Source organism: Molossus molossus, unplaced genomic scaffold (assembly GCF_014108415.1).
Source record: "Molossus molossus isolate mMolMol1 unplaced genomic scaffold, mMolMol1.p scaffold_m16_p_2, whole genome shotgun sequence".
In the NCBI taxonomy this organism is placed as follows: Eukaryota; Metazoa; Chordata; class Mammalia; order Chiroptera; family Molossidae; genus Molossus; species Molossus molossus.
In genome coordinates, this window is record NW_023425355.1 from 51803113 (window position 1) to 51947291 (window position 144179).

Consider the following 144179-nt stretch of genomic DNA (forward strand, 5'->3'; position numbering starts at 1 on the left):
GGGTTATACCTCAAAGCCATCGTAATCAAAACAACCTGGTACTGGCACAAGAACAGGAATATAGATCAATACAACAAAACAAAGAACCCAGATAGCAACCTAGGACAGTGTGCACAATGAATATTCAGCAAAAGAGGCAGAACATGCAATGGAGAAAAGACAGTTTATTCAATAACTAGTGTTGGCAATATTGGACAACTACATGAAAATAAGTGAATCTAGACCACCAACTTATACCATTCATAAGAATAAACTCAAAATGGATAAACTACTTAAATGTTACCCATGAAACCATAAAAATCCTAGAAGAAAATGTGGGCAGAAAAATCTCAGACATCATACATAGCAGAATTTTCACTGATATATCATCACCTAGGGCAAGAGAAACAAAAGAAAAATTAATACATAGGACTACATCAAACTAAAACACTTCTGCACAGCAAAATAAACCAGCATCAAAATGAAAAGGGAACCCACTCTCTGGGAGAATATATTTGCCAACGGTACATTGGATAAGGGGTTAACATCCAAAATAGGTAGACTACTCATACAACTCAACAAAAGGAAGGCAAAGAGCCCAACTAAAAAATGGGCAGAGACGAAAGATTTATACGATCTGAAGAGAAACCAGAGTACACAAATATCAAATGATCTCACTTATTTGTGAACATAACAATGAACTTAACAATCCGAGGAACAGGGGAGACCCAGAGACATGGAAGTAGGGTACAGATTGACAATCCTCAGAAGAGGGTATGGAGGGGGCAAGGGAAGAGATAAACTACAGAACTTATATGCATGTACGCATAACCGATGGACATGGACAACAAAGCTGGGGACGAGGTGAGGGGGGATGGGGAGGGGGGTGTCAATGGGGGAAAAAAAAGAGAAACACCTGTAACAAAAATAAATTAAATAAATAAATAAATGAATAAATAAATAAATAGGCAAAGGACCTGAATAGACACTTCTCCAAACAGGACATGTAAATGGCCAAGTAACATGTAAAGAAATGCTCAACATCTCTAATCATTTGAGAGATGCAAATTAAAATGACTATGTGCTATTACCTCACACCTAACAGAATGGCTGCATAAACAAATTCTCAAACAACAAGTGCTGGCGAGGGTGTGGAGAAAAGGAAGCTCTAGTACACTGCTGGTGGGAATGTAGAATGGTGCAGTCACTATGGAAAACAATATGGTGTGTCCTCAAAAATTAAAAATTGATCTGCCATTTGATTCAGTGATATCAACACTGAGACACATGTCAGGAAGAATATATGGACCCCCATGTTCATAGCAGTGCTATTTACAATAGCTAATATCTGGAAACAGCTCAAGCGCCCATCAGTAGATGAGTGGATAAAAAAGCTATGGTGCATTTACACAGTGGAATACTATGCACCTGTAAGAAAGAATGATCTTTTATCCTTGGAGATGATATGGAGGGACCTAGAGAATATTATGCTAAGTAAAACAAGCCAGTCAGAAAAAGAGAAGTATCACATGATATCACTTATTTGTGGAACATAATAAACAAAATGAGCTGTGGAGCAAACGAGATCTAGAGTCATGGAAGTAGAGAACAGACTAACAAACCTCAGAGGGACAGGGTGTGAGAGGGGTAGGAAGAGATAAACCGAAAAACTTATATGCAAATGTACACAACCAATGGACACAGACATTAGGTTGGAGAAAGCAGGAGGGGTGTGGGAGTGGGAAGGAGAGAGTCAATGTGAAAAAAAATTAGGGTATCTGTAATACTTTCAACAATAAAAATAAATAAAATAAAAAATAAATTAACAGTTTTATTTTCTTTTAATAGTTTTTCTAATTAAACAGTAAGAAATTGTCATATCCCTACACAGAAAATATGAGTATTGATATATGCTTATGTAAATTTCTTCTATATTATTTGACACATCTTAACTCACTTTTTAGACTAAATCAGGATGACTAGTTGGTTTCTTTTATTCTTTAAATGCCTAAGTATAAGTGTGTGTGTGTGTGTGTGTGTGTGTGTGTGTGTGTATTTTAACTTATATGTGGGAAGAAACTCTAATGATGTTTCTGGAAAATCATCTTTGCTTTGGTATTATTATCCTTATTTTTTTTTTTTTTAAATTTCTTTATTCGTGTACACATGGTATACAACAATGACAGAGTACACATAACAGCTTGCACCAGGATATTAGCAATGAGGTTTTGACATTGTGTGCTTGTTTAGGAAGTTTTTTTTCCCATAGTCTAGGCACCCCTATCCCCACTTTAGATGGATTTTATAAGGAAAATTAGATTTCTGAACTAATAACTGAGATAGGTAATGTAAAATTCTTGATTAAAAAGAAGAGGGAACTATCTATGGATGATTTCATGTTTCCATGTGCAAAGGCTGTTAAAGATATCTATGGAGAATAAAATAAACAGACTAAAATGAGATATCACAATTTTTTTCCAGAAGATTCAATCATTTTAGTTATTAAACAAAGTCCCCTATGCCCAAGAAAAGCAGATCACCACCAACATGTTGTGATTTGAGCGTCATTTAAAAACTTACCTCTTCCAAATTGTTTCCTCCTCTGACCAAGAATAGCTCCACAGATTGCCACAATAGCAACATTGTATTTAGTTTATAAATGGTAGCTAGATGAAATAAAGCAGTTACTCATCAGTAACATCCATTGTCCTATTAACAGTCAAATTTTCATCAAGCAGAATTAATTGTAGTCAGATAGAGTAATTCCCAAAGGAGATATTACATAGGACAAAGATATTTTGGGATAAAAGACAGTTATGGAGAATGGATTGTTATCTAGGGCATTTAAGCTTGAACTAGCCACCTGTGTTGGAATAAGATAAAGGGTTAAAGGGGCAGTGTGCTTTGGGATACCAGGTCCAGAGATGACAAAGGGGAAAGTGAACCCTGTCAAAGACATCTGGATTTTTTTCTCCTATATAATCTTCCTTTATGAATTCCTGAGGACGCATGACAAATAATCTGTGTAATGGATTTTGCCAAACTCTATAGCTTTCAGAGCTAGTTTTTAGTAAAAAATAAAAATGTTATAAAAATGTACACATATTGTCTGACTGGTGTGGCTCAGTGGTTGAGTGTTGACCCAGGCACCAAGAGGTTGCCAGTTCGATTCCTGGTCAGGGCACATGCCCAGGTTGTGAGTCCGATCCCCAGTGGGGGGTATGCAGGAGGTGGCCAATCGATGTTCTCTCTCATTGACGTTTCTATCTTCCTCTCCCTCTCACTTCCTCTATCTCTAAAGTCAATAAAGGAAAAAAATGTTTTAAAATGTACACATATTGATATACACACTGATTGAATCTTTTAAAGGTATTTTCTTAATATGGAAGGTATTTAGAATCCTTAGGAAGCACAAGAACTCTGTGGTTTTCTTTCATTCTTTATTTTTTAATCGGGTAACTCTGAATTTTATTTATGTATGTGTTTATTTATTTATTTATTGCGATTTTTATTAATTTATTTTTATTACAGATGTTTCTCCTTTTCCCAGTTTTCAAATTATGTTTCCTGAAACGCTGTGATTCTGAAAAAAAAAAAAATTCTTGGGGCAACTATAGGGGAAAAGGAATAACAGAGATAGCTCTAGATTCCTTTTCCATAGCTTTCGGTAGAACAGATACAGTTCAATCTATTTTCTCTATTATATTTTTTCATAAGATTTTATTTTTAAAAACTTTTCTATTGATTTTTAAAAAATGGTTTAAAAACCACAAATGTAATCTAATTTTTTTTGTTTTACTGTTGGAGACTTTGAGTTAAAGACAAATATCCCTACTCCATAATCTTTGGGAAAGACCAGTCTGATTTAAATTGGAATTTAAAAATACTATTTAACTTTAAAATATATCACTTGTTACAGGTTGATATAAACAGGTGCTAATATGCAGATTTAGATAATTTGGTACAAAATTGAAATTCAAGCTAACTCTACTTCAAATAATAAACTACTGTAAACAAAAATCCTATTAATATACATCAATTAATAACAGAACCTAGCTGAAAGCATGCTGAAGGTATTCTTAATTTATTGAGTTTTGCTTTATGAAAGCTACTGATTTTAGACTTGAATTGCTCTTTTAAATGAGACCTTAAAATTTACAGAGGAAAGCATTATTTGCAAAGTTGTACTCAGTTAAGATTTTTTATATGATATCTGAATTATTAAATTTTTCTAACACTGGCCACTCATACTTTCACTGTGCTTCATGAATGCCAAACACACATCTATGCCCCTGTGATTTTTCTCTTGGCTTCTTTCCCTCTTAAGTTCCCATTATCCTCTTTTTTGCTTCTCTGAATATTACTTATTCTTCAAGATGCCATTGGTTTCATCTTGTTTAGGAAGTCTTCTCTGACCATGCCAACCCTTATTAATCTTGCCTTCCCTTCAACAACTGACTATAGCACTTCCTCTCTTTATCTCCTATTTGAAATTTAGTAAACACTGGCTTGTGTTCTTGTTCTTTGACTTAGTATGTGTTTGTCAGGATAACCTCTCAATGCCCCAACCACATGATATACTTCTTGAAGTATAAGCCATCTTAAATCTATTTTAACCACATCTCCCACAGAAGATATCTTGTTAACAGAAAATTATCAGTAAATACTTGTTTGCTGACTGCCCACATCACTTACTTTACAGTCTTAGAGAACTCAGTTATACTTAGGTATATAGTTCTTCTAAAAATTGGCTAAGGGATTGTGCATTCTCAGTTCTCAAAACCCTGTTAAGTCATTATGTTTTCTGGATGTTAAAATATGTGATTTAGTAGACAAGATTAAAGTGGGAAATCATTCAACAATACAGAATTAGAGGGGGCTTAAGATGGCTGCAGCATAAACAAGAGTCTGAGTGCCCTTGCTTCCAGCCATTGACTGGATTTACAACTAAATACTGTGTGGTTAGTTTGAAAACAGAAGATAAGTGTAGCTGATTGGACATATTTTGTCTAAGGAGCACTGAAGAAACAATGCAGAGACTGGTAAAAGAGGGGAAGTGGAGAAAAGGGGAAGTCCCTCTAGAGCTGGTGCTCAGCTGAAAGATGCAAGTGATATTGGCTGCAAAGCTCCCTCCCTGTAAGAGTGTGGCTCACATTTCCATGCAGGAAACCCAAATCCTAAAAAGCAGAGACTGGAAGGAGAGCCCACACACATTGGACAGAGGGATCCAAGGGAACATGGTCTGCCTGGGAGGCTGGGTCAGTACCTTTCCAGTGAAAGAGAGTACATAATGGCCACAGCTCCAGTAGGAGACACTCACCTTGGGATTTGACTTCTGGAAAGGCTGCACTAGAGTGTGACTCCAGAATAGAGAGGGGCCTGATGTCTGCACACAACAGTGACTTAAAAGGACCCTCTGCTTTCCTGAAAGGCATTGTACAGAACCCCAGATAATTACTGGGCTGTGTGGAGCAAAGAAGGGGCAGAGGACACTTCCACCTACAGAGTGGGCTTGGGACACCTCCCCAGCCCTGTGGAGCATGCAGACTGCTCTGTCTTGTGGTGCTGGTGACCAGACAAATGGGGATTTTTGACCCACACTGAGGCAGAGCTGGGACTCTTGGATCCAGCTTTACTGACACCAGCTGTACAGAGAGAGAGAGAAGTCCTTCATGGGGCTGACTTTGTAACTCCTTCCTTTTGGACCAGTTATTGGGGGCACTGGGCTCTTGCAAAGCAGGGTGCTTTTTTGTATGTTTTTACTTTTGGACGGCATCCTTGGGCATCCCCCATGAAGGTTTGTGTTAGGGAGACAGAGCTGGGCTTTGTGATTGCATTGTGGGGAAGCTGATTTGGTGTCCTGTGAGTTCAGTTCTGGGAAGGAGAGTTTGACCATGTATACCCCTTATGTAGGCAGGGAACACCATCCCCAACAGGAAATGGTGTGGATCACCTTTCTGAAGCCCCTAGATATTCCTTCTGGGTTCAGAATAATGGGGATAGGGAGAACAGCACAGCGGAAGACATTCCAAGAGTAAGACACTCAGAGGCTATTGTCTGGGACAAGGAGAAAATGCTTAGCACCACCCCCCTGTGGGCTGGCAGCCAACATGCTCACTGGAGCCTCTTTTGATCAATCCCACTGAGCCCAGGGAATATGAAACTTCTACTGCAGGAAAGGCAGCAGGCTGCATCCACCTGAACCTGCACCAGGCCACCTTAGGGAAAACTACAATTGGAGGATAAGGTAGAGACTGATGAATATTGCTTTAAAGCAGAGATTATCCACCCCCCTCCATTGTGTGCCTGATGGAAAAATCTCTAGGTAGGGGGCCCACTAGCCCTAGCTATTCTAGCCTGGCTCTACCATAAAGACTCCCTTTGGAAGACACTGGAGGAGGACTAGGCAGGGGGTGGTGGAGTATCTGACAGTTAGAGGTGGTCCTCAGAGATCCTCAGACTGACCAGAGCTACAACAGGATGCCCAGAGCTTAACTTGTACAACTCCTGATATTGGCTGACACAAAAGTACCTCCCTGGAGGCCTGAAATTATCATACAAAACAGTGAGTCTCAGAAAACATAAGCTGCCCAGATGAATAGCTTAAACATTTTTACTTTCAAGCATAAATTAATTTCCCCTCATTATGTGCCTTATGGCAACACTTCTAAATATTTTAGCTGGCTTAAAATGTTTTTTTTAAATATTTTATATATTTTTGGGCTTTATTGCTTTGATATTATTATTATTGTTATCATCATCATCATTATTATTATTAATTTGCTCTTTTCTCTCTATTTCATTCATACCTCTTATTGACCTCCTTCCTTTTTCTTACTCTGTCATATTCCTCCATTTTCTTTTCCATTCTTTCTTTTGCTTTATCTTTCTATTTTTTCTGTTTACCTTTACATAAATTATTTTTCTTCTTTTCTTATCTTTTTTTAACTATGTTTCTTTTTTTTTACTCCCTACTTTTTTTTTTCTACTTTTATTTTTTGCTCTCCCTTCTTTTATTCCAGAATATTTTTCTGCCACATTTCTCTTCTAGTATCCTCTTTATTTTTTATTTTACTATTAGCAATATTATCTTTTTCTCAATTTCTTTATGCTTATAATTTGTATTCTCTTCTCTCTTTCCTAATTCTCTTTTTGTGTATGTGTGTGTTTGTTTTTCACTATTCTTGTTGGAATATTTTGTATTGTTCCCATTTGTTTCATTTTGTTTTGTTTTGTTTTGTCTAGTCAACACTTGTACAATAGTTCACACAATGTGGTAGTGGCTGAGCTTTACAGTTAGACAGCCTGAGAGGAAAGACCAACCATGAAAGGGACAACAACAATCAAGACATACTCACATAAAGGAAGACCAAATGACTCACAAAAGAGTCATGCCTAGTGCATAAAACTCAGTAGTACAAAAAAAAAAAAATTCACCACTGATTTCTACAGGACATTTACTACAAAAGCCTACACCACAAAGCCTGGGAGTCATAGCAAGTATATCTAATTACATAGATACAAACACAAAGTGACAACTAAAATGGGGAGACAGCCATGGCCATTTGGCTTAGCAATTAGAGTGTTGGCCTGTGGTCCAGAGAGACCCAGGTTCTGTTTCTGCTAAGGGCATGTACCTCGGTTGCAGTTTTTCCTCAGCCCTCCTGGTTGGGTCATGCAGGAGGCAGCCACTCGATGTGTCCCTTTCACATCAATGTTTCTCTCTCTCTCTCTCTCTCTCTCTCTCTCTCTCTCTCTCTCTCTCTCTCTCTCTCTTCCTCTGTCTCCTTCCCACTCTATCTGAACAAAAAATGAAGAATGTCCTTGGGTGAGAATAAATAAATAAATAAATAAATAAATAAATAAATAAATAAAATGGGGAGACAAATAACCAACCCCAAAATTAAAGAAAAAGAGGAATCACCAGAAAAATACCTAAATGAGATGGAGGTAAGCAAGTTATCAGACATAGAGTGCAGAGTAATAGTTATAAAGATGCTCAAAAAACTTAGTGAAAACTACATACAGAAAGTTAATGAAACTATAAGGAACTTAGTGGGAACTACAAGGAGCTTAGTGGAAGATATATCACCACGATAAAAGATAGAAATTATGAATAAAAAGCAAGCAGAAATAAAGAATACTATATCTGACATGAAGAATATTCTGGAAGGAATTAAAAGCAGGCTTGATGAAGCAGAGGATCAAATAAGTGAATTATAAGACAAAATTTAAAAGAAAAAGCAATCAGAGTACCAAAAAGAAAAAATACTTAAAAAATCATGATAGTTTAAGGGACTTTGGAACAACATGAAGCAGGACAAAATCTGGATCATAAAGATACCAGATGGAGAAGAAAGTAAGCAAAGGATAGAGAATCTTTTTGAAGAAATGATAGAAAACTTCCCTGAGCTGGTAAAGGAAAAGCCACACAAGTACCAGAAGCACAGAGGGCACCAATGAAGATGAACCCAAAGAGACCTATCCCAAGACATAATTAAAATGGCAAACATTGAAATAGAGAGAGAATCTTAAGGAACGCAAGAGAGAGACATCAGTGAACTACAAGGGAACTTCCATCAGACTGTTAGCTGATCTCATAACAGAAACACTACTGGCAAGAAAGGAATGGCATGAAGTATTTAAATTAATAAAAAGAAAGAATCTAAAATCAAGACTATTCTATCTAGCAGGGCTATCATTAAAAATTGAAGTTAACATAAAGAACTTACCAGACAAAAAAGGCTAGAAGAGTTTATTGGCATCACACCTGCAATGCAAGAAATATTAAGGGAACTGCTGGAAGGAAGAAGAAGTAGGAGGAGGAAGAAGAGGAGGAGTAGAAAAACAAGAAGAACAAGAACAAGAGCAAGAAGAAGAAAAGAAGATGAGGAAGAGAAAGAAATAAAGAGAGGAACATAGACATAAAGACTAAAAATGGCAATAACTAGGTACCTAACAATAATAACCTTAAAGGTAAATGACTTAAATGCTCCAATCAAAAGACATAGGGTTGCAGAATGGATAAGAAAACATGATTCATATATATGGTATCTATAAGAGTCCCACCTCAAAATAAAAGACTCGCAATAGATGAACGTGAATGGATAGCAATAATTTTTTTCTGCAAATAAAACAAAAAACAGGAGTAGCAATACTTATATCTGACAAAATAGACTGCAAAGCAAAGACCACAAGAGACAAAGAAGGCCACTACATAATAGTAAATGGATCAATACAACAAGAGATATAACCCTGGTAAACTTTTATGCACCTAATATTGGAGCACCTAAATATATAAAATAGCTCCTGGAAAACGTTGAGGGAAAGATTGACAGCAACAGGGAACTCTAAAACCACACTGCAATTACTGGATAGATCATTTGGACAAAAAAATGAACAAGAAAACAGTAACCATAAATGACACATTAGATCACATGAATTTAATTTACATGTGTAGAATATCCCTACACCAAAGCTGAAGAGTATACACTCTTTTCAAGTGCACACGGGACATTGTCAAAGATAGATCACATGTTAGGACACAAACTAAGTCTCTACAGGTTCAAGAAAATTTAAATCATATCAAACATCTTCTTGGATCACAATGGCATGAAACTAGAAATCAACTCAATAAAAACACCAAAAAAAACACCCAAAAAACATTCAAACATGTGGATGCTAAATAGTATGTTTTTAAACAATGAATGGACAGCCAATAAAATAAAATACATCCTGTAAAAAACTAAAATGAACACACAACAACCTCCAATCTATAAGACATGGTGTAAATAGTCCTGAGAGGGAATTACATACCACTGCACGCCTACCTCAGGAAACAAAAGACCTTTGTAATAAACTATCCCTACAACTAAAGAAATGAGAAAGAGATCAGCAAGAAAAGGTCAGAGTAAGTAGAAGGAGATAATAAATATCAAAGTGGAAAAAAATGACATAGAGACAAAAAAAAGTCCATAAATTAATGAAACTAAGAGTTGGTTCTCTGAATAGATAAACAAGATTGATGAACCTTTAGCCAGACTCATCAAGAAAGTAAGAGAGAAGACCCAAGTAAATAAAACCTAAAATGAAAGATATGAAGTGATAACTGACACCACAGAAATACACAAGACTGTAAAAAAATAGTGTGAACAACTATATGCTAATAAATTGAAAAGCCTAAATTAAATGAGCAAAGTCCTAGAAACATAAAATCTTCCAAAACTCAACCAGACAGATTCAGAAAACCTGAACAGACCAAGAAAAAGTAATAAAATTGGACCAGTAATCAAAAAACTCTCAGTAAACAAAAGTGCAGGATAAATATCACATGATTATATCAATAGATGTAGAAAAAACATTCAACATAATCCAGCACTGATTTTTGATAAAAACTTTCTTCAATGTGGGAATAGAGGGATCATATCTCAATAATAAAGGCCATATATGACAAACTCACAGCCAATATCATACTGCGGAAAAACTAAAAGAATTTTTCTTAATAACAGAAACAAGACAGATATTTCCACTTCTGCCACTCTTATTCATCATAGCACTGGAAGTCCTAGCCACAGTGATCAGAAAAGAAGAAAATATAAAAGGCATCCAATTGGAAAGAAGGAAGTAAAACTGTCATTATTAGCAGAGGCTATGACATTATACATAGGAAACCCTACAGAATCCACCCAAAAAACTATTAGAGTTGATCAAAGAATTTAGAAAAGTAGCCTGATAAAAAATTTGTATCCAGAAAGTTATGGTATTTTTACACAGCAGAATTGACCTCTCTGAAAGAGAAATAAAAAAAAAAAATTGCAATTGCAACACAAACAAATAAGATATCTAGAAATAAGCTTAACCAAGGAGGTGAAATATCTGTACTTGGGTAGTATGAGTATTTGGGTAGTATGGGTTGTATGGGTATTTGATGCTGATTTTTTTGCAGTTCAGAAGCGTTTTAGTTTGATTTAGTCATTTTTTTTTTTTTTTTTTTTAGTTTTACATTAGTTTCTCTTGCCCTCAGTGATGTGCAGGACATTGAAAAAAGAGATAGAAAATGATACAAGCAAGTTGAAGATTGTACTGTGTTCAATGCTTGGAAGATTTAACATAATTAAAATACCCATACTACCCAAAGCAATCTATAGATTCAATGCCATTCCTATTAAAATACCAATGGTGTATTTCACAGATTTGGAACAAATACTCCAAAAATGTATATGGAACCCAAAAAGATGCCAAATAACTGCAGAAATCTAGAAAAAGAACAAAAAATTGGAGGGATCACAATACCAGATATTAAGTTATACTACAAAGCCACTGTAATAAAAACAGTCTGGTACTGGCACAAAAATAGGCATATAGATCAATGGAATAGAACAGAGAATCCAAAAATCAACCCAAGACATTATGCTCAATTAATATTTGACAAAGAAGGCAAAGGCATACAATGCCATAAAGACAGTCTCTTCAATAAATGGTATTGAGAAAATTGAACAGGTACATGCAGAAAAAGAAAACTAGACCACCAACTTACATCATACACAAGATTAAACTCAAAATAGATAAAAGTCTTAAGTGTAAGTAGTTAAACCATAAAAATGCTAGAAGAAAATATAGGCAGAAAAATCTGAGACATCTCACATTGCAGAATCATCACTGATACATAACCTAGGGCAAGAGAAACATGTAAAACTAAACAAATATGACTACATCAAACTAAAAAACTTCTGATCTGCAAAAGAAATCAGCATCAAAATGAAAAGGGAACCCACTCTATGGGAGAATATATTTGCCAATGATATATCTAATAAGGAGTTAATTTCCAAATATATAAAATACTCATACAACCCAATGAAAGGAATACAAACAATCCAGCTATATAATGGAAAAAATATATAAATTTCCACTTCTCCAAAGAAGATCAAACAACAATGAAGTATCAAGTCATACCTGCAAGAATGTCTACCATCAATAAATCAAAAAAAAAAAAAAAAGTGCTAGGGATGATGTAGAGAATAAGGGATACTAGTACACCGCTGGTGGGAAAGCAGACTGGTATAGCCACTATGGAAAAGTGTATAGAGTTTCTTCAAAAAATTAAAAATGGAACTGCCATTTAGCCATATGTTCCCACTTTTAGGAATATATTCTAAGAATCCTGAAACTCCAACCAGAAAGAATATATGCACCACTATGTTAATAGCAGCATTATGTACAATACTTAAGATCTGGACAGATAACTTCCCTAACTTGGTGAAGGAAACAGATACACAAGTCTAGGAAGCACAGAGAGTCCCAACCAAGATGAACCCAAAGAGGTCCACACCAAGACACATCGTCATCAAAATGCCAGTGGTTAAAGACAAAGAGAGAATCTTAAAAGCAGCAAGAGAAAAGCAGCTAATTACCTACAAAAGAGCTATCATAAGACTGTCAGCTGATTTCTCAAAAGATACTGCAGACCAGAAAGGAGTGGCAAATGATATTCAAGGTGATGGAAAAGCAATGACATACAACCAAGATCACTCTATCCTGCAAAGCTATCTGTTATAGTCGATGGACATTTAAAGAGTTTCCAAGACAGCCCTGGCCGGTTTGGCTCAGCAGTTGGAGCGTCGGCCTGCGGTCCGGAGAGACCCGGGTTCAGTTCCCGCTAAGGGCATGTACTTCGGTTGCAGTTTGTCCCCGGCCCTGGTTGGTCGTGCGGGTGGCAGCCACTCGATGTGTCCCTTCACATCGATGTTTCTCTCACTCTCTCTCTCTTCCTCTCTCTCCCTCCCACTCTATCTGTACAAAAAATGGAAAAATATCCTCGGGTGAGGATAAAAAACAATAAATAAAAAAATAAAGAGTTTCCAGGACAGAAAAAGCTAAAGGAGTTCATCACCATCAAACCAGAATTATATAAAATGTCGAAGGGTCTTCTTGAAGGAGAAGAACAAAAATATGAACAATAAAAAGGCAATTAATATATATCTATCAACAATGGAATCTACAAACAAAATGAGCAAGCAGAACAGCAACAGACTCATAAATACAGAGAACTTTGTTATGGATGCCAGATAAGAGGGAGGTTGGGAGTATGGGCAAAAAAAGTGGAGGGATTAAGAACAAATTGGTTGTTAGATTGAGGAACCTCAAAGGGAAAGGGGATGGGGGGCGGGAAGAGATAAACTAAAGAACTTACATACATATATGCATAACCAATGGACACAGACAATAGTGTGGGGAAAGCAGGAAAGGGGTGGGAGCAGGTAGGAAGTGGTCAATAGAGGATAAAAGGAGCACATCTGTAATACATTAAACAGTAAATATAAGTTAAAAAAATAGATCTGAAAACAGCTCAAATGCCCATCTGCAGATGAGTGGTACATTTACACAATAAAATACTATGCAGTTACAGAAAAGAAAAATCTATTACCCTTTGAGACAGCCTTGAGGGACCTGGAAATTATTATGGTAAGTGAAATAAGTCAGTCAGAGAAAGTAAAAAATCACATGGTCTTACTCATATGTGGAATCAATGAACAAACTAAACTCATGAATAAAATAGAACCAGAGACATGGAAATATGGAAAACACTGTCAAATCTCAGAGGGAAAGAGGGCTGGAGAATATTAACCATGCCCATGGACACAGACAATAGTGAGGTGAAGGACTAGGGTTGGGTGGGAGTCAAGTGGAGGGGGGGAAATGGGGAAAAAAGAGGAGGGGCATCTGTAATACTCTCAACAGTACAGAATTACTTTTCTAATGCCTAGGTCTTGTCCAAAGTACCTTCAGCTTATTGTGAATTCACTACACTTCTGTGTTTTAAATAATAAAATGGGAAGTGTTATATTTAACTATAATAAAATATCTCTCATTATATAGGAAGCAATTTCTAAAGTATAAATTCACGGCTGAACTTATTTTTAAATCATTTTGAACTGGAGATTATTGCAATGAACTGAAAAGACTCTTTCTTCTAAGTATAAATGCATATTTTACCAAATGTTTTGCTAAACCAATAAGAACTATTTCTTTTTTTGTCTATGGTCCTCACCTTGGAATAAATTAACTCTTTCAGTCCTAGCAATGATATGGATAAGTTTATAGGATTTACAACTGAAAGTTGTAAATTTATCTGAGGTATTTGATATTTTTAAGTTGAAAATAAGTACCATCATATTCTAATGTGAAGTAGCTTAAGTATTCAAGAAGTTAGTTCTGCATATTATATTGGGTAATGTAAAAGAATCATTCTTTTGTGCTTATGTAGACAAGGTACTAGATTATGATTGGGTTACTTAAATAAAAAGTTCCAGTAGGGAAGCATTTTTTAAAAATCTTTTATTGACTTTCTAAATTTCAGAAATGTATAGGACCTGAAATTATTATTAAACAATACTTTGGAATTAAGAGGATGCATCCATGCTCAAAATAAACCAACTTCTCTGCTGGAATCTTGACAGGGGTCAAGAAGAGTGCTGTGTTCTTGGAGTTAGACAGTCCTTCCATTTATCTACACTGACTTTCTTGGATTCTGTATCTCTTGACTGGAGTCAACATGCATTCTCAATGCCTTCTGACTACCCAGAGTAAGAGCATTCATCCTACTCTTGATACCTTCATGAGTAGGATTCAAATACTTAGTTCTACATGTTGTATATATTTGTGGCAAGAAATCTATTTTTTCTCTACATCCACACACACTCATAGCTTACCTCTTCTCCACTACCCCATCCCCTTACTATACACATTGAGAACACTGGACTGGTCTAATTATGTTTTTTTATCTGTTTATTTTAGTCATCAGAAGATGTCCAGGCAATCCTCTTGTTCCCTGAACTCTACTTTGCATATTCTTTCACATATCCCTTTTCTGATCTCATCTTTTATTCTCCTAACTGCCTTTTACAGAACCCTCTAGAATTCATAGTTTGTCATCAGCAAAATCTTCTATATCTTTAACTGCTTCTCTGAAAGCTCTCTTTCCGTTTTGCTTTAATTGAAAGCTGGTCTGTCCAGAGGATATGGTTTTTCCTGCAATCCTTTTATGTGATGGATGCTTCCTTTCATATACCTCTCTTATAACTGGGCTTAAAGGTAGGATAGATGCCCCCTTTCTCTTCATTATTCCTTACAAGCCATTTTTATTACCACCTCAAAACTGCCTAGCATGAAATCTTATGTCATTAGACTTTATCTCCTTGATACTTTTATTGCTTAACCTGTGCACCAAATTTTCTTATTCTTTGAAGATTTTAGCTCCTGGATCACTATCACCCCTTCCAATGCTACTCATGTTATATTTTCTGATGATTTAATTATGAGAAAAGGTTATTCTTCCAATACCATTGACTTCTGAGTCTTTATTTTCACTCCTCTAAATATATGTTTTCCACCTTACCTAAAACACTCCCATGGTCATACTCCAGATATTTTTATTACTAATTACTATAACCTGTTAGTAATCCAAGTTTAATGCATCCCACTTTCTGAGTTCCAACTCCTCTATATATAGCTCACTTCCTATACTACACCAAATTCAACAATATTTTTATTCCATTAGGGCCTACAGTTTATTGATTCCACCACTATTTTACTGTTCTTCAAACCTTGTCTTATCTTTACTTCCTATCTAGCTTAAATGTCATGGACAATCATTACGATTTCTTCCTAACATATGCCTTCATTTCCATGCAACTGTCTCATACTTAGTTTGTAAAGCCACAGCCACAATAAAATGTAACCCTTGCCCTACATCATACCACCTGTACAGCTGAACATGGCTAGAAGAAAAGACATAACTATATTGGCTGGTCTTATTTTAAATTCATGATTATGAGCTAGGCTACTTGACTAAGTAAAGTCCATTCTGATTGGTTATTCCAGCACATACACACCTGAGCAGTTTTCTATAAAGAAACCTGGGACTGACACCCAGAGGAACCATAAAAATAAGGGGGTTAATGATGGCCTTGGGAAACTTGAAGGGACCATAAAAAAGAAAAAGATTATCCCTGGCTGGTTTTGCTCAGTGATTATAGCATCGGCCCGTGAACCAGAGAGGCCTGGGTTCCATTTCTAATAAAGGCACATACCTCAGTTGCAGTTTGTTCCTGACCCTGCTTGGGGTCATGTGGGTGGCAACCATTCGATGTGTCTTTCTCACATCGATATTTTTCTCTCTCTTTCTGTTCCTCCCTCTCTCTCTCCCACTCTATCAGAAGATAAATGCAATAACGTCCTTTGGTGAGGATTAAAACAATAAAAAAAAGATTAATGATTACCCTTACCCTGACCTCTGTAACAGCTCTTCTCATCTCCTGTACCAGTTCCTCCCTTGCCTCTGTAACAACTCCTCTTGTATCAGTTTCATTCCTCCCTTAATGGCACCAAAAGGGGTGCCAAGAAAATCTAGTTTGAGCCTTTATAAGCAGGAGACAAAGAAGTCTGGGGTCTGTGGATTTGGGGAGACTATGCCCCCCACAGCTTGCCAATGAATAAAGTGCTTCTTCCATTTACAATTTGGCTGTGCATCTCTGGTTGTCTTGCTGACGTGTCACAACAATTACTAATCTTAAATTAGCCTAACAGTCTTTTCCCCCTAATCTAACATTCAGCTGATGTTAGATATAACTATAAATAATTAACCATAAACTATTAACAATGCATCCATGTGCACCTACTTCACCTTTTTTTCTGTTACTGTGGAGAAAATGTTCTTACTTCAGTCATAGACCTTCTTCTATATACTAAATTCCAACTTTTCTACTCAAAGATTTTGCTTCAAATATTCTTTCCTCTCTCGCCTGTATCACTTTTCTCTATTTTATTGGATATTTCTTATCAGCTTAAATATACTATTATTTTCCACCCTTAAAACATTCTCAAGGATACACAAAAGGAAATTAAGAATGTTGGCTAATAAATATAGAAGGAATAATGAAATTTTGAAAAAAAATATCTTGTAACCTCCAATGTAATAATTGAGTAAGACAATGGTCATCAATGACTGCTAAAAAATAGTCAAAAGGTGTTTTGAGGTAAAGTTTTATAGTGTCAGTTTCACACCAAAGATAATTAAAAATTTTATCCCACACATACACGAGAAGCCATGTGAAGACTGGTAGGAGGAACTCCAGGATGTAGTGGTGAAGTATAAGAAGGAATATATCAAATGTAGAGTTTATCCCAGAAGAGTGAGGGGTCCCAGCCCCATACCAGTTCCCAAACTCAGGGTTTCAGTGTCCAGAAAAGAAGTCCCCATAATTTTTTACTATTAAATCAAGCAGGGACTGTAGCTAAATAAGACAGAGGGCAGAAGGTGTCTCGGGCATTCTTCTCAAAGGGCTGGCACACAGACTTACTTGGACTTTTTCACTGAGTTTCAATGCTGGCACAGCAGCTCAAAAGGCACCAGGGACATATGAGGAGGAATAGAATTATCTGGCTTTCAGGTGAGGGCTGGAGGGTCAGATTTCTCCCAGAGAGGCCTGCTGGCAGAAGCCATTGTTCCTTTACCGAGGGCTCCCCCCACCTCTTCAGGTTCAGGCAAATGCCATATTGAGTCTACATCAACTTGGCTAACAGTTAAGCCCACACTGGTGATTTCCTAAAACCTTACCCCACCCATTTTGTGGGTCCACTTAAGCCATTTTCAGTGGCTTTGCCATACAAATGGAAAGGTTCATGCTTTTGACATTCCTAAAATCTCATAAAGATTAACATATCCCAACCAAGTAGCATCTGGCTTCAGTGTGTCCTATATCTCTTGCTAAGTGGCCTCAGGTCCAGCACTAGTGTCAGCTGGCTTCAGTTCACAGCTTTGCCTCTTCCAGATGCCTCCAAGCCCAATAAACGTAGCAGCCATCTTCAGATTGCTTCATAGCTCATTCCAGGTGGCCCTAGGCAAGGCACAGGTTGTGGATAATTTTGGCCTGTACCTCCCAGGAGACCCCAGAGCCAGTGCACCTGCTATACAACTTCATACCATGCCAGAGCACCAACCAACCATCTCCAAAAGTGACACAATCATGGAACAGACTTGTTTGACACCAGAGCCTCACTGAATCGAGTCTTGCTCCTGAAGGTTTGCCCCTGCACATCAACTTCTCTTCTGTAGATTCAGCTGGTCCTCATAGTCAATCAGCTGGGGTCAGTTCCTCCCACTGACATGCCAATAGAAATCAAGGCTAAACAACAACAGGAAGGTACACTCAGCCTACCTGGGGGGTACACATGGATAGCCTAGCTTGGGTGAACAGGGAGGCTGTGCCACTGGGCCCCACAGGGCACCTAACATGTAAGGCCACTCTACCAAGACTGGGAGATGTAGCAGCCCTACCTAATATATAGAAGCCAATACAGGGAATCAGCCAAAATGAGAAAACAAAGAAATATGTCCCAAATGAAAGAACAGGGAAAAAAAATCTAAAAAATAACTAAACAAAATGGAGAAAAGCAATCTACCAGATGCAGAGTTTAAAACGCTGGTTATAAGGATGCTTAATGAACTTAGGAAAGAGAAATTGAACTTAGAACTTCAACAGATAGAAATGTAAAATAGAACCATTCATAAGTGAAGAATATAATAACTGAAGTAAAGAATAGCTTATAGAGAATCAACAGTAGATTAGATGAAGCAGAGGATCAAATTAGGGATTTAGATGAGAAGGTAGCTGAAAACAATCAGAATGGCAAAATAAAAATAACAATAATAATAAAATAATTTAAACAAATGAAGGTAATTTAAGGAACCCCTGGGACAACTTCAAGGATACCAACATTCGCATCATGCGGGTACTGGAAGGAGAAGAGAAACAGCAATACATTGAAAATCTATTTGAAAAATAATAACAAAAAACTTTCTGAACCTGATGAAGGAACTAGACATGCAAGCCCAGAAAGCACAGAGAGTCCTAAACAAGATAAACACAAAGAGGCCCACACCATGACACATCATAATCAAAATGTCAAATGCTTAAAGACAAAGAGAAAAATTTTAAATCAGCAAGAGAAAATAAGTTAGTTACCTACAAGAGAGCTCCTATAACACTGTCAGCTGATTTATCAACAGAACTTTGCAGGCCAGAAGGCATTGGCACAAATTATTCAGTGATAAAAGCAAGGACCTACAAACCAAGATTACTGTACTCAGCAAAGTTCTTATTTAAAATTGAAGGACAGATAGCTTTTCAGATTAAAAAAAAAAAAAAAAACTAAAAGAGTTCATCACCAGCAAACAAGTATTACAAGGCATGTTAAAGGGTCTTTTTTAAAGAATAAGAAAACGGAACAAAAAAAGATAAAGATAAAAATATAAATAATAAAATGGCAACAACTATATATCTATCAATAATTACTTCAAATGCAAATGGCTTAAATTCTTCAATCAAAAAACATGGTGTGGCTGAATGGATAAAAAAGCAAGACCTGCCCTAGCCGATTTGGCTCAGCAGTTAGAGCATCGGCTGGCGGACTGGAGAGTCCCGGGTTCAGTTCCTGCTGGGGGCATATACCTCAGTTGCAGTTTGTCTCCGGGCCCAGTTGGGGTCGTGTGGGTGGCAGCCACTCAGTGTGTCTCTCTCACATTGATGTTTCTCTCTCTCTTCCTCCCTCTCTTTCTCCCACTCTATCTAAAGATAAATGCAAAAATTTCCTCTGGTGAAGACAAAATACATACATACATACATACATACATACATAAAAAAGAAAACAAAACCTATATGTATTCTGTTTTCAAAATACTTAATTCAGATAAAAAGACACACATAAACTGAAAGTAAAGGGATGGAAAAAGATATTTCACAAAAATAAAAAGCCGAGGTGGCAACACTTTATACCAGACCAAATAGACTTTAAAACAAATGCAATAGCAAGAGACAGAGAAAGACCCAAAATATTGGATATTTATCTGAAAAAAAATCAATACATTAAATGAGAAAGTCATAGCATTCATATGTTCATTGCAGAATTGTTTACAGTAGCCAAGATATGGAAACAACATAATTGTTCATCAATAAATGAATGTATTAAGAAGAGGTGGTACATATATGCAATGGAATATGACTTAGTCAAAAAAGAATGTAATTTTACTATTTGCAACAATATGGATGAACCTTGTGGGTATTGTGCTGAGTGAAATAAGTCAGAAAAATACAAATGGCAGATGCTTTCATTTACATGTGGAATGTACAAAAGAAAAGAAAAGAAAAGAAAAGAAAAGAAAAGAAAAGAAAAGAAAAGAAAAGAAAAGAAAAGAAAAGAAAAGGAAAGAAATGAACAAGCAGAACCAAGACCAAATTATAGATAACAGGAACATCTTCATGGTTGCCAGATTGGAGAAAGTTTCGGGCGATGAGTGAAAATGGTGAAGGGATTAAAAAGTAGAAATTGGTAGTTATAGAATAATCAGGGAGATGTAAAGTATATCATAGGGAATAGAGTCAATAATGTAATAACTATGTACAGGTGATGATAGATGGGTACTAGCTTTATTGGGGTAAACATTTTGTAAGTTAAATAAATGTCTATTCACAGCATTATACATCCTAAAGTAATATAATACTGTACATCAACTGGAATTAAAAAATAAAAATACACCATAAATTCTTTTTTATTAATTTATTTTTGTTACAGATGTTTCTCCTATTTCTTCTATTGCACCCTCCCCCACAAGCATTGTTGTTTATGTCCATTGGTTATGCATACATGCATATAGATTATGTGGTCTATCTCTTTCCTACCACCACCACTCTTTTCTAAGGTTTGCCAGTCTGTACCTAAATCCATGTCTCCAGGTCCATTCTGTTCATCAGTTTAGTTTTTTCATTATAGTCCACATATAAATGAGATCATGTGATACCTGTCTTTCTCTGATTGGTTTATTTCACTTAGCATAATATTCTCCAGGTGCCTCCATCTCATCTTAAATGAGAGATCTTTCTTTCTTATAGCTTCATAGTATTCCATCACATATATGCACCACATCTTTCTAATCCACTCATCTATTATTAAAGACTTGAGCTGCTTCCAGATCTCAGCAATTGTAAATAGTGCTGCTATGAATATAGGGGTACATATATTCTTTGTGATTGGTGTTTCAGAATTCTTAGGGTATATTCCTAGAAGTGGAATCATAGGGTCAAATGGCAGGTTAATTTCTAATTTTTTGAGGAAATACCATATTGTTTTCCATAGTGGCTGCACTGGTCTGCTTTCCCACCAGCAGTGTACTAGAGTCCCCTTTTCTCCACACCCATGCCAGAATTTGTTGTTTGAGGATTTGTTGATGGCAGCCATTTTGGCAGGTGTGAGGTGATACCTCATAGACATTTTCATTTGCATCTCTCTAATGATTGGTGACTGAGCATTTTTTCATATGTTTCTTGGTCATTTTTATGTACTGTTTGGAGAGGTGTCTATTCAGGTTCTCTGCCAATTTTTTAATTGGATTGTTTGTCTTCCTTTCATTGAATTGTATGAGTACTCTATATATTTTGGAAATTAACCCTTTATCTAATGTATCATTGGCAATTATGCTCTTACATATAGTGGGTTCCCTTTCCATTTTGATGGTTGTTTCTTTTGCTGTGCAGAAGCTTTTTAGTTTAATGTAGTCCCATTTACAGTATTCATTTTTTCCTTTGTTTCTCTTGTCTTAGGATCTGTATCGGTGAAAATTCTGTTGCATGTGATGTTTGACATTTTATTGCCTACATTTTCTTATAGGATTTTTATGGAATCATGAGTCACAATTAAGTCTTTTATCCATTTTGAGTTTATTCTTGTGTATGGTGTAAGTTGATGGTCTAGTTTCATTTATTTATTTATTTATTTTTTGCATGTAGCTGTCCAATTCTCCCAACACCATTTATTAAAGAGGCGATCTTAATTCAACTGTATGCTCTTGCCACCTTTGTCAAATATTAATTGAGAATAATGTCTTTGGTCAATGTCTGGGTTCTCTGTTATGTTCTATTGATCTATATGCTGGTTCTCATGTCAGTACCAGGCTGTTTTAATTACAATGGCTTGGTAGTATAAACTGATATCCAGTATTGTGATCTCTCCTATTTTGTTCTTTTTTTTTTTTTTTTCCAAGATTGCTGTGGCTATTCAGGGTCTTTTTTTGTTTCATAAAAACTTTTGGAGTTTTTGGTCCAGTTCCATGAAATATGTTGTTGGTATTTTAATAGAGATTGCATTGAATCTATAGATTGCCTTGGGTAGTATGGATATCTTAATGATGTTAATTCATCCAATCCATGAACAAGGTGTATGTTTCCACTTTTTTATATCTTCCTCTATTTCTTTTTTTTTTTAATTTCCTGTAGTTTTTTTCAGAAGAAGTCTTTTACTTCTTTGGTTAAGTTTATTCCTAGGTATCTTAATTTTTTCTTGCAATGGTAAATGGGATTGTTTTTTAGTCTTTCTTTCTGTGAGTTCATTGTTGATGTATAAAAATGCCATTTATTTCTTGATGTTAATTTTGTATCTTGCTACATTGCCAAATTCATTTATTAGCTCTAGCAGAATTTTGATACAATCTCTAAGGTTTTCTATGTACAATATCGCGTCATTTTCAAATAATGACAGTTTTACTTTCTCCTTTCCAATTTGGATCTATTTTATTTTTTCTTCTTGTCTAATTTCTGTGGCTAAGATTTCCAGTACTATGCTAAATAAGGGCGGCAAAAGTAGGAATCCCTGTCATGTTTCTGTTCTTAAAGAAAATGCTTTTAGTTTTTTTTTTCCACTGAGTATGATGAAGGCTGTAGGTTTTTAATATATGGCCATTATTATGTTGAGATAAATCCCTCTATTGACATATTGCTTAGCATTTTTATCAGAAATTGGTGCTGGATTTTTTCAGTATCTATTCATATGATCATATGGTTTTATCTTGCATTTTGTTTACATGGTACTTCACATTAATTGTTTTTCAAATATTGTACCATTCTTTCATCCCTGTGATAAATCCCACTTGGTCATGGTGAATAATTTTTTGGTGTATTGCTGGATTTGATTTGCTAATATTTTGTTAAGGATTTTGACATCTATGATCATCATATGTATTGGCCTGTAGTTTTATTTCTTTGTAGTGTCTTTATCTGGTTTTGGAATTGGAATTATGCTGGATTCGTAAAATGAGTTTGGAAGTCTTTCATCTTCTTGGATTTTTTGAAATACATTAAGGAGAATGGATGTTAGAACGCTTTTGAATATTATGTAAAGCTTCCCCATGAAGCTGAGCCGGCCTGCGCTTTTGTTTGCTGGGAGTTACTTGGGTATACCTTCAATTTCCTTAGTTGTTATTGGTCTGTTCAAGTTTTCTATCTCCTCCCTGTTCAGTTTTGGAAGACTGTGTGTTTCTAGCAATGTGCTGATTTCTTCTAGATTGTCCAATTTGTTGACGTATACTTGTTCATAATATTTTTTAAATTAATTATTTTTGTTACAGATGTTTCTTCTTTTCCCCCCACTGATCCCCCTCCCTCCCACTCTGTCCCCAGCTTTGTTGTCCATGACCTTTGTTCATGCACACATGCATATAGGTTCTGTGGTTTATCTGTCACCCCACCTCCTCTTCTAGGGATTGTCAGTCTATACCCCACTTCCACATCTCTGGGACAACCCCATTCCTCAGACTGTTATGTTCATTATATTCCACAAATTAGTGAGATCATATGATACTTGTCTTTCTCTGTTTGGCTTGTTTTGCTTAGGATAATATTTTCCAGGTCCCTCCATGTCATCTCAAAGGATAAGAGATCTTTCTTTCTTGCAGCTACATAGTAATCCATTGTGTATATGTACCACAGATTTTTTATCCATTCGTCTACTGATGGACACTTGGGCTGTTTCCAGATCTTAGCTGTTGTAAATAGTGCTGCTACGAACATGGGGTACATATATTCTTTCTAATTCATAATATTTTTTAATGATCCTTTGTAGTTCTGTGATCTCAGTTGTTACTTCTCTGCTTTCATTTCTGATTTTGTTTATTTGGGTCCTTTTTTTTTGTTTCTTTGTGAGTATGGCTAAGGTTCCATCAATCTTGTTTATCTTTTCAAAGAACCAGCTCTTTGTTTCATTGATATTTTGAATTGTTTTTTGTTTTTTAGTTTCTATTTTATTTATTTATTTTCTAAACTTTACTATTTTTTCCTTCTACTTGCCTGGGTTTGTGTGTGTGTGTGTGTGTGTGTGTGTGTGTGTGTGTGTGTTTTAGTTTTTAAATTTTAGTGTTAGAAAGTAAATTAGAAATGTTTTTTGTTTCTTGAGGTAGGCCTGTCACACTATTAACTTCCCCCTCAGAACTGCTTCAGCTGCGTCCCATAGATTTTCTGTTGTGCATTCATTTTTATTGGTTTCCAGGAGGATTTTAATTTTTTTCTTGATATCCTTGGTAGCTCATTTATTGTTTAATAACATGCTATTTAGCCTCCATGTGTTTGAATGTTTTTGTTGTAATAAATTTTAGTTTTATGCCACAGTGATCTGCAAAGATGCTTCATACGATTTCAATTTTCTTGAACTTGTAGAGAATTAGTTTGTGTCCTAACATATCACCTACCTTTGAGAGTGTCCCATGTTCACTTAAAAATAATGTTAATTCTGAAATTCTGGGATGTAATCCTCCATAGATATCTATTAAACCCATTTGATCTAGTGCATTATATAGAGTCTCTGCATCCTTATTAATTTTTTGTCGAGAGAATCTCTCCAGTGATGTCAGCAGGGTGTTCAAGTCCCCTGCTATAATTGTATTGCTGTTGATTTCTCCTTTGAAATCTTACAGAGTTTCTAAATGTACTTTGGTGCTTCTATATTAGGTGCATATATGTTTACCAAGGTTATATCCTCCTGTTGGATACATCCTTTCAATATTATGGAATGGCCCTCTTTGTCTCTAATTATGACCTTCACTTGGCCGTCTATTTCATCGCATATGAGTACTGCTACCCCAACTTTTTTTTTCCTTTCATTTTGCTGGGACAATCCCCCCCCCTTTTTTTTTCTTTCAACCTATGTGATTCTTTTGTTGTGAGTTGGATCTCTTGTAAGCAACATATATATGAGACATGCTTTCTTATTCATTCAGCTGCTTTGTATCTTTTGATAGAAGTGTTTCATCCATTTACATTTAAGGTGATTATTGATATGTACTTGGTTATTGCCTTTTTTTTTTTTATTATGGTTATGTTTCTTTTTCTATTTCTTCTGCTTATTAAAGCAGTTCTTTTAACATTTTTTGTAGTGCTGGTTTGGTGCTAATATATTCCCTTAGCCTTATTGTGTCTGGGAAGCTCTTTATTTGACCTTCTAATTTTAATTATAGCCTTGCTGGATAGAGTAGTCCTGGGTTCAGATCCTCGTTTTTCATGACCTTGATTACCTCATGCCATTCCCTTCTGGCCTGTAGTGTTTCTGTTGGGAAGGTAGATGATAAGTTTATGAGGGTTCCTTTTTAGGTAACATGTTGCTTATCTCTTGCTGCTTTTAGGATTTTCTCTTTGCCTTTTATTTTTGTCATTTTATTTATTATGGTCTTGGTGTGAGCCTCTTTGAGTACTTCTTACTTGGGTTCTCTGTGTTTCTTGGATTTGTATGCCTGTTTCCTTTACCAAGCTATGACATTTTTCTGTCACTGTTTCTTCAAATATATTTTCTAACCCTTGCTCATTTTCTTTCTCTTCTGGCACTACTATAATACTGATGTTGTTACATTTTATGTTGTCCCACAGTTCTCTTAGGCTGTCTTCCTGTTTTTTATTTTATTTTTTTTCTTTTTGGCTCTTTGATTGAGCAATTTTTACTATCCTGTCTTCTAATTCACTAAGGCAGTCCTCAGCTTCTTCTATTCTGCTTTTTATTCCTTCTAATGTGTTCTTCATTTCTTCTATGTCATTCTTCATTTCCAGTTGGTTGGCTTTCAATGATTCTGTATGTTTATGCATGTTTTTGAGCCTCCTCATAATTAGTATTCTGAACTCTCCCTCTGATATCTTGTTTATTTTCCTTTCATTTATCTAATGTTCTGTCAAATTATCTTGTTCTGTAATTTGGACTTTGTTTCTTTGTTTCACCATTTAGCTGTCTCAGTGGGTTTTGGAGCCTGGCAATTTTTTCCTGTGGTTGTTGGTTTTCTGCTGCTTGTGCTTCCCTCTACTGGGATTAAATAAGTGTGTGAGGATCCACATTTAACACCAGTCAATTCTTACTTTCCTGGATAGATTTGCAAGTTAAGAAAATATTCAATTATTCTCTAGCTATGTGCCTGGAGCTATTAGTCTCAGTTACTTGGTGAACCTAGGGTGGGGCTCTTGTTGGCTCATTAAATTGAGATATTAATGAGCCTTAATTTGCATTTCTCTGACCTGGCCTTGTGGTGTTGATTTTCTGAGGGAGTGGCCATTGCTTCTCCCCAGATTTCTGGGAAGGCACTCTGAGTAAGACAGCTACTGTCCTGTAAAGGATTGATTTAATACAGAAATTCTGGCATCCACCCCCACAGATAATTTAAAAATTGCAAAGGAAAAAATGTACCTATATAAATGAGAAATCTGGTGAATAATATGTCAATCAAATGATCAACATTCCCCTCACTGATAGTTGAATAATCAGGAATGTTGTGCCTTGAATCTTTGATGTGGGTAAAAGGAATTACACAAAATTACCTCTGAAATATTTTTAACCAAAAATATTAAATCTGAATCTAATTAAACCTCATGTTAATGTTACAGGGAATAGAAGTACAAATTAAATTATATCACAATTAAACAATCTGACAAATCCAGAATGTGGTATATTCTACAGGACATTTGGGTTAAACTCTTCTAAAATTTAATGTTATGAAAAGTGGTGAAAGAACTATACTAAAAGAGACTGAAGACATAAAAATCAAATGCAGTATTTGAATTTTTATTAAATTTAAGCTATTCACAATAACAGCTATAATATATACTTCAAGATAATGGGATAGCTTAGCTGGTTTCACTATCTCTTAATGAACCCTGTGGAAATTTTCTGGTCTCAATTTTATTGACCTTCAGTAAAATGTGTAGTGCACAGTTTACAGTTTGAGTCATAATTGCTAATACCTAGACAGTGAAAAAAAGTCCGGTCCACATTTTTTTCAACATTTATTTTCTCAAAAGAAATGTTTTATTTTATTTCAATTACATCTAAGTATATTTTAAAAAGAGAAACAAAACAAAGTTTTTAAAATCTCATTTTTTCTCCTATTTATCACGTGTCATGTCTCCTATTTGCCACTATTAACAATTATTTGTTAAATATCTACCATGTATCAAGCACTGCTTTTCTGCTAAGAAAGAGTAGTGAACAAAATATACAAATTGCTTTTCCTCTAGAACTTAAATTTTATGGTGAATAAATAAATAAATAAATATAATATTGTTGATGATGAAATACGGCATGTAGAAAAATAAGGCAGAGAAATAGAGTCGGGAGTCTTGGAGAATATGGTTTGCATTTTAAGTAAAATGGTAGGGTGGGTCTTTGCCAAGGAAGTTAATTTTAGTAAAGATCTGTAATTTTCTGGGAGAGAAGTATTTCTGCCAGAGGTAACATTCAGCAAGGAGGCAGTGTGACTGGAACAGAATGAGTGAGAGAAAAGCATAGTATGAAATGAAGTTAGAGATCCAATGGAAACTTAATATGTAGGGTTTTGTAGGCCCTTTTACAGATTTTAATTCTTACTCTGAATGGGTTGGGAAGTGCTGGAGACTATTGGGCAGAAAAGTGGTATCTAAATAAAGTTTTTACAAGAGTATTCTAGCTGTTGTAATAAGAATAGACGACTAACACTGGCAAGTTTGGAAGTAGTAATACCTGTCTATTGTTATAATTCAGGTGATAAATACTGGTAGCTTGTCTTAAGTAAGGAGAGATTGGCATCTCATTTCCTGATAGGGCCTATATTTTGTTAATATGTACCTGGCTGAACATGGATAAAGGAAAGCAGAATAGGGTGAGAAGGTGTGTTTTAGTGAATCAGTTTACACTCCCATGGACTGGTGTGGCAGGAATACATGAATTTTTCACAGGTGAGTTGTTCATAACAGAAGATAGCTAGACCTGATGTCTTGTTGATACACTATCCAAGAAGGCTACTCTTTAACAGGGATGTAGATTGCTCTACAAGAGTGTGGAAGTGGTGAAAGATACTAAACAAGAGGCAGAAATCTCACATTAAGGAGCTGTGCAGTACAGAGTCTTTTGTACCAGTTCCCCCAAATCTCATGTCTCCCATTTGATGCCCAACAGTGTATCTATGGTCAGTCAGCATTAGCCAGAAAAAAAAAAAAAAAAACAACAGTAACAATGAGCAAAGAGGAGATTGCAATGGTGGGCTGTTAAGAATGATATTTGTTCTTCTTTCACTATTTTTCCTCCAATACTCCAACACCAGAGAAGGTAGATATTAAATAGAAAAAGAGAAGAAGAATCTAGAACTAGACTATCAATTCCTCTATTCCATGGCACTGAGAAAGTAGGAGAAGTATATATGTAGCTTACTCCCCATTTTTACTTTTACTTTGGGTCCTGGGACTAAAATCCTGGCCAGTTTGAGGGTGGGGGTGGAGGTCAGTGGCAGGAGTAGGGAAAGGAATGCTATTAAATTGAATGTGATATTAAACTCTTAAATTGGATTGACCTGTGATAGTTGAAAGTGATTGAGTATGTTTAAAATATGCCCAAGAAGCAGAAAGAAGCCAATAAAGACATGTCTGTAGAGTTAAGAAAAGCAGTGATTAGAGAAAAATAGAATCACTCTGTAAATCAATTACATACAGAGCATTACTATGTGTTGGGGCCTGGGAACCTGGCCTGCTGTTGATAGAGGCTGAAGTTTAAGATATGACCACATTACCATTATATAAGCACGATACAGCACAAGCTTAGGACACATGTGCCATGCACTATCTTGCTCACTGTCCCATGATAAGTATCCTGCCACACAAGTTTATAAAAGCTGCTAGCTGTATTGAACAAAGATGCTCCCATTTGTTGAGCCCTCCTGACTTTGGCTCCATGTGCTTTCTTTTCCTTGGGTATCTCACTGCTGAAACCCCTCCTTGAAAACCTTGGTCTCTGATACTTGGTGCAGCTGGAAAAATGAGGTGAGTATCCAGACAACCCTAAGTAAAGGACAGCCCTTGGGGCCGCCGACTCGGCTCCCACTGGCGTCCTCCCTCGCAACCCATGCTGATCCCCTGTTTACCACTTCCTGGACCTGGACCTCTCCTGGCCATTTGATCTCCAGACATTCTGTCCTCAAGGTGCCCTGCTGTGACCTGCAGACAGACTCCAGACAGGTGACTTTCAACCTTTTCTTAAAAATCTCATGGCGTTTCTTGAAAAAAAATGGCGGCAGAGTGAATGGAAGCTACACAGACAATCACCCAGAACCAAATTGGAATTAAAACGAAAATAAAGACAAATCATAAGGAAAGGGCAACCGAAAGGCAGCTTGGAGGACCACATAACCAGGGACACTGACTCAATCCTGGTAGGCTTGTGAGGATGCGAGAGGGGGCCGGGAGCCCACAGTCCGCAGTGGCCTGGGCTGGAACCAGGGGACTCAGCTGAGACCAGGGGACTCAGCTGGAAGCTGGGCCCTCTGCTGGGTCCAGCTGCCTCGGCCAGAAGGTGCTGCCAACTTGGCTGGAAGCTGCTGCCGCCTCAGCTGGGTCCGGTGACCGTGGCTGTGCCCTGTGGCCTCGGTTGGGTGATACGCCCTCGGCTGGTGCCACAGCCTCAGCTGCCCTTAGCTTGAAGCAGTACCCTCGGGTTAAAAGTCCCAGGCGGCTCCAGGATGAAAAGTCCGGACAGAGGCAAAATTGGGAGCAGCCACTCACCTTGGGCTCCAGCAGAGGGAGGACAGACTGGATGGGAACTGTGCGGGGACACTCAAGATTTGGAGGGTGCTCAGAGCATTTGCTGAGTGCAGTCATGCAGGACTGTGGTCATCTTACTCCTTCTCAGGGCCCTGGGGAGAGGCGGCGGCCCCTCCCTCAAAGATGAAAGCCCACAGAGTGGTCATTGAAATGCTAATTGAGGCCCATTAACAAGCATCTGCCCCACCCTCTGGAAATCCTCTTACACTGAGCACCTGAGGGAGTTTTTCAGTCAACTCAGAAAACAAAGTTCTTCAGGTGACTTCTACAAATAGCCTCCAGGCAAAAAAGCTAGAGGATAACTACCATTCCTTGGGCAAGCAACTACAACAAGGAAAGTTAATACTTGACAGTGGTGTTTAAAGTGGGTCCTCCCTGCCGTATCCAAACCCAGGAGAGGGAGACACAAACAGCAAAACACCAACATCCACAGGGGAAATTTGGCAGACTCCAAAACCCACTGTGATAGCCAAAATGGTGAAACAAAAGCCAAATGAAAAAACAACAGACCTCTACCGAAGATGAGATAAATGAGGTGCAGTAAAGCGAGTGAACAGAACTAGAATTCAGAGCCATGATATTGAGGAAACTCAACAGCATGTGTAAGGACATGAGCACCATGAGTAAAGACATATAAATGTTGAAAATCAACCACTTGAAAATTAAAAGCCACAAAGAAGAAATAAAGAATGACATATCAGAAATGAAAAACACATTGGAAGGTCTAAAAAGCAGAGTAGAGAAAGCTGAGAATCAAATAAGTGAATTAGAAGACAGGGTAGAAAAAATCAACGAATCAGAAAACCAAAAGGAAAAAACGGTTAAAAAACAGGAAGACAGCTTAAGACAACTATGGGACAACTGGAAATGGAATAATATTCGCATCATAGGAGTCCCCGAAGAAGAAGAAAATGAGCAAGGGGTAGAAACTATATTCAAAGAAATAGCAACAGAAAACTTCCCTAATTTGGTGAAGGAAGAAGGCATTCAAGTTCAAGAAGCACAGAAAGCCCAAAGGAAGAAGAACCTAAACTGCTCCACACCAAGACACATGGTAATCAAAATGCCAAAAATTAAAGACAAAGAGAGAATCCTAAAAGCAGCAAGAGATAAGCAACAGGTTACCTACCAAGGAAACCTCATAAGGCTCTCAACTGACTTCTCAACAGAAACACTACAGGCCAGAAGGGAATGGCAAGAGGTAATCAAGGTCATGAAAAACAAGGATCTGAATTCAAGACTACTCTACCCAACAAAGAAATCATTCAAAATAGAAGGTCAAATAAAGAGCTTCCCAGACAAAAAGAGGCAAAGGGAATACATTAGGACCAAACCAGCCTACATGAAATGTTAAAAGGACTGCTGTAATTAGCAGGATAAATGGGAAGAAAAATTGAAACACACTAAACTAAAATGGCAATAAATAAATACATATCAATAACCACCTCAAATGTAAATAGATTGAATGCTCCCATAAAAAGACACAGTGAAGCTGATTGGATAAGACAGCATGACTCATCTATATGTTGTTTACAAGAGACCCACTTCACCACAAAAAACTCACATAGCTTGAAAGTGAAGAGACAGAGAAAAACCTTCCAAGAAAAAGGAAAGGAAAAAAAAGCTGGGGTATCAATACTCATATCTGATAAACAGATTTCAAAATGAAGGCCATAACTAGAGACAAAGAAGGCCACTACATATTATTGAAAGGACCTATGCAACAGGAAGATATAACCTTGATAAACATATATGCATCCAATATAAGATCACGAAAATATATTAAAAATCTTCTGGAGGACTTCAAAGGAGAAATCAATAGCAATACAATCATAGCAAGGGACTTCAACACCCCGCTGACATCACTGGATACATCCTCTAGACAAAACATTAGCAAAGAAACAGAGATTCTAAATGAAGCACTGAACCAAATGAATTGAATAGATATCCATAGAGAACTACACGCCAAAACTAAAGAATTCACATTCTTCTCAAGTGCACATGGGACATTCTCAAAGAAAGACCACATGTTAGGACACAGCTAAGTCTGTACAAGTTCAAGAAGACTGAAATCATATCAAGTATCTTCTCAGATCAAAATGGCATGAAACTAGAAATCAATTGCAACAAGAACATACAAAGACATTTGAACACATGGAAGCTAAATAGCATGTTATTAAACAACAAATGGGTTAACGAGAAGATCAAGGAAGAAATTAAAACTTCCTGGAATCCAATGAAAATGAACACATAACAACACAAAACCTATGGGATACAGAAAAAGCAATTCTGAGAGGGAAGTTCACAGCACTACAGGCCTACTTCAAAAAACAAGAAAAATCTCTAATAGACTATCTAACCTCACAACTTCAAGAACTAGAGAGCAAACAAAAAGAAAACCCCAGAGCAAGTGGAAGGCTGCAAATAGTAAAGATCAGAGCACAAATAAACGACATAGAGACCAAAAAGCAATTCAAAGGATCAATGAAACAAAGAGCTGTTTTTTCGAAAAGATAAACAACATTGATGGACCCTTAGATAGACTCACCAAGAAACAAAGAGAAAGAATCCAAATACACAAAATCAGAAATGAAAGAGGAGATGTATCAACTGACCTTGAAATACAAAAGATCATTAAAAACTAATATAAACAATTATATGGCAACAAATTCGACAACCTAAGCAAAATGGACAAATTTCTAGAAACACATAGTCTCCCAAAACTGGACCAGGAAGAGAAAGAAAACTTGACCAGACCAATAACAACAAAAAAAAATTGAAGATGTAATGAAGACTCTCCCAGCAAACAAAAGCCCAGGCCTGGATGGCTTCACTGGGGAGTTTTCCGAAAATTCAAAGAAGAACTAACACCCATTCTCCTCAAACTATTTCAAAAAATTCAAGAAGAAGGAAGACTTCCAAACTCGTTTTATGAGACCAGCATAATTCGAATTCCAAAACCAGAAAAATACACTACAAAGAAAGAAAACTGCAGGCCAATATTCCTGATGAACATAAACACCAAAATCCTGAACAAAACACTAGCAAATCAGATCCAGCAATAAATCCAAACATTATTCACCATGACCAAGTGGGATTCATCCCAGGGATGAAAGGCTGGTACAATATTCGCAAATCAATAAACATGGTACACCACATAAATAAAATGAAGAATAAATACCACATAATCATATCAATAGATACTAAAAGAGCCTTCGACAAAATCCAGCATCCATTTCTGATAAAAACGCTCAGCAATGTGGGAATAGAGGGATCATATCTAGACATAATAAAGGCCATCTATGAAAGACCTATAGCCAACATCATACTCAATGGGCAAAAACTAAAATATTTTCCTTAAAAACAGGAACAAGGCAAGGTTGCGCACTTTTGCCACTCTTATTTAACATAGTACTGGAAGTCTTAACCACAGCAATCAGACAGGAAGAAAAATTTAAAGGGATCAAAATTGAAAAGGAGGGAGTGAAACTGTCATTACTTGCAGATGACATAATACTATACGTACAAAACCCCAAAGACTCCATCAAAAATTTACTAAACTTAATATGTGAATTTGGCAAAGTAGCAGAATACAAAATTAACGTCAGGAAATCGATGGCATTCTTATACACCAATGATGAACTCACAGAAAGAGAAACTAAGGAAACAATTCTATTTGCCATTGAGGCAAAAATAATAAGATTCCTAGGAATAAACTTAACCAAAGAAATAAAGGACCTATCCACAGAAAACTACAGGTCATCGAAAAAAGAAATAGAGGAAGATATTAAAAAGTGGAGGCACACACCCTGTTCATGAATTGGAAGAATTAACATCATTAAAATGTACATATTACCCAAAGCAATCTATAGATTCAATGCAATCCCCATCAAAATACCTACGGCATGTTTCACAGAATTAGAACAAGTACTTCAAAAGTTCACATGGAACCAACAAAGACCTTGAATAGCCACAGCAATCTTGAAAAAGAAGAAGAAAGTAGGAAGGATCACATTACCAGATTTCATGTTATACTACAAATCCACTGTAATCAAAACAGCCTGGTACTGGCAGAAGAATAGGTATATAGACCAGTGTAACAGAACAGAGAACCCAGAAATGGACCCAAGGCAATATGCTTAATTAATATTTGACACAGGTGGCAAGAGCATACAGTGGAATAAGGACAGCCTCTTTAATAAATGATGCTGGGAAAATTAGACAGCTACATGCAGAAAAATGAAACTAGACCATCACTTACACCCTACACAAGAATAAAGTCAAAATGGATAAAAGACTTAAATGTGACTCATAAATCCATAAAAATCTTAGAAGAAACTGTACACAGCAGAATTTTAAGTGGTACATCACATAAGGCAATAGAAACAATGGAGAAAATGAACACATGGGACTACATCAAACTCAAAAGCTTCTGCATGGTGCAAGATACAATCATCAAAACGGGAAGGCTACCCACTGTATGGGAGAGCATAATTGCCAATGATATATCAGATAAGGGGTTAATTTCCAATATATATAGAATGCTCATACAACTCCACAAAAGGACGACAAAGAACCCAATTAAAAAATGGGCAGAGGAACTAAATACTCACCTCTCCAAACAGGACATACAAATCACTTAAAGACATATGAATAAATGTTCGCCCTGGCCGGTTTGGCTCAGCGGTTAGAGCGTCGGCCTGCGGTCCTGAGAGACCCGGGTTCGGTTCCCGCTAAGGACACGTACCTCGGTTGCAGTTTGTCCCCGGCCCTGGTTGGTCATGCGGGTGGCAGCCACTCGATGTGTCCCTTCACATCGATGTTTCTCTCTCTCTTTGTTCCTCTCTCTCCCTCCCGCTCCATCTGAACAACAACAACAAAAAAAAATGGAAAAATGTCCTCGGGCGAGGAAAAAAAAAAAAAGAAATGTTCAACATCACTAATCATCAGAGAGATGGAAATTATATCAACAATGATGTATATCCTCACACCTGTCAGAATGGCCACCAACAACAAATCATTAAACAACAAGTGTTGGCAAGGGTGGGAGAAAAGTGGGCACTAGTACACTGCTGGTGGGAATGCAGACTGGTGCAGCCACTATGGAAAACAATATGGTGTTACCTCAAAAAATTAACAATTGAACTGCCATTTGACCCAGTGATTCCACTTCTAGGAATATACCCTAAGCAGCCTGAAACACCAATCAGAAAGAATACATGTACCCCCATGTTTGTATCAGCACTATTTACAATAGCTAAGATCTGGAAACAGCCCAAGTTTCCATCAGTAGACGAATGGATAAAAAAACTGTGGTATAGACTCTTGAAAATGGTGGCAGAGTGAATGGAAGCTGCACAGACCATCTCCCAGGACCAAACTGGAATTACAACTAAAATAAAGACAAATCATCAGGAAAAAGAACAGAAAAGCAGATTGAAAGACCACATAAACAGGGACACTGACTCAATCCTGGTAGGCTTGTGGAGAAGTGAGAGGGGGACTGGGAGCCCAGGGTCAGCAGGAGACTTAGCTGGGAGGAGCGCCCTGCAGTTAAACTCCCAGGTGGCTCCACAGTGCAGAGCTGGGACAGACGCTAAAATGGCAACAGCCACTTACCTTGGGCCCCGGCAGAGAGAGGGCAGACTGGACTGGAATTGTGTGGGGACACCCGGGATCTGGAGGACACTCATAGCTTTTGCTGTGTTGCAGGCAGACAGGACAGTGGTCATCTTACTCCTTCCCAGGCTTCTGGGGAGAGGCAGTGGCCCATTCATAGAACATTCAACCCCACCTGGTGGCCATTAAAATGCAAATTGAGGCTCATTAACAACCTGAATCTGCCCCACCCTCCGAATTACTTTTACTCTGAGCACCTGAGGGAGTTTATTATTCAACTCAGAAGCCAAGGCACTTAAGGTAATCCTTACTGGTAGCTTCTAGGCAAAAACAAAACAAAACAAAACAAAACAAAACAACAACAAAAAAAAACGCTAGAGGATAACTGCACCACTCCTGGGCTAGCAACTCTAATCAGGAATGTAATACTTGACAGTGGTGTTTAACGTGGGTCCTCCCTGGCTCATTCACACCCAGCAGAGGGAGCCACAAACAGCAGAACACCACACCCACAAGGAAAGTTTGGCAGTCTCAAAAGCCCACTGTGATAGCCAAAATGGTAAAACACAGAAACAGAAGCCAAATGAAAGAACAAGAGGCCTCTACTGCAGATGAGATAAATGAGCTGCAGTTATGCAAGTTAACAAAACTACAATTCAGAGCCATAATCTTGAGGAAGCAGAACAGCATGTGTAAGAACATGAACACCATGAGTAAAGACATAGAAATGTTGAAAATCAACCAGTTGAAAATTTAAAACTACCAAGAAAAAATGAAGAATGACATATCAGAAATAAAGAACACATTGGAAAGTCTTAATAGCAGAGCAGAGGAAGCTGAGGACCGGATCAGTGAATTAGAAGGTAGGATAGAAAAAATCAACCAATCAGAAAACCTAAAGGAAAAAACAAGATGACAGCTTAAGAGAACTGTGGGACAACTGGAAACATAATAACATTTGCATCATAGAAATCACCAAAGAAGAAAATGAGCAAGGGTTAGAGAATGTATTTGAAGAAATGGTGACAGAAAACTTCCCTAATTTGGTGAAGGCAGAAGGCATTCAAGTTCAAGAAGCACAGAGAGCCCAAAGGAAGAAGAACCCAAACAGGCCCACACCAAGACACATAGTAATCAAAGTGCCAAAAATTCAAGACAAAGAGAGAATCCTAAAACCAGCAAGAGAGAGGCAACAGGTTACCTACAAAGGAAAGACATAAGGCTCTCAGCTGACTTCTCAACAGAAACACTACAGGCCACAAAGGAATGGCATGTGATCATCAAGATCATGAAAAACAAGGATCTAAATCCAACATTACTCTACCCAGCAAGGCTATCATTCGAAATAGAAGGTCAAATAAAGAGCTTCCCAGACAAAAAGAGGCAAAGGAAATACATTAGCACCAAACCAGCACTGCAAGAAATGTTAAAAGGACTGCAATAATTAGCAGGAGAATAGGAAGAAAAATAGAACCACACTAAACAAAAATGGCAATAAATAAGTATATATCAATAATCACCTTAAATGTAAATGGATTGAATGCTCCCATAAAGAGACACAGAGTAGCTGATTGGATAAGAAAGCATGACTCATCTATATGTTTACAAGAGACCCACCTCACAACAAAAGACTCACATAGATTAAAAATGAAGGGATGGAAAAAAATCTTCCAAGCAAAGAGACAACAAAGAAAAGCTGGGATAGCAATACTCCTATTTGATAAACTAGATATCAAAATGAAGGCCATAACTAGAGACAAATGAGGTCACTACATAATATTGAAAAGATCTACACAACAGGAAGATATAAGCTTGAGAAACATATATGAACCCAATATAGTAGCACCAAAATATATTAAAAATCTTCTGGAGGACTTCAAAGGAGAAAACAATAAAAATACAATCATAGCAGGGGATTTCTACACACTACTGACATCACTGGATAGATCCTGTAGAGAAAAATTAGTCAAGGAAACAGAAACTCCTAATGAAGCACTAGACCAAATTGATTTAATAGATATCTACAGACAATGACACCACACAATTACAGAATTCACATATTTCTCAAGTGCACATGGCACATTCTCAAAGATAGACCACATGTTAAGACACAAAGTAAGTCTCTACAAGTTCAAGAAGATTGAAACCATCTCAAGCATCTTCTCAGATCACAATGGCATGAAACTAGAAATCAATTGCAACAAGAACATGGAAAGACATTTGAACACATGGAGGCTAAATAGCATGTTCTTAAACAATGAATGGGTTACTGAGGAGATCAAGGAAGAAATTAAAAACTTCCTGGAAAACAATGATAATGAACACACGACAACACAAAATATATGGGATTCAGCAAAAACAGTTCTGAGAGGAAAGTTCATAGCACTACAATCCTACCTCAAAAAACAAGAAAAATCTCTAATAGATCATCTAAACTCACAACTTAAAGAAATAGAAAGCAAACAAAAAGAAAACCCCAGAGCAAATAGAAGGAAGAAAATAGTAAAGATCAGAGCAGAAATAAATAACATAGAGTCCAAAAAACAAAACAAAACAAAACACAGTTCATAAGATCATGAAACAAAGAGCTGGTTTTTCGAAAAGATAAACAAGATTGATCGACCCTTAGCCAGACACACCAAGAAACAAAGAGAGAGAACCCAAATACACAAAATCAGAAATGAAAGAGGAGAAATAACAACGGACACCACAGAAATACAAAAGATTGTTAACAACTACTATGAACAATTATATGGTAACAAATTCAACAAATTAAGCAAAATAGACAAATTTCTAGAAACACATAGTTTCCTAATATTGTACAGGGAAGAGATAGAAAACTTGAGCAGACCAATAACAACAGAAGAAATTGAAGTTATAATACGGACTCTCCTAGCAAACAAAAGCCCAGACCCAGGTGGCTTCACAGGGGAGATTTACTGAACATTCAGAGAAGAACTAATTCCCATTCTCCTCAAACTATTTCAAAAAATTCAAGAAGAAAGAAGACTTGCAAACTCGTTTTATGAAGCCAGCATAATACTAATTTCGAAACCAGGGAAAAAAAAAATCAAAAAGAAAGAAAACTACAAGCCAATATTCCTGATGAACAAAGATGTCAAAATTCTTAACAAATTACTAGCAAATTGGATTGAGCAATACACCAAAAAAATTATTCACCATGACCATATGAGGTTCATTCCACGGATGCAAGGTTGGTACAATATTCGCCAATCAATAAACATGATACACCACATAAATAAAATGAAGAATAAATACCACATGATCATATCAATAGATGCTGAAAAGGCCTTCAACAAAATCCAGCATCCATTTCTGATAAAAACGCTCAGCAGTGTGGGAAGAGAGGGATCATATCTAGACACAATAAAGGCCATATATGAAACACCTACAGCGAACTCAATGAGCAAAAATCAAAAGCATTTCCCCTAAGAACAGGAACAAGGCAAGCATGCCCATTTTTACCACTCTTATTTAATTAGTACTGGAAGTCTTAAACACAGCAATCAGACAGGAAAAAAAAAATAGAAGGGATCCAAATTGGAAAGGAGAAAGTGAAACTGCCATTATTCGCAGATGACATGATACTATACTTAGAAAACCCAAAGACTCCATCAAAAATTTACTAGACTTAAAAAATGAATTTGGAAAAGTAGCAGGATACAAAATTAACATCAAGAAATCAATGGCATTCTTATACACCAATGATGAACTCACAGAAAGAGAAACTAGGAAAACAATCCCATTTACCATTGTTGCAAAAAATTTAATATACCTAGGAATAAATTTATCCAAAGAAATAAGGGACCTATTCACAGAAAACTACAGGTCATTGAAAAAAGAAAATTAGGAAGATATTTAAAAGTAGAAGCACATACCCTGTTCATGGTTTGGAAGAATTAACATCATTAAAATGTCCATACTACCCAAAGCAATTTATAGATTGAATGCAATCCCCATCAAAATACCAATGACATACTTCACAGAACTAGAACAAATACTTCAAAAGTTCATATGGAACCTAAAAAGACCTTGAATAGCCACAGCAATCTTGAAAAAGAAGAACAAAGTTGGAGGAATCACATTACCTGATTTCAGGTTATACTACAAAGCCACTGTAATAAAAACAGCCTGGTACAGGCCCAAGAACAGGCAAATCAACCAGTGGAACAGAACAGAAAACCCAGAAATAGACCCAAGGCAATATGCTCAATTAATATTTGACAAAGATGTCAAGAGCATACACTGGAGTAAGGACAACCTTTTTAACAAATGGTGTTGGGAAAATTGGACAGCTGCTGACAAAAAAATGAAACTTGGTCATCAACTTACACCCTATACAAGAATAAACTCAAAATGTAAAAAGACTTAAATGTGACTCATGAATCGATAAAAATCCTAGAAGAAACTAGGCAACAAAATTTCAGACATCATACGCAGCAGAATTTTTACTGGTACATCACCTAAGGCAACAGAAACAAAGTAAAAATTGAACACATGGGGCTGCATCAAACTCAAAAGCTTCTGCACAGCAAAAGATACAATCATCAAAATGGAAAGGCAACCCACTGCATGGGACAGTATCATTGCCAATGATATATCTGATGGAGGGTTAATTTTCAATATATAGAAAGTGCTCATACAACTCAACAAAAGGAAAACAAAGAACCCAATTTAAAAATGGGCAGAGGAGCTGAATAGACACCTCTCCAAACAGGACATACAAATGGCCAAGAGACATATGAGGAAATGCTCAACATCACTAATCATCAGAGAGATACAAATTAAAACAACAATGAGGTATCACCTCACACCTGTCAGAATGGCCGCCATCAGCAAATCATCAAACAGTGTTGGTGAGGGTGTGGAGAAAAGGGGACTCTAGTACACTGCTGGTGGGATGGAGACTGGTGCAGCCACTATGGAAAACAATATGGTGTTACCTCAAAAATTAAAAATTTAACTCCATTTGACCCAGTAATCCCACTTCTAGGAATATACCCTAAGAAGCCTGAAACACCAATCAGAAAGAATATATATACCCCCATGTTTGTAGCAGCACTATTTACAATAGCTATGATCTGGAAAAAGCCCAAGTGTCCATCAGTAGACGAATAGATAAAGAAGCTGTAGTACATATACACAATAGAGTACTATGCAGTTGTAAGAAAGAAAAAGCTCTCATCCTTTGAGACGACATGGAGAGACCTGGAAAGCATTATCCTATGAGAAACAAGCCAATCAGAGAAAGACAAGTATCATGTGTTCTCACTTATTTGTGGAATATAGTGAACATAACAGTCTGAGGAATAGGATGGTCCCAGAGATGTGGAAGTGGGGTACAGACTCACAATCCCCAGAAGAGGGGTTGGTGGGGGAGAGATAAACCACAGAACTTATATGCATGTATGCATGAACAATGGACATGGATAACAAGAATAGTGACAGAGTGGGGATGGAGGGCGTGAGCTAATCAGTGGGGGGAAACGAGAAACATCTGTAACAAGAAAAAAAAATAATTAATTTAAAATATTAATATAAATAATAGAAACCAATCACTTAAATGCACTCCCTTGTTCTCTACCACCTTCCAAATTATTTATCTGTTCTCCTTTACTGCAAAACTACTTAAAAATAGTTATGCTTCGTCTCTAAATCCTATTCTTCCATGGTGTTTGAACTTATTTCAATCAGAATTTTCTTCATGACTCCATTGATGTAAATTTTTTATGTAAAGGCCACCATGACTTTCATCTTCACAAATATAGTAGTAAATTCTCAACCTTTATGTTACTTGTTTCAGTTGAAGTAGTGATTTTTTCTTAATATACTTTTGATCACTTGGTCTCCAGGAAATCACACTCTTTGTTCCCTTTCCCCACTAAGTCATAGGCCATCCATCTCTTTCTCCTTTGCTTATCTCATCCATCATATCCATCATCTTCTTCATGACCTTATCTCAATCTAGGAGTGCCCTGAGTTATATAAATAAATAAATAAATAAATAAATAAATAAATAAATAAATATTTTAATCCTCACTTGAGAACATTTTTGTATTTATCTTCAGATAGAGCTGAAGGGAGAGAGGGAGAAAGAGAGTAGCATCAATGCGAAAGAGACATATAGAGTGGTTGTCATCCACAGGACCCCAACCGGGGCCAGAGACAAACTACAACCAAGGTATTTGCCCTTAGCAAGAACCAAATCCAGGACTGTCTGGTCAGCAGGCTGACACTCTACCTGCTGAGCCAAACTGTTCAGGGCCTGAGTCATATTTATTTACATCCATTTCTTTGGTGATCTCATTTAGCCTCACATCTTCAACTGCTATTTATAGTCCAAGGACACCAACATTTTTCTTATTCAGTGTAGACCTCTGTCTCAAACTGCAGACTTTTATTTATTTATTTATTCACTTATTTATTTTGGCATAATAAAAATTCCACAGTTTAATTTTTACAGAGATATAGCAATACTGACATTACATATAATTATTTGTGAATACATCTAAGATTAAATTTTTATGACAATTTTATTTTATTTTTTAAATTAATTAATTTATTTTTATTTCTATTTTCCCCCACTGACTTCCCTCTTTCCCTCCCTCCCCGCCCTGTCCATGCTTTGTTGTCCATGTCCATTGTTCATGCATACATGCATATAAGTGCTGTGATTCATCTCTCCCCCACCAGCCCCTCTTCTGGGGATTGCCAGTCTGTACCCCACTTCAACATCTCTGGGTTTACCCCATTTCTCAGACTGTTATGTTCATTATATTGCACAAATAAGTGAGATCATATGATACTTGTCTCTCTGTTTGGTTTGTTTTGCTTAGGATAATACTTTCCAGGTTCCTCCATGTCATCTCAAAGGATAAGAGCTCTTTCTTTCTTACAGCTGCATAGTACTCCACTGTGTATGTGTACCACAGCTTTTTTATCCATTCGTCTACTGATGGACATTTGTGCTGTTTCCAGATCTTAGTTATTGTAAATAGTGCTGCTACAAACATGGGATACAAATATACCCTAAGAAGCCTGAAACACCAATCAAACTGCAGACTTTTATATTTAACTGCTCACCAAATGTTTGTACTTTGATATATAATAGGCATGTTAAATTTAACATGTCCAAAATTGAATGCTTACTACTTCCAATGTCTTTTTTCCCCTCGGTAATTGACAACTTCATCTACTCAATTATTTAGGTGAATAACTTACAAACCTTCCCAAGTCTCTTCTTTCTTTAACAGTCCAAATTCAAGCCTCCAGGAATCTCTTTTGGCCTTACCTTTAAAAGATACCTAGAATCCAACCCCTTATTGCCATCTCCACTGCTATCATTGTTGCCTGAGCCACCATCATCTTTCACCTGGATTATTTCAATAACCTTCTGTCTGGTCTATCTGCTTCCATTCTTGTCACTCTAAAATCTATTATTAATACAACAGCCAGAGTAGCCTATTAAAATTCAAGTCATATGGTTTCACTCTTATACTTAAACCCTTTTCAGTGGTTCTCAACCCCTTTGGGGATCAAACGACCCTTTCACAGGGGTCACCTAAGACATACCAATAGCAAAATTACAGTTATGAAGTAGCAATGAAAATAATTTTATGGTCGGGGTTCACCACAACATGAGGAACTGTATTAAATGGTTGCAGTATTAAGAAGATTGAGAACCACTGCTAGTACATTGCCTTCTCCCAGGTACCTATAAGGTACCACTTGGAGTGCTCCCATCTGCCTTTCTAAATTCATCTAACACTCTCATTCTTTTACAGATACACCCACTGCTCTGCTGTGCCTTGAACACTCCAGTCATGCTAACTTTTGTATTTTTTGTTCTTTTTCCTAGAATATTCTTTCCCTAGTATTTCAGTGAGGCCTCCCTACCTCTTTACCTTATTTTATGGTAATAACTCACCCTCTCCCCACACTCTTAATTCCCTTTACCTACATTTTATTTTTTGATGTTATTTGTATTACCTTCTAACATACTATATAATTTATGTACATTATGTTGTTGGTTTTTTTTTTTTTTTTTTATCTATCTCTCTTAACCAGAATGTAAGTTTCTATTAGCAGGAAATTGTATTTGCTTTGTTCCATGTTATAACCCCAGTATCTAGAACAGTTCCTGGGCCACAGTAGGCACTTATTAAATATTAGATGAATAAATGAATATTAAAAGGCAAATCAAAATAAGCTAAGGTGTTTAACAGGGTCTTGTATATTATAGGCATACAACAAATAGTAGTTTGCTTTCTTTTAAAAACGTACAAGTCAGCATCTCTAAAAAAAAAATAAGTGTGAATTTACATTCTACCCATTGGTAACAATGTATGTATTAAGAGTAAGTGTCGTTAACATAGGGTGCTTGTACTAAGATGAAACTTCTTAGAGCAGGTTATAAAAAGCTCAGAGTTCTAATTCTGAATCTTTTATATCTTGTTGATTGGCCTTGTTCCTTGATCTTTTCCACGTGTTAATGCTTCAGTTTTTCTATATTTTTGGGGAGCATCGTTAATCCTGGAGGAAAGAGTCTTTGGAGACAGCCCTGTTTTGTTCCTCTTGCTGACAGAGTTCTGAACTAAAAATAGAACTGCAGAAGGTGAAAGTCTGCTTTCCATCCCCTCATTTTCATCTTAGTGGCTTTTTTCTTTTTTTTTTTTTTTTTTTTTTTACCACTTTATTAGTACTGGGGACAGGGAAGTGAACCCTCAACTTCATTTACATTTCTAATTTTTGTCCATGAATAACAAGGATATTGAAAGTGCTCTGATAAATAATAGAATATAAATTTGGCCCTTGGTTATTCTTGCTCGAAGAACCTCCTGTGCTAAAAGGACTGTTCTAAAATAATATACTTTCTCTTGAGATAACATAGGAGAATTTTTTTGTAGTTTCTGAAAGGTCTCTGTGGCTCTCAGCCAAATGAAATCCTCAGGCTGTCAAAATGCCAAGGTTGGCCACAGAAATATCCCTCTCTCATGAAAGTGCTTAGACTCTGAATTAAAAGGGATCTCAGGGACTATCAAATTTACCTCACAAGGACATTTTAAAAGTAATGTCATGGCCCTGGCCAATATGGTTTAGCAGTTAGAGTGTCAGACTGTGGACTGGAGAGTCCTAGGTTCGGTTCCTGCACATACCTCAGTTGCAATTTGTCCCTGGCCCTGGTTGGGATCGTGTGCATGGCAACCACTCGGTGTGCCTCACTCATATTGATGTTTCTCTCTCTCTCACCCCCTTCTCTCCCTCCCACTCTATCTGAAAATAAATGCAAAAATGTCCTTGGTTGAGAATAAAAATAAAAGAAAATAAAAAAATAAAAGTAATGTCATGTTTTCTTTTCTTTTCTTTCTTTCTTCTTCTTCTTTTTTTTTTTTTTTTGCTGTAATTCCTTAAAGTGTTACAACAATGAAAATAAAAGTAGGCCCAATGTTTTAGTAGTTATTTACTCATATATGTTCCAAGTATAAGGCAATGGAAATATTAGGGTGAGTAAGCATCACACCAGATACTCTTCATTGTGTAATACCTTACCTGATCATCAGCTGAGGCAGGAGTGGAAACTACCCCTGTGGAATAATTTTGCACAATGCACTATGGTGAAATTTCCATTCTGTCTTAAAGCCACAAAGATTGACCATCATGCCTAGTAGGACAGACGTCTAGAAGGCTTAGAGATGGACATAGGGCCCATAACTGCTGTATTCCTGTATCAGAAAATACTGCTGTTACAACTCTGTAATGACAAATAATATTAGCACTAGTTCTGGTGACACTTAGATTTTTTTTTTCTGTTTTTCTGTTTGTTGAGATATATAAATCAATATATAAATTAAAGATATACTTACTTTGAAATTATAGCAAATTGCATTATTCTGCTAATAAATCACTTCAGAAAATCCACAGACTTTTTACTTCAATCAAAACATTCAATCTCCCTGGAGGAGCTTGACAAAAACTGCTGCTTTCCCCAGGAAGAATGTAATTTTTGGTTTATTTTCCAAACTGGAGAACTGGAGTCAATTTTTTTCCAGCTGACTTAATTTTAGGTGTCACTTATGTTAATGTTCTAGATGAGCGAGGGTTACTTTTCAAATGGAAGTTTTTTAATCATGTTCAGGATTATGAAGCAGGTATTTAGGATAAGTTTTCTATGTTGGGAGTAGTTAAGAAAATTTGGGTATAAAGTAAAACAACATATGCCCTGGCTGGCTTGGCTCAGCAGTTAGAGCATCAGACATTGGACAAAGGAGTCTTGGATTCAATTCCAGTCAAGGGCATGAACCCTGGTTGCAGTTCTTTTGCATTTCAGTCCCGGCCCTGGTCAGGGTTGTGCGGGAGGCAACCAATCAATGTGTCTCTCTCACATCAATGTCTCTCTCTCTCTCTCTCTCTCTCTCCCTCCATCTCTATATGAAGATAAATGGAAAAATATTCTCAGGTGACAATTGAAAAAATATATATATAATACACATACATATGTGTGTGTGTGTGTGTGTGTGTGTGTGTATATATATATATATACACACACACACATATTATACACATATATATTCTATTTATCCACCACCTGCTGGCCATCACCACACTGTTGTCTCTATCCATAAGCTATACTAATATGTTTTTGGCTAATCTTTTTACCTTTTTTATTCAGTCCACCCCACCACCCACCCTTCTGACCTCTGTCAATCTGTTCCATGTATCCATGCCTCTATTTCTATTTTGTTAATCAGTTTGTGTTGTTCATTAGATTTTACATATACGTGAGATCATATGGTATTTGTCTTTCTCCAACTGGTACATTTCATTTAGCATAATATTCTCTAGATCCACCCATGCTGTTGCAAAAGATAAGAGTTCTTTCTTTATTATGGCCACACAGTATTCCATTGTGTAAATGTACCACAGCTTTTATATCTACTCATCTACTGGTTGGCACTTTGACTGTTTCTAAATCTTGGCTATTGTAAATAGTGCTGCTATAAACATAGGGGTGCATATATTCTTTCTGATTGGTGTTTCAGAATTCTAAGGATATATTCCCAAAAGTGAAATTATTGGATCAGAAGGCAGTTTCATTTTTAATTTTTTGAGGAAACCCCATACTCTTTTCCACAGTGGCTGCACTAGTCTGTATTCTCATCAACAATGCACTAGGGCCCCCTTTTCTCCACATCTTTGCCAGCAATTGTTGTTTTTTGATTTATTGATGGTATTCATTGTGGCAAGTATGAAGTGATAACCCACTGCAGTTTTAATTTGCATCTCTTTGATGATTAGTGACATTGAGCATTTTTAAAAGTTTAATTCTCACTTGACCAGGGAATGAATCTGCAACCTAGATATGTGTCCTGACTGGGAATCGAAACCACAACCTTTTTGTGTATGGGATGACTCTCGAAGCAACTGAATTACTCAGCCATGGCACTGAGCAATATTTTATATATTTATTGATTATCTAAATGTCCTCTTTGGGGAAGTGTCTATTCAGGTCATTTGCCCACATTTTATTTTATATATTTATTTATTTATTATCCTGACCTGAAAATATCTTTTTATTTATTGTTAGAGAGAGAGAGAGAGAGAGAGAGAGAGAGAGAGAGACAGAATGTGAGAGAAACATCAATTGATCGCCTGCTATATACCTCAACTAGGATTGAACCTGCAGCCTAGGTATATGCCCTGATCAGGAATTGAACCTGCCATTTTTTGGTGCATGGGACAATGTTCCTACCAACTGAGCCACCCAGCCAGGACTGCTCATTTTTTAATTGAATTATTTGTCTTCCTGGTGTTGACTTGTATAAGATCTTAATATATTTTAGAACTTAACACTGTATCAGATATATTATTGGCAAATATGTTCTTCTGTACATTGGATTCCCTTTTCATTTTGTTGATGATTTTTTTTTTTTTTTTGCTGTGCAGAAGCTTTTTTAGTTTGATGTAGTCCCATCTGTTTATATTTTTCCTTTGTTTCTCTTGCCCTAAGAGATGTATCTGCAAAAATATTGCTGTGAAGATATCTGAGATTTTATTACCTATGTCTTCTAGGATTTTTATGGTTCCACAACTTACATTTAAGTATTTTATCCATTTTGAGTTCATTTTTGTATATGGTGTAACTTGGTGGTCTTGTTTCATTCTTTTACACATATCTGTCCAATTTTCCCAATACCATTTAATGAGGAGACTATCTCTACTCCATAGTATGATCTTACCACCTTCATCAAATATTAATTGAGCATAAAGGTTTGCATCAATTGCTGAGTTCTCTGTTCTGTATCATTTATCTATATGCCTGTTCTTGGGCCAGTAGCAGGCTGATTTGACTACAATGGCTTTGTAATATAGTTTGATATCTGGTATTTTGACACCTCAATTTTGTTAGTTTTCAAGATAAAATATTCCCTTCTGTGGTGAGTTTGTATTTATTTTGTTATTGCTAGTAATGGTGATAGATTTCTCTTAGTATGATAAGTATTCTCCAAGATCTCCTGCTGCTTCATTTTGTATTGGGTACACTGCAATTAACCTATCTATGAATGTCCACAGTTTCTTCCTCTTTTGAGAAATTGTAAGAGCAATATGTCATGAAACAATATCCAGTGAAAGGCATGAGAAAAGTTACAGAAACAATACAAAAAAAACAGCACTTAGTATAGAAGTTGATACATAACAAAGCTTCACTAAGTGATTAATAAATGGAAAAAGAAATATGATTAAATCAGGCATTTACCAGTTCCTAGTAGTGATTGTCACCATATAATTACTTATTTTTTAAATTTTAATTATTAATTTATTTTTTTTACAGTTGTTTCTCCTTTTTCTCCCATTGACACCCTCCTCCCTATCCCACTCCCCTCTCACAGCATTATTGTCTATGTCCATTGGTTATGCACACATACATATAGAATTTTTGCTTTATCTCTTTCCTCCCCCTTGCCTTCTCCTCTGAGGTTTGTCAGGCTGAACCGTACTGCTATGTCTCTAGGTCTATTATGTTCATCAGCTTATTCTGTTCATTATATTCCAAACATAAGTGAGATCATATGATATCTGTCTTTCTTTTATTGGCTAATTTTGATGAGCATAATATTCTCCATGTCCCGTTATATCATCTCACAGGATAAGAAAACTTTATTTCTTACAGCTGCATAGCATTCTCTTGTGCATATGTACCACAGCATTTTAGCCACTCACCTATTGATGGACACTTGGGCTGTTTCCAGATCTTAGCAATTGTAAATAGTGCTGCTATGTACATAGGGGTACATATATTTTTTCTGATTGGTGTTTCAGGCTTCTTAGGGTATATTCCTAGAAGTTGGATCACTGAGTCAAATGGCAGTTCAATTTTTAATATTTTGAGGAAACACCAAACTGTTTTCCATAGTGGCTGCACCAGTCTGCATTCCCACCAGCAGTGTACTAGAATCTCCATTTAACCAAACCATGGCCAGCACTTGTTGTTTGATGATTTGTTGATGTCAGCTGTTCTGGCAGGTATGAGGTGATACCTCATAGTCATTTCAATTCACATTTCTCTGATGATTAGTGATGTGGAGCATTTCTTCATATGTCTCTTGGCCATTTGTATGTTCTGTTTGGAGAGGTGTCTATTTAGGTTCTCTGCCCAATTTGTTATATATTTTTTGCTTTTCATATTTATTTTATTATTTATTTTTGTTACAGAAGTTTCTCCTTTTCCCCCCATTGACATCCTGATCGCCATTTCCATCCCCTATCCCCAGCTTTTTGGTCTATGTTCATTGGTTATGCATACATGCATATAGGTTCTGTGGTTTATCTCCTTTCTCCCTGCCCCCTCTTCTGAGGTTTGTCAGTCTGTACCTTTCTTTTATATCTCTGGGTCTATTATGTTTATTAGTATATTTTGTTAATTATATCCTAGAAATAAGTAACATCATGTGATATTTGTCTTTCTCTGCTTGGCTTGTTTTGCTTAGAATAATCCTCTCCAGGTCCCTCTATGTCATCTCAAACAAAAGAGATCTTTCTTTTTTACAGCTGCATAGTATTCCATCATGTATATGTACCATAGAATTTGTATCCACTCATATGTTAATGAACACTTGAGCTGTTTCCAGATTTTAGCTATTGTAAATAGTGTTGCTATGAATTTAGAGGTACGTATATTTTTTCTGATGGGTGTTTCAGGCTTCTTAGGGTACATTCCTAGAAATGAGATCACTGGGTCAAATGGCAGTTACATTTTTAATTTTTTGATGAGACACCATATTGTTTTTTACAGTGGCTGAACAAGTCTGCATTTCCATCAGCAGTGAACTAGAGTTCCCTTTTCTCCACACCCTCTCCAGCACTTGTTGTTTGATTTATTGATGGCGGACAGGTGTGAGGTGATATATGATTGTTGTTTTAATTTCCATTTCTCTGATTATTATTGATGTTGAGCATTTTTTCATATGTCTCTTGGCCATTTGTATGTCCTGTTTGGAGAGATGTCTCTTTAGGTCCTCTGCCCATTTTTAAATTGGGTTCTTTGTCTTACTTTTGCTGAGTTGTATGAGTACTCTATATGTTTTGGAAATTAACCCCTTATCTGATGCATCATTGGTGCTTATGGTATCCCATATCGAGGAATCCCCTTCCATTTTGATGGTTATTTATTTTGCTGTGCAGATGCTTTTTAGTTTGATGTAGTCCCATGCATTTATTTATTTTTTTGCTTCTCTTGCCTTATGTGTTATATCAGTACAAATTCTGCTGCATATGATGTCTGAAATTTTGTTGCCTACATTTTCTTCTAGGAATTTTATGGATTCATGAGTCACACTTAAGTCTTTAATCCATTTTGTGTTTTCTGTTTTTTTTTTAAGTGTGAGTTGGTGGTCTAGCTTCATTTTATTGCAAGTAGCTATCTACTTTTCCCAACACCATTTATTGAAGATGCTGTCTTTACTCCATCGTATGTTCTTGCCACCTTTGCCAAGTTTTTATTGAGCATAATGTCTTGGGTGAATTTCTGGATTCTCTGTCCTGTTCCATTGACCTATATGCCTGTTCTTTTGCCAGTACCAGGTTATTTTGATGACAGTAGCTTTGTAATACAACCTGAAATTTGGTATTGTGATCCCTCTTTCTTTGTTCTTCTTTTTCAAGATTGCTGTAACTATTCATTGTCTTTTCTGATTCCATATAACCTTTTGGAATATTTGTCTAGTTCTGTGAAATATATTGTTGGGATTTTGATGGTGATTGAATTGAATCTATAGGTTGCTTTGGGTAGTATGGACATTTTAATGATGTTAATTTTTCCAGTCCATAAATGAAGTATACGCTTACGGGTTGTTTTTTTTTTTCTCACCTGAGGACATTTTTGCATTTATCTTCAAATAGAGCAGGAAAGATAGAGGAAGAGATAGAGAGAAACATCAATGTGAGAGAGACACATTGATTGGTTGCCACCCACACAACCCTAACCAGGGCCTGGGACAAACCGCAACCGAGGCAGGTGCCCTTAGTGGGAACCGAACCCGGGACTCTCTGGTCCATGGGCCTATTCTCTAACCACTGAGCCAAACTGGCCAATGCAGCTTCCACTTTTTTAAATCTTCTTATTCTATTTCTTTTTCAGTGACCTGTTGTTTTCTGAGAATAGGTCTTTTACTACTTTGGTTAAGTTTATTCCTAGATGTCTTAAATTTTTTTGCTGCAATGGTAAATGGGGCTGATTTTTTAGTTTCTTTTTCACTGGGTTTGTTGTTGGTGTACAAGAATGCCAATAATTTCTTAACATTAATTTTGTATCCTGCTACTTTACCAAATTCATTTATTAAATCTAGTAGTTTTTTTTTTTTTTTTTTTTTTTTTTTGGTACATGCCCCTAGTGGGAACCGAACCTGGGACTCTGTGGTCCACAGGCCGACGCTCAACCGCTGAGCCAAACTGGCTGGCGCTAAATCTAGTAGATTTGTGATGGCGTCTTTAGGGTTTTTCATGTACAGAATCATGTCATCTGCAAATAATGACAGTTGCAGTTTTTTATTTCTAATTTGGATTCCTTTTATGTTTTCTTTATGTCTAATTGCTGTGGCTAAGACTTCTAGTACTATGCCTAATAAGAGTGGCGAAAGTGAGCATCCATGTCTTGTTTCTGTACTTAAGGGAAAAGCTTATAATTTTTGCCCATTGAATATGATGCTGGCTGTAGGTTTTACATATATGGCCTTTATTATGTTGAGAAATGATACATCTATTCCCACATTGCTAAACGTTTCTATGAGAAATTGGTGTTGAATTTTATTGAATGCTTTTTCAGCGTCTATTGATAAAACCATATGGTTTTTATCTTTCAATTTGTCTAAATGATGCATCAGATTTATTGATTTGCAGATATTGTAACATCTCTACAACCCTGGGATGAATCTCACTTGGTGTGATGAATAATTTTTTTGATGTATTGAGGGATTCGATTTGCTAGTATTTCGTTAAAGATTTTGGCATCTATGTTCATCAGGGATATTAGCCTGTAGTTTTCTTTTATTGTAGTGTCTTTTTTCTGGTTTTAGAATTAAAATTATGCTGAGCTCATAAAACGAGTTTGGAAGTCTTCCATCTTCTTGGATTTTTTTGGAATAGTTTGAGGAGAATAGGATTTAGATCTTATTTGAATATTTGGTAATACTCCCCCGTGAAGCAATCTGGGCCTGGACTTTTTGTTTACTGAGAGTTTCTTACTAACATTTTCAATTTTCTTTGTTGTTATTGGTCTGTTCAAGTTTTCTGTCTTTTCCTGGTTCAGTTTTGAGAGACTATATGTATCTAGAAATTTGTCCATTTCTCCTAGATCGTCCAATTTGTTGGCATATAATTGTTCATAGTATGTTTTGATAATCTTTTGTATTTCTGCGTTGTTACTTCTCCTCTTTTCTTTTTTATTTGAGTTCTTTATTTTTGTTTCTTGGTGAGTCTGGCTAAAGGTCCACCAATGTTATCTTTTCAAAGAACCTGGTTTTTGTTTCATTGATCTTTTTATTTTTTTATTTTTTTTTTAGTCTTTATATCATTTACTTTTATTTCTGCTCTGACGTTCACTATTTTCTTCCTCCTACTAGCTCTGGGTTTTTCTTTTGTTTACTTTTTAGTTCTTTAAGTTGTAGGGTTAGAAAGTCAATTAAATTTTTTTCTTGAAATAGGTCTGTAGTGCTATGAACTTCCCTCTCATGACTGCTTTTGCTGTGCCTTATAAATTTTGTGTTGTATGTTCATTTTCATTGATTTCTAGGAAGATTTTAATTTCTTCCTTGATCTCCTTGGTAACCCAATCTTTTTTTAATAACATGCTATTTAGCCTACAAGTGTTTAAATGCTTTTACGTGTTTTTGTTGCAACTGAGTTCTAGTTTCATGACATTGTGATCTGAGAAGATGCTTGATATGATTTTAAATTTCTTGAATTTGTAGAGTCTTACTTTGTGTCTTAACATGTGGTTTATCTTTTAGAATGTCGTGTGTGCACTTGGGCAGAATGTATAATCTACAGCTTTGGGGTGAAATGTTCTGTAAATATCAATTAAGTCCAACTGATCTAGTTTGTCATTTAAGAACTCTATGTCTTTGTTAATTTTTTCTCTAGAAGATCAATCCACTGGTGTCAGAGGAATGTTAAAGTCACCCACTGTAATAGTATTACTATTGATCTCTCCCTAGAAGTCTTCCAGAAGTTTTTTAATATATGTTGGTGTTCCCATATTTGGTGCGTATATGTTTACCAGGTTTATATCCTCTTGTTGGATTGATCCTTTTAATATTATGTAGTGAACTTTTTTGGTCTTTTATTATGACCCTCATTTTGAAGTGTTTCTTGTCAAATATGAGCATTACTACACCAGATTTTTTTTTTCATTTCCATATGATTGAAAAAAATTATTTTTTCATCCCTTCACTTTCATCCTGTGTGAGTCATTTGTTTTGAGGTGGGTCTCTTGTAGTGGGTCTCTTGTAGACAGCATATATATATATATATATATATATATATATATATATATATGGGTTGTGTTTTCTTATCTAATTAGCTACCCTATTTCTTTTGATTGGGGCATTTAAGCCATTTACATTTAAGGTTATTATAGATAGATAGTTATTAGTTGCCATTTTTATTTTATGCCTCTCTCTCTCTCTCTCTCTCTCTCTCTCTCTCTCTATTTAGTCGTCTTCTTACAGCAGTCTCTTCAGTATTTCTTGCAGTGCTGGTTTGATGGTGGTCAATTCTTTTAGCTTGTGTGTGTGTGTATGTGTCTCTGAAGCTCTTTATTTTTTCTTCAACTTTGAATGATAGCCATGCTGGATAGAGTAGTCTTCGATTTAGACCCTTGCCTTGTATTGCTTTGTACACTTCATGCCACTCCCTTCTGACCAGCATCGTTTCTATTGAGAAAGCCTAATGGAAGCTTTCCTGTAGGTAACTTTCTGTCTCTCTCTTGCTTCCTTTAAGATTCTTTCTTTGTCTTTATTGTTTTCCATTTTGATTATGATATGTGGTTTTTTGGGGTGTATCTTGCTTGGTACTCTGTGTTTCCTGGACCTGTGTGACTTTTTTCCTTCACCAGTTTAGGGCAGTTTTCTGTCATTATTTCTTCAAACAGTTTCTCTATTCCTTTCTCTGATTATTTTCCTGCCAGTACCCCTATAATGCAAATATGTTTATGTTATGTATTGTCCCACAGCTCCCTTAAACTCTCCTCCTGCTTTTTAATTTTTTTTCATTTGCTGTTTTATTTGGGTGTTTTTTTCTACCTTGTCTTTTAAGTCACTGATTCAGTCTTGAGCTTCTTCTAATCTACTATTGAACCCTTCTAAGGTATTTTTTATAATAGCGATGTCATTCTTTATTTCCTCTTGATTTTTATGCAAAGCTTCTACCTCTTTTTTTTTTTTTTTATCCTCACCCGAGGATATTTTTCCATTTTTTGTACAGATAGAGTGGGAGGGAGAGAAAGGAAGGGAGAGAGAGAGAGAGAGACATCGACGTGAAGGGACACATCGAGTGGCTGCCACCCGCACGACCAACCAGGGCCGGGGACAAACTGCAACCGAAGTACGTGCCCCCAGCTGGAACTGAACCCGGGTCTCTCCGGACCGCAGGCCGACGCTCCAACCACCGAGCCAAACTGGCCAGGGCTCTACTTCTTTTTTTAAGCTGAAGTAGTTCCCACTGAGCTCTTCATAATTCTTATTAAGTTGCTTTCAGTTCTTACCAAATTGTTTGAGCATCCTTAAAATCATTGCTTTGAATTCTTTATCTGACAAGTTGCTTTCTTCTAGTTCCCGTAGTTGCTTTTCTCATGATTCCTTTTTTTCTTTTATTTGGGCATTGTTTCTTTGTGTCACTATTTTAGCAATCTGGTAGTTCTAGGTTTGGTGAAGGATGTTGAAATGTGTAAGAAGGTTGGTGTGTATCAAATAAGGCTGCTTTGCCTCTGACTGTTTTGGTGTATGGTTCCTCTTGCCTGCTGTGCATCCTGGAGGATTGAAAACTGGCAGCTGGCATTGTTCTGTCATGCAGGTCTCAGTTTCCCCAGTCTTGCTGCTGCTTGGGCTGGGGCACTACTCTTAATTGACCTCTCTTAATGTCGCTGGGGACGGGTCTCAGCTGCCGATTTGTACTGCTGCTCCTTCGGGTGCATGGGTCCAGTTTGTGCACTGCTGGGGAGCATGAGTCTTGCTGTTATGCTTCTGGGGTGCATAGGGTCTTACTGGTATGCCTCTGGAGTGTCTGGATTCCACTGATATTCTGCTGTGGTTCGTGGGTTCTGTTGGTACTTTACTGGGGTGCATAGGTGCAGCTGGTGTTCTACTGGGGTGCATGAGTCCCACTGGTGTGCTTCTGGAATACTCTTCTGCCTAGTGGGGCTTAACTCCTGATCAGTCACTGCTGGGCAGAAGTGTTAGCTTTCAGTTTGCACCGCTACTGCTGCTGCTGTTGCCATGGGGTGCTCTCAGATCCCAGTCCTTTGCTGCTGTTGGAGGCTGAGGATGTTCCACTCCTGGGACTTTGCTGCTGCTGCGGGGGGGGGGGGGGGGCTCCATTCCAAATCTGCTGGTGCTGCAGTTGTCAGGGGAAGGTCTCGGCTGCCCAAGTCCTGCTGCTTCTTGAGCTGGGGCACTACTGCTAATCAGCCTCTGTTGATGCCACTGAGGATGGGTTTCAGCTACTGATCTGAGCTGCTACTGTCTGAGGATGAACGTCCACTCCCAAGGCTCAGCTGCTGTTGGTGGTGGAGCTCCACTCCCCTTTAGTCATTGTTGCTTTAGGGAGAAGTGCTGGTCTCCCAAGCTGGAGGTAGTGCTCCTGGAGGTGTGTTTTAGTTTCTGAGACTCCACTGCTGTTGGGGGTGTGGCTCCACTTCTGCCTAATCACTGCTGTTGTAGGGGAAGGTGCTAGACTCCAATCAGGCTTCTGCAGTAGGGCATGGTGCTCAGCTCCCAGCTGGTTTTAGCTACTGCAGCAGGCACCTTGATAGCACAGCTACTGTATGCTGATCCACATTGACACAGCTGGGTCGACTGCACCGATGTTGCAAGCCACTCTGGTGGACTCAGGTCGCTAAGCCCTAGCTTCTCCCCACTTTCTCCTCCCAGGGAAAACCAGGAATCTTCAAATATGGTGGGGTCTCTTGCCTGCACAAGGAAAAGTGCCCTAATGAGCCACTTACCTAGGTAGCTAGCTGCTTTTTGTTCACAGCACAGGGACCTTGTGCCCCACATCTCTGCACTACTCAAGGTTGGTTGTCTACACTCACGTCCACTCACACTGTCTCTCACATTTTCTCAATGTCTCACACACTCACTCTTACCCCAGTCCTGCCCCCCAGCATCTTCTTATATGCCCATTTTAATTGGATTGTTTGTCTTTCTTTTCTTTGTTTTTTTATCCTCACCCAAGGACATTTTTCCATTTTTTGTTCACACAGAGTGGGAGGGAGAGAGAGAGAAGAGAGGGAGAGAGAGAGAGAAACATCGACGTGAAAGGGACACATCGAGTCGCTGCCTCTCGCACGACACAACCAGGGCTGGGGACAAACTGCAACTGAGGTTTGTGCCCTTAGAGAGAACCAAATCTGGGTCTCTCTAGACCACAGGCTGATGCTCTTACTGCTGAGCCAAGCTGGCCAGGGCTGTTTGTCTTTCTTTTGTTGACTTGTATGAGGATACAATATATTTTGAAAAGTAACCTCTTATCTGAAATATCAATGGCAATTATGTCTTTCCATACAGTGGGTTTCCTTTCCATTTTGATGTTTGTTTCTTTTACTGTGCAGAAGCTTTTTAGTTTGATATAGTCCCGTGTATTAATTTTTTTCTTTGTTTCTCTTGCCTTAGGCATTGTATCAGTGAAAATTCTGCTGCTTTGATGTCTGAGATTTTGCTACCTACATTTTTTTTTCTGGGATTTTTATGGATTCATAAGTCACATTTAAGTCTACTATTCATTTTGAGTTTATTCTTGTGTATGGTGTAAGTTAGTAGTCTAGTTTTCTTTATTTGCATGTACCTGTCCAATTATCCCAACCATTTATTAAAGAGGCTGTCTTTATTCCACTGTATATTCCTGCCACCTTAGTTAAATATTAATTAAACATAATGTCTTGGGTCAGTTTCTGGGTTCTCTCTTCTGTTCCATTGATCTATATGCCTGTTCTTGTGCCAGTACCAGACTCTTTGGATAAGAGTGGCTTTGTAGTACAACCTAATATCCAGTATTGGGATCCCTCCTCCTTTGTTCATCTTTTGCAAGATTGCCATGGCTATTTGGGGTCTTTTTTGGTTCTATATTAACTTTCAAAATATTTGCTCTTGTTCTGTGAATTATGTCTTTGGCATTTTAATGGGGACTGAATTGAATCTATAGATTGTTTTGGGTAGTGTAGACATTTCAATGAAGTTAACTCTTCCAATCCATTAACAAGGTTCATGCTTCCACTCTTTTACATCTTTCTTTATTTCTTTTTACCAATATCTTGCAGTTTTCTGAAAACAGGTCCTTTACTTCTTTGGTTAATTTATTTCTAGGTATCTTAATATTTTGTTGTAATTGTAAATGGAATATTTTTAAATTTTGTTTCCCTTTGTGAGTTCATCATTGGTATGTAAGAATGCCATCAATTCCTTGATGTTGACTTTGTATTCTGCTATATTGTGAAATTCATTTATTAAATCTAGTAGATTTTTGATGGAGTTGTTAGGGTTTTTTATGTACACTTTCATGCCATCTGCAAATAATTACAGTTTCTTTTTCTCCTTTTTAATTTGGATTCATTTTATTTTTCTTTTTTGTCTAATTGCTGTGGACAAGACTCCCAGTACCATGCTGAATAAGAGTAATAAAAGAGGGCATCACTGTCTTGTTCAGTTCTTAAAGAAATTGTTTTAGTTTTTTCCCACTGAGTATGATGTTGGCTGTAGGTTTTTCATAACTGGCTTATATTATGTTGAATATGATCTCTCTATTCTCACATTGCTGAGCTTTTTTATCAGAAATGGGTGCTGGATTTTCTCATGCTTTTTCAGCATCTATTGATATGATCATATAACATTTATCTTTCATTTGGTTTATGTGGTGTATCACATATTTTGGTTTGCAAATACTGTACCAGCCTTGCATCCCTGGGATGAATCCTATTTGGTCATGGTAAATAATATTTTTAATGTATTGCTGGATCTGATTTGATAATATTTTGTTAAGGATGTTGACAGCTATGGTCACCAGGGATATTGGCTTTTATTTATTTTGTAGTGCCTTTATTTGGTTTTGTAATTAGAAGTATGCTAGCCCCATTATACAGTTTAGGAGGCTTCCTTTCTCTTGAATTTTCTGAAATAGTTTGAGATGAATGGGTGTTAGATGTTCTTTGAATGTTTGGTAAAACTCCCCTTTGACACTGTCTGGGCCCAGGCTTTTGTTTGCTGTGAGTTCCTTGATTACATCTTAAATTTCCTTAGTTATTATAGGTCTATTCAAGTTATCTATCTCTTACCAGTTATGTTTTGGGAGACTGTAATTCTAGAAATATGTCCATTTGAACTAGATTATTCAATTTGTTGCCATATAATTGCACATAGTATTTGTTAATGATCCTTTGTATTTCTGTGGTGTCAGTTGTTGATTCTCCTCTTTCATTTTTGACTTTGTGTATTTGGGTTCTCTCTCATTGTTTCTTGGTGAGTCTAGCTAAAGGACCATCAATCTTGCTTATCTTTACAAAAAACAACTCTTTGTCCGTTGATTTTTTTAATTAAAAAAAAAATTTTGTCTCTACGTCATTTATTTCTGCTCTGATTTTACTATTTATTTCCTTCTACTTGTTCTCTTTTTTTGTTTATTTATTTATTCATTTATTTCTTTTTTGTCTGTTTGCTTTCCAGTTTTTTATGTTGTGAGGTTAGACAATTAGAAAATTTTCTTATCCTTGATGTAGGCCAGTATTTTTTTAAACTTTCATCTCAGAACTGCTTTTGCTGCATCCCATAGATTTTGTTTTGTTGTGTTTTCATTTTCATTTTTTCCCAGGAAGTTTTTAATTGTTTCCTTGATCTCCTTGGTAACCCATTCAGAATTTAATAACATGCCACTTACCCTCCATGTGTAAAAATGTCATTGCATGTTCTTCTTCTTTCTTTTTTTAAAATTTTTATTTATTAAATTGTTTTGTTACAAATGTTTCTCATTTTTCCCCATTCACACCCTCCTCCGCTTCTCTCCCACCCCATCTCCAGCTCTGTTGTCTGTGTTCAATGGTCATGCATACATGCATGTAAGTTTTGCGGTTTATCTCTTCCATAATAAAGACCATATGTGAAAAACATACAGCCAACATACTCAGTGGGCAAAAACTAAAAGGATTCCCCTTAAGAATGGGAACAAGACAGGGATGCCCACTTTGCCACTCTTATTTAACCTAGTACTGGTAATTTTAACCAGAGCAATTAGAAATGAAGAACAAATAAAGGGGATCCAAACTGGAAAGGAGGAAGTGAAACTGTCATTATTTGAAGATGACATGATATTTTACATAGAAAATGCTAAAGGCTCCATCAAAAACCTACTGGACTTAATAAATGAATCTGACAAAGTAGCAGGATACAAAATTAACGTCAAGAAATGGATGGCATTCTTATATGCCAATGATTAAGTCACAGAAGAGAAACTAAAAAGACAATCCCATTTACTATCACAGCAAAAATATTAAGGTATCTAGGAATAAACTTAATCAAAGAAGTAAAGGACCACTTCACAGAAAACTACAGGTCATTGAAAAAAGAAATACAAGAAGATATAAAAAATGAAAGCATATACCTTGTTCATGGATTGGCAGAATTAACATCATTAAAATGTCCATACTACCCAAAGAAATCTATGAATTCAATGCAATCCCCATTTAACATGGGTCCCAGGATAGGAAGCCACAAAATGAAGAACATCAACAACCACAGAAAAATTTGGCTGGCTCCAAAGCCCACTATGATAGCCAAAATGGTGAAACACAGAAACAAAAGCCAAATGAAAGAACATGAGACCTCTACAGAAGGTGAGATAAATGAGGTGCAGTTAAGCAAGTTAACAGAACTAGAACTCAGAGCCATGATTTGGAGGAAGCTCAACAGCATGTGTAAGGACATGAGCACCATGAGTAAAGACATACAAATGATGATAATCAACCAGTTGGAAATCAAAAACGACCAAGAAGAAATGAAAAAATTACATATCAGGAATAAAGAACACATTGGAAGGTCTAAACAGCAGAGTGGAGGAAACGGAGGACCAGATCATTGAATTAGAAGACAGGGTAGAAAAAAATCAACCAATCAGAAAACCAAAAAACAACAACAACAAAAAAAATTAAAAAACAGGAAGACAGCATAAGAGAACTGGGGGACACTAGAAACGTAATAATATCTGCATCATAGGAGTCCCCGAAGAAGAAGAAAATGAGCAAGGGTTGGAGAATATATTTGAAGACATAGTGACAGAAAACTTCCCTAATTTGGTGAAGGAAGAAGACATTCAAGTCCAAGAAGCACAGAGAGCCCCAAGTAAGATGAACCCAAACAGGCACACACCAAGATGCATAGTAAATAAATGCCAAAAATTAAAGACAAAGAAAGAATCCTAAAGGCAGCAAGAGATAAGCAACAGGTTAACTACAAAGGAAACCCCATAAGGCTCTCAGCTGACTTCTCAACAGAAACACTACAGGCGAGAAGGGAGTGGCATGAGGTTATCAAGGTCATGAAAAACAAGGATCTGAATCCAAGACTACTCTACCCAGCAAGGCTATCGTTCAAAATAGAAGGTCAAATAAAGAGCTTCCCAGACAACAAAAAGTTAAGGGAATACATTAGCACCAAACCAGCACTGCAAGAAATGTTAGAAAGACTGCTGTAATTAACAGGATAAATAGGAAGAAAAATATAACCACACTAAACAAAAATGGCAATAAATAAGTACATATCAATAATCATCTTCAATGTAAATGAACTGAGGGCTGAAAATGGCGGCGGAGTGAATGGAAGCTGCACAGACCATCACCCAGGACCAAACTGGATTAAAATGAAAATAAAGACAAATCGTCAGGAAAAGGCAACCAAAAAGCAGCTTGGAGGACCACATAACCAGGGACACTTACTCAATCCTGGTAGGCTTGCAAAGACGCGAGAGGGGGCCGGGAGTCCACAGTCTGCAGTGGTCAAAGGTGGGAGTTGCAATGGCCACGGCTGGGACCTGCTGCGGCCTCGGCTGGGACCTGCGGCCTTCGCTGGGAGCTGTGCCCTCGGCTGGGAGCTGCAGCAGTCTTGGCTGGAAGCTGCGGTCATGGCTGGAAGCTGCGCCCTTGGCTGGGAGCTGCAGCAGTCTCGAATGGGACCTGCGCCCTCGGCTGGTAGCTGAGCCCTAGGCTGGGGGCTGCAGCAGCCTTGTCTGGGAGCTGTGCTCTTGGCTGGGAGCTGCTGCAGCCTCGGCCCAGAGCGATGGCCTTACCTGAGAACAGTGCCCTTAGCTGGGAGGGGAGCCCTTGGATTAAAGTCCCAAGCGGCCCCACAGCACAGAGCTGGGAGAGAGGATAAATTAGCAGCAGCCACTCACCTTGGGCTTCGGCAGAGGGAGGGCAGACTGGACTGGAACTGTGTGGGGACACTTGGGATTTGGGGGGCGATCAGAGCTTTTGTTGAGTTGCAGCCATGCAGGACTGTGGTCATCTTACTCCTTTCTAGGGCCCTGGGGAGAGGGGGCGGAACCTCCCTCAGAGATTCAACCCCACCTGGTGGCCATTGAAATGCTAATTGAGGCCCATTAACAAACAGCATCTGCCACACCCTCAGAAAACCCTCTTACACTGAGCACCTGAGGGAGTTTTTCAGTCAACACAGAAGTCAAGGTTCATCAGCTGACCTCTACTAATAGTCTCCAGGCAAAAAAGCTAGAGGATAACTACTGTTCCCTGAGCTAGCAACTCTAACCAGGAAAGTAAAACTTGACAGTGGTGTTTAAAGTGGGTACTCCCGGCCTCATCAAAACTCAGGAGAGCGATTGACAAACAACAGAACACCAACACCCACAGGGACAATTTGGAATGCTCCAAAGATTACTGTGATAGCCAAAATGGTGAAACACAGAAATAAAAGCCAAATGAAAGAACAAGAGACCTCTACTGAAGATGAGATAAATGAGGTGCAGTTAAGCAAGTTAACAGAACTAGAATTCAGAGCCAAGATCTTGAGGAAGCTCAACAGAATGTGTAAAGACATGAGCACCATGAGTAAAGACATAGAAATGTTGAAAATCAACCAGATGAAAATTAAAAACCACGAAGAAGAAATGAAGAATAACATATCAGAATTAAAAAAAAAAAAATACACATTGGAAAGTCTAAATAGCAGAGTAGAGGAAGCTGAGGACTGGATCAGTGAATTAGAAGATAGGGTAGAAAAAATCAACCAATTAGAATACCAAAAGAAAAAAAATGGTTAAAAAACAGGAAAACAGCTAAGAGAACTGTGGGACAACTGAAAATGTAATAATGTTCATATCAAAGGAGTCCTTGAAGAAGAAGAAAATGAGCAAGGGTTAGAGAATATATTTGAGGAAAAAGTGACAGAAAAATTCCCTAATTTGATGAAGGAAGAAGGCATTCAAGTTCAAGAAGCACAGAGAGACACAAGTAAGAAGAACCCAAACAGGCCCAGACCAAGACACATTGTAATCAAAGTGCCAAAAATTAAAGACAAAGATAGAATCCTAAAAGCAGCAAGAGAGAAGCAACAGGTTACCTACAAAGGAAACCCCATAAAGCGCTAAGCTCACAACTTAACAGAAACACTACAGGCCACAAGGCTAATCTTTCAAAATACAAGGTGAAATAAAGAGCCTCCTAGACAACAAAAGTCAAAGGGAATACCTTAGCACTAAACCAGCACTGCAAGAAATGTTAAAAGGACTGATGTAATTAGCAGGAGAAATAGGAAGAAAAATATAACCACACTAAACAAAAATGGCAATAAATAAGTACACATCAATAATCACCTTAAATGTAAATGGACTGAATGCTCCCATAAAAATAACAGAGTAGCTGATTGGATAAGAAAGCATGCCTTATCTCTATGTTGTTTACAAGAGAACCACCTCACAACAAAAGACCCACATATGTTGAAAGTGAAGGGATGAAAAAAAAACAAAACTTTTAAGCAAATGAAAAGAAAAAAAAAGTTGGGTTAGCAATACTCATATCTGATAAAATAGATTTGAAAATGAAGTCCATATCTAGAGACAAATGAGGCCACTACATAATATTGAAAGGATCTATCCAACAGGCAGATATAACCTTGATAAGCATATATGCACCCAATATAGGAGCACCAAAATATATTAAAAAACTTCTGGAGGACTTCAAGGGAGAAATCGATAGCAATATAATCATAGCAGGGGACTTCAACAACCCGCTGATATCACTGGATAGATCCACTAGATAAAAAATTAGCAAGGAAACAAAGACTCTAAATGAAGCACTAGACCAAATGGATTTAATATATATCTACAGAGAATTACTCCCCAAAACTACAGAATTCAAATTCTTCTCAAGTGCACATGGGAAATTCTCAAAAATAGACCACATGTTAGGACACAATCTATGTCTCTACAAGTTTAAGAAGATTGAAATCATCTCAAGCATCTTCTCAGATCACAATGGCATGAAACTAGAAATCAATTGCAACAAGAACATGCAAAGACATTTGACCACATGGAAGCTAAATAGCATGTTATTAAACAATGAAAGGGTTACTGATCCAAGAAAAATAAAAAACTTCCTGGAAACCAATGAAAATGAAGAAACAACAACACAATATCTATGGAATGCAGCCTAAGCAGTTCTGAGAGGGAAGTTCATAGCACTACAGGCCTACCTCAAAAACAAGAAAAAATCTCTAATAGACTATCAAACCTCACAAGTTAAAGAATTAGAGAGTAAACAAAAAGAAACCCCAGAGCAAGTAGAAGGAAGAAAATAGTAAAGATCAGCGCAGAAATAAACAACTTAGAGTAAAACAAAACAAAACAAAAGAAAACAATTAAAAGGATCAATGATACAAAGAGCTGGTGTTTCGAAAAGATAAACAAGATTGATGAACCCTTAGCTAGACTCACGAAGAAACAAAGAAAGAGAACCCAAATACACAAAATCAGAAATGAAAGAGGAGAAGTAACAACTGACACTACAGAAATACAAAAGATCATTAACAACTACTATGAACAATTATATGGCAACAAATTCGACAATCTAAGCGAAATGGACAAATTTCTAGAAACACATAGTCTCCCAAAACAGGACCAGAATGAGATATAAAACTTGAACAGACCAATATCAACAGAAGAAATTGAAGAGGTAATCAAGACTTTCCCAGCAAACAAAAGCCCAGGCCTGGATGGCTTCACGGGGGAGTTTTACCAAACATTCAAAGAAGAAGTAACACCCATTCTCTTCAAACTATTTCAAAAAATTCAAGAAGAGGGAAGACTTCCAAACTCCTTTTATGAAGCCAGCATAATTCTAATTCCAAAACCAGAAAAAGACACTACAAAGAAAGCAAACTACAGGCCAATATCCCTGATGAACACAGATCCCAAAATGAACAAAGTACTAGCAAATCAGCTCCAGCAATACACCAAAATAATTATCCACCATTACCAAGTGGATTTCATCCCAGGGATACAAGGCTGGTACAATACTCGCAAATCAATAAACGTGATACACCACATAAATAAAATGAAGAATAAAAACCACATGATCATATCAATAGATGCTGAAAAGGCCTTCAACAAAATCCAACATCCATTTCTGATGAAAACATTCAGCAGTATGGGAATAGATGGATCATATCTAGATATAATAAAGCCCATATGTGAAAGACCTACACCCAACATCATACTCAAGGGGCAAAAACTAAAAGCATTTCCCTTAAGAACAAGAACAAGGCAAGGATGCCCACTTTCACCACTCTTATTTAACATAGTACTGGAGGTCTTAGCCACAGCAATCAGACAGGAAGATAAAATAAAAGGGATCCAAATTGGAAAGGAGGAAGTGAAACTGTCATTATTTGCAGATGACATGATATTATATGTAGAAAACCCTAAAGACTCCATCAAAAACTTACTAGACTTAATAAATGAATTTGGCAAAGTTGCAGGATACAAAATTAACATCAAGAAATCGATGACATTCTTATACACCAAGGATGAACTCACAGAAAGAGAAACTAAAAAACAATCCCATTTACCATTGTGCAAAAAATTAAGATACCTAGGAATAAACTTAACCAAATAAATAAAGGACCTATTTGCAGAAAAGTACATGTCATTGAAAAAAGAAATATAGGAAGACATAAAAATGTGGAAGCACATACCCTGTTCATGGATTGGGAGAATTAACATCATTAAAATGTTCATACTACCTAAAGCAATCTATAGATTCAGTTCAATCCCCATCAAAATACCAAAGGCATACTTCACAGAATTAGAACAAGTACTTCAAAAGTTCATATAGATCCAAAAAAGACCTTGAATTGCCACAGCAATCTTGAAAAGGAAGAACAAAGTTGGAGGGATCACATTACCAGATTTCAGATTATACTACAAAGCCACTGTAATCAAAACAGCCTGGTACTGGCACAAGAACAGGCATATAGACCCGTGGAACAGAACAGAGAACCCAGAAATGGACCCAAGGCAATATGCTCAATTAATATTTGACCAACGTGGTAAGAGCATACAGTGGAGTAAGGGCAGCCTCTTTAATAAATGGTGCTGAAAAAATTAGACAGCTACATGCAGAAAAATGAAACTAGAACATCAACATACACCCTACACAAAAATAAACTCAAAATGGATAAAAGACTTAAATGTGACTCATGAATCCATAAAAATCCTAGAAGAAACTGTAGGCAACAAAATTTCAGACTTCATACGCAGCAGAATTTTTACAGATACATCACGTAAGGCAATAGAAACAATGGAGAAAATGAACACACGGGACTACATCAAACTTAAAAGCTTCTGCACAGTGAAAGAGACAATCATCAAAACGGGAAGGCTACCCACTGTATGGGAGAGCATAATTGCTAATGATATATCAGATAAGGGGTTAATTTCCAATATATATAGAGAGAGTGCTCATACAACTCCACAAAAGGAAGACAAAGAACCCTATTAAAAAAATGGGCAGAGGAACTAAATAGACACCTCTCCAAACAGGATATACAAATGGCTAAGAGACATATGAAGAAATGCTCTGCATTGCTAATCATCAATGAGGTATCACCTCACACCTGTCAGAATGGCCGCCATCAACAAAGCATCAAAAAACAAGTGTTGGCGAGGGTGTGGAGAAAAGGGGACTCTAATACACTGCTGGTGGGAATGCAGACTGGTGCAACCACTATGGAAAACAATATGGTGTTACCTCAAAAAATTAACAATTGAACTTCCATTTGACCCAGTGATCCCACTTCTAGGAATATACCCTAAGAAGCCTGAAACACCAATCAGAAAGAATATATGTACCCCCATGTTTGTAGCAGCACTATTTACAATAGCTAAAATCTGGAAACAGCCCAAGTGTCTATCAGTAGACAAATGGATAAAAAAGCTGTGGTACATATACCCAATGGAGTACCACGCAGCTGTAAGAAAGAAAGATCTCTTATCCTTTGAGACTACATGGAGGGACCTGGAAAGTATCATCCTAAGTGAAACACGCCAAACAGAGAAAGACAAGTATAATATGATCTCACTTATTTGTGGAATATAATGAACAGAACAGTCTGAGGAGTGGGGTAGTCCCAGAGATGTGGAAGTGGGGTACAGACTGTCAATTCCTAGAAGAGGGGCTGGTGGGGAGAGATAAACCACAGAACTTATACGCATGTATGCATGAACAGTGCACATGGACAACAAATTGGGGACAGCTTAGGGAGGGATGGGAAGGGGGCAATCAGTGGGGGAAAGTGGAGAAATATCTGTAACAAAAATTAATTAATAAAAAATAAATAAATTTTAAAAAAAGAAATACAATAGCTGTGTCATAATGTATGCATATATTTCTCTGTATATATGTGCTATATATGGTATGTATGTTATATATATGATATATGTATGCTGATATATATCAGCACATACATATTAGATACATATTAGTCTGTCTATCACTTATCTATCTAAAGTTTATTCCCACCTATAAGCATTTACATTTTGTATATCATTAACAATCCATGTATTATCTTTGTGTTATTAAATATTAATTTTTGTTCATCTTACTCAATAAATCTTTACTTGCCACTATGATATAGTTAGTCTCTTATAATTATGGTGTTCATGGTGCATGCTAATGCTCAAATTTTATATTTCTATATGTATAACCTGTTGTCCTACTTTAATTTAATATAGCCCATCTTTTTCCAACTGATTTGGAATGCCTACTCTATTATTAACTACATTTCCTTATGCATTTGAATTTACTTCTGATCTCTTTATTTTGTTCTGTTCGTCTTTTTGTGTAATCATGGTCAATATGACATTGATTTATGAAACATTGTAATAATTTATGATATATCATAGACCTTTTTATTTACTTTTTGTTCTTCAAAATATTCTTGGATATTCCTTACAAATTGTAAAGTCAACTTTTCCAGTTCCAGGAGACATGTTATTAAGGATTTAAATTTGGATAACATTTATTTTACAGATTAATTTGGGAAGAAGATATAACTTTATGCTATTGAATATTTTTATCAATGCATATGGTGCAGTTTTTAATTTATTAAATATTAAAGCAGAACACATACTCTCTTCCTAAACAATTCAAGGAGCTTATGCCAGTTTAACTCCAATCAGTTCCTCCCATTGCCTGTGTAGTAGTTATTTAATATTTTAGTTTCACTTTATTTTTAATTATAATTGGTCATTATTGTGTTTATTGCTTGTTTGTAACTAATTTTATTTAAAACTCTTCTTTGTCACCAATGTCTTTGTTCATTAATGCCTTTTGTATTCTACTCCTTCTTTTTGAGTCATATTTTCTTTCTTACTGAATTGCATCCTTTAATAATTTTTTCAAGAAATGTCTATGAGTAGCAAAATTAGGGATACATTATTTGTATATACTTTTGATGTGTAGGTGTGGATTTATTTTTGTTTTTCATGCTCAGTAATCTTTGTAGACCTCAGATATGATTTCTTCAATTTTGGAAAATTCACTAACATTATCTGTTAAATACTGCCTCTCATATTGTTTTTAATACCTCTTTCTTTGACTACAGCAGACCAATATTAGCTCCATATTAGACCTTGTTTTTTCCTTCACATCTCTTAAAGTCTCTTTCAAATGCTCCATATTTTTATTTATGTGTTATATTTTGGATATATTTTAGGTCTAATTTTAAATCTAAAAATTATTTATTCATCTATGTTTGTCTCATTTGTTATTCAACCTGCTCATGGAGTTTTATTAGTAGAATTCTATATGGTTATTTTTCAAATTGGACCAGTACTTTTGCTAATGTCCTGTTAATTCTTTGTGGTTTCTGTTCCTTTTTTGAATTTCTTAAATTCTTTTTAAAATACTTAATTTATGGCTTATCCTAAATTGTTCCTTTTCAAATTAATTTAAAATTTTTTTCTGTATCTACTTTTAGAGAGAGAGGAAGGAAGAGGGAGAGAGAGATAGAAACAGTGATGAGAGAGAACATCAATTGGCCGCCTCCAGCATGTCCCCCACTGGGGATTGGGCCCACAACCTAGGCATGTGCTCTGACTGGGAATCAAACTGGCAACCTCTTGATGCATGAGTCGATTCTCAACCACTGAGCCATACCAGCTGGGCTATATTTTTCTTTTATTTTATTGCAGTTCATGCCCTCAAGTCAAACTTGTTGGGTATCCATGTTATTGTACAGTCTTCCCTTGCCACTTTGCGCTTCGACTTTTGTAGCTTCACTCTATTGCATTCTATTCAAATATAGTATTTGAAAAAACCACGATAGAGCCAAGTCACAAAAGTTGAAGTGCAAAGTGTCGAGGGATGACTGCATATAAATAAAGAATCCTACTTCATGGAAATTCACTTATTGCGGTAGAGTCTGGAACTGATTAACCGTGATAAATGAGAGCTGACTATACATACGTGGGTGTTTTCATGAGCTTGGAATTTATGTATCTGTTTCTAGTCTGCTTTCCCTACTAGTTCCATATGCCATTATTATTTTTTCTTTCATTGTTGACATGAGGTTGTATACTTTCCTAACTTCATCTTACAGTAGTATTTTTATTATTGATTTTTGTTTCTTTTTGCTCATACTTGTGGGGTTTAGGTAGATGGTGTGTGTGTGTGTATAAATAAATATATATACACACACACACGTGTGTGTGTGTGTGTTCTCAGACAATCGACTTGTAAAAAGGGGGAGAAGTCATATGTATGACTTTTAAAGCCCTTAAATCTCTAAAATTTGGTAAGTAATAGTTGTGCAGTACTGTTTTCCTTTAAGAAAGAGCTGGATTTTAATTTTCATAGGATTGAGGTTCATCTTGCCATTTTCTGATTCTGATATGTCTTTTTGGAGTTGATGGAGTTGCAAATCAAGCTTCCTCAAATAAATTTAAGTTGTCCTTTTTTTTTTTTTTTTTTAGTTAATGTGCATTATTTATAAAGGGTTTATTATGAGGTATTCAATTTTGTAGCATGAATAGTTCAATTTTCAGCTGTAGTATGATTTAGGATACAGTTTAATTACAGTTAAGAAGTGTCATGGAACCAATAATGTAAGTATTTAAATAACAAAACACAGGTAATGTTTTAAAACACATATAGAGTTCTCCTCTTCAAAATCCATAAAGTTATTTTCTAATAAGTAGCAAGTAAAAGTGGCATTTAAATGTGTTAGAATTTAAAGTTGAAGTGACTGAGTTTTATGTTTGTTTTATTGATTTTGAAGGTATCCAGTTATTTTAGCAGAAAAAAGTTATCCAAAAGTTAAATTTTCTGTAAAAGTACATTTAATTGTACCTTAATTTAATAATTTTTAATATGGTTCTCACTTATAAATCATAAAGAGAATACTATTAAATATGTAGTTTCTATGCTTTGAATCATACAGTGTACTATTTTTTGTTTAAATTTAGGATTGCTTTTATGATTCCACATGGCAGTTGTTATGAGGCAATTTGCCAAAACTATACTTAGTTAATATCCATTTAACTTACACAAAAGTCAAAGGACTTCATTTAATCTTTTTACATCCTTTAAATGTTTTCTTTTGGGTGCTACCCATGCATACTTTATGCTAATTCACTTTTCCTGGCATGCACACTTTTCTGTCATATTTTCCTCATTAAGACATCTACTCACACTGGTTCCTGGCTTTTAGTAAAGTCCAGAAATGGATCAATCAGGATAAATCACCAAATTGTTCCCTATGCACCAAAGCTGGTAGCTGATTGCAGTTACCTTAGTTAAGATACTTAAAATATTTGAGGCTTTTTATGAAGCATAAAGGTTACTTGCCTGCAAACAATGTTACAATTATTAAGTTCTAGCAATTCTACATTGAATAAGAGAAAAATGCATATACCTTTGAGGAGTTTATGTCCTACATACACAAGGTTGTCAGTGGCAAGTGTAATCCTCACAAAGTATATTAAGAAAATAATCTGATACACTGGGTTTTACTAATTATTAATGCATTTAAAGGCATCAGTTAACTTAGCAACACATAAAAAAAATACTGAAGGAAACTCTTTTCTCCAGGTACCACATCAAGGACAATGGTTGAGAAGTTTATCTTGAAACTGTCACTGAGAATATTTGAACTTTTGGGGCTCTTGTTATGAAACTATGGAAGCCACTTTAACTCTTTACTCTAGTATTTACTTCAGCAAGGATGAAAATAACAAAATGGTTTCCAGAGAGTGAGAAAAAATGCAGGGAACCTGGACATATGCAATCAAGTTGTCCTTCCTTTTTATTTTTATTATGAACTAACTTAAAATGTCTCTGCTTACTTAAAGGACAGGATTCTCAGATGTCCTTGATGAGATGTGATCTCAGTATCAGTAGTAATCTTCCAGGTAGTGGGGATATTTTACCGTGGCAGGTCTTTTCAGCAAGATATTCATGAAATCCTCCAGCCTAATGGATAACTGTCCCATAGGCTTCAGGTTATTTCCACTTTATATCACTTTACCTTAAAGTGATTCTATTTTGGGGTCCATAAGCCCACTTTGTTTGCTTTTTCATAAAGCAAAAGTACTGCCAAAGTGATTTTTAAGTCCTCTTAAGTGCCTAAAACAAAATCTTCAAATTATTGAATACTAAAGTTATAAAAATTCATTATATGCTACAGCATACTGTCTGAGTCAATCATAACCCCAACAGGAAAAAAATGAAACATTCATATTACAGTAATTTAAGGAGGATTTATTTACAATGGGGCTGTTCACAAAGGTATGGATAGAATATATGGGAACCACAAGAAATTGTGCAAGAACAAAGGAAAGTATAAGTGTTACCATCCCTAGTTGTGAGAGGCAAAGGCAGGGAGTGGTTACTGGAATCCAGATAGAGAGAGGTTCACATTAAGCTGATACTTTTATAAAAAATTATATATATATAATATATAATGTTATAATATATATATAATATATGTAATATAACATATAATAATATATATTATTTTAGAGAGAGAGGAAAGGAGGAGAGAGATAGAAACATCAAGGAGAGAGAATATCAATTGGCTGCCTCATGCATGCACCCCACTGGGATTGAGCCCACAACCTGGGCATGTGCCCCGACTGGGAATCGAACCAGCAACCTCTTGTTGCATGGGTCAATGCTCAACCACTGAGCCACACCAGTTGGAAAAAGCTGGTATTTTTAAGAGCAGTGACTTCTCTTGGAGAGACAGCCAGCCAGCATAAAACCTTATAAGAAGACAACCAGGAGAATAAATACTCTGACTTTACTCCTTTTCCTTCTTTTTTTTTTTCTTCTTCTAGTACTATCTATTGGCTGAACCCTCCAATGTAGTCCAATGATGCCCACACACATCAGCCTCCTGAAGCAGAAAGCCAGATAGAGAAGATTAGAGACTGAAGCTGGGTCTGCAATTTTCTTTATTTAATGTGTATAGTGTGCAATATCCCATATATGTATGGTTTCCTGTAATTCTTATAATAATGCCATGAGGGGATATTTTTAATAGACACATTTTACCTGTTCCCATATACTCTATCCATACCTGTTCACAAAGGTATGGATAGAGTACATGAGAACCACAAAAGATTGTGCAACAAATAGAAACATGATGAGTTTAATTAATTTTACCTGGATTACACAAATAATAAACTCAAGTCTAAGCTTATGATATAATTCTATATATTTTTCTGTACAGAACTAATTATTATTAGCAAATATTTATTAAAGAAGCTACTATTATTTCACAAATAGAAAAACTGAGGCACAGTTTCTTATAACAAGATAAAGAAATTCTATAAATTTGGATAAATAAAACAACTTACCCAAGGTTATCTAATAAGAGACAATAGCAGTATTTAAATCCAGCAAGTCTGATTTTAGAGCTTTGTTGTTACACTGTACTATACCATATGCTGACCTCTCATTTGTGTTCTAAACTATTTGATTAAATTTTATCTTTTCCTTTACATTACAAACAGTAATTATAATTGTTTATATCATCCTGTTTCTTCTAATTCAACTCCTATGCCAGTCTTTAAATGAATAAAGTATCTGTACATATATTGCCCCTATTCTTCATTTCTTTCCCAAAGAGGAGAACAATTCTATCCTTCACCTTAGTAATCATAATCTTTTTGTTCCCGTGTGGACTAGAATTTTACCTCTATGGTTCTGGAACTGAGTTTGTGATCTGCACAATCAGAATGCCAAGATGGTCCTATTCCTGAACTGGTTGTGAGAAATCTCACCTAAACATTTTCAAATTCTGATGCAAAATTTATCTCTGTTTCTAAACAGAAATAAACCCTAAACCACCACCATCACCACAACAACAAAATATTGGACTGAGTGCTTCTAAATCAGTTTTAACAAACTTAAATAAGTCCTTAATAGTATGAAGTCATATATCCCAGTGTAAGTGGCTTTATATTTTATAATTATATTATTTTAAATATGTAAATAACATATAATAATTTTAGAAAACACAGATAAATGGCAAAAATAATATAAGAAGTGATCCATAATCTTAGAGATAAAGACTGTTTACATGTTGATGTAACTTATCCTGGAATACTATTTTATGTATGCATATATGTGATTATTTGGGAGTTTAAAATATATACTTCTAAAATAATTTTTAAAAATACACAAATGATACATGCTCATTAGAGAAAAAAAAATAATACGGATAAACAAAAGGAATTAAAATAAAATTAACGTGGAGCTAAAACAGTGTTAACATTTTGGTGATTGGCTTTCCAGGTTATTTTCTTTCCCTATGCCTGCATATATATATATATATATATATATATATATATATATATATACACACTGGATACATTTTATAAAACAGACAGCATGCTGTGCATATTTGTGGCCTCTTTTGTGACTACATAATATCCCACTATTTGTAGGTATTGCCTTCATTTCTTATTTTTGGTATTTAAATTGTTTTTATTTTTTGTCATATATATATATATTTCTGATAAACATATTTATAGTTAAATATTTGTTAGGATGGGCATTTTTAATTTTTTGATTCATTTTTCAAATTATCTTTCAGGAAGAGTAATTTATTTACATTCTGAATAGTAGTTTATGAGAGTGCCCATTTTTATATGCACTTATCTACATGGAATGTTGTTTTTAAAAAGAGGAAAATGGCTGCTTTAAGATCACAAAATAGCATTTAACACTTCATTTCATATTTTTATTAGGTTGGCGTGTGTGTGTTTGTGTGTATGTTTGTGTGTGTGTGTGTGAAAGAGTTGTCAACGTAAGTAAGAAACTGATACTTTCTAGTCACGAAACATTACGTGATGGAATAAGTCTATGTATATAGTTTATTTGTAGAAGAGAGTGGAAAATAGTAGCCAACTGATCTACATGGGAAAAGGGACGATACCTAGTATATTAAAAGTATTCATCACATAAGTATAAATAGTTGCATAGGATGTGATTTGTTAGTGTATTAATATTTTAAAATAAAATAATTGTATCCTTCCTTTAAATGTTTTACAATTTTAAAATATTTGATTCTTACCATCATCTATTTGAAATATACATAAACAAATTAAAAGTACATTAATACTTCGAAGGTTTACATAATTTATTTTTCTTTTTTAACTTATTGTTTTATTTTACAATTCCTACAGTATTTTATCTTAATTTATATAATTTAGTGCTGAAAAAATCATGTTGATCATCTATATTTCTCTTGTACAATATGTATATAAATTTAATTTTTCTCTGTGTCTATAAAGGTATGTATTGACTTTTTTCTACTGGAATGAGCTATCACTACAAAATTTTAGAAAAAACAACTGAAGTTTGTGAACATTTAGATAATTAACAAATAAAACTTTGTTAGAAATGTATCTCATAAAATTGTAACTTTTTTTCAATTAGTTTTTTTTTTACATTTTAATAAGGATTTAGCATAACAAACTTCTATATTAAGTATGTTTTGGTAAATACATATCAGAAAGATGAAACAATACTATTATATATGTTTTTAGTAAAGTGAGATGGCAAAGGTTCTTATCAGACAATATTGTATGATGAAGCTTTTCCTGTTAAATAACTAACTGAATAAAAATACTTTATTTTCTTATATGCATATATTCATAACCAATGGACATAGACAACAATGCTGTAAGGGGGGGGCAGGATCGGGAGGAGGGTGTCAAAGAGGGAAAAATGAATATCTGTAAAAAAATCATTAAAAATACTTTATTTTCTTTATGCTTTAGAAATGTGTTGTTCACTTATTGATTTCATAAGTTTAAGATTATAAATCTCTGGTGTTGTCATCTAAACACTTATAGTTAGACTTTATGTTTTGAATCTAGAGTGCTGCTCTCAGGCTTTTTCACTCTTGTTTTCATTCATTAATAGTAGTGAAACATCTCAGTTTTCTTGTCATTGCTCTGAGTAGTAGACAATAAAATCTTCTGAAATTTTAGCTGTGCTCAAGAAAGATAAAAGAAAACAAAGACTCTAGTCTTTTATATTTTCTTAAAAGATGATGCAATCCTTTGGCAATGGAATATGAACACTGAAGTGTAACAGTTTCACTATAGCATCAGACTCCTAGATGATTTAATCATTCTTCAATTTTCTTATTTTAGTTGATTAATTTTTTTTTTCTTTACTGATTTTAAAGAGAGGGAAAGAAATAGAAACATCAATGAGAGAGAACATCGATTAGCCACCTCCTGCATGCCCCACACTGGGGATTGGGCCCAGAACCTGGGCATGTGCCCTGACCTGGAATCAAACTGAAATCCTCTTGGTGCTTAGGTCAATGCTCAACCACTGAACCACACTGACTGAGCTTATTTTTGTTTTAAAACACAAGTGGAAATAGTTGAGGTGTAATGATGATTAAGTAGCAAAATATTTTAAGGTAGATGAAAAGTAAAAACACTAAGATCCTACCATTTTTCTTTTTCTTAGATTAATATAAGGATCCAATTGACCCAAATCCTAATGGCCACACATTAAATTTTATTCTGTTTTTAAAAACTGGTAATCTTCTGTACTTTGGAAGACCTGTAAGAATAAAAGTCTTGAAATATCAATCTTTAATAATAATAGAACTACTCAAGAAAGAAACTCAAGAACTAAAATTGTGTCTAGTGAACCCTCAAAGTATACTGAGGGTTAAAATAAATGGGAGTCTTTTGTTGTAAAAAAAAAAAAAAAAAAAAAGATGGGTGGTGGTGAAGTAATTTAGAGTTAACTGAAAACATTTTCTTTATCTTTAAGGCTTTATGGGGCAAGATATTATTTGTAAATCATCCTGATAAGAAAATCATTTCTTTAATGGTAAGAGTTATTAATTTTACATGGATGAAGGTAAGTCTTTCTGTATAAATACTTTCATTAGTTTTTTTAATTAACTTTGTAAATTAATTATATTTTCTACAAGTAGAAGACAGGTTTTCTCTTTTTTTTTTTCTGTATTTTCAATTCATTTTTAGAATATGTAAGCATAGAAAACTTGTTCTCACAGACAATTAATTGTGAATGGAAATCATTTTGTTATAGCCAAAAATCATATGCAGTCACGTTCCATATAACAATGATTAGTCAGTGATGGACCTTGTATACTACTGTGGGCCCATTAGATTATAATGGAGCTGAATATCCTTTATGAAATGGGAGAATATATGGTTCAGGAGAAATATTTTTTCTCTGATTGGCACAATACTTGTGGAACCTGACAATAGATTTTCTCTCACTCTCAGAGTACTTCAATTTTGAGTGCACAGATTTCATCCCCATCACTGAAGCAGTGGTTTGTTTCAGTACAGAGGAACCTCATCATTACATATGCAGAGGGTGCTACAGCCCTCCCAAATGATCTTCAGAGTACCTTGCTGCAAATTTTGTTGAAGACATAAGACACTATACAAGGACAGAGGTCCACAGAAGCTACCTTAACAAGTATTGAGTGCCACTACCACTTTAGTAAGAGCTTTCTGTAACCATGTGGAGCCATCCTGTCCTTGTACTTGGGAAATATTTTCAGGTTCTAATGATATAAATCATAGATAAGTTTTTTTTGTTTGTTTGTTTGTTTGTTTGTTTGTTTGTTTTTATCTTCCTTCAATTAAAAGCTAGAGAGAGCTCTTTGTACAAGATAGGGTCCATGAAACCAGAAACAAATTTCCAAAGTCAAAATATTGAGTCCTTGAGTAGATGTGAAAATGGTGGCAGAGTGAATGAAAGCTACACAGAGATCTCCAGGACCAAATGGGAATTACAACTAAAATAAAGACAAATTATTAGAAAAAAGCAACAGGACAGGACCATATAACCAGAGACACCAGTAAAATCTGAAGAGGTGCAAGAGGGTGGTGTACTGGGAGCCCACTGACAGCAGTGGACTTAGCTATGAGCAGTGCCCTTGACCCACCAAGCCTGCTCCACAGTGCAGAAGGTTAGAATAGAGCACTGGATTGGCTACAGCCACTCACCTGGGGCTCTGGAAGAGAGAGGGCAGACTGGACTGAAACTCTGTGGGGACAGCTGGGATTTGGAGAGTGCTCAGAGTTTTTAGTGAGTCACAGCCACACAAAACAATGGCCAGCTTGCTCCTTCCCAGAGCAGTGGGGAAAAGCAGCAGCCCCTCCCTTGGAGATTTAGCCTTTTCTAGGTGAGGCAAAGAAATGCAAATTGAGGCTCATTAATAACCAGCATCTGTCCCACACTCTGGAAATCCTCTTAGGCAGAACACCAGGGCTACATTCCAAGGCCCTGAGTGACTGAAAATAATAGCTTCCAGGCAAAAAGCTGGAGGATAACTGAACCATTTCTGAGCATGCAAATCAACCCAGAAAAAGAAACTTGATAGTGGTGTTTACTATGGGCTCTCCCACACTCATCCAAATGCAGTAGAGAAAGCCACAAACAGCAGAACACCAAAACCCACAGGGAAAATTTGGCAGGATCTAAAATGCACTGAGATAGCCAAAATGGTGAAACAAAGAAACAAATCCCAAAAGAAGGAACAAGAGAACTCTATTGAAGATGTGATAAATGAAATACAGTTAATTAAATTATCAGAGGTAGAGTTCAGAGCCAAAATCTTGAGGAAGCTCACAGCATAAATAAGGACATCAGCATCATGAGTAAAGGTATAGAAACATTGAAAACCAACCAAGGAAAAATGAAGAATGACATAGTAAAAAAAAAAAAGAACACATTGGAAGGATTAAACAGAAGAACAGAGGAAGCTGAGAACCAGATAAGTGAATTAGAAGACAGGGTAGAAGAAAGTAAACTAATCAGAAAACCATAAAGAAGAAAACAATTAAAAAACAGGAAGATAGCTTAAGAGAACTGTGGGACAACTGGAAACATAATAACGTTCACATCACAGAAGTCTCCAAAGGAAAAGAAAATGAGCAAGGGTTAGAGAATATATGTGAAGAAATAGTGACAGAAAAATTGCCTGACTTGATAAAGGAAGAAGGCATTCAAGGTCAAGAAGCACAGAGAGCACCAAGTAAGAAGAACCAAAACAGGCCCACACCAAGACACATAGTAATTAGTAATTCAAACACAAAAAATTAAAGACAAAGACAGAATCCTAAAGGCAGCAAAATATAAGCAACAGTTTGTCTACAAAGGAACCCCATAAGGTTATCATTTGACTTCTCAACACAAAAACTACAGGCAAAAAGAGAATGGCAAGAAGTAATTAAGGTCATGAAAAACACGGATCTGAATCCAAGGGGACTCTATCCAGCAAGGCTATCATTCAAAATAGAAGGTCAAATAAAAAACTTCCCAGACCAACAAAAAAAAACAAAACAAAACAAAAAAATGCTGTAATAATTAGTAGAAGTAATAGAAAGAAAAATAAAACCACACTAAACACAAATGGCAATAAATAAGTACATATCAATGATCACCTTCAATGTAAATGGATTGAATGCTGTGATTGAAAGACACAGAGTAGCTGACTGGATAAGAAAGCATGACTCACATATATGTTGTATAAAAAAGACCCACCTCACAACAAAAGATTCACATAGGTTGAAAGTGAAGGGATGGAAAAAAAATCTTTCAAGCAAATGGAAAGGGAAAAAAAGCTAGGGTAGCAATACTCATATTTGGTATATGAGATTTTAAAATTAAAGCCATAATTAGAGAAAAAAAAAAGGCCACCACATAATATTGAAAGGATCTATTCAATAGGAAGATATAACCTTGGTAAACATATATGCACCCAATATAGGAGCACCAACATATATTGAAAATCTTCTGGAGGACTTCATAGGAGAAATTGACAACAATACAATCATAGCAGGGGACTTCAATACCCCACTGACATCACTGGATAGATCCTCTGGACAACAAATTAACAAGGAAACACAGACTCTAAATGAAGAATAGATCAAATGAATTTAATAAATATCTACTAAGAATTACATACCAAAACTGCAGAATTCACATTTTTCTCAAGTGCACATTGGACATTCTCAAAGATAGATCACATGTTAGGGTACAAACTAAGTCTCTACAAGTTCAAGATGATTGAAATCATCTCAAGCATCTTCTCAGATTAAAATGGCATGCAACTAGAAATTAATGGCAACTAGAACATGCAAAGACATTTGAAAACATGAAGACTAAATACCATGTTATACAACAATAAATGGGTTTCCATGGAGATCAAGAAAGAAATTAAAAACTTCCTGGAAATCAATGAAAATGACTACACAACAACACAAAATCAGTGGAATGCAGTGAAAAGAGTTCTGAGAGGGAAGTTCATAGCATTACAAGCCTACCTCAAAAAGCAAGAATACTTCCTAATGGACTATCTAATCTCATAACATAAACAACTAGAAAGCAAACAAAAAGAAAACCCCAGATCAAGTAAAAGAATGGAAATAGTAAAGATCAGAGCAGAAATAAATGACATGGAGACTAAACAAAAATTCATTGCGGCAAAAAAATTAAGATACCTAGGAATAAACTTAACCAAAGAAATAAATGACCTATTCACAGAAAACTATAGGTCATTGAAAAAAGAAATAGAGGAAGATATAAAAAAAAGTGGAATACATACCTTGTTCATGGATTGGAAGAATTAACATCATTAAAATGTCCATTTTACCCAAAGCAATCTATAGATTCAATGCAATCCCCATCAAAATACCAATGACATACTTCACAGAACTAGAACAAATACTTCAAAAGTTCACATGGAACCAAAAAAGACTAGCCACAGCAATCTTGAAAAAGAAGAATAAAGTTGGAGGGATCACATTACCAGATTTCAGGTTATACTACAAAGCCACTGTAAACAAAACAGTTTGGTACTGGCACAAGAACAGGCATATAGACCAGGGAAACAGAACAGAAAACACAAAAATGAAACCAAGGCTCTTTGCTCAATTAAAATTTGACAAAGGTGGCAAGAGCATACAGTGGAGTAAAGGCAGACTCCTTAATAAATGGTGTTGGGAAAATTGGACAGGTACATGCAAAAAAAATGAAACTAGACCATCAACTTACACCATAAACAATAATAAACTCAAAATGGATAAAAGACTTCAATGTGACTCATGAATCCATATAAATCCTAGAAGAAACTGTAGGCAACAAAATTTCAGACAACATATTGAGCAGAATTTTCACTGATACATCACCTAAGGCAACCGTAACTAAGGAGAAAATGAACACACGGGACTACATCAAACTCAAAAGCTTCTGCACAGCAAAAAATGCAAACATCAAAATGGAAGGGCAACCCCCTGTATGGGAGATCATTATGGCCAATGACATATCAGATAAGGGGTTATTTTCCAATATATATAGAGTACTCATATAACTCAACAAAAGGAACACAAAGAACCCAATTAAAAATGGGCTAAGGAACTAAATAGACACCTCTTGAAACAGGACATAAAATGGCTAAGAGACATATGAATAAATGCTCAACATCACCAATCATCAGAGAGATGCAAATTAAAACACCAATGAGGTATCACCTCATACCTGTCAGAATGGCCGCCATCGACAAATAGTCAAAAAGTATTGGCCAGGGTGTGGAGAAAAGGAAACTTTAGTATACTGCTAGTGGGAATGCAGACTGGTGCAGCTGCTATGGAAAACAATATGGTGTTACTTTAAAAAATTAAAAATTGAACTTCCATTTGACCCAGTGATCCCGCTTCTAGGAATATACCCTAAGAAGCCTGAAACACCAATCAGAAAGAATATATATACACCCCCATGTTTGTAGCAGCAATATATATAACAGCTAAGATCTGGAAACAGCTCAAATGCCCATCAGTAGAGGAATAGATAAAAAGAGCAGTGGTACATATACACAATGGAGTACTATGCAGCTGTAAGAAAGAAATATCTTTTATCCTTTGAGACAACATTGAGGGACCTGAAAAGTATCATCCTAAGTGAAACAAGCCAAACAGAGAAAGACAAGTATATGCTTTCACTTATTTGTGGAATATAATGAACAGAACAGTCTGAGGAATGGGGTAGTCCCAGAGATGTGGAAGTGGGGTACAGACTGACAATCCCTAGAAGAGAGGGCTGTGGAGGAGAGATAAACCACATAACTTATATGTATGTGTCCATGAACAATGGGCATGTACAACAAAGCTGGAGACAGGGCAGGGAGGGAGGGGAAGGGAGGAATCAGTAGTGGAAAAAGGAGAAACATCTGTAACAAAAATAAATTAATTAATTAAAAAATAAATAAAGTGAAGATGTAAACAAAAAACAAACAAAAAAAAACCCAGAGCAAGTAGAAGGAGGGAAATAGTAAAGAGCAGAATAGAAACAAATTACATAGAGACCAAAAAAACAATTCAAAGGATCAATGAAACAAAGAGTTGGATTTTTGAAAAGATAGCAAGATTGATGGACACTTAGCTAGACTCATCAAGAAACAGAGAGAACTCAAATACACAAAATCAGAAAGGAAAGAGGAGAAATAATAATTGTCACTACAGAAATACAAAAGGTTGTTAACAAATATTATAAAAAAATTATATGGCAACAAAATTGGCAATCTAAGTGAAATAAATATATTTTTAGAAACACAGTCTTCCAAAACTGTATCTGAAAGGGATAGAAAACTTGGACAGACCAATAACAACAAAGTACATTGAAGATATAATCAAGACGCTCCCAGCAAACAAAAGCCCAGGCCCATACGGCTTCAAGGGGGAATTTTACCAAACATTCAAAGAAAAACTAATACCCATTCTCCTCAAACTATTTCAAAAAATTCAAGAAGAAGGAAGACTTCCAAACTCATTTTATGATGCCAGCATAATTCCAATCCCAAAATGAGAAAAAGACACTACAAAGAAAGAAATTTACAGGTTACTATTTCTCTGAATGTAAATGCCAAAACACTTAACAAAATACTAGCAAGTCAAATCTAGCAATACATGAAAAAAATTATTCAACATTACCAAGTGAGATTCTTCCCATGGATGCAAGGCTGGTACAATATTTGCTAATCAATAAATGCAATACACCACATAAACAAAATGAAAGGTAAGAACTACATGTTCATATCAATAGATGTTGAAAAAGCATTCAACAACATGCAGAACCCATTTTTGATAAAAACGTTCAGCAATTTGGGAATAGAGAAATCATATCTTGACATAATAAAGACCATATATGAAAGACCTACAGCCAACATCATACTCAATGGACAAAAACTAAAAGCATTTTCCTTAAGAACAAGAAGAAGACAAGGAGGCTCACTTTCACTACTCTTATTTAACATAGTACTGTTGTAACCCTGGAGAATCAACATCACTCAGACACAAAGTAATTTTGAATATTAGGAGTTTTATTGCCTGTGCAGGGACTGCAGCCAACCTAGGCAGAGAAGAACTGCAGTCCCGAGCTCAGGGGGAGGGTTGCTTATATAGGACAGGGGTTACTCAAGAGTTTAGCAGAGCAAGCAAGCTACATGTACAGAAGTGGATATCAGCAGTTAGAAGCTGTATAATTTGTTTATTTTATATTTTTTAACATTTATTAGACCCTAGCCTTGAATGTCTCATTGTCCCACCTGGCATCTCCTGATTAGTTAAGCTTATGGTCAATATCTTTGTGGTCATGGCTGATGTATACCTTTCTCTTTAAGAATTATTACAAAAATAACTCAAGTTCCAGGAAACCAGGAGAAGATCCTCCTCATAGGGGATGGAAAATTACTGGGTTATAACATTCCCCATTGGTCTTATGTATAGATCAAATCTTTAATCTAACGGCAACCTTTGGTAATGAGAGGCTAGGACTAATAATTTGACAGATTGGACCCTCTCCCTTACAAAAGCTATTAATTTGTTTATAATTATAGGTCTATATGTCAGTCCTAGAAATAGGAGTATGTGGGGGCCTGCTAGAGTAGAGAGAAGAGTAGTGAGCTAGGGGGACCAGTTATAAAGGCCTTCGAACTAGATATTAGAGGCTTCTTTGCTTCTGGCCAGTTCTGTGAGGTGTTTACTAAGAATCTGAATACTCTTTCTGATGACTCATGATCTATTGGCAGGGGCCTCTAAAAGGTGTAAGGTGTCAGCGAGATAACCAGAGATGCACAGCCAAATTGTAAAGAGTACTTTATTACATCGTCGGGCTGGGGGGCAATTCCTAAGTCCTCAGCAACCTGCCTTCTTTGTTGCCACTTTTAAAGGCACAAACTACAGGGAAAAAAAAAAAAAAAACTACATTCTCAGATAGTCCTTAGTAGTAAATATGATTTTACAACCCCAAGATGACAAAAGTATTCATTTGTATTCAAGCACCTTGTGGTGACTGTACTGCTCCCTGGGCATATATAGATTTCTACCCCTTATAGTCCCTATTCTTCTGTAGATGTCCTATAAGCCCAGGGTAGGGGCCCTTCTATATGACATCAATCATCAGTAATATTATCTGTGCCTATGGTGCCTCTCATGCAATCACATAAGTTGAGACTGAAAATAGGTTTTTCTATTCCATTTGTGATGACATTTCTTAAGATCTTCCCCAATATTTTATTTTTAAGTTCCCAGTTCTTTTGGCATCCAGAGATATAAGGATTCCCTGTATAGTCATAATCAGAAAAATTAGAGCCCCAATAAATGCAAGAGTCTCATTTTTAAGGGATATGGACAGGCCTGTACTGTCCATTCTGTTTTTTTCTGCCTTCAGCCAAGAATGGTGCAGCTAGACCAGGATGCCATTGACCTTGACAGCCATTGGTTCAGGCAGGATGACAGTGTATGGTCCCTTCCAGTCCAGAGTAAGTCCCTGGGTGTTGAATTTCTTTATCTATATTGAGTCTGCAGGCTGGAAAGGGTGCACAGGGTCCAAGATGGGCATAGGCAGGGCATCACAGATGTGTTTATGGATGGCTTTCTTGGCAGACTGCAGGGCCTGCAAGAACTGTTAGGGGGAGCAGAGTTGTCCAGTTTTCACCAGTTTCTAAAGTCCTGTTCATGCACTTTACATACCTGGAACTCTGTGGGCGGTAAGCACAATGGAGCTTCTAATTTATATTTAACCCCTTAGAGACATCTTGTGATATCTTTGCTATCAAGGTGAAGCCATTGTCTGATCTAAGCGTCAGGAGTAGCCTAAACCTGTTATTCCCTTTATTATATTCCAGATTGTTTTTCTATTATTAGGGGCAAGCTCTCCCTCTCTCAGTGTCCTATTTCTTTCTTTCTTGAGTATTTCTCGAATGTCCTGTCTTTCTGTACTATGTATGTCCGCTTTTTATCCTTCCTTATCTTTTTATTTCCTCTGCATAATCCTTCTCTTTTTATTTCTTCCCTCTTTATAATCCTTTTCCAGCTTGCTGATAGACACTTTACAACTTATACAATCCTTCTTTAACTTATACAGACCCTCTGTGACTTTTCTAGTCCCTCCCCTGACATGAACCTGAGAGTTTGCTCAATCTATCTGCTGTCTGCACATTCCATAGCTTTTATTCTCCTCCTCCTTACTTAGACCTATATATTCCTGTTTCCTTCTATCTTTTCTTTTTCCCCTGTGACCTTACTGGATATTGCCTGCCTCTCAGGAGTTCAGTAAGCTTGGTGTAACCTAAGTGGGTAGTCTGGTGCAGCTGGTTGACTAAAGTCTTACTAGAGCCTCTGGGACCAACAACCTCCCATCAGATAGTGTCCATTATTTGTCGATTTTCTTTATGACTTGTTTCTGCTTGACTAAGTCATTTTCCAACCCAGTGTAAGTAGGAGTTAGAGGCAAACTTGGGTTTGGCATGTTGACTGATAACTGGAGAGGCCCCACTGGTTTTAGGGCCACCGGTCAAGCTTCCTTATCTTCAGCATGGTTTCCCCTTGCCCTATCAGAGAGCTTGGATTAGGGCTATGAGTTCAGCCCATTGGGCTGAAGTTCCCCTACTTAATGACTGAGACTAAATGACATGGTCTAGAGTTACTACTGCTGTCCCAGCATACCTGATTCCTTCCTGGACATAGCTGCTCCTGTCTGTGAATAATACCTCATCTGATGATGGCAGTGGGACATTCCTGGGGTCTGGGTGGGCTGTCTGCTCTGTGTCAATTTCCTCCAGGCAGTCCTGCAGCGGTTTCTCCGGGTCATTGTCTGGAGGAAGGCTGGCAGGATTGATGGCCAATGTCTTGTGGAACTTGATGTGGGGACTGGCCTGGAGTGGCAGTGGCCAGCAATTAAATGATCTCTGGAGGAGATCACATCCGAGTAGTGGGTATGAGTACTCCAGCAGGACCGGAAACAAATGAGACACAGTACTTTTCCCAAGGTCTATAGTCCTCTTTGAAGTCCAGGGGTAGGTTAGAGCCATTTGACTCAGTCAAGATTGAGTCTGCTGCACCAGTATCTGCCAGGAAACTAACTAGTTTGTCCCCTATTGTCTTATATTATTCTGGGTTCTGGAGGGCTCAGCTGGAAGGAACCCTATCCCTGTCATTTTCCTAAATTGAGGATGGCTTCTTATTTTGTTCCTCTACACCTGACTTTGTCCTTGTCTTTTCTGTCCCTAATCGGGACCTGGGCCTGCCGTCCTGACCCTTCCTCATGTTTCCCTTCCTAGGGTGATCCTATTCCATGTGCCTTGTTTCCCTTGAGGCTGCTACTACTACCTTTGCTAATTTAGCCAATTGGGCCAATAGGCCTAACAGGAGAACATGGTGAAAAGTGTCTAAGGAAGCCCTTCCCATGACAGTATTTGGGTCCTACCTCGGGCAGAGGAATGGGAACATTTCCTCTGACCCCAGGTTTACAAAAGAATTCAGGAGAGGGGAGCGATGTCCTAACACATATGTTTACATGGGGCAAAGTATTTTTTAACTCTCTAAGATCACTTCCCACCAAAGTCAGAAGTCGGATAACTGCATACCGTCCCGACCGGGGTGAGGCTGTTCTGCAGTGTCCCGCCTGCTGAAGACACGAATATAGGGATCCCGTGCCTGTGATCTCTATATTCAACTCCCCAAATTTCAGAGACACCTGTTGGAAACTAACTGCCACCAAACCACTGCGGATGAGCAGCCCAGGCTGGAACAGAAATAATATGCCCCTTCTGCAGCTGGACCAGGCTGGCACGTCAATGGTTAAGCAGTTTGCCTGTGAGAATGTTAATAAGCCTTGCAGAGAGGCACTGAAACCTCACTACAAAGAAGCTAGTACATCCGAATATTATATTTTTAATAAACATTTTTTTGAATCAATAGATTATTAACAGATCCAAACTCATCTTCTAGATATTCTGTAATAAGAACCCAACGTAGGCAAACTCAGGTTAATTAACATTTTAGTATATTCTCAAGGGGGTACTGAAGGACAAGATAGAATTTCTTCAGGAGCTTAGAGGAGTTAAATGTCCTTCAGGGCAGGCTGAGGCATTGTTAACAAAACTGTTTTTCCTTTCATTTGAAGCTCTGGACACTGACATTTCTTAATATAATTGGGTTTGTCAGTAGTTATATCAATCCAAATATCAATATATGGCATTTGTTTCAGGTGACGATGGCTCCTGTATATTTTCTGACAGACCATAAAAGCTAATTACAAATTGAAACTACCTTCAGGTGGTTAATTAACCCCTTAGGCAGGCTATTTAAGTTCACAGAGTGTTCTCAAAAAACAGGATTGGCAGGTTTTTCACAGTCACATGAGCATGTAAAGAAATCAGAAAAGGTATTCAGTATCCATTGAAGCAGTGTTCAGGCCTTCGAGTTGGCTTGTCCCATTCTGTAGGAAAGAAAAGTAGCTGGCACACAACAACAACACAAAGACAGACGATAACAAACAGCGAACTTTCACATTCATTTACCAACCAAATCCACAAGCGGATTCGAAACCAAAGTCGGGGAACTGCATACCGTCCTGACCAGAGTGAGGCAATTCTTCAGTGTCCCGCCTGCCGAACACCCGATGCAGCCCTTGAGGAAACGAACAACTGAAACAAAAACAAATAGAAAGGGATGGTGTTTCCCTTACCTCCAGGTGTCCCAGGAAGAATCTGAAAAGCTGGTGGTCGAATCAAAAGCCAATTTAAGGTGAAGGATATGGAGGCTTCCTTTGCCTGGTCTGAGGAGGTCTACCCCAAAGGGAGGGGGACCTCGCTGTCATCTCGCTGGGGCCTCCAAATGTTGTAACCCAGGAGAATCAACCTCACTCAGACACAAAGTAATTTTGAATATTAGGAGTTTTATTACATACGCAGGGACTGCAGCCAACTGACTCAGAGGAGAACTGCAGTCCCAAGATCAGGGGGAGGGTTGCTTATATAGGACAGGGGTTACTCAAGAGTTTAGCAGAGCAAGCAAGCTATGTGTACAGAAGCAGATATAACAAGTACTGGAGGTCTTAACCACAACAATCAGACAGGAATAAAAAATAAAAGGGATCCAAATTGGAAAGGAGAAAGTGAAACTGTCATTATTCACAGAAGATATGATATTATAGAAAACGCCAAAGACTCCATCAAAAATCTACTAGTATTAATAAATAAATTTAGTGACTGTCCTGCATGGCGGCAACTCAGCAAGAGCTCTGAGCACCCTCCAAACCCCGAGTATCCCCAAACTGTTCCAGTCCAATCTGCCCACCCTCTGCTGGAGCCCAAGAAAACTCGTGCAAAAGTATGGACTAGAGTAGATTACAAAATGGTGGTGGAGTAAATGGAAGGTACACAGACTATCTCGCAGGACCAAACTGGAATTACAATAAAAATAAAGACAAATTGTCAGGAAAAAGCAACAGAAAAGCATCTTGGAGGACCATATAACAAGGGACATTGACACAATCCTGGGCTCTGAGAGAGGTGGCAGCCCCTCCCTAGGAGATTCAACCCCACTGGGTGGGCCATTGAAATGCAAATTGAAGATCATTAACAACCAGTATCAGCCCCACCCTCAGGAAATTACCTTACCATGAGCACCTGAGGGAATTTTACATTTACTGAGAAGCCAAGACTCTTCAAGTAACTGTGACTAATAATCTCCAGGCAAAAAGCTAGAGAATAACTAAACCATTCCTGAGCTTGCAACTCTGCCCAGGAAGGTAAGATTTCACAGTGGTGTTTAACGTGGGTCTTCCCACGCTCATCCAAACCCAGTAGAAGGTGCCACAAACAGCAGAACACCAACACCCATAGGAAAAATTTGGAAGGCTCCGAAGCCCACTGAGATGGCCAAATTGGGAAACTAAGAAACAAATGCAAAATGAAAGAACAAGAGACCTCTATCAAAGATGAGATAAATAAGGTGCAGTTAAGCAAGGTAACAAAACTAGAATTCAGATCCGTGATCTTGAGGAAGATAAATAGCATGTATAACGACATGAGCACCATGAGTAAAGACACAGAAATGTTGAAAATTAATCAGTTGGAAATTAAACACCACCAAGAAGAAATGAAGAATGACATATCAGAATTAAAGAACACATTGGAAGGTCTAAACAACAGAGTAGAGGAAGTTGAGAACTGGATCAGTGAATTAGAAGACAGGGGAGAAAAAAATCAACCAATCAGAAAACAAAACAAAAAAAACAAAAACATTAAAAAACAGGAAGACAGCTTAAGAGAACTGTGGGACAACTGGAAACGTAATAATATTCGCATCATAGGAATCCTCAAAGAAGAAGAAAATGAGCAACAGTAGGAGAACATACTTGAAAAGATAGTGACAGAAAACTTCCCTAATTTGGTGAAGGAAGAAGGCATTCAAGTTCAAGAAGCAGAGAGAGCCCAAAGTAGGAAGAATCCAAACAGGCCCACAACAAGTCACATAGTAATCAAAATGGCAAAAATTAAAGACAAAGAGAGAATCCTAAAAGCAGCAAGAGATAAGCAACAGGTTACCTATAAGGTAACCCCCATTAGGCTCTCAGTTGATTTCTCAACAGAAACACAACAGGCCAGAAGGGAACGGCATGAGGTAATCAAGGTCATGAAAAACAAGGATCTGAATCCAAGAATACTCTACACAGAAAGACTATCATTCAAAATAGAAGATCAAATAAAGAGCTCCCCAGACCAAAAAAAAAAGGCTAAGAGAATACATTAGCACCAAACCAGCAGTGCAAGAAATGTTCAAAGTACTGCTGTAATTAGCAGAAGAAATGGGAAGAAAAATAGAACCACACTAAATAAAAATGGCAATACTTAAGTACATATTAATAATCACCTTAAATGTAAATGGATTGAATGCTCAGGTAAAAAGACACAGAGTAGCTGTTTGGATAAGAAAGCATGACTCATCTATACGTTGTTTACAATAGACCCACCTCACAACAACAGACTCACATAGGTTGAAAGTGAAGGGATGGAAATAAATGTTCCAAGCAAAAAGAAAGAAAGAAAGAAAAAAAAAGCTGAACAGCCAATACTCATATCTGATAAAAGATATTTCAAAATAAAGGCCATAACCAGAGACAAAGAAGGCCACTACATAATTTTGAAAGGATCTATCCAACAGGAAGATGTAACCTTGCTAAACATATACGCACACAATATTAAAGAACCAAAATATATTTTAAATCTTCTGGAGAACTTCAAAAGAGAAATTGATAGCAATACAATCATAGCAGGGTAATTCAACACCCCACTGAGATCACTGGATAGATCTTCTAGACAAAAAATTACCAAAGAAACACACACTTTAAATGAAGCAATAGACCAAATGAATTTAATAAATATCTACAGAGAACTACACCACATAACTACAGAATTCACATTCTTCTCAAGTGCACAAGAGGCAGTCACAAAGGTATACTACATGTTAGGACACAAACTAAGTCTCTACAAGTTCAAGAAGATTAAAATCATATCAAGCATCTTCTCAGATCACAATGGCATAAAACTATAAATCAATTGCAACAAGAACATGCAAAGATATTTGAACATATGGAAGCTAAATAGTATGTTATTAAACAACCATGGGGTTACAGAGGAGATCAAGAAAGAAATTAAAACCTTCCTAGAAACCAATAGGAATGAACACAAAACAACATAAAATTTATGGGATGCAGCAAAAGCAGTTCTGAGAGGGAAGTTCATAGCACTACCGGTCTACCTCAAAAAGCAATAAAAGTCTGTAAGACTATCTAACCTCACAACTTAAAGAACTAGAAAGCAATCAAACGGATAACCTCAGAGAAAGTAGAAGAAAGAAAATAGTAAAGACCCGAGCAGAAATAAATGACATAGAGACCAAAAAAAAAGGAAAAACAAAAAACAAAAACAGTTCAAAGGATCAATGAAACAAAGACCTGTTTTTTCAAAAAGATAAACAGGATAGATAGACCTGTAGCAACACTCACAAAAAACAAAGACAGAGAACCCAAATACACAAAATCAGAAATCAAAGAGGAGGAGTAACAACTCACACCACAGAAATAAAAAAGTTCATTAAAAAGCACTACAAACAATTATATGGCAACAAATTCGACAATCTAAGCAAAATGGACAAATTTCTAGCAACACATAGTCTCTCAAAACTGGACCAGGAAGAGGTAGAAAACTTGAACAGACCAATAATAACAGAAGAAATTGAAGATGTAATCAAGATTCTCCAAGCAAACAAAAGCCCAGGCCTGGATGTCTTCACGGGGAGTTTTACTGAACATTCAAAAAAGAACTAACATCCGTTCTACTCAAACTATTTCAAAATATTCAAGAAGAAAGAATTCCAAACTTGTTTAATGAGGCCAGTATAATTCTAATTTCAAAACCAGAAAAAGACACTACAAAGAAAGAATACTACAGGCCTATATCCCTGATGAACATAGACGCCAAAATCTGGAACAAAATACTACCAAATCAGATCCAGCAATACATCAAAACAATTATACACCATGACCGAGGGGGAATTCATCCCAGGGATGCAAGGTTGGTACAATATTCACAAATCAATAAATGTGATGCACCACATAAATAAAGTGAACAATAAAAGCCACACAATCACATCAATAGATGCCGAAAAAGCCTTCGACAAAATCTAGCATCCTTTCTGATAAAAACTCTCAGCAATGTGGGAATAGAGGGATCATATCTCGACATAATAAAGGCCAAATATGAATGACTTACAGTCAACATCATACTCAATGAACAAAAATTAAAAGCATTTTCTTTAAGAACAGGAACAAGACAACAATACCCACTTTTGCCACTCTTATTTAACATAGTACTGGAGGTCTTAGCCACAGCAATCGGACAGAAAGAAAACATAAAAGGGATCCAAATTGGAAAGGAGGAAGTAAAACTGTCATCATTTACAGATGACATGATACTATACGTACAAAACAACAAAGACTCTATCAAAAATTTACTAGACTTAAAATATAAATTTGGCAAAGTAGCAGGATACAAAAGTAACATTAAGCAATCAATGCATTTTTATACACCAATAATGAACTCAGAAAGAGAAACTAAGAAAACAAATCCATTTACAATTGCAGCAAAAAAAGAGTAAGATACCTAGGAATAAACTTAACCAAATAAATAAAGAACCTATTTGCTGAAAACTACAGGTCATTGAAAAAAGAAATAGAGGAAGATATTAAAAAACTGGAAGCACATACATTGTTCAGGGATTGGAAGAATTAACATCATTAAAATGTTCATACTACCCAAAGCAATCTACAGATTTAATGCAATCCCCATCAAAATATCAACAACATAATTCACAGAACTATAACAAATACTTCACGAGTTCATATGGAACCAAAAAGACCTCAAATAGCCAAACCAATCTTGAAAAAAAAAAAGAACAAAATTGGAGGGATCACATTACCAGATTTCAGGTTATACTACAAAGCCACTGTAATCAAAACAGCCTGGTACTGGCAAAAACCAGGCATATAGACCAGTGGAACAGAATAGAGAACTCAGAAATGGACCCAAGGCAATATGCTCAATTAATATTTGACAAAGTTGGCATGAACATACAGTGGAATAAAGACAGCCACTTTAATAAATAGTGTTGGGAATATTGGACAGCTACATAAAAATAAATAAATAAAACTAGACTATCAACTTACACTATACACAAAAATAAACTCAAAATGGTCATACCTCGTTGTTGTTTTAATTTGTATTTTTCTGATGAAGACTAATTTTTAGTATTTCTTCATATGTCTCTTACCCATTTTTATGTCTTGTTTGGAGAAGTGTCTATTTAGTTCCTCTGCCCATTTTTAATTGGGTTCTTTGTCTTCCTTTTGTTGAGTAGTATGAGCACTTTTTATATATTGGAAATTAACCCTTTTCTGATATATCACTGGCAATTATGCTCTCCCATACAGTGGGTTGTCCTTCTATTTGGATGATTGTATCTCTTGCTGTGCAGAAGCTTTTGAGTTTGATGTAGTCCAATGTGAACATTTTCTTCTTAGTTTCTGTTGCCTTAGGTGATGCATCAGTGAAAATTCTGCTCAGTATGATGTCTGAAATTTTGTTGCCTACATGTTCTTCTAAAATGTCTATGGATTCATGAGTCATAGTTAAGTCTTTTATTCATTTTGAACTCATTCTTGTGTATGGTGTAAATTGAAGATCTGTTTTCACTTTTTTTTACATGTAGTTGTCCATTTTCCAAAACCATTTATTAAAGAGGCTGTCTTTACTCCACAGTATGCTCTTGCCGCCTTTGTCAAATTTTAATTGAGCAAAGTGCCTTGGTTTCATTTCCGTGTTTTCTGTTCTGTTTCACTGGTCTATATGCCTGTTCTTGTGCCAGTACAAACTGTTTTGTTTACAGTGGCTTTGTAGTATAACCTGAAATCTGGTAATGTAATCTCTGCAACTTTGTTCTTTTCAAGATTTCTGTGGCTGTTTGAAGTCTTTTTTGTTTCCATATGAACTTTTGAAGTATTTGTTCTAGTTCTGTGAAGTATGTCATTGGTATTTTGATAGGGATAGCATTGAATCTATAGATTGCTTTGAGTGGTATGAACATTTTAATGATGTTAATTCTTGCAATCCATGAACAAAGTATGTGATTCTACTTTTTCATATCTCCCTCTATTTGTTTTTTCAATAACCTGTAGTTTCCTGTGAATAAGTCCTTTATTTCTTTGGTTAAATTTATTCCTAGGTATCTTAAGTTTTTTTGCTGCAATGGTAAGAAAGATTTTTTTTTTTTTTTAGTTTCTCTTTTGGTGACTTCATCATTAATGTGTAAGTAAGCTTTTGATTACTTGACGTTAATTATATACCCTTCTATTTTGCCAAATTTATATATTAATTCTAGTAAATTTTTGATGGAGTCTTTGGGTTTTTTTTACATATAGTATGATGTCATCTGCAAATAATGACAGTTTCACTTCCTCCTTTCCAATTTGGATCTCTTTTATTTTATCTTCTTGTCTAAATGCTGTGGCTAAGACTTACAGTACTATGTTAAATAAGAGTGGTGAAAATGGGCATCATTATTTTGTTCCTGTTCTTAAGAAAAATGCTTTTAATTTTTCCCATCGAGTATGATGTTGGCTCTACATCCTCCATACATGGCCTTTATTTTGTTGAGATATGATTCTTCTACTCCCAGATTGTTTAGCATTTTTATCAGAATGGGTCCTGGATTTTGTGGAATGCTTTTTCAGCATCTATTAATATGATAATATAATTTTTGTCTTTCATTTTGTTTATGTGGTGTATCATATTTATGGATTTGAAAATATTGTACCAGCCTTGCATTCCTGGGATGAATTCCACTTGGTCATGGTGAATAATTTTTTTTGATGTTTTGCTGGATTTGATTTGCTAGTACTTTGTTCAGGATTTTGGCATCTACATTCATCAGTGATATTGGCCTCTAGTTTTCTTTCTTTGTAGTGTCTTTCTCTGCTTTTTTGAATTACAGTTATGCTGGCCTCATAAAACAGGTTTGGAAATCTTTCTTCTTCAATTTTTTGAAATAGTTTGAGGACAATGGGCATTACTTCTTCTTTGAATGTTCGGTAAAACTTTCCCATAAAGCCGTCCGGGCTTAGGCTTTTGTTTGCTGGGACAGTCTTGATTACTTCTTCAATTATTTTTGTTGTTATTGGTCTGCTCAAGTTTTCTCTCTCTTCCTGGTCCAATTTTGGAAGACTATGTGTTTCTAGAAATTTGTCCATTTCACTTCAGTCGTCAAATTTGTTGCCATATAATTGCTCATAATATTTGTTAACAATACTTTGTATTTCTGTGGTGTCAGTTATTATTTCTCCTATTTTATTTTTGATTTTGCGTATTTGGGTTCTCTCTCTTTGTTTCTTGTTGAGTATAGCTAGGGTCCATCAATCTTGTTTATCTTTTCGAAAAACTCTCTCTTTGCTTCATTGATCCTTTCAATTGGATTTTTGGACTCTATGTCATTTATTTCTGCTCTGATCTTTACTATTTCCTTTCTTCTATGTGCTCTGGATTTTTTTGTTTGTTTGTTTGCTTGCTTTCTGGTTCTTGAAGTTGTGAGGTTAGATAGTCTATTAACAATTATTCTTGCTTTTTGAGGTAGGCCTGTAGTGCTATGAACTTCCCTCTCAGAACTTCTTTCACTGCATCCCATAGATTTTGTGTTGTTGTGTGGTCATTTTCATTGGTTTTCAGGAAGTTTTTAATTTCTTCCTTGACCTCCATTGTAACCCGTTTATTGTTCAGTAGCATGCTATTTAGCCTCCATGTTTTCAAATGTCTTTGCATGTGATTGCTGCAATTGATTTCCAATGGCATGCCATTGTGGTCTGAGAAGATGCTTGATATGATTTCAATTTTCTTGAACTTGTAGAGAATTAATTTGTGCCCTAATATATGATCTATCTTTGAGAATGTCCCATGTGCACTTGAAAAGAATGTGGATTTTGAAGTTTGGAGTGTAATTCTCTGTAGATATCTATTAAATACATATGATCTAGCACTTTATTTAGAGTCTGAGTTTCTTGTTAAACTTTTGTCTGGAAGATCTATCCAGTGGGGTATTAAAGTCCCCTGCTATGATTGTATTGCTGTTGATTTCTTCTCTGAAGTCCTCCAAGAGATTTTTCATATATTTTGGTGCTCCTATATTGGGTGCATATATGTTTACCAAGGTTATATATTTCTGTTGGATAGATTGTTTCAATATTATGTAGAGGCCTTGTTTGTCTCTACTTATGGCCTTCATTTTGAAATCTACTTTATCAGATATGAGAATTGCTACCCCAGCTTTTTTATTGCTTTCTGTTTACTTGCAAGACTTTTTCCCATCTTTTAACTTTCAGGTGGGTCTCTTGTAAACAACATATATGTTAGTCATGCTTTCTTATCCAGTCAGCTACTCTGTATCTTTTTATTCAAGCATTCAAACCCTTAACATTTAATGTGATTATTGTTATGCACTTATTTATTGCCATTTTTGTTTATTGTGGTTCTATTTTTTTCCCTATTTCTTCTACTAATTACAACATTCCTTTTAGCATGTTTAGCAGTGCGGGTTTGGTGTTAATATATTCCCTTAGCCATTTTTTTTTTTTTTTTTTGGTCTTGAAAGCTCTTTATTTGCCATTCTATTTTGAATGATAGCCTTGATGGATAGAGTAGCCTTGGATTCAGATCTTTTTTTTTTTTTTTTTTTATGACCTTGATTACTTCTTGCCACTCCTTTCTGGCCTGTAGTGTTTCTGTTGAGAAGTCAGCTGAGAGCCTTATGGGTGTTTTTGTTGTTGTTGTTGTTGTTGTTGTTTTTAGGTAACCTGTTGCTTATCTCTTGATGCCTTTAGGATTCTTTGTCTTTAATTTTTGGCAGTTTGATTACTATGTGTCTTGGTGTGGACCTGTTTGGGTTCTTCTTACCTGGGGCTCTCTGTGCTTCTTGAACTTGAATGCCTTTTTCTTTCACCAAGTTAGGAAGGTTTTCTGTCACTATTTGTTGAAATATATTCTCTAAACCTTGCCTATTTTCTTCCTCTTCTGGGACTTTTATGATGCGAATGTTATTACATTTCTAGTTGACTCACAGTTCTCTTAAGCTATCTTCCTCTTTTTAAACTGTTTTTCCTTTTGGTTTTCTTATTGGTTGATTTTTTCTACCCTGTCTTCTTATTCACTGATCTGTTCCTCAGCTTTTTATACTCTGCTGGTTATTCCTTCCAATGTGTTCATAATTTCTGCTATGTCATTCTTCATTTCCACTTGATTGGTTTTCTATGTTTCTATATCTTTACTCATGGTGCTGATGTCCTTACTCATGCTGTTGAGCTTCCTCAATATCATGGCTCTGAACTCTACCTCTGATAATTTGCTCAACTGCATTTCATTGATCTCATTTTCAATAGAGTTCTCTTGTTCTTTCATTTGGTATTTATTTCTTTGTTTCACTATTTTGGCTATTTCAGTGGGTTTTGGAGACTGCCAAATTTTCCCTTTGGGTGTTGGTGTTCTGCTGTTTGTGGCTCCGTCTCCTGGGTTTGGAAGAGCCTGGGTGGGCCCATGTTAACCACCTCTGTCAAGTCTTAATTTTCTGGGTAAATTTGCAAGTCCAGGAAAGGTTCATTTATCCTCTAGTCTTTTCCTGGTGGCTAGTACTCTCAGTTACTCAGTGATTTGGAATGTAGTCCTGGTGTTCTGCATAAGAGGATTTTCAGAGGGTAGGTTAGATGTGGTTATTAATGAGCCTCCATTTGCATTTCTTTGCCTCACCTGGGAAAGGCTGAATCTCCAAGGGGAGGCTGCTGCTTTTCCCCACAGCTCTGGGAAGGAGCACACTGGCCATAGTCCTTTGTGGAAAAAATCAGGAAAAACTCTGAGTGCCCTCCAAATCCCCAGTATCCTTACAGAGTTTCAGCCCAGTCTTCTCTCCCTCTGCCATAGCCTCCAGGTGTTTGACCATTGGTTTTTCAGCGCTTTTTCTTGGCTCTCTGTGCCTTGGAGCAGGCTTGGTCTTTTTTCCCCAAGGGTGCTGCTCACAGCTAAGACTGCTGTTGTCTGCTGGCTCCCAGCTCACCACCCTCTCATGTCTCCACAGATCCTACCGGTTTCCCTCATTATATGGTCCTGTCCTGCTGCTTTTCTGTTGTTTTCTGAGGATTTGTCTGTATTTTAATTGTAATTCCCATTTGGTCCAGGAAGATTATTTGTGTAGCTTCTATTCACTCTCCCTCTATGCCTATCTTGTCCTCAGCTGGGTCTCACAAGCCATTCTGATGTCCCTGCATCCTGCAGGTCCCGCAAGTAACTGGATCACACAGTCCCTTTGTGGACCCTTCTCTATGCCTATGTTATGTGCTGCTGGGCTTCACAGGCCTTTCCTGTGCTTCAGTACTCCGCAAGTCCCGAGTGTAACTGAATGGCACAGTCCCTGCTGGGTCACACAAGCATCTCTGGCATTTCAGCACCCCACAGGTTTTGTGGGTAACTATATAGCACAGTCTCTGCTGGGTAGCACAGGTGTCTCTGGTGCCCCTGCACCCTGCAGTTTCTGTGGGTGGGCAGCTGGATTGCACCAGTCTCTCTAGGGCTCAGGCTTCCCACTTCTCTTGTGGGCTACTGGACCTTTCAGGCCTCTGTGGATCCCCAGGTCCCACAGCTGGTGGCTGAGGAGTGCTGCTGCCCAGTGGAGCTCCACTCCTGCTCAACTTTTGCTGTAGTTTTTGGGGATGGGTCTCAGCTGCTGCTCTGTGCTTCTGTTGCCTGGGGATTGATGTTTGCTCCCCAGCCTCTGTTTTCTGGGGGTATATCTGAAGTTTGATCAGGCTGCTACTATGGTGGATATTGCTGGGCTCTGCATTGTCTGTGGTTTTCGTGAGTAGCACTTTAGGTGCACGCTAGTACTGTGCACTGGTCTGTGTTGTCACAGAGTGTCCACAGGTCCGATGGTGCTCAGGCATGCTGGGCCCTAGCCACTCCCACTGCCTCCTCCCCGGGAAGACCAGGGATCTTCCAAAATGGTGGGACCTCCCCTAGCTCAAGGAGAAGTGCCCTGAAGTGCAGCTTACCATTGTCACTAGCTTCTCCCATCACAGCACAGTAACCTTCTACTCTGTCTCTGCACTACCGGGATTTGGTCGTCCACCTTCATGTCCACTCACACTCTCTCACACACTTGCTCACTCTTTCATACACTCACCCTCCCTCAGATTCTTGCCACAGCCACCTTTGTTCTTTTGTACCACCACAGCTTTTTTATCCACTCATTTACTGATGGACACTTGGGTTGTTTCCAGATGTTAGCTATTATAAATTGTGCTGCTATAAACATAGGAGTACATATATTATTTATTACTGGTGTTTCAGGGTTCTTAGGATATATTCCTAGATGTAGTATCAGTGGGTGAAATGGCAGATCAATTTTTAATTTTTTGAGAAAACGCTGTAGTGTTTTCCATAGTGGCTGCACCAGTCTGCATTCCCACCAGCAGTGTACTAGAGTCCCCTTTTCTCCACAACCTTGCCAGCATTTGTTGTTTGATGATTTGTTGATGGCAGACATTCTGGCAGGTGTGAGGTGATACCTCATTGCTATTTTAATTTGCATCTCTCTTATGATTATTGATGTTGAGCATTTCTTCATATGTCTCTTGGCCATTTGTATGTCCTGTTTGGAGAGGTGTCTATTTAGCACCTTTGCCCATCTTTTTTATTTTAAATTTTTATTTATTAATTTTTTTGTTACAGATTTTTTTTTATTTTTTCTCCATTGACACCCTCCTCCCCTTCACCTCTACCCCATCCACAGCTTTGTTGTCTATGTTCATTGATCATGCATACATGCATGTAAGTTCTATGGTTTAGAAAGACAAATGTCACATTATCTCACTTACTTGTGGAATATAATGAACTAAACAAACTGCTGAACAAAACTAACCCAGAGACATAGAGGTAGAATACAGAATGACAAGCCTCAGAGGAGGGGGCTTTGTGGCGGAAGAGCTAAATCACAGAACTCTGCCAATTTTTTAATTGGTTTATTTGTCTTTCTTTTCTTGAGCTTTATGAGCACTCCATATATTTTGAAAATCAACCCTTTATCTGAGGCATCATTGGCAATTATGGTTTTTCATACAGTGGGTTCCCTTTCCATTTTGTTGCTGGTTTTTTTGTTTGTTTGTTTTGTTTTGTTTTGCATGCAGAAGATTTTTAATTTGAAGTAAGGAAAAAATACCTCCTGCCCTTTAAGATGACATGGAGGGACCTGGAGAGTGCTATGCTAAGTGAAAGAAGCCAGTCAGTGTAAAATAAATACCACATGATTTCACTTATTTATGGAACATAATGAACAAAATAAGCTGTCAGTCAAAAGAGACCCAGAGTTGCCTGGCTGGCATGGCTCAGTGGTTGAATGTTGACCCATGCACCAAAAGGTTGCTGGTTCTATTCCTGGTCTGGTCACATGCCAAGGTTGTGGGCAAAATCTTCAGTGGGAGCATGCAGGAGGTGGTCACACAATGTTCTCTCTCATTGATGTTTTCTATCTCTTATGTGTTTTTTTTTCCCTCTTTCTTCCTCTCTCTCTAGAAATCAATAACAAAAATAAAATTACAAAAAAATAGAGAGATCCAGAGTCATGGAAGTAGGGAACAGACTGACATACCTCAGAGGAATGAAGGTGGGAAGCATGCAAAGAGATAAATCAAAGAAATTATGTGCATATATGCACAACCAGTCAACAGGGACATTAGGCTGGGGAAGATAGTAGGGGAATGGGAGCGGGTCAATGGTGAAAAAAGGGGGACATATGTAATACTGTCAACAGTAAAAAATAAAATAATAATTTTGATAATAAATTTGTACAGTCATGCATTACTTAATGATGGGGATAGGTTCTGAGAACTGCATCATTAGGCAACTTTGTTGTACGAACATCAAAGAGTACACTTACACAAACGTAGATGGTACAGCCTACGGTACAAATAGGTTATATGGTGTTACCTATTTCTCCTAGGCTACAAACCTATACAGAATGTTACATACTGAATATTCTAGGCAATTACAACACAAGGGTATTTGTAAATCTAGATGTATCTAGACATAGAAAACAATACAGTATAAAAAATGAAAAATGATACACCTGTATAGGTCACTTATGATGAATGGAGGTTGAAGGACTAGAAGTTGCTCTGGATGGGTCAGTGAGTGAGTGGTGAGTAAATCTGAAGGCCTGCCCTGGCCAGTTTGGCTCAGTGGTTAGAGTGTTGACCCACAGACCAAAGAGTTGCAAGTTCGATTTCAGTCAAGGACACATACTTTGGTTATGGTTTTGTCTCCAGCCCTGGCCAAGGTCACGTGGGAGGCAACCAGTCGATCTGTCTGTCGCACATCGATGTCTCTCTCTCTTTCTCTCCCCCTACCTCCCACTCTATCTGAAGGTAAATGGAAAAATATTATCAGGTGAGAATCAAAAAAAATTTTGAGCATGCATTCACTATGTGTATGTGTTGTAAATATTAATGAAGTGTATTTTTATTGAAATTTAATTTATATAGCATAAAATTTACTCTTTTAAAGTGTACATTTTAGTGATGTTTAATATAATTATAAAGTTGTGCAATCATCTTAACTCTATAATTCCAGAACATTTTTATTTTCCCCAAAATGAAACCGTGTACCCATTAGCAGTCTCCACTATTATCCCCAGTTCCTAGCAGGGATTTAGTTGACTGTATAGATCAGTTTTGGAGTATTCCCATCTTATCAAATTAATCTTCCAATCTATGAACAGTAGATGGCTTTCTGTTTGTTTAGGACATCTTTAATTAATTTCAACCATGTTTTGTAGATTTCTGTGTGCAAATCTTGCACTTCCTTTGTTAACTTTTCCTAAATATTTTATCTTTTTGATACTTTTATTTCTTAATTTTCTTCCCAGATTATTCATTACAATTATATGGAATAAAATTGGTGTATATTGCTTGTGTATTCTGAACTTTGCTGAAATCATTGAATATAATTTTTTTGTGGATTTCCTAGGATTTTTCTATATAAGATCAGATAATTTACAAGCACAGTTTAATTTTTTTCTTTTCAACTTGGATGCCTATTATTTATTTTCTTATTTTCCTTGCCTAATTTCTCTGACAGTTAGGACCTCCAGCACAATGTTGAACAGAAGTTCCAAGATCAGATAGACAACCTTGTCCTGTTCCTGATATTAAGGGGAAATATTTTGGTCTTAAACTACTAAGTATGATAACTGTTTTTTGTTTGTTTGTTTGTTTGTTTGTTTTCCCCATAATGTCCTTTATTGAGTTGAGAAAATTCCCTTCTACACCTACTTTTTGAATTTTTTTTTTTAAATCATGAGGTGGCTTTTGCCCAGAGATATTTTTTTCTGCATCTATTGAGATGTCAGATGAATTCTGTTCATTATTCTATTAATATGATGTATTACATTGAATCATTTTACATGTTAATACAATCCATTACCACTGGGATAAATCCTACTTGGTTGAAAATGATATTGCTTTCATTGTGCTGATGAACTAGTTTTCCTAAAATTTTGTTGAGGACTTTTGCATCTTTATTCATAAGGAATATTGGTCAGTAATATTGTTTATTGTTTACTTGTCTGGTGTTGGCATTAGAAAAATGGTGGCCTCATAGATTGAGTTAGGAAATGTTTTGTGCTCTTTTATATTTTGGAAGAGTTTGTGAAGAACTGAGATAAAATATTCTTTTTTAGGTGATTTTTAAATATAAATTTATTTTTGTTACAGATGTTTCTCCTTTTTCCCCCATTGACACCCTCCTCTCAATCCTGCCCCCCACACCCCATCCCCAGCTTTGTTGTCCATGACCATTGGTTATGCTTACATGCATATAAGTTCTGTGGTTTATCACTTCCCTCCCCCTCCATCTCTTCTGAGGATTGTAGTCTGTGCCCCACTTCCACGTCTTTGGGACTACCCCATTCCTCAGACTATTAAATTCATTATATTCCAAAAATAAGTGAGATTATGTAATATTTGTCTTTCTCTACTTGGCTTGTTTTGCTTAAGATAATACTCTCCAGATCTGTCTATGTCATCTCAAAAGATAAGAGATCTTTCTTTCTTATAGCTACATTGTACTCCATTGTGTATATGTACCACAGCTTTTTTATCCACTCATCTACTGATGGACATTTGGGCTGTGTTCATCTTAGCTATTGTAAACAGTGCTGCTATGAACATAGGGGTACATATATTCTTTCTGATTGGTGTTTCAAGCTTCTTAGGGTATATTTCTAGAAGTGGGATCACTGGCAAATTTAATTTTTAATTTTTTGAGGTAACACCATATTGTTTCCCATAGTGGCTGCACCAGTCTGCATTCCCACCAGCAGTGTACTAGAGTCCTCTGTTCTCCACACCCTCATCAACACTTGTTGTTTGATGATTTGTTGATGGCAGTCATTCTGACAGGTGTGAGGTGGTACCTCATAGTTGTTATAATTTGCATTTCTCTGATGATTAGTAACGTTGAGCATTTCTTCATATGTCTTTTGGCCATTTGTATGTCCTGTTTGGAGAGGTGCCTATTTAGCTCCTCTTCCCATTTTTTAATTGGTTTCTTTGTCTTTATTTTTTTTAGTTGTATGAGCACTCTATGTATTTTGGAAATTAAACCCTTTTCTGTTGTATCATTGGCAATTATGCTCTTCCATAGAGTGGGATCCCTTTCCATTTTGATAGTTGTTTCTTTTGCTGTGCAGAAACTTTTTAGTTTGATGCAGTCTCATGTGTTCATTTTCTCTTTTGTTTCTGTCTTATTAGGTGATATATCTGTGAAAATTCTGCTGCGTCTGATGTCAAAATTTTGTTGCCTACATTTTCTTCTAGGAATTTTATGGATTCACAAGTCACATTTAAGTATTTTATTTATTTTGAGTTTATTATTATGTAAGGTGTAAGTAGATGCTCTAGTTTGATTCTTTTTCATGTAGCTGTCCAACTTTCCCAAGACTATTTATTAAAGAAGCTGTCCTTACTCCACTGTATGCTCTTGCCAACTTTGTCAAATATTAATTGAGCATCATTTCTTTGGTCAGTTACCGGGTTCTCTATTCTGTTCCACTGATCTATATGCCTGTTTTTGTGCCAGTACCAAGCTGTTTTGATTACAATAGCTTTGTAGTATAACCTGATATTCAGTATTGTGATTCCACCTACTTTGTCCTTCTTTTTCAAGATTGCTGTAACTATTCAAAGTCTTTTTTGGTTTTATATGAACTTCTTAAATATTTGTTCTGGTTTTGTGAAATATATTGTTGATATTTTGATGAGGATTGCATTGAATCTATAAATTGCTTTGGGTATTATGGACATGTTAATGATGTTAATTCTTCCAGTCCATGAACAAGTTATGTGCTTCCACTTTTTTATATCTCCCTCTCTGTATTTTTTCAATATTCTTTAGTTTTCTGAAAATACGTCCTTTACTTCTTTGGTTAAGTTTATTCCTAGGTATGTTAACTTTTTTTTTTTTTGCTGAGATGGTAAATGAGATTTTTCTTTTTTAGTTTCTCTGTCTGTGAGTTCATCATTGGTGTATAAGAATGCAATTTATTGACATTAATTTTGCATCCTGTTACTGTGCCAAATTCATTTATTAAATCTAGTAGATTTTTGATGGGGTCTTTAGGGCTTTGTATGTATACTATCATGTCATCTTCAAATAATGACAGTTTCACTTCCTCCTTTCCAATTTGGATCCCTTTTATTTTTTCTTCATGTCTGATGGCTATGGTAAGACTTCCAGTACTATGTTAAATAAGAGTGGCCAAAGTGGGCATCCTTGTATTTTTCTTGTTCTTAAGCGAAATACTTTTAGTTTTTACCCACTGAGTATTATGTTGTCTATAGGTCTTTCATATATGGCATTTATTATATCAAGATGTGATCCATTCCCACATTGCTAAACGTTTTTATCAGAAATGGGTGCTGGGTTTTGTCGAATGCTTTTTCAGTATTAATTGATATAATCATGTGTTTTTTATCTTTCATTTTATTTATGTGGTATATCACATTTATTGATTTGTGAATATTGTACCAGCCTTGCATCCCTGGCATGAATACCACTTGGTCATGTTGAAAAATTTTTTTGATGCATTGCTGTGTCTGATTTGCTAGTAATTTGTTAAGGATTTTGGCATCTATGTTCATCAGCGATATTGGCCTGTAGTTTTCTTTCTTTGTAATGTCTTTTTTGTGTGTGTTTTGGAATTAAAATAATGTTTGCCTCATTAAATAAGTTTGGAAGTCTTCCTTTTTCTTGAATTTATTGGAATAGTTTAAAGAGAATGGGTGTTAGTTCTTCTTTGAATATTTTGTAAAACTCTTCTATGAAGCCATCTGGGCCTTGGCTTTTGTTTGCTGAGAAATTCTTGATTACATCTTCAATTTTTGTTTTTGTTGTTGGTCTATTCAAGTTTTCTATTTATTCCAGGTTCAGTTTTGGGAGAATATGTGTTTCTAGAATTTTTTTTTTTTTTTTTGCTTAGAATGTCTAATTTGTTGCCGTATAGTTGTTCATAGTGTTTGTTAATGATCCTTTGTATTTCTGTGGTGTCAATTGTTAGTTCTACTCTTTCTTTTTTGATTTTGTGTATTTGGGTTCTCCCTCTTTATTTCTTGGTGAGTCTAGCTAAGGGTCCATCAATCTTGTTTATCTTTTCAAAAAGCCAACTCTTTGTTTTATTGGTTCTTTGAATTGTCTTTTGTTCTTTTGGTCTATGTTGTTTATTTCTGCTCTTTTGCTCTGATCTTTACTGTTTTCTTCCTTCTACTTGCTCTGGGTTTTTGTTGTTGTTGTTGTTGCTTTCTAGTTCTTTAAGTTGTGAGGTTAGATAGTTAGAATTTTTTCTTGTTTCTTGAGGTAGGCCTGTAGTACTATGAACTTCTTCCTCAGAACTGCTTTCACTGTATCCCATAGATTTTGTGTTCTTTTGCATTCATTTTCATTGTTTATCAGGAAGTTTTTTATTTTTTCCTTGATCTTCTTGATATCCCATTCATTGTTCATTCTTTAAACATTTCCTGGAATTCATCAGTGAAGCCATCTGGTCTTTGGCTTCTTTTTGTGGAAAGTTTTTAGGTTTGTTGATTTAATCATTTTACTTGTTATTTTGATCTATTTAGATTTTCTATTTCTTTTTGAGTAAGTTTTAGTTTTTGTGTCTTTTAGAAAATTTGTCAATTTTATACAGGTTATCATTACATTCTGGTTACCCTTTTTATCTCTATAATGTTCCCTCTTTCACTTCTGATTTTAGTAATTTGAGTATTCTACCTTTTTTCTTGTTAATTTAGCTAAAATTTTGTTAATATTGTAATTTTATTCAAAGAATCAACTTTTTTATTTTTATTTTTTTCTCCACTGGCTTTGAATTTAGTATGTTCATATTTTTCTAGTTTTTTAAAGGTGGAATGTTAGGTTATTCATTTGAGGTATGATTTTAAAATATCTGTGATTACATTATTCTCTGAAATACATGGAACAATTTCCAAAATAACCTTTGCTAGATCATAAAAAAAAAGTATAGTTCTGTTGTGAGGTGGAGTGCTCTAAAATTTCTTTTTAGGTCTATTTGGTTTATAGTGTTCAATTCTTTTTGTTTCCTTTTTGGTCTTCTGCTTAGTTGTTTTATTTATTATTAAGGTGTGATACTGAAGTACCCAACTATTATTGTTGATTTGTGTATTCTCTTCAATTCAGTCTGTTTTTCATTATGTATTTTGGAATTCTTTTGTGATGTGCCTATAGGTTTATAATTGTTATGCATTCTTTATATATTGACTTTTTATCATTTAATATGTCCTTTTTGTGTCTAGTAACAATTTTGGTGTTAAAGTCTATTTTGTTTTATATTAGTATAGCCACTCCAGCCTACTTTTGGTTATTGTTTGCATAGCACATCATTTTCTATACTTTTACACTCAACCCAGTTATGTCTTTGGATACATGCAACAGACTGATAGCTGTTAGAGGAGAGTGGGGAGGAGGGACTGGATGAAAGAATGTGAGGGGGTTAACCAAAGAATATATATGCATAAACCACAGACACAGACAATAGTGTGGTAATGGCAAGAGGTAGGGGCATGAGGGGACAAGGGCTGGGTGGAGGTGGGCAAAGGGAGGAGGACATCTGTAATAGTATCAACAACAAAAATAAAGTTTAAAAAATTTCTGAAATGACAAAAAAAATAAAGCTTGTCTATTCTTAAGAGCATATAGCTGAATTATGTTTTATATTATTCTGCTTTCTGTTTTCTGCTGGAGTCTTTAATCCATTTATATTACTGTAATTACTGATGACATAGAAATTATATATGTCCAATTCTTCTTTGTTCTCTATGTCTTTTTGTTTATCTATTATTGCCTTATTGCCTTCTTTGGGTTAATTAGATATTTTTGTATACCACTTTACTTTTTATTAGTATTTTTCAGAGATGTTTTCACAAGCATCTGACTCACACTATTATAGAATCTGGGAACTTCTAAGATCTGAGGGTGAGTCAGTAGGCTAGAGACATAGGATATACAGTAGTGAAGTTCCAGTCCAAAGACTAGCAAACTTGAGACCCATGAAGAGCTGCTATTTTTGAAAAGCTGTCTGTCAGAAAAGAATTCTCTCTTACTCAAGTCAGAGTTAGGCTTTTTGTTTTATTCTGGCCTTCAACTGGTTGAGTGAGGATCGCCCACATTAACTAGGGCAGTCTGCTTAACTTAATCTAGTAATTTACAGTTAACATAATCCAAAAATACTTTCACATACAGAAACATCCAGAATAATGTTTGAACAAATATCTGGCACCTTGTAGCCCATTGAAGTGGACACATAAAGTTAACCATCACATACTTTCTTTGTCACCCTTTTTGCTATATTTCTTAAAATTTATTTTCTCAGTTGTTTCTCTGGGAGTTACAATTAACATCATTACTGATAACAATCTATTTCAGATAATAATAATAATGATAATAATAATAACATAATAATACAAAATTAGTTGTATCAAAACTTTCCCTTTTTATAGCTTTATTTCCCCTCCTTTGTGATATTATTGCCATAAAAATTACTAGTCTACAAATCATATGCTCATTAACACAGATATATAATTACTGCTTTACACAGTTGTCTTTTAAATTACATAGAAGAGCACTGGCTGGTTTGGTTCAGCGGCTGAAGCATCGGCCTACAGACCAGAGAGTCCCAGGTTCGGTTCCCGCTAGGGGCATGTACCAAAAATAAATAAATTTAAAAATAAATAAATAATAAATAAACAAATTACATAGTAGATAGTAGTTATAAACCACAAATATATTTATGCTGCTTTTTATATTTGCCTAAATAGTTACTTTTACCGGTGCACTTAATTCTTTTTATCCTCACCTGAGGATATGTTCATTGATTTTTTTTTTTTTTTCGAGAAAGAGAGAGATAGAGACAGAGTAAAAGATGTATATTGTTATGAACGAGAAACCTCTATTGGCTGCCTGTTGTACAAGTCCCGACCAGAGACCTAACCTGTAACCAAGGCACATTTCCTGACCAGGAATTGAGCTCACAACCTTCTGGTATATGAGACAAATCTCCAACCAACTGAGCCACTTGGCCAAGGCCCAGTGCTATTAATTCTTTATATAGAATCAAGTAATTGTTTATTGTCTACTTCAACTTGATGGACTACTTTTATTATTTCTGTTTTTAATATTAATTTAAAATTGCACTTTATATTCAATATTATTTTTTATTAGTTTTAGGTTTACAGCATAGTAGTTAGAAAATCATATACTATGCAAAGTGATCCATCCAATACTTTAAGTCCCCAGGTAGCACCAAACATAGTTATTACCATATTATTGACTATATTTTCTATGCTTTATGTTACATCTCCATGACTATTTTTTAACATGGATATTTTGTAACTACCAATTTGTATCTATTTAATCCCTCACATTTTTCACCCAGTCTCCCAGCCCCCCATCCTTCTTGCAACTGTTGGTTTGTTCTCTGTATCTATGAGTCTGTATGTTCATTGTGCATTATTTACAATAGCCAAGATATGGAAGCAACCCAAGTGCCCATCAATAGACAAGTTGATAAGATAGTGGTGCTATATATGTACAATAGAATATTACTTGACCATAAAAAAGAATGAAATCTTATTATTTGCAACAGTATGAATGGACCTAGAGGGTATTATGCTAAAATGAAATAAGTCAGTCAAAGACAAATACCATATGATATCACTTATATGTGGAATATAAAGAAGTAGATAAATAAACAAACAATATTGAAACAGACTCCTTTTATTATTCCTTGTAGGTAAAGTGTGCTAGTGATTAATCATTTTAGCTTTTACCTGGGAATGTCTTATTTCTTCATTTTTGTAGTATAGTTTTGCTGCATATAGGATTCTGGAGTTAGAGTCTTTTACGTTAACACGTGCAAACTGTTATACCTCTGTATTTTGGCCTCCTTATTTCTGATGGAAAATTAACTGTTAATAATATTGTGTATCCCTTTACATGATGAGTCACTCCCCTCTTGTTGCTTTCAAGGTTTTCTATTCATCTTTCATCAGTTTGATTATAATGTGTCTTTGTAAGCATTTTGTTCAATTCTTCCTACTTGAACTTCATAGAGCTTCTTAGATGAGTAGATTTATGTATGTCATCAAATTCAGAAAGATTTCACACATTGTTATTTCAAACATACCTTCTGCCTCATTCTTTTCACTCCTAGGATTCTCATTGTATGTGTATTGCTATAATTCATTGGGTCACACAGGTCTCTTAAGCTCTTTAATTTTCTTTATATTTTCCCCCAATCCTAATATTTAGTAATCTCAATTGACATATCTTCAAATTCACTAATGCTTTCTTCTGCCTACCCAATTCTGAAGTCAAGATACTTTATTGATTTTTTTCAGTAGTAATTGTTCTTTTCAACACCAGAATTTCTATTTTGTCTTTCTAGAAAAATAATTTCTATATTATGTTGATATTTTCAGTTTGATGCAACAATATTTTTGTACTTTTCCTTTATAGTTCTGTAGACAGAGTTTTCAATTGTTCTTTGAACATATCTAAAAGAGCTGATTTAAAGTATTTGCCTTGCCTTTCTCAGGGACAGTTTCTATTCATGTTTTTAAAATCTTGTATATGGGCCATATTTTGTTGCTATTTTGCGTGCTTCTTAAGTTTTTTTATTGAAAATGGACATTTTATATAGTATAATTTAGCAACTCTAGAAGTCAAATTCTTTCCCCTTTCCAGGGTTTGTTGCTGTTGTTTTTGTTGTTGCTTCATTACTGAGTTTTCTGTACTAATCATGTAATATGTATATTTTTTCTTGTGTGTCCACTGAAGTTTCTGCTCAGTTAGCTTTGTTGTCAACAAATGTTGCACAAATATTTTCTTGAATTTCCTGTAACTGTTAAGTTGCCTTTTTCTTTTTCCCTGAGGATCTCTGTGTTGTGACTTGTCTTAAATCCTTAGCTAAGCAGTTTACTGTGTTGCCCTAGTCTTAACTTCCTGTTTGTGCAGAGCCTCAATGTTAGCCAGTGGTGAGAACTTACAGATGTTTATGTCTTTATTGAACATTAGCACAGTTGTACACATGTGCATGTCCTGTTTGATTCCCAAGAATAATGTCCTTATTGATATCTCATTTCCCAAGTTTTTCTTTTGGGTTAACCTATTGTATATGCCAATTCTTATCCACTGCCTCAGTCTGATTGATATTAAACCACTACTAGTGCCCTAGCCAGTTTCACTCAGCAGTTGGAGAACAGAGAGTCCTGGGATTGGTTTCTGCTAAGGGCATATACAAAAAGAAAACAATAACAAATAAATAAATAAATAAATGAATAAATAAACCATTACAATAATAAATAAATTAATTAATTAATAAACCATTACTACCGATTATTTAAAAAAATGATTCCAGGGAAAATTTTTTTCACACTGGGCAATCTCTGTGTCAGATCAAAGAAAGAGAGGCATTGTGAATGAAGTGTTTTGGGAAACCAACAAACTAGTTGAATTATAATTCTCTAGAAATAGGGCTTTGAAGGAACTCCAACCCTGTTCTTATTCCATTGGTTACTAATATTCTGGTTGTTACAACAATTGCAGGTGTTTTTAATTTCAACGATAACACTCAGTTGGAGAAGGGTGTTAGGAATAGAGCAAGCTAAAAAGCCTAAAATCTCCCTGTTCTCACCAAGATTCAGACTTTTCTCAAATGAATTCTTCAAAATTGCTTCAATGTCCATAATTCTGAAAGGTTTATTCTGACAGTTTTTACCATGATTATTTTTTATTTTATTAAATTGAATATTTTTTGAGGTTCTGACTCTGCTATTCTCACTGATACTCTGATGTTTAGATACACACACACACACACACACACACATACACACAAGAATGTTGTATTACTTTATCTTATTTGATCATTTTGTACATGGTCTGGAAGGTGGTCACCTCACTTTGAGAATTACAGTTCTACAGGGAACAGGTATTTTGTTTAGATTAAATTTACGTAGAGAAAGTACTCGACTTACCAGAAAGAATAAATGTCCAACAATTAAAATTGCTTGAAAGGTAGAACAGGGCACTTTGTCAAACAAAAATTTTCCTAAATCATCTTTCAAGGGTACCACAGACTATATCCTTTATGGTCATTGATAAAGTTGTAAACTAAGTGAATTCTAAAATCTTTTCCAAGTATATTTTTATAATAATCTATTGCTTCAGTACATTAAGAATACCAATAAAATTCCAATTGCAAAACATCATACATCTACTTACATATAATTTTTATACCAGTTTATAAACAATCACTTGAAAAGAAATAAGAAGATGAGTATATATAGATATTGACACAGATACACTGTCACATACACATATGGATTTGAAGATTGAGACTAATATTAGTATATGTTATCATAAAAATATACTACTGGAAAAGATAAAAGAAGTCTAAATTAACTAAATGTCATTTTTTTCCTGCTTCTAACCTTTGTCTTATAAATGAGTTACCATGGGAGAAGATGGTGGCGGGCAAGACCCAAGGGAGGATGAATGTGTAAGAGAGTGAGCGAGTGTGTGAGAGAGTGTGAGTGGACGTGAAGGTGGACGAACAAACCTAAGAAGTGCAGAGCCATGGAGCAGAAAGTTCCTGTGCTGTGGATGGGAGCAGCCAGCTACCATGGTAAGCGGCCCTTCAGGGCACATTTTCCTGCACCACAGGGAGATCACACCATTTTGGAAGATCCCAGGTCTTTCCTGGGTGGAGGCAGTAAGAGGGGCTAGGGCCGAGCAACCTGACTCCACCAGCGCACCTGGCACCATGAGACCAGTGGAAATTCTGAGTCAACACAGACTGGTGCACATAGTGGAGCTCCCAAGGTACCAGTCACTGAAGCCATAGACAGCCTGGAGCCCAGCACCATCCCCCACAGTAGCAGCCCTATCAGAGTGAAGATATACCCCCAGCAACAGAGTCTGGGGAGCAGACATCCATCACCAGACAATAGAAGCACAGACCAGCAGCTGAGACCCATCCTCAAAAACTACAGCAAAAGCTGAGCAGAAGTTGAACCCCCACAGAGAAGCAGCACTCCCCAGCCTCCAGCAGCAGGACCTGGGGCTCCATAGTGGCCTGTGAGGTCCAGTAGCCCACAAGGGCAGTGGGAAGCCAGAGCCCAAGAGAGACAGGTGCAAAGCAGCTGCCTGCCTGCAGGACCTGCAGGGTGCTAGGGCACCAGAGAGGCCTGTGCCACCCAGCAGGGACTGTGTGATCTAGTTACCCGTGGAATCTTCTGGGTGCTGAAACACCAGAGAGGTCTGTGTGACCTAGCAGGGACTGTGGGATATAGTTCCCCATAGAATGTGCTGGGTGCTGAAATACCAGAGAGGCCTGTGTGACCCAGAAGGGACTGTGCCATCTAGTTACCCATGGAATCTGCTGTGTGCTGAAACACAACAGAGGCCTGTCATACCCAGCAGAAACTATGCGATCTAGTTACCCGTGGGAACTGCAGGGAGCTGAAGTGTCAGAGAGGCCTGTGTGACCAAGCAGAGATTGTGCCATCCAATTACCCTAGAGACCTGAGAGGTGCTGAAGCACCAGAGAGGTCTGTGTGACCCAGAAGAAACTGAATGATCTAGTTACCGACAGGGCCTATAGTGTACTGAAGCATCAGAGAGGCATGTGTGACCCAGCAGTGACTGTGCCATCCAGTTACCAACAGAATCTGTGGGGTGCTGAAACACCAGAGGGGACTATTTGACCCAGCTGCGTACAAGACAGGCATAGAAGATGTGAAAATGGAGGTGAGGTGAATCAAAGCTACACAGATAATCTCCCAAGACAAAACTGGAATTACAACTAAAATAAAGACAAATGCTCTGAAAAGAGCAACAGTGAAGCAGCAGGACAGGACCGTATAACCAGGGACATGGGTAGAATCTGCAGAGTTGATAGAGAGTGGCAGACTGGGAGCTCAGGGACAGCAGGAGTCTTAGATGTGAGCAGTGCCCTTGGGGAATAAAGACCAAGCCAAATCCAGGCACAGAGAGCCAGGGCAGAGAGCTAAAATAGCCACAGCCACTCACTTGGGGGCTACAGCAGAGGGAGGGCAGACAGGGCTAAAACTCTGTGGGGACACCCGGGATTGGGAGGGCAGTCAAAGTCTTTGCTGAGTTGCAGCCACAAAGGTCGGTGGCCAGTGTGCTCCTTCCCAGAGCTGTGGGGAAAAGCAGCAGCACCCCCTCACACACCTATCAGAGAATCAGCCTTTACCAGGTGAAGCAAAGAAATGCAAATTGAGGATCATTAATAACCTGCATCTATTCCACCCTCTGGAATTTCTCTTATGCAGAAAACCAGGGTTACATTCCAAGGCAATGATTAATTGACACTACTAGCCACCAGGAAAAAGCTAGAGGCTAACAGAACCTTTGCTGGACTTGAAAATTTACCCAGGAAAGTAAGACTTGACAGTCTGGTGTTTAATGTGGGGCCACCTGGCCCATTCAAACCCAGTAGAGGTAGCTACAAACAGCAGAACACCAACACCCACAGGGAAAATTTGGCAGGCTCCAAAACACACTGAGATAGTAAAAATAATGAAACAAAGTGACTAATCACAAATAAAAGTAGAAGACAACTCTATCAAAGATGAGATCAATGAAATGCAGTGAAGCAAATTGTCAGAGGTAGAGTTGAGATCCATGATCTTGAGGAAGCTCAACAGCATGAGTAAGGATATCAGCACAATGAGTAAAGATTTAGAAACACTGAAAACCAACCAAGTGGAAATGAAGAATTACATAACAGACAATAAGAACATATTGGAGGGACTAACTAGGAGAGTAAAGGAAGCTGAGGACCAGATCAGTGAATTAGAAGACAGAGTAGAAAAAAATCAATTAATCAGAAAACCACACACACACACACACATACAAAAACAAACAATTAAAAAACAGAAAGACAACTTAAGAAAATTGTGGGACAACTGGAAAAGTAATAACATTTGCATCATAGGAGTCCCCGAAGGGGGGAAAAATGGGCAAGGGTTAGAGAATATATTTGAAGAAATAGTGACAGAAAACTTTCCTAATTTGGTGAAGGAAAGCATTCAAGTTCAAGAAGCACAGAGAGCCCCAAGTAAGAAGAAGCAAAAGAGGCCCACACCAAGATACATAGTAAGTAAAATGCCAAGAATTAAAGACAAATAGATAATCCTAAAGGCAACAAGAGATAAGCAACAGGTTACTTACAAAGAAAACCCCATAAGGCTCTCAGCTGACTTCTCAACAGAAACACTACAGGCCAGAAGGGAGTGGCATGAAGTAATCAAAGTCATGAAAAACAAAGATCTAAATTCAAGACTAATCTATCCAGCAAGAATATCATTCAAGCCCTGGCCAGTTTTGCTCAGCGGTTAGAGCATCAGCCTGCGGTCCCGAGAGACCCGGGTTCAGTTCCCGCTATGGGCACGTACCTCGGTTGCAGTTTGTCCCGGGCCCTGGTTGCTCATGCAGGTGGCAGCCACTCAATGTGTCCCTTTCACATCGATGTCTCTCTCTCTCTCTCTCTCTCTCTCTCTCTCTCTCTCTCTCTCTCTTCCTCCCACTCTACCTCAACAAAAAATGGAAAAAATGTCCTCAGGTGAGGATTAAAAAAAAAAAAAAAGAATATCATTCAAAGTAGAAGGTCAAATAAAAAATTTTTCAGACAAATAAAGCTATGGGAATATACTAACAACAAACTAGCCATGTAAGATATGCTAAAAGGACTGCTGTAACTAGTAGAAGACATAGGAATAAATATAGAACCAAACTAAACAAAAATGGCAATATATAAATACATATCAATGATCACATTAAATGTGAATGGTTTGAAAACTCTGATAAAAAGACAGAGAGCATTGTTTTTCATATTGGCTGCACGACATGAAGAGACCTGGAAAGTATTATCCTAGGCAAAATGAGCCAAACAGAGAAAGACAAGATTCGTATAATCTCACTTATTTGTAGATTATAATGAACATAACAGTCTGAGGAATGGGGTAGTTACAGACATGTGGAAGTGGGGTACAGACTGACAATCCCCAGAGGAGGTGGTTGTGGGGGAGAGATAAACCACAGAACTCATATGCATGTGTGCACAAACAATTGACATGGACAACAAAGGTGGGGACAGGGAGGGGAGGGTGAGAGGGGGGAATCAGTGTGGTAAAAAGGTGAAATATCTGTAACAAAAATTAATTAATTAAAAAAAAAGAGACACAGAGTAGCTGACTGGATAAGAAAGTATAACTCACATATATGTTTTTTACAAGAAAGCCACCTCACAACATAAGATTCTCATAGGTTGAAAGTGAAGGGATACAAAAAAAATCTTTCAAGCAAACAAAAACCAAAGAAAAAGCTGGGGTAGCAATACTCATATCTGATAAAGTAGATTTCAAAATGAAGGCCATAACTAGAGACAAAGAAGGCCACTACATAATATTAAAAGGATCTATCCAACAGGAAGATATAACCTTGGTAAACATATATGCAACCAATATAAGAGCAACAACATGTATTAAAAATCTTTTGGAAGACTTCAAATTAGAAATAAACAGCAATATAATCATAGCAGGGAACTTCAATACCCCGCTGACATCACTGGATAGATATTCTAGACAAAAATTTAGCAAGGAAACCCAGACTCTAAATAAAGCGCTAGATCAAATGTATTTAATAGATATCTACAGAGAATTACACAACAAAACTGCAGAATTCACATTCTTCTCAAGTGCACATGAGACATTCTCAAAGATAGACCACAGGTGAGGTCACAATCTAAGTCTCTACAAGTTTAAGAAGATTGAAATCATATCAAGCATCTTCTCAGATTACAATGGCATGCAACTAGAAATAAAATGCAAGAAGAACATGCAAAGACATTTGAAAACATGCAGGCTAATTAGCATGTTATAGAACAATAAATGGGTTACCATGGAGATCAAGGAAGAAATTAAAAACTTCCTGGAAACCAATGAAAATGAACACAAAACAACACAAAATCTATGGGATGCAGTGAAAGCAGTTCTGAGAAGGACGTTCATAGCACTACAAGTCTACCTCAAGAAGCAAGAAAATTTTCTAATAAACTATCTAACCTCACAACTTAAAGAACTAGAATGCAAAAAAGAAAAAGAAAAAAGAAAAAGAAAACCGCAGAGCTAGTGGAAGAAGGAAATAGTAAAGAATAGAGCAGAAATGAATGACATGGACACCAAAAAAAAATAAATAAAACAAAACAATTCAAAGGATCAATATAACAAACAGCTGGTTCTTTGAAAAGAAAAACAAGATTGATGAGCACTTAGCGAGACTCACCAAAAAACACAAAGTGGGAACCCAAATACACAAAATCAGAAATGAAAGAGGAAAAATAATAACTGACACCACAGAAATACAAAAGATTGTTAATAAATATTATGAACAATTATACAGCAAAAAATTTCACAACTGAAGTAAAATGGACATATTTCTAGAAACACATAGTCTCCCAAAACTGGACCAGGAAAAGATAGAAATCTTGACCAGACAAATAACAACAAAAGAAATTAAAGATGCAATCAAGATTCTCCCAGCAAACTAAAGCCCAGGCCCGGACGGTTTCATGGGGGAATTTCAGAGAACATTCAAAGAAGAACTAATACCCATTCTCCTCAAACTATTTCAAAAATTTCAAGAAAAGGAAGACTTCCAATCTCATTTTATGAGGCCAGCATAATTCTAATTACAAGTCCAGAAAAAAACACTACAAGGAAAGAAACTATAGACCAATATCCCTGATAAACATAGATTCCAAAATCCTGAACAAAGTACGAGAAAATCGAATCCAGCAATACACCAAAAAAATATTCACAATGACCAAGTGGGATTCAACCCAGGGATGCAAAGCTGATACAATATTTGAAAATCAATAAATGTGATACACCACATAAACAAAATAAAAGATAAAAATCATATAATCAAATCAATAGATGCTGAAAAACATTTGACAAAATCCAGCACCCATTTTTTATAAAAAGTTCAGCAATCTGGAAATAGAGGGATCATATCTTCACATAATAAAGGCCATATATGAAAGACCTACAGGCAACATCATATTCAATGGGTAAAAACTAAAAGCATCTTTCTTAAGAACAGGAACAAGACAAGGATGCCCACTTTTGCCACTCTTATTTAACATAGTACTGGAAGTCTTAACCACAGTAATCAGACAGGAAGAAAAAATAAAAGGGATCCAAATTGGAAAGAAGGAAGTGAAACTGTCATTATTTGCAGATGCCATGGTACTATACATAGAAAACCCCAAAGACTCCATCAAAAATTTACTAGACTTAATAAATAAATTTGGCAAAGTAGCAGCACACAAAATTAACGTCAAGAAATTGCAGCATTCTTATATGCCAATGATAAAATCACAGAAAGAGAAACTAAAAAAAAAAACATCCCATTTAACATTGCAGCCAAAAATTAAGATACCTAGGAATAATCTTAATAAAAGAAATAAATGACCTATTCACAGAAAACTATAGGTCATTGAAAAAAGAAGTAGAGTGAGATATAAAAAAGTGTAAGCACATACCTTGTTCATGGTGAAAGAATTAACATCTTTAAAATGCATAGTACCCAAAGCAATCTATACATTTAATGCAATCCCCATCAAAATACCAATGACATACTTCACAGAACTAGAACAAATATTTCCAAAGTTCATATGGAACCAAAAAAGACCCTGAGTAGCCACAACAATTGTGAAAAAAAAAAAAGAACAAAGTTGGAGGGAGCACATTACCAGATTTCAGGTTATACTACAAAACCACTGTAATCAAAACAGCCTGGTACTGGCACAAGAACAAGCAGATAGATCAATGGAACAGAACAGAAAATCCAGAAATGGACCCAAGACAATATTCTCAATTAATATTTGACAAAGTAGGCAAGAGCATACAGTGAAGTAAATGGTGTTGGAAAAATTGGAGAGCTACATGTAAAAAAAAAAAAAGAAACTAGACCATCAACTTACACCCTACAGAAGAATAAACTCAAAATGGATAAAAACTTAAATGTGTCTCATGAATCCATAAAAATCCTAGAAGAAACTGTAGGCAACAAAATTTCAGATATCATATGCAGCAGAAGTTTCACTGATACATCACCTGAGGCAACAGACACAAAAGAGAAAATAAACACATAGGTCTACATCAAACTAAATAGTTTCAGCACAGCAAAAGAAACAACCACCATAATGGAAAGGCAATCCACTGTATGGCAGAGCATAATTGCCGATGATACATCAGATAGGGGATTAATTTCTAATATATATGTATAGTGCTCATACAGCTCAACAAAGGAAGACAAAGAACCCAATTAAATAATGGGCAGAGGAACTAATTAGATACCTCTCCAAACATGAGAAACAAATGGCTAAGAGACATATGAAGAAATGCTCAGCATCACTAATCATCAGAGAGATGCAAATTAAAACAACAATGAGGTACCACCTCACACCTGTCAGAATGACCGCCATCAACAAAGCATCAAACAACAAGTGTTGGTGAGGGTGTGGAGAAAAGGGGACTCTAGTACACTGCTGGTGGGAATGTAGACTGGTCCCGCCACTATGGGAAACAATATGGTGCTACCTCAAAAAATTAAAAATTGAACTTCTATTTGACCCAGTGATCCCACTTCTAGGAATATACCCTAAGAAGCCTGAAATACCAATCAGAAAGAATATATATATTCCCATGTTCATAGCAGCACCATTTACAATAGCTATGATCTGGAAACTGCCCAAATGTCCATTAGTAGACGGATGGATAAAAAAGCGGTGGTACATATACACTATGGAGTACTATGCAGCTGTAAGAAAGAAAGATCTCTTATCCTTTGAGACGACATGGAGGGACCTGGAGCGTATTATCCTGTAAAATCTTGAAAGAGAATGTGACATTACTTTTTAAAATGTGTGAATATATTTCTCATAAAAATTAAAACATATAGAAAATAGAGTAAATAGCTAAAGTCCACCACTCACAGCTGCCTCAATTTTCCTTTTATTCATAATATCCCTTAACAGAGGTATCATGAGTTTCTATTTTATAGTCATTTGTATACACACACACTTATGGTTATTACTCTGTAGCTTGCTTTATTTACCTGATGATATTTTTGTGTTTCTCAGAAGATCTGCACCATTCATTGCAACTGCTGCTAAGTATTCACACTTTCATTAAGGCACATCTAGATTTCAAAAATGTTAATTGTGTATGTAGTTATGTATTGGACAGCTGACTTTTTTCCCTTGTATGTTTTTGCAAACCAATATACTCTTTTTAAATAAACAACTTAATCAATGGTCTTTTGTTGTAATTTGTAATATATTTATACTTATTTGTAATAGTATATTTTCCCTTTAATACAGGTGTATATATATAGTTTACTCCATACGCCACAGTGTGGTGGGCACATTTTTTCACTGAAATAATAGTGTCTTGATTTGCATACACAATTAACATTCTCAGAAATATCTGTATACATATGCCTTCACATAGTGTATTACATATACCACACTGTGATGAACACATTCATACACTGAAATTACACTACCTTGATGCAACATTAACTAGCATTCTAGAAACATGTTTTATACTTACTTTGACATATGCACTATATTGCAGTAAAAAAATTATTTATTAAAAACCACTACCTGAATGTAATGGAAGTCTAACTCTTTTTTTTCTTTTCTTTAGTTTTTATTAAATCTTTTGGTGGTCACATTGGTTAATAAAATTATATATAAGTTTCATATGTGAAATTCTATAATACATCATATGTATATTATATTGTGTGTATAAATTGATGCAGAAAACATTTGACAAATTCAACGTCTTTTAGTCATCAAAACTCTCAACAAACTAGGAGTAGAAGGGAACTACTACCTCAAAACAGTAATGATTGTGTATAACAAGCTCACAGGTATCATAGTAAATGGTTAAAACTAAAAGCTTTTCTTCTGAGATCAGTAAAAAGGCAAGGATTCCCTCTCTTACCCCTTTTATTTAGCATAGTATTGGAAGACCTTGTTAGAGCAGTTAGTCAAGAAAAAGAGGCATCCAAATAGGAAATAGCGTAGATTGCATCACTTTACATATAGAACACCCTAGAGTTTTCACAATAAACCCAGTTACAAATAATAAACAAATTTATTAAGTTTCAAGATACAAAAGCAACAAATAAAGTTGGCTCATTTCTACATACTAACAATGAGCCATCCAAGAAGAAAATTAAATCAATTTAATTTACAATAGAATAAATAAGAATAACATATCCAGGAAAAAACTTAACCAAAGAGGTAAAAGACATGTATCCTTAAAAATATAAAATATTGCTGAGAAAAGTTAAAGAAGGTACAAATTGAGAGATATTCCATGTTCATAATTTGGAACACCTGCTATTGTTAAAATGTTTATACTACCCACAGCAAACTGCAGATTAATTGTAATCTCTTTAAAATCTCAATAGCACTTTTTGGCAAGATATAGAAAACCCCATTCTAAAATCCATGTGGAATCTTAAGTGACTAGGAATAGCCAAAAAATGTTGAAAAGCAAGAACAAAGTTGGAAGCCGCAAAATTCCTATTTTCAAAAAATATTACAAAGCTACAGTAATCACATCAATGTGATACATTAATAAAGACAGCCATACAAAACAATGAAATTGAATAGAGAAGTAGAATTAACCCTCCTGTATATGGTTAATTTTCCACAAGAATGCCAAGACAACATAATAGGGAAAGGATAATTCACCTGTAGAAAATGAAGTTGGATTCTTTTCTTACACTAGGAAGAAAAAAACCAAAAAACAAAAAAACAAAAACAACACCTCAGAATGAATCAACACCCTAAATATAAGTCTTCAAACTATAAATATTATAGGAGTATATAATAGAAAAGCTTCATAACATTGAATATGGTTATTATTTCTTGGATATAACAGGAACAACACATGCAACAATAATAAAAATAGATCAATGGTACTTCATGAAAGTTATGAACTACTGCACATTAATGTAGAAAATCAGCAGAATGAGAAAGCAACTTACAGAATAGTGTAAATAGTCATAAATCAGTCAATAGTAGAGTAGACAAATAAGTAATGGTATATTCATATACTAAAGAAAATGGAAAAGTACTGTTACCTGCCATGAGAATAAATTTTTCATTTTTAATATTGAGCAAGTGAGAGACTAAAATATATACAATATTGCATTGATATAAATTTCAGGACCCAGAATTAAACTATACTTTTTACAAAAGAATGCATATGTGGTAAATTACATAGAAAGCAAAACATGCTGATCTTAAGAATGAAGGTATTGACTTGCCTCTCCAAGGAAGGAGGTGAAGAGAATTTTGAGCGGGGCTTCCTAGGGTCCTGGCAAAATTTTATTTATTAACCTGGATAATGTTTTTATTAGTTTTAAACTATACATATGCTTATCATTTTTATATGAATTACATTAATTGATTTCTTACAATATAAAAATAAAAAAAATTCTTAATTGCCTGTTTCCTTTAGAATCATTTTTTTTTGTTTTGTGTTTTGTCCTTTTTTTCTATGCTGTTGGTATTTTTTTTCCTTTGTTGATTTTAGAGAGATGGGAAGTATGTGTGTGAGAGAGAGAGAGAGAGAGAGAGAGAGAGAGAGAGAGAGATCAATGAGAAAAAACATCAATTGGCTGCCTCCTGCATACCACCCAATGGGGATTGGGCCCACAAAATGGGCATGTGTCCTCATCAGGAATCAAACTGGTGACCTTTTGGTGCATGGGTTAAAGCTCAAACACTGAGCCACACCAGCTGGACTATGGTGTTGGTGTCTTCTTATTTTTTTAAATATTATTTTATTTTATTGTTCCTTCAAATTTTATTAATTTATTTTTCTTACAGATGTTTCTCCTTTTTCCCCCCTTGACACTCTCCTCCTTATCCTGACCCCCTCAACCCCCCAGCATTGTTGTCTATGTCCATTGGTTATGCATACATGCATATAAGTTCTTTGGTTTATCTCTTTCATCCTCTCAAACCCCATCCTCTGAAGTCTGTCAGTCTGAACAGTACCCCTTTCTATATCTCTGGGTATATTTTGTTTATCAGCATATTTTATTCATTATATTCTACAAATAAGTGAGATCATGTGGTATTTGTCTTTCTCTGCTTGGCTTATTATGCTTAGCACAATTCTCTCCAGGTCCCTCCATGTCTTTTCAAAGGATAAGAGCTCTTTCTTTCCTACAGCTGCATAGTATTCCATTATGCGTATGTACCACAGCTTTTTATCCACTCATCTACTGATGGACACTTGGGCTGTTTCCAGATCTTAGCAATTGTAAATAGTGCTGCTATGAACATAGGGTACATATATATTTTTTCTAATGGCTGTTTCAGGTTTCTTAGGGTATATTCCTAGAAGTGGGATCACTGGGTCAAATGGCAGTTCAATTTTTAATTTTTTGAAGAAACACTATATTGTTTTCTATAGTGGTTGCACCAATCGGCCTTCCCACCAGCAGTGTACTAAAGTCCCCTTTTCTCCTCACCCTCATCAGTATTTGTTGTATCAATGATTTGTTAATGACAGCCATTCTGGCAGGTATAAGGTGATAACTCATAGTTATTTTAATTTGAATGTCTCTGATGATTAGTGATGTTGAGCATTTTTTCATATGTCTCTTGGCCATTTGTATATCCTTTTTTTTTTTTTTAATCCTCACCCGAGGACATTTTTTTACCATTTTTTGTTCAGATAGAGTGGGAGGGAGAGAGAGAGAGAAAGAGAAACATCAATGTGAAAGGGACACATTGAGTATCTGCCACCCGCATGACCAACCAGGACTGGGGACTAACTGCAACCGAGGTACACACCCTTAGCAGGAAACAAACCCGGGTCTCTCTGGAACACAGGCTGATGCTCTAACCACTGAGAAAAACTGGCCAGGGCTGTATGTCTATTTTAAAGAGGTGTCACTTTAGGTCCTCTGCCCACTTTTTAATTGGTTTCTTTGTCTTCCTTTTGTTGAGTTGTATGAGCACACTACATATTTTGGAATTTAACCCCTTATCTGATGTACCGTTGGCAATAATACCTTCCCATATAGTGGTTTCTCTTTCCATTTTGATGCCTCTATCTTTTGCTGTGCAGAAGCTGTTTAGTTTAAGGTTGTCCTATATAATCATTTTTTTGTTTGTTTGTTTCTTTTGCCTTAGGCATTGTGTCAATGAAAATTCTACTGCATATAATATCTAAAATTTTGTTGCCTACATTTTCTTCTAGGATTTTTATGGACACATGAATCACATTTAAGTCTTTTATCCATTTTGGGTTTATTCTTGTTTAAGGTGTAAGTTGGTGGCGTAGCTTCATTTTTTTGAATGTAGCTGTCCATTTTCTCAACACTATTTATTGAAGAGGTTCTCTCTACTCCATTGTATGTTCTTGCCCCCTTTGCCAAATATTAATTTAGGATAAAAACTTGGGTCCATTTCTAGTTTCTCTGTTCTTCCCCATTGATCTATATGCCTGTTCTTGTGCCAGTATCAGGCTGTTTTTATTACAGTGGCTTTGTAGTACCACATAATATCTGGAATTGTGATTACTTTTTCTTTGTTCTTCTATTTCAAGATTGTTGTAGCTATTTGGGTTTTTTATTGGTTCCATATAAAGTTTTGGGGTATCTTTCTAGTTCCGTGAAATATGTTGTTGGTATTTTGATGGGGATTTCATTGAATCTATAGATTGCTTTGGGTTTTATGGACATTTTAACTATATTAATTCTTCCAATCTATGATCAAGGTATGTCCTTCCACTTTTTTATATCTTCCTCTATTTCTTTCTTTAATGTCCTGTAGTTTTCTGCAAATAGGTCCTTTAATTGTTTGGTTGAGTTTATTTCTAGGTATCTTAATTTTTTTGCCACAATGGTAAATGGGATTTTTTTTTTTTTTTAGTTTCTCTTTCTGTGAGTTCATTATTGTTGTATAAGAATGCCATCATTTTCATTGTTTTTAACATTTTTTTCTTTATTTATTTTAGAGGAAGGAAGGAAGATGGATAGAGAGATAGAAACATCAATGAGAGAAAACATAAACTGGTCGCCTCCTGCATACCGTTAACTGGGAATTTGGCCCACAACCTGGGCATGTACCGTGACTGGGAATCAAACTGGCAACCTCATTGTTCATGAGTTGATGCACAACCAGTGAGCCACATCATCCAGGCCTGTCATTTTCTTGATGTTACTTTTGTATCCTGACACCTTGCCAAATAGTTTATTTAGTCTAGTAGATTTTTTATGGAGTCTTTGGGGTTTTCTTTATAAAATACCATGTCATCTGCAAATAATTAGTTTCACTGTCTCCTTTCCAATTTGGATTCCTTTTATTTTGTTCTTCATGTCTAACTGCTGTGGCTAAGACTCCCAGTACTATGTTAAATAAGAGTGGTGAAAGTGGGCATCCTTGTCTTGTTCCTGTTATTAAGGGAAATGCTTTTAGTTTTTGCCCATTGAGTATGATGTTGGCTGTGAGTTTTTCATATATGACCTTTATTATGTCAAGATATGATCCCTTTATTCTCACATTGCTGAGTGTTTTTATCAGAATTAGGTGCTGGGATTTGTAAAATGCTTTTTCATCATCTATTGATATGATCATATGGTTTTGATTTTTAATTTTGTTTATGTGATGTATCACATTTATTGATTTGCATATATTGTACCAGCCTTGCATCCCTGTGATGAATCCCACTTTGTCACGTTGAATAATTTTTTTTTTTTTTTTGATGTATTGCTGGATCTGATGTGCTAATATGTTGTTAAGGATTTTGGCTTCTATGTTCATCAGGGATATTGGCCTGTAGTTTTCTTTATTTGTAGTGTCTTTTCCTGGTTGTAGAATTAGAATTATGCTGGTCTCATAAAATTAGTTTGGAAGTCTTCCTTCTTGGAATTTTTTGGAAGAGTTTGAAGAGAATGGGTGTTAGATCTTCCGTGAATGTTTGGTAAAACTCCCCTGTAAAGTCATTTGGGCCTGGGCTTTTGTTTGCTTGGAGAGTCTTGATTACATCTTCAATTTCCTTAGTTTTTATTGGTCTGTTCAAGTTTCTATCTCTTCCCGGTTCAGTTTTGGGGGACTGTGTGTTTCTAGAAATTTGTCCATTTTGCTTAGATTGTCCAATTTGTTGCCACATAATTTTTCATAGTATTTGTTAATGATCCTTTTCATTCCTGTAGTGTCAGTTGGTACTTCTCCTCTTTCATTTCTGACTTTGTTTATTCATGTCCATTCTCTTTGTTTCTTGGTGAGTCTAGTTAAGGGATCATCAATCTTGTTTATCCTTTCAAAAAACCAGCTCTTTGTTTCATCGACCTTTTGATTGATTTTTAGATTTTGGTTTTCTTTTTTTGTGTGTGTGTGTCTCTGTCATTTATTTCGGGTCTGATCTTTACTATTTCTTTCCTTCTACTTGCTCTGAGGTTTTCTTTTAGTTTGCTTTCTAGTTCTTTAACTTGTGAGATTAGATAGTCTATTAGAATTTTTTCTTGTTTCTTGAGGTGGGCCTATAGTGCTTTGAACTTCCCACTCAGAACTGCTTTTGCTGCATCCCACAGATTCTGTGTTGTTGTGTGTTCATTTTCATTGGTTTCCAGAAAGATTTTAACTTCTTTTTTGATCTCCAAGGTAACCCATTTATTGTTTGATAACATGCTATTTAGCCTCCATATGTTCAAATGTCTTTGCATGTTTTTGTTTTAACTGATTTCTAGTTTCATGCCATTGTGATCTGAAAAGATGCTTGATATGATATCTTTGTGAACTTGTAGAGACTAGGTTTTTGACTTAAAATGTGGTCTATCTTTCAAAATGTCCCATATGTACTTGAAAAAAAGCGAATCCTGCAGTTTTGGGGTTTAATTCTCTGTAGCTATCTATTAAATCACTTTGACCTAGTGCATCCTTTAGAGTCTCTGTTTCCTTGTTAATTTTTTGTTTAGAGGATCTATCCAGTGATGTCTGCGGTGTGATGATGTACCCTGCTATGACTGTATTGCTGTGCATTTATTTTTAAGTACTCCAGAGAATTTTAACATATGTTGGTGCTCCTATATTGGGTGCATATATGCTTACCAAGGTTATATCTTCCTGTGGATAGATCCTTTCAATATTATGTAGTGGCTTTCTTTGTCTCTGGTTATGGCCTTCATTTTGAAATCTATTTTATCAGATATGAGTATTGCTACCCCAGCTTTTTTTTTCTTTCCATTTGCTTGGAAGATTTTTTCTATTCCTTCACTTTCAACCTATGTGAGTCTTTTGTTGTGAGGTGGGGCTCTTGTAAAGAACATATATATGAGTCATGCTTTCTTATCCAATCAGCTACTCTGTGTCTTTTTATCGGAGCATTGAATCCATTTACATTTGACATTATTATTGATATGTGCTTTTTATTACAATTTTCATTCATTGTGGTTATATTTTTCTTCCTATTTCTTCTACTAATTACAGCAGTCCTTTTAACATTTCTTTCAGCGCTGATTTGGTACTATTATAGTCCCTTAGCCTGTTTTTTATTTTTGTCTGGGAAGCTCTTTATTTGACCTTCTATTTTGAATGCTAGCCTTGCTGGATGGAGTTGTCTTGGATTCAGACCCTTGTTTTTCATTAGCTTGATTACTTCACACCATTTCCTTCTGACCTATAGTGTTTTTGTTGAGAAGTAAACTGATATCCTTATGTGTGTTCTTTTGTAAATAACCTGTTGCTTATATCTTGCTGCTTTTAGGATTCTCTCTTTGTTTTTAACTTTTGGCATTTTAATTACTATATGTCTTGGTGTGGGCCTGTTTGGGTTCTTCTTACTTGGGGCTTTCTATGCTTCTTGAGCTTGAATGTATTCTTCTTTCACCAATTTAGGATAAATTTCTGTCACTATTTCTTCAAATATATTCTCTATCCCTTGCTCATTTCTTCTGCTTATGGATTTCCTATAATGCAAATGTTGTTTTGTTTCCAGTTGTCCCACAGTTCTCTTAAGTTGTCTTTCTGTTTTTCAATTGTTTTTTCTTTTTGTTTTTTGATTGGGTAATTTTTTTTCTACCCTGTCTTTTAATTCACTGATCCATTCCTCAGCTTCCTCTACTCTGCTGTTCATTTCTTTCAGTGTGGTTTTTATTTTATTTTATTTTATTTTATTTTATTTCTGCTATGTAATTTTTTCATTTCCATTTGGTTGGTTTTCAATGTTTCTGTATCTTTACTTATGGTGCTGAGCTGTTTTCTCATGCTGTTGAGCTTCCCTATGATCATGGCACCGAACTCTACCCCTGATAACTTACTTAACTGCATTTTGTTTATCTAATCCTCCATAGAGTTCTCTTGTCCTTTTATTTGGGATTTGTTTCTTTGTTTCACCATTTTGGCTATATCAGTGTGTTTTGGAGCCTGCCAAATTTTCCCTGTGGGTGTTGGTGTTCTGCTGTTTGTGGATCCCTCTTCTGGGTTTGAATGCATGTGGGAGTGAAGTAGACTATTGAATTTGAGTAACTCCATCTGACCAGGAGTTACTGTATGTACATAGCCTAACTCATGTAAACACCAGGGACTAAATCAGAGAAATTATAAAGATAACGGAAATAATAATGGCCTTGGGAAACCCAGAAAAAACATAAAATTAAAGAGATTAATGATTGCCCTGACCTTTGTAACAACTCTTTATGCCCCCTATCTGTATCAGTTTCCCCTTAATGATGCCAAGGTGGCATCCAGAGGATGTAGGTTTGGTCTTTATAAATGGACTACAAGAATGTTCAGGGCTGTTAATTTGAGAAACTATATCTTCACAGCCTGCCAATGAATAAGGTGCTCTTCTCATTTACAATTCTGCTGTGCATCTCTGATTGTCTCACTGGCTTGTCATAACATTTGGAGGCCCTAGCAAGATCCCTGGTGCATTGTGACAACAGAGGCTAGACACCTAGGACAGGGAGTCTCTCCAGAAAGCCAGCTGGACCTGTGAAAACCTCTAGGGAAGGCACCACCTGAGACATTCCAGAGCCCCGAATGCTTTTTTTGGGGTGTCGAAAGGAGGGTCCAGGGGATGCCACACAGTCTCTAAACCTACAAAGGGGCCCTGGTAAGAAAGTCTCCAGAGGTAAGATCTGTTTAGGTCTTTCCGAAAGAGAGGGAGAGGGCCAGACGCGTTGCAGCCTCTCCTCTCCGGGGATTCCCATAAGACATTAGGGTGATTATAATCTGACAAATTCTGTTCCCTCAGGCCCACCTCTAGGGCAGAAGGGGAGTTTTATCACCTCTTAAGTGGCACAGATGCTGATCAGGATGGGAAATTTCTGGATGCAAGTTTGATTTATGTGATTGTGTGTGTGAATGACAATGCTCCATGCCTGTTACTGAGCCTGTGTAAGTTTTTACCTGCAGTTCCATGGTGACCTCATATGGCTAAAGGCAGTATCAGTCTCTTGGGGTCATTTTGTCTCCACTAGGAAACCTGATTCAAGTTGTGGGTTTGTACCAACCTGCCCTTTAACCCTGGACTTCAAAGAAGACTATAGACCTTGGGAAAAGTACTGTGACTCATTTGTTTCTGGTCATGTTGAAGTGGCCATACCCCCTACTCAGACTGATCTCCTCCAGTGATTGTTCAATTGCTGGCCATTGCCACTCTAGCCACATCCTCTCTGATGGGGCAAGGAAAAAGCAGTAACTATCTACACTGATAGCAGATAGGCACCTAAATTTCTGCGAGGGGAGCAGCCAGGTGGACAAAGCAAATGTTTCTGTCTCATGTGTTCTCCTTCGTTTTGTACTCATCTGCCTCCTACTGTGTCTCTCTCAACTTTGTTATGGTTAGTCTAATATTGGTAGTGGGCCCCAAACTTGGCCCCAAGAGACACCTGAGGACTGGATCCCCCATCCTTTCGCCTCCCTCAGAGGAGGCGAATCTCCCCCATTTCTATAATCCTGGGGCCATGTGTCCCTGGGCCCAGTGCACAAGTGGCGGTAGCAGCTGCACAGAGTAGGGGAAACAGCGCCACTGCGGCCACCAGGAATATGGCCTCCAGGAGCTTGCCTTTGCCAAACCTCCAGCCTCTCACCCACCCTGGGGAGGCAGCAAGGGGTTCCCAGTGACCAGGCATGTGGCAGAGGAGGCGGGTGGCAGGTGGGCACACAGGCACTCACCTGGAGGGCACAGGTGCTGCAGGGTCCCCCAGGGAGGGCAGCTCAGCTGCAGAAGAGTTGTATTCCTTCGGTGCCAGCCCAGCAGCTTGTTCACCACCCTGGGTTTGGTGACAATGTGTGCAATTACCCTCAGGACCAGATAGAACCCCAATACCACTGTAGGAAAAAAATTCACTGTACACTTTTCACTGGTACTTATTAAAGGGATTAAAGGTGGTGGCTCAAAGGCCCACTAACTTATCAAAACTCATTGAGATAGCTCAAAAGGTATATACTAATAAGGACACCCCTGGGGAAAAACTAGATAAAAGAATAGCAAAGGTAATAGTAGCAGCTTTAAGGGAAACAGGGCCTATGAAAAGGGATCACCCTAGGAAGGGAAACATAAGGAAGGGTCAGGATAACAGGCCTAGGTCCCAATTAGGGAAGAACCAATGTGCCTGCTGAAACAAAGAAGGACATTGTAAATGAGAGTTCCCAAACTGGCTGGATAGGAAATGTGAGGTATAGCTAGATCAAAGGGTTAAGAGAGGACAATTGGTAGAAGTGGATAAAGGAACAAATAAAGCCATTTTTGACTTAGAAGAATGACAGGGCCAGGGCTTCTTCCAAATGAGTCCCTGGAGCCCAGGATAACAATACGAGTAGAGAATAAACTGATTAGTTTCCAATTAGATACTGGTGCAACCTATTTAGTCCTGACCAAGCCAATGGGGCCCTTAACCTCCAAAAAAAAAGACAGTCAGACATTTACCCAGCCCACATCCTCTCCAATGGGGCAAGGGAAAATTGGTAACCATCTACACTGACAGCAGATATGCATTTGCCACAGGGCACGTGCATAGTGCCATCTACCGAGGACAGGAGTTATTAAACTTGGTTGGGAAGGATATTAAAAATAAGGAAGAAATTCTTGCATTATTAGACTCAATTTGGCTACCAAAGGCTGTGGCTCTAGTACACTGTAAAGGACATCAAAAAAGGAACTCCATAGAGACACAGGAAAATCATGCTGGAGATCAGGAAGCTTGAGAGGTAGCCCTAAAACCAGTGAGGCCTCTCCAGATATTAGTCACCATGCCAAACCCAAGTTTGCCTTATGACTCCTACTTACACTGGGTCAGAGAATGACTTAGCCAAGCAGAAACAAGCCACAAAGGAAATCAGTGGATGCTGGACACTGATTGATGGAAGGTTGGTCAACCAACTGCAGCAGACTACACACTTGGGTTAAACCATGCTTACTGAATTCCTGAGAGGCAGGTACATAATACCCAATTTAGACAGTATAGTGGACGGCACTTTGTCCAGGTGCACCACATGTGCCCAGGTTTATGCTAAGCAGGGTAGAAAAACTCCCCTGGGAATCCAGACTTGGGGAGCTTCCCCAGGGGGACATTGGGAAGTAGATTTTACAGAAGTTAAGCCCCCAGCAGCAGGATATAAATACCTCCTGGTTTACTTAGACACTTTCTCTGGATGGATTGAGGCTTGCCCTACAAAACAGAGACAGCCACCATTGTAATTAAAAAAAAAATTACTCCAATAAATAATTCCTAGATTTGGGTTACCTGTGACCCTAGGGTCAGACAATGGCCCCATCTTTGTAGCAAGAATATCATAGGATGCCCTGGCCAATTTTGCTCAGTGGTTATAGTATTGGCCAGCGGTCTGGAGAGACCTGGATTTGGTTTCTGCTAAGGGTGCATACCTCAGTTGCAGTTTGTCCCCGGCCCTGGTTGTGTCATGTGGGTGGCAACCACTCAATGCATCCCTTTCATGTCGATGTTTCTCTCTCTCTTCTCCCACTCTATCTGAACAAAATATCAAAAAATGTCCTTGGGTGAGGATTAAAAAATAATAATAATAAAAGAATATCATAGGACATAGCCAAGGTCCTGAATATTAATTGGAAACTTCATTGTGCCTACCAACCCCAAAGCTCAGGGCAAGTAGAGCACATGAATAGAACCTAAAAGAAAACCTTAACCAAATTCACTCTAGAAACAAGTAAAAACTGGACCACTATGTTTCCCCTCAGCCTCTTATGGGTGAAATGTACCCCATACCGGGAGGGATTCTCCCCTTATAAAATTATGTATTGTAGACATCCTCTCATTTGTCCCAAGCTCAAAGAAGAATTGAGGGCTGAAATTCACAACTGCTCCTTACTCAAGTTCTTGTAGGCTCTGCAGTCCTCCCAGAAGGCTGTCCATAAGCATATCTGTGACACCCTGCCTGTGCCCAACTCGGACCCTGTGTACCCCTTCCAGCCTGGGGACTGACCACCCAAGGATTAACTGCGACCTGGAAGGGACCATACACTGTCATCCTGACTACACCAACGGCTGTCAAGGTCAATGGCATCCTGACCTGACTGCACCATTCCTGGTTGAAGGCAGAGAAAGCAAAATGGATGGTCCAGGACTCTCCAGACCCCTTAAAAATAAGACTCTTGTGAATATCAAAATCTTAACATTGCTTTTATTCTGTATAAATGGGAATTCCCATTAGCCAAAACCCAAATGGGATTGGGAATTTAGGAATAGAATCACAGGGGAAGTTCTTGCCAAGGTGACCGGGGAAACAGGAACAAGTGCAGTACACTATAGATCTATGTTCCCTATTTAAGGATGTTATCTCCATTTACCAAGGAGAGAAAAAAATTAGTAAGGGTTGCAAGGAATAAGAGGTTATAGGGACAGGGCTCATAGACTTAGCGGTGCAGAAGAGGCAAGCAATGTCCAGTAAGGTCACAGGGAAATGGAGAAAGGAAAGGGATAATCAGGTGTTTGTGGGTCTGAGTGGGAAGGAGTAGAAGGAAAACTGGAGGATGTGCATACAGCAGGTGGATTGAGCAACTTCTCAGGTTTATGTTAGGGGAGGAACTAGGAAAGTCACAAAAGGATTGTGTAAGTCACAGAGGGTGTGTTTAAGTTGAAGAAGGATTGTGTAGAGAAAAGAAACAGAAGTCACACAGAGGTGTATCTGTGCAAATGGAAAGGCTACTATACAGAAAAGAATTAACTCGGTCAAATTATTAGTAGTCAGGGGTCAATACAATTTTCTCCCCAATGAAGATAAGTCCATGATTTGATTTGTATACATAAAACCAGTGGGGAATGAACTAGACTACTTAATTTAAGTAAATCCATTCTAACCAGCAGTTACTGCATGTACACACCCTGACTCATCTAAACACTAGGGACTGAAACTCAGAGGAATCATAAAGATAAATGGATTAATAATGGCCTTGGGAAACCCAGAAGAAACATAAAAATAAAGAGATTAATAATTACCCTGACCTTTGTAACAACTCTTCATGTCCCCTATTTGTATCAGTTTCCCCTTAATGATACCAAGGCGGTGTCAAGAGGATGTGGTTTTAGTCTTTATAAGCAAACTGCTGGAATGTTCAGGGTTGTTGGTTTGGGAAACTATGCCCCTGAAGCCAGCTGGTGAATAAATCACTCTTCTCATTTACAATTTGGCTGTGCATCTCTGATTGTCTCCCTGGCTTGTCATTACAGGAGGACCCATGTTAAACACCATGGTCAAGTCTTACTTCCGTGGGTAGATTTGTAAGCCCAGAAAAGGTTCAGTTATCTTCTAGCTTTTTGCTTGGAGGCTATTAGTCTCTGTTACTTGATAAGCCTTGCGTTGTAGCCCTCAGCTGAATAAAAAAATCCCTCAGGTGTTCAGGGTAAGAGGATTTCCAGAGGGTGGAGCAGATACTGGCTGTTAATGAGCCTCAGTTTGCATTTCTCTGGCCCAGCTGGGTGGTGTTAAATTTGTTTTTTGCTTAATCCATTCACCTTCTTTCATCCAGTCCCCCAACCCTCTTCCTCTCTTGCAGCTGTCAGTCTGTTCTTTGTATACATGCCTTTGTTTGTATTTTGTTTGTCACTTTATTTGTTCAATAGATTCCACGTATAAGTGAACATATGGTATTTGTCTTTCTCTGACTGGCTCATTTCACATGGCCTATTAATATTCAGGTCCATCCATACTGCAACAGGTAATATTTCCTTCTTTTTATGGCCAAGTAGTATTCCATTGTATAAATGTAGCACTGCTTTTATCCCCACTTATCTACTGATGAGCACTTTGGATATTTTTATATTTTGGCTATTATTATAAATACTGCTGCAATGAACACAGGGGTGCATATATTCTTTTGAATTAGTGTTTTGGGTTTCTCAGGATGTATTCTCAGAAGTGGGATTGCTAGGTTAAAATGTAGTTCCATTTTTAGATTTTTGAGGAAACTCCATACTGTTTTCCGCAGTGGCTACACCAGTCTGCATTCCCACCAACAGTACACCAGGGTGCCCTTTTCTTCACATCTTTGCCAACACTTGTCATTTTTTGATTTATTGATGGTAGCTATTCTGATAGGTATAAGGTGATATCTCACTGTGGTTTTAATTTGCATTTCTCTGATGATTAGTGATGTTGAGCATCTTCTCATATGCTTAATGGCCATCTGTATGTCCTCTTTGGAAAAGTGTCTGTTCAGGTGTTTTGCCCAATTTTTAAATTGTGTTGTTTGTCTTCTATTGTTGCATTATATACCTTCTTTATACTTTGGAAATTAACATTTTATCAGATGTATCATTGGCAAATATGTTCTCCCATTCAGTAGGTTCCCTTTTCATTTTGTTGACGGTTTCTGTTGCTATGCAGATTTTTAGTTGAATGTATTCTCATTTGTTTAATTTTTCCTTGCTTGAGGAAATATATTTGCAAAAATATTACAATAAGGGATATCTAATATTATATTGCCCATATTTTCTTCTTGGATTTTTATTATTTGTTGACCTACATTTAGTTTTTTTATTCATTATGAATTTTTTCATGTATAAGATGTAAGTTGGTGGTCTAGTTTCAGTTTTCTTTTTGCATGTATCAGTACAATTTTTCCAACACCATTTATCGAAAAGGCTTTCTTTGCTCCATTGTATGCTCTTGCCTCCTTTGTCAAATATTAATTGAGCATAATATCTTGGGTGAGTTTCTGGGTTCTTCGTTCTGTTTCATTGATCTATATACCTGTTCTTGTGCCAATACTAGGTTATTTTTATTATATGGCCTTGTAGTATAGTTTGAAATCAGGTGGCATGATACCACAAACTTTGTTTTTCTTTCTCAACATTGCTGAGGCTATTCAGGGTCCTTATGGTTCCACATACATTTTTGAAATATTTGTTCTATATGTGTGAAATATGTCATTGGTATTTTACAAAAGGATCACTAAATTATTCTGATACCTAGCCAGGTTTGAAATTAATAATCTCATCCAACCCTGGTATTTCCTGGGTAGGATTTTGAAAACTATGGCCCTTGGGGTGGGTGAAATTCAGCCTAGCACCTGTTTTTGTAAATACATTATTATTGAAAAACAGCCATGCTTATTTGTTTATGCATTGCTGCCATTTATTTTCTGCTATTATTTGGCAAGTACTAGAAACTTTGTATACATAATAATAATAGTTTTCAAAATTTCTCTTGAACTTTTTCTCTCCGCAAATGGCTTCAAAAGCAGCTTTGCATTTTTTAAAATCCTCACCTAAAGATATGATTTTATTGATTTTAGAGAGAGAAAGGGAGAGAGAGAGAGAAAGAGAAAAAGAGAGAGAGAGAGATTGGTTGCCTCCTACTTGTGCCCTGACCAAGGACTGAACCCACAGTCTAAATATGTATCCTGACTGGAAATTGAACTCGAGACCCTTTGGTGCATAGGAAAACCCTCCAAACAACTGAGCCACATATATGTGATGAGTTTTCCATAAGATTTAATTTTTTAAAAAGTCTCTAAATCTAAAACAAGATACTTGCAAAGCACTGCATTATGTCACTTACTGCTTATAACTTCCCCATGAAGTTAGTAGTATATTCATTTTAGAGAAGATGAAATTGTTAGCAGTGACCCCGAGTTTCAAACAAAAGATGGAATTTTACCTCAGTTGGGTAGACTCTAAAAGCTGTGTTTGTACTATCTTATCACTTTGCTAAACTGAGGAATGTAGTTCAATATAAATCTTGTAAGAGTTGTCTTAGGTTAGAGAAGATGATTAAAGGAATTTATTCATGTTCTCAAGAATAAGATGAGAAAAGAAGACATGAAAACCTTTAGGTTGATAGTTCATCATCAAATTTACAGATCTTGTTGTGGATAAATCTAACTGAAGTAATTTTATTTATTTATTTATTTATTTTTTTATTCTCACCTGGGGACATTTTTGCATTTATCTTTAGATAGAGTGGGAGGGAGAGAGGGAGGAAGAGGGAGAGAGAGAAACATCAATCTGAGAGAGACATATCGAGTGGTTGCCACCCACACAACCCAAACATGGGCTTGGGACAAACTGCAACTGAGGTATGTGCCCTTAGCGAGAACCAAACCCCGGACTCTCTGGTTCGCAGGCCAATGCTCTAACCACTGAGTGAAACCAGCCAAGGCTAACTGAGGTAATTTTAATTCAGTTTTTCTACTGGTCACCATACATGTGTTTCTGTAAATGAGACAAAGGAGATTAATTCTCAGGCCCTAGTTGCCTGAGGAAAAGGCAGTTGTGGTATGATTATGCAGAGTTTGGTAATTATGTTTATAAAGAATAATTCAACCTTGTCATAACAATTCTCAAAGCCTAGATTCTATATTGAACTTGTCTGGTGTAAGGAGCTTTTCTTGCTGAAAGGCCCATTTCAATCCTTTTACTTTTGCTTTGGCTTTTAAGTAAATGGATCACAGCTCTCATCCAGATCATCTCACTTAAATTAATAGTTTATCTTGAACCCATATTTATTTCTGTATTATAAAGATTCTGGCACTCTTGGACACAAAGGAAAGAAAACAAAAGAGTATATGATTTCCTGAAAATTCAGTCTCACTACTTGGAAAACAGCACATTTATATTTAAGAAGGAGCCATTGATCATAGTGTAAATTTGTGTAGCACAGTGGAATGAGGATGATCTTCAGAGTTTGACAAACATTGACTAAAATAATATTTTTACTGTTGGTTAGTTATGTGATCTTGTAATAGCTACTTTAACACTCTGTCTTAAATTTCTTATTGTAAAAAAAAAGATAATCAAATTTACAACTCTTTCTTGTATATATGTGTGTATATATATGTATATGTATATATACAAATTATAAGGTAGATCTAACTTTATATATCTATATATACCTATCTACATATTATATATATAGTGGAAAATATCTATAATGTGACTAAAATTGTGGTAACATGAATGGATTAAAGTAAAAGTTAGTAAAAGAAAGGTACTTAGTATGTGCTCAATATATATTACTACTGTTGTTATTAGAACATAGATGGCATTCAATAAACATCTGGGATTTTGAGAGAACATTGACAAAAAGGATGTCCTTCAGTGAAATCAGTAAGTTCTTTTATTTATTTATTTATTTATTTATTTAATATTTATTTATGTATTTATTTTTATCCTCACCCGAGGACATCTTTTCCATTTTTTGTTCAAATAGAATGGGAGGGAGAGAGAGGAAGAGAGAGAGAGAGAGAGAGAGAGAGAGAAACAACAATGTGAGAGAGACACATTGAGTGGCTGCTACCCATACAACCCAACCAGGGCCAGGGACAAACTGCAACTGAGGTACTTGCCCTTAGCGGGAACCAAGCCCAGGTCTCTCTGGATCACAGGTCGACTCTCTAACCACTGAGCCAAACTGGACAGGGCAAAATCAGTAAGTTCTTATAGATTAAAACCAAAAACCTCAATATGGTCAAAAAGATGCCCCTGTTTCTTTATTCAAGTCCTAAAAATACAATTCCTGTGACTAGAATTTTATTCAGTGATTTAGGGATAGCTTATTAATTTTTTGAAAGAATATAAACAATTGGAAGTTTGGAGATTTAAATATTTTCATAGTTTTAATTTATTTTTCTCTATACTTGAATATCTATTTTCTCATCCCATTACCTCAACTTTCTTGTTTTATATAGACACTGATATTAATCAGAAAATGAGTCAAATCATTTAACATTGAAAAAAGTTCTTAAATAGAAATGTTACTGGTTTTGATGGTACATGGAAATATCCAAAATCTGGTTAGTGTAAGTTTTCAGTCTTTACTTTCTTTCTAATATATATTTTTTTATTTTGCCATTTTTGGTTAGATTTTTTTCCCCAAAGATAGAAAAAAATATGTAGATATTATTCCCATATTACCTATTACTTCTATCAAACATTTGGGTTTATATAATTTAACTTTGTTGTAGAAACACTTTATATTTCTCAATGATATTTAAACATTTTTTTTCTATTTTGAATATGATTTAGGAAGTCATTATGCTGTAATCACAGTTACCAGTTTCCTTAAAAACAATATAGTAAAAAAAGAAAAAAGAAAAAGAAAATAATAACCTGGATGAATAGAAACAGCTCTCTTATTGTACAAAAGCTGAAAAAAAAGGCTTTATTAAAAATTTACTTGGCATGTTACATCCTCAGTATTAGGACATATAATTTTTGAATTTCTTTCTTTGTGAATCTTTTGTGCCCTTTAAATAATGCATTTGCATGTGAATGGAAAAAGACAAAATTATATTCCAAGGTTCATGAAAAGAAATTACTGATTGCTGTTTAATTGGACAAACACCATATGAAATTTCCAAACCAGTGACCTATTCTCTCACTCCTAACCTTCACAGATAACATACTTGTCTTGTATCTTCTTACTTTAGGGCACAATCTCAAATAGTTATATTGGCCACACAGCTAACATAAAGAAATAAAATGGATCAAATTGGGAATGTAAACAAAAGGAAAGTCTATGCCCCATCTAATATGGAACAACAGATGGTTGCCACATATGAATATTGATCTTATGTCTATGGATTGATCAATTTATCCTCTGAGTTTCCATGAAAAGAGAGAAATATGGATCTTTAAAAACATAAAATCTGTTTTATCAATGATGGCAAACAAATTTTTTAAAACATTGTTCTGCATTACACAGTGAGAGTCACAGAAAGCTCATCTATGGATTACATGTTATTTGAAAAGCCACTGGTTTGCAAACACTTTTAGAGGCTTGCTTTGTGCTCTGTGTGATAATGGCTTAATAATATAAACAAATCCCTGTCATTTTAATTTGGAATTCATGTATTTATTACTTCTTCTTCTCTCCATTAAGTTTTGCATTAATAAAATATTTACCATACAAATATGATATAGTTGACTTTAGTTACTTTTCTAGGCATTGGAAATAGTCTAACTGGTCCTTTTCCCCAAAGACCTAAGAGTTAATATGAGAGTCAGAATATTAACAATCATGATACAGCATGATGAATAAATATTGTGAGAGACTATAATGGTAACACAGAAGAGAGACAGCTATCTCAGTAATAAAATCTCTTAAATGAATGAAATGACCATATCTCCCTGTAGCAGCTCTTGGAAAGATGATAATGTCAGAATGTTCAGGAAACCTGGTATGTGATGGGGGAGAGATCTGTGGGAAGATGGGCTTTTCAATTCATCCTAAATAGAGAATCTTTGTCATTTGGCAATTGAAAAATATGATGCTTTTATTTTACTCTTTGGCATCTATTGTTATGTCTATAGTGAAATGCTCAGAAGTGTAAATAGACTATTCCCTTTTTATGTCTTTGAATAGATGTCAGCAATTCCAATCATATCAGATTATTTATTACTCTGAGAAAAAAAATCCCATGACAAACTCAGAGATTAAATTGTTGTTGGTTAGCTACTCAGGAGATATTTCTACTTTTTCTTATGATGGAGAGAGAGGCTCACAGTACAGGCCAGGTTTGGTATTATGGCTTTGTATGAAATACAAGCATCCAAGAAAAGGGAATCAAAGTGACATCTTGACTTGGTTTCAAATCAAAACCAAATCTCCATGCACTGTCAAAATCCTCTGCTTTCTTTATTGCAAGGGCAGTTTTTACAGAGAAAAGATAAGAGTACCCAGTAAACAAGTAGATTTTGCATAACAAATAAAACTGCAAAATGAAAGCACTTGATTGATGGATGGAAAATGCTATTTCTGTCTTGGGTTGATATTATATTTTATGAAAGGTGAGGTAATACTGCAGATTTAATTAAGTGAGAACAGACAACTTTCCTGAAATTGGCTATTTGGCAATGACTTTATAGAACTTTAAGAAAAAATTAGTATTAGGTACTGAGTCATTTCCAAAGAAAACTCCAGAAGCCTATAAAAGAAATATTAATTGGAAATCAGAAATTGGATAACTATTTTCTTTACAAGCCAGCAGGAGCTACGGAATGTGCAGAAGGCACTTCTTGTAGTGTTCTATGAACAAAAGCTCTTGCTAGTCATAAAGACCTCTGAAGAACAAGTGACATCAAATTAAGCTTTGAGGCTTAGAGCATCACAAAGGAAATATTTTTTTAAAAGTAAGTTAAAGGTATTTCATTTCCTTACTCTCATCTGCCAAATAAGCTAATTCACACTTACAGGAAAATTTACAATATCTCCTCTTGGGCTGATCCTCAGCAACAGTCTGAAGGTATTTGCGGGCCTCCATGTTATAAGCATAATATTTGGAACGTGCTATCTGCATTTGAATGTTGTCCCTCCCACTTGTTAGTCATGTGGCCTTGGGCTAGTTGTTGAACTTCCTTGTACCTCAGTTTACTCATTTAAAAAAATAAGGGATAATCATTCTTACCTTATAAAGTAGTTGTGAGGACTGATATGCTGATGCCTTGGACATGGTAAATGTGTAGTTAATATTAATTATACTCCCTTTCTTCACAGATTTCTTCTTCTTGGGGATCCAGTACCTCATGAATTTCAGACCCAGAGAGGACAGGGAGGAAAATAGTTATGGGGGTATAGACTCCAAAATATGATCCTCAAATTAGGCAATGTAGGAGCCTTATCTGCCTTTCTAAAAGATAAGCTCTGAGACTGGTGACTTTTGACATTTCCAGAAAGCTCTGAGTTGAGGACTTTTCTTTGTGTACAAGTATAAGGTACTAATTTCTACTATAACTTTCAGCAGTTTCTAAAGCAAGCAGGAGAATTTTTCACCAGAAACTCCTTGTTTCTAATTTTCCTATATATTTCGGTCTGAGGGTGAAGGTTTTCTTTTAAGTTCAGGCTCTACTGAGATAGGAATCCTCATTCAGAGAAAGCTCCTAGTAGGTACAAAAGAAACTTTGCTGGACAAAGAACTATAAGGTTTGGCCTACTCTTTATAGATAATTATCTTTTATTCAAGAGAGATTTGAAGATTTTGTCAGCATAGCTTTACTCCTCACACTGTCCCCAGTGAGTGTCTTAAACAACATAACTGCTGAGATCTGCATTATCTAAGGGACAAAACACTCATGTGGTATGTTCATCAGCTTAGACTTTGAAAAATGTAAGAAGCCCTTCTTGCCCTGGCTGGTTTGGCTCAGCAGTTAGAGCGTCGGCCTGAAGTCCAGAGAGACCCAGGTTCGGTTCCTGCTAAGGGCACATACCTCGGTTACAGTTTGTCCCCGGCCCTGGTTAGGTTATGCGGGAGGCAACCACTCGATGTGTCCCTTTCACATCAATGTTTCTCTCTCTCTCGTCCTCTCTTTTCTCTCTCCCTTCCACTCTAGCTGAACAAGAAATAAAAAAGTGCCCTCGGGTGAAGATTAAAAAAAAAAAGACCTTCTCTGAGAGAGGGAATGGTGTAGTGCATTTGAAAGTTCATTATTTTAGCCCTACCAGGGATAAAGTATTGATATGGTAAAAATATAAGGACTAAAATTACCAAAATTTGATTTTAGAAATCGTTACTATGATGGAAAGGACATTATCATATTTTTTTTCTGTTTTTTGGTGAAAGGCAAATATAAATCTATTTCTGACTTCTTAGAAAATATCACAAAATATAATTAGGATAAAATTAACACAGTTATTAATAAGTCAACCAAGCACTGTGTATATATTTATCTCCAATCAGCTCTCAGATATAGTATTATATCTGGGATATATAAAAAATACGGCCTCTGCTTTGAAAGTATTTATAAAATATATATGTCTTTGTAAGTTCAAGAAAATTGAAATCATATCAAGCATCCTCTGAGATCACAATGGCATGAAACTAGAAATTAATTAGAATAAAAACACTAAAATACATTCAAATGCAAGAGGGTAAATAGTATGCTATTAAACAAAGGATGGGTTACCAACAAGATCAAGGAAGAAATTTTAAAAAGTTCCTGGAAATCAATGAAAATAAACACATATCAACACAAAACTACGGGATGCCATAAAAGCAGATAAAAACATATATGTGTAGACTGGCAAAATGGTGGTGGAGTGAATGGCAGCTCCACAGACTCTCCCGGGACCAAACTGGAATTACAAAGAAAATAAAGACAAATCATCGGCAAAAAGCAACAGAAAAGCAGCTTGGAGAACCATATAACCAGAGACACTGACTCAATTCTGCTAGGATTGCGAAGGCGTGAGAGGGAGCCTGGGAGCCCACAGACAGCAGAGGCCTTAGCTGGGAGCAGCACCCTCAGGTTAAACTCCCAAGCGGCTCCACAGTGCAAAGCCGGGACAGAGGCTAAAATAACCACAGCCACTTACCTTGGGCTCCCGCAGAGGGAGGGCAGACTGGACTGGAACTTTGTGGAGACACAGGATTTGGAGGGCGCTCAGATCTATTGCTGAGTTGCGGCCACTCAGGACTGTGGTCATCTTACTCCTTCTCAAGGCTCTGGGGAGAGGAGGCAGCCCCACCTTCAAAGATTCAAAGCCACCCCGTGGCCACTGAAATACTAATTGAGGCCCATCAACAACCAGCATCTGCCCGACCCTCAGAAATCCCCTTACACTGAGCACCTGAGGGAGTTTTTCATTCAACTGACAACCCAAACCATTCTTCAAGATAGTGCTACTGATAGCTTCCAGGAAAAAAGTTAGAGGATAACTGTACCATTCCTGGGCAACCAACTCTAACCAGGAAAGCAAGCTTTGATAGTGGTGTTAAATGTGGGATCTCCCTTGCTCATCCAAATCCAGGAGAGGGAGCCACAAACAGCATCATAGAAGTCCCCGAAGAAGAAGAAAATGAGCAAGGGATAGAGAATATATTCAAAAAAATAGTGAGAGAAAACTTCCCTAATTTGGTGAAGGAAGAAGGCATTCAAGTTCAAGAAGCACAGAGAGTCCCAAGTAAGAAGAACCCAAACAGGCCCACACCAAGACACATAGTAATTAAAAGGCCACAAATTAAAGACAAAGAGAGAATTCTAAAAGCAGCAAGAGATAAGCAACAGGTTACCTACAAAGGGAACCCCATAAGGATCTCAGCTGACTTCTCACAAGAAACACTACAGGCCAGAAGAGAATGGCATGAAGTAATCAAAGTCATGAAAAACAAGAATCTGAATCCAAGACTACTCTTCCCAGCAAGGCTATCATTCAAAATAGAAGATCAAATAAAGAGCTTCCCAGACAAAAAAAGGCTAAGGAAATACATTAGCACCAAACCAGCACTGCAAGAAATGTTAAAAGGACTGCTGTAATTAGCAGTAGAAATGGGAAGAAAAATAGAACCACACTAAACAAAAATGGCAATAAATAAGTACATATCAATAATCACCTTAAACATAAATGGATTGAATGCTCCCATAAAGAGACACAGAGTAGCTGATTGGATAAGAAAGCATGATTCATCTATATGTTGTTTACAAGAGACCCACCTCTCAACAAAAGACTCACATAGGTTGAAAGTGAAGGGATGGAAAAAAATTTTCCAAGAAAATGGAAAGCAAAAAAAGCAGGGGTAGCAATTCTCATATCTGATAAAATAGATTTCAAAATGAAGACCATAACTAGAGACAAAGACGGCCACTACATAATATTGAAAGGATCTATCCAACAGGAAGATATAACCTTGATAAACATATATGCACCCAAAATAGGAGCACCAAAATATATTAAAAATCTTCTGGAGGACTTCCAAGGAGAAATCGACAACAATTCAATCATAGCAGGGGACATCAACACCCCGTTGACAGCACTGGATAGATCCTCTAGGCAAAAAATTAGCAAGGAAACAGAGACTCTAAATGAAGCACTACACCAAATGGATTTAATAGATATCTACAGAAAATTACACCCCAAAACTACAGAATACACATTCCTCTCAAGTGCACATGGGACATTCTCAAAGATAAACCATATGATAGGACACAAACTAAATCTCTACAAGTTCAAGAAGATTGAAATCATATCAAGCATCTTCTCAGATCACAATGACAAATCAATTGCAACAAGAACATGCAACGACATTTCAACACATGGAGGCTAAATAACATGTTATTAAACAATGAATGGGTCACCGAGGAGATCAAGGAAGAAATTAAAAACTTCCAGGAAACCAATGAAAATGAACACACAACAACACAAAATCTATGGGATGCAGTGACAGCAGTTCTGAGAGGGAAGTTCATAGCACTACAGGCCTACCTCAAAAAACAAGAAAAATTTCTAATTGACTGTCTAACCTCACAACTTAAAGAATTAGAAAGCAAACAAAAGGAAAACCCCAGAGCAAGTAGAAGGAAGGAAATAGTAAAGATCAGAGCAGAAATAAATGACATAGAGACCAAAAAAACAATTCAAAGTATCAATGACACAAAGAGCTGGTTTTTTGAAAAGATAAACAAGATTGATGGACCCTTAGCTAGACTCACCAAGAAACAAAGAGAGAGAACCCAAATACACAAAATCAGAAATGAAAGAGGAGAAGTAACAACCAACACCACAGAAATACAAAAGATCGTTAACAACTACCACGGACAACTATATGGCAACAAATTCGACAATCTAAGCGAAATGGACAAATTTCTAGAAACACACAGTCTCCCAAAACTATTCCTGGAAGAGATAGAAAACTTGAACAGACCAATAACAACTAAGGAAATTGAAGAGGTAATCAAGACTCTCCCAGCAAACAAAAGCCCAGGCCCAGATGGTTTCACGGGGGAGTTTTACCCAACATTCAAAAAAGAACTAACACCCATTCTCCTC